Genomic DNA, 144,179 nt, shown 5'->3' on the forward strand with positions numbered 1-144,179 from the left:
TTCACTGGAGCCGTTCGATCTTATTCTTGGCGTAGGTCTGTCGAGCCTTTTTCCAAGCTTTCTTTTAAAGATCTAACCCCTATGGCAGCCAGCGTCTCATTCACTTCTTCATTCACAACATCCGGCTCACTCGGATCAGAGCGAACTCCACTTTTCTGGAGAGCATCTTCACAGTTGCAGCTTTCGCTATGGTGTAGGACAGGCGCTTACACTTGTGGCACAGCTCCTCCCCAGCAATGAGTCCCAACGTTGGTTGGAGGTCAGCTAAAATCCTGGAAATAATGCACGGCCTACGTCTACTTTTCAAATGCACGACGAATGGGTTCAAGTATATTACTTCAACCCCATGTGAGTTGTTTACCGTTTAGCGAATATCGTACAATGATGGTAGCATATATGGCATCACTACGGATACGCTTAAATCGCAGTTTAAGGCGACGACGGTCGGTTTCCCTGAGATCTTGCACCTTAAATATCTGCGGATGTTTTGACTGTGTTGTCTTTTGGCAATCCGTAGAGCCAAGTGAACACGGAAACAGTTGACTTCCTGAAATACAGGAAATGGGACATAAATGGGTGGAGAAACTTCCTGCTGCTGTGTTCTTAAAGAGAAATACTGCTTGCGCAGGTGGTTTGGCGGACAGAATTTTGACGAGAAACTGTAGTGAATAGATCCACAAATTAAAAAAAATCATAATTATTTACTTTTCTTTTAGATCTCGCCATTGTGTATGTACTTATATTAGACCCATGACAAGTGTAATCGAAGACAACTTCATCTGCTTTGATAGTTATGAATCTTCAAAAAAACAAGCACACCTCGTGAAGACGAAGGCGTGAGATATACGTCACTGGTTAATTCGTAAAGCAGGAAATATAGGTCCCTTAAGATACTTGATCCTTACAGGCATAGGCACACGCTTCAGGTGCATAAGTACTGGCACGTCCACTACGACGTCTTTCTTCCATCATGTTGGCCACACTAGTAGAAAGCGCACTATTCCGTATTATGCCTCCATTCGAAGATACAATATTTTGTTTTAAACCGTACGCATTCGAAGAAGTAAACCCTACGTACTCTCTCGCCATCCACGCCGCACGCGTTGCCGTCAGCTCAGTAACTGTAAGGCGGCATCGTCGTTCTAGATATTTATCACTCCCGCTTTCAGTTGTACAGACCAGCCCGTTTTCAGCACGAGAGCACAGGCACCTCATGTAAAATATGACAAAACAGCAGTATTCTCGCCATGCGCAATGTTTATGTTACGTGCTGCCAAGGGATGCAACCGAAAGACGACCCGTGGATCCCGAGCGCTTGGTCGGCGACGCGATCTCCGGAGCAAAGTTCACCTCAGCCGAAGAGCCGAGCATGCGAAGCCGAAGAAGAAATCAGGTCCGAAGTACGAATGGTGCGAGTCACGTTCAAGCGAGCAGACCAGAGGAAAGGACTGTAAGTGCGTCCCCAGTGTTTGTTGTACACTTTCGTTATACGTGTAACAATATATTTCCGAACGAACCGTCTCTCGTTTACGCTCACCCTTGCTCCTTCGGCAGCGCTGCGGAAAATCGGAGAATGCGTCTCGAAACAAGCAAACACAAAGCGGCATACTATTTCGCCACCGGCGCGACCACCGCAGTGAAGTGCACTTACGGGCCGTCCCCTAGAGATGCAATAACTACTCCAATTAAACGTTCAGGAATAAATCTTTTGTAAATCCTTGTAAGTGAATTTATGTATGTATGTTTACTTGAAATGCATCCCCAATCTACATGTGTCTGAGCACGAGGCATTTCGCTCAGTTTTGTTTTCTATGTTTGCACCTCTTCCACTTCGAAACTACTCGCCCATCGACTTCAATACTTTTTAACGCACTAACTGCCAACTATGCATCCATGTGATGGGGTTGTGTTGCGCATGCAAAGAGTGTCGAAATTTGTAAAAATCGTCAAAATTGGCGCAGAATTCCAATCTTGCTTTATGAAAAAGCACATTGTGAAACCAAGTAGCGATTACCAATACGAGGCGATCCGAAAGCGAAATAGCTTTTCTAGCATCCAGAACATTCTTAAGGCGCTCGACGTAGCGTTGTATTTTTAGGGTGTTTTTTACAACCTAGGTTCCACCCACCAGGGAAACATTCAAATTTCTGTGAGAGAGAGAAAAGTTTTGTTGCAATAATTGTATATGAGGTCTAATAGGGCACCAAAATGATTGGCCACAATTTTTTTGGAATAGTATCGGAAATGGTCGAGCGCAATGTCTGGCGCGTTTGGCATAGAATGAAGAAGTACTAGAAAAAATTACGTACTTGTTTGATTCAGTCTCCACTGAATTCCTGTTAAACAAAGGTTTTACGTTGTTGAACGCACTTTGCATGGTAAATTGTGGGCTTTAAGGTGTGCGATCATTACAACGACTTGACTTGTAAAACAAAGAATTTTATAGGTCCAAAAGACTTCGTTATAAAGGCACTTGACTGGGATCGTTTTCTCCCTATTTTCATGCGCCATGCGATCAGCGCATTTGCTTTTCCGCGTCTCCTCGGCAAACTAAACACGATATGTTGTTTAAATTTCGTTGAAGTATGTATGCTGTGGAATCTGTAAAGAAAAAGCTGATGCTCTGGAAGTTCACAACCGCATTTGTAGGAACTTACTTATACAAGAGCTCCAGAGGTTCACAAGCGCCTTTTACGAACCATACAAGATGTTTTCAAAATTTTCTGGAAGAATTCAATCTACCACAAAATTTGAATTTCGCGAGAATAAAGGGCATCTTATGGGTGATACGCTGGCAAAACTTCAAAAGCATGCGTGAATTGCCAGATTTCAAAAACTTCCCTAAACCAGTGCTCGAGAACTTAACCCCACCGTTATTCAATATGTTTCTCAAACTCCTATAGGAACTGTACTGAACAAAGAGTTTATATTCTGTTGAAATAGGGGCCATGTTAGAGGTGCCGTGCGGCTCCGTGTTTCTGGACTAATATTTAGTTTTGCAAATAAGTACTGAGTATTTGTTTTCTGCTTTTCGTTATGCGTTCCACGAGGCATATAGTAGGGTTCCCCGGTGTCCTTGGTCAACTAAATGAGGCACCTTTTTTTTTCGTCTTTTTTTTATTCAGGAAGGTGTGCGTAATGTCTTGGTGAAATTCAAATTGTGTGGCTTAATTTCGGTAATTGCAGTGCTCCAATTCGGAGCGTTACGAGTGTGTTTTACGAATTGCGCACAAGGGGAGCCGTTGTTGCCGTAACGAAGACCATTAGCCCCTTTATGGAAACGGTCGCTTCAGCGACATTTCTTGTTCGACCACAGTATACATCTTACTGATAACTTCTCTCTTATTTGGATATGTACTAGTGGCACTCGCCAGTTGGCACTTGGCATTGGAACTCGCCAGTTGGCCAGTTGGCAAGTCAGAGAAGCACGGTGGAAAATTAGTCTTGATTAAAGTGCAAGGACGTAATAGTACTGCCGAAACGCGCAAGGTGGAGAGCGGTGATTAATTAAGAAAAAATTAGTCAAAAATCAATATAACCAACCCTTATATATAGCTTTCATTGATTACGAGAAAGCGTTTGGTTCAGTCGAAACCTCCGCAGTCATGGAGGCATTGCGGAATCAGGGTGTAGACGAGCCGTATGTAAAAATACTGAAAGATATCCATAGCGGCTCCACAGCCACCGTAGTCCTCCATAAAGAAAGCAACAAAATCCCAATAAAGAAAGGCGTCAGGCAGGGAGATACGATCTCACCAATGCTATTCACAGCGTGTTTACAGGAGGTATTCAGAGACCTGGATTGGGAAGAATTGGGGATAAGAGTTAATGGAGAATACCTTAGTAACTTGCGGTTCGCTGATGATATTGACTTGCTTAGTAACTCAGGGGACCAATTGCAATGTATGCTCACTGACCTGGACAGGCAAAACAGAAGGGTGGGTCTAAAAATTAATCTGCAGTAAACGAAAGTAATGTCTAACAGTCTCGGAAGAGAACAACTGTTTACGATGGGTAGCGAAGCACTGGAAGTAGTAAGGGAATACATCTACTTAGGACAGGTAGTGACTGCGGATCCGAATCATGAGACTAAAATAATCAGAAGAATAAGAATGGGTTGGGGTGCGTTTGGCAGGCATTCTAAGATCATGAACAGCAGGTTGCCATTATCCCTCAAGAGAAAAGTGTATAAGAGCTGTGTCTTACCAGTACTAACGTACGGGGCAGAAACCAGGCGGCTTACGAAAAGGGTTATACTTAAATTGAGGACGACGCAACGAGCTATGGAAAGCAGAATGATGGGTGTAACGTCAAGGGATAAGAAAAGAGCAGATTGGGTGAGGGAACAAACGCGAGTTAATGACATCTTAGTTGAAAATCAAGAAGAAGAAATGGGCATGGGCAGGACATGCAATGAGGAGGGAAGATAAACGATGGTCATTAAGGGTTACGCACTGGATTCCAAGGGAAGGGAAGCGTAGCAGCGGGCGGCAGATAGTTAGGTGAGCGGATGAGATTAAGAAGTTTGCAGAGAGAACATGGCCACAATTAGTACATGACCAGGGTAGCTGGGAAGTATGGGAGGGGCCTTTGCCCTGCAGTGGGCTTAACCAGGCTGATGATGATGATGAGTCATCCACCCAAACGTAGCTAAGAAGGAAGCCCATACGGGTTCCTCGAAAGAAAAGCCTCGCAGTTGAAGAAAAATTCGTCCTGGTCCGGGACTCGAACCTGGGTCCATCCCCTTTCCGGGCCAGCCGCTCTACCATATGAGCTAACCAAGCCGCTAGCAGACAGGCGAAGTCGAATTTATCAACAACTCAGAAACAAAGGTGAGAGTCTCACGTAATAGTTCTATGGAAACCCGCAAGGTGCACCCTTAGGTAATGTTACACCCTTTGGGATGTATCTCTGCCACACAACAATAATCTGTCAGAAAGGCTATGTCATGCTGATAACACGCATGCCGTTTGTTACTGGAAAGTGCCGGGATCGCCGCGTTAAAGAAAGGAAATACGGAGAAGACAGATGACGATTATCGTTGTGCGGCAAAAGGGTGGAATTCTGCTTAAGAGTGTGGGGAGAAGTAATTAATAAAGGGAAAAGGAGACATGCGCCCGAACGTAGCTAAGTGCTACAAAGGAAACCCATGGGTTTCCTTTGAGTGTGGGTGTAGGCCATTTGGTGATTCATGATTTTGGGAACTGACCCCAAGGAAAACACGAAGTGGTGCTGACAACGGGTAATTTGATGAAATGAACGCCGAGGTTATAGAGATCAGATGCACGTGTGCAGCCGAAGAGCAACGTAAGAACCAATAAAATTACTGAGCCACCTTAAACAGTGGTGCGATACTAAGGTACCAAGATAAACGTTGGCAGCCGACTAGGCTCCGAGCACGTGTGTATCAATCACATGGAAAGAAACAAAAGTTCTTTCTGAGAAGCAGCAACTGACTGCGATCGCCATCCTGAAAGCGTCGCATGGCCACTGACTCGCGAAACCGCTTCGAAGTGTAGCACTTGAGAATGCCCTTACGCTAGACTCTCCACCTCGACCGACCGACCGATCGACCGACGGATGGGTAGGCGAGAAGGGCAGCGCCTTGACTACCCCCAATTCGTTTGATGTCTCTATGATACGGGTGTCGAAGGCTCCAACTACACATAATGAGCGAATGGTTGAACGCAATAGAATGACCAGAGAGAAAGGGGGATTGTGTGTAAGGGGATATTTAACGAATACTGGTGAGGCTTGCCAGGGCGTCGCGCCTAACCTCCTATTCCAGGTGATAAAGAATGGTAGCCCAATGCACTTTACAGATGCCCAATATGCAAAAAGCACCAGCACATGCGATATAGAAGCTAATTAAACTGTTTCATTGAGACTAGTGTCTCCGAGAAAGCTTAAAACTTCCATCGCTTCGCGGGGCGCAAACGCAGCGGTAGTGCACGAATGAAGTGCTTGGCGTAACTCAAGGCATAGCGGTACATTATAGCGTAGTACGCGTATAGCGTATAGCGTATATAGCACATTATAGCGGTACTATCTAAGGTGAAGTGCTGAAAGATCGCCTTAAGTGGGCTCTGCCTTCCTGTAAGTTAAAGGTAGGGCACAGGGGTGATCTTATCCATTAATTAAATATAATAAGTATATTCAAGTATTGACATTCAGTCAAATACGACGTACTCGTCACCGATTTTGTCGGTCAAGGCCACTCGGGATACGAAATCGAATATCTGGTCGCACGTGCGAATAGGTTCGTGCTGCTACTCTGAGTCGGTCAAAATTGCAAACGGCGAGCGACACGTAAAAGAAGACACAGGAGTTAATCCGTCTCACCCTGGAGAATATATCGTAAATCCTTGTGTAGAAAGACTGCGCGATGAACCAGCAGCTCAACTTGCATGCAAATTGCTTGCTGTTACGTAACGACGGGGCAGCCCTCGCAGAGCAACGCTGTGCTGCATCCCACATGTTTCAGTGCACAAAATACTTTGTGTCGTTGATAGGATGGTAGTCGGTACGTGACAAATTCAGAGACAACAAAACGGCCTGCGGGTCTGTGGAGATGACTCAGGTGCTCGCTGGCTGCTTTAAGATGTAAATGAAAGCACCACGCTAGACAGACAGCTTGGTACTGGTGGTAGGTGTCATGCGGCTGAGGTTCGAGATCATCGTGACACCGGTTGCCGGTAGCCTACATCTACACAGCTAAAGCAGATGGATCAGCAGTGACAGATCCGCCAGTGTAGACGCGGCGACGTTGCTCGTAGCAGCATAAAATGTGTCCTGGCGTAAAACATGTTGATGATAACACGAGGGTTGTCAAGCAGCTGTTTGTCATTCGAGTCACCGCGCAACGCTGTAATACAGAGCACCGCTTTCTTTTGTCGAGGGGCGACACTATGCTCTTATAGGCAGTTATGGGGAAGAGTCAACGAAAGTATTCGAGCGAGCCCCGTACCAGGTAAGGGGGTATCGACCTGCAACCAACCGCCCCCTATTCTTCAGGCTGCCTAACGTAGCAGGCTAGAGTAGTTTACCGCAGATCAATTTCTTATGGCAACTTTCTCGAGCTTCTCCTGCTTCTAACTTGTGTATCTGAGTGCACCACGTAAAAAGCAGGGCCCGTGTTCACAAGAAATCTTGCACGTCATAACCGTTCGTAAGAACGACTTCAAGCGAATCCTAATGCTGCACATATTATTAGCGAAGACAGCCAGCGAATGGCAAAGAGCACTTGCGAACGAGAATCTTGGTGAATTCGGCTACAGTTCTTTTGAGTCACATTTTGTTGTTCCCAGACAACTAACTGTAAGAAGCTTCGCACTTCACTGCGTGTAAGCTCACTACGTGCTCAGTTCCCGACTCAGTTCCTGACTATGGTGGCCTTGACTAAAATTGACGAGTCTAACTAAATGAAATACATGTTCAAGAATGAGATAACAATGTTCGGTGTCAATGTACTTACATGAAGTGATGTTTCTTCGGCAGTTGCTCTTTCTGCGTTGCAGCTTACCATAGAAAGTTACGATAGCGAATACTAAACCAAAGACGACGTTGAAAAATAAAAAAAAGAAATAAATGAAGCATTTTAATACAAACTGTACAGAGTATTTACAGGTTTCAATATATGTACGAGTGCGTTCAATCTGCGACTAAGGCGCTGCGAGCTTCTGTGAGCGTTTCCCGTTCAAAGTGGACATGCAGAAGCAACGTGGAGTCATATATGCTGCATGTAGTCCTTTCAAAACGGTGTAATAATGGAACTTTCTACGTATACGAGGGCATGCTTTAGAAAGTGACACATGGATTTGACCAGGTAATGTCACGATTGTAGAGTTGCATAATGGCTAGTCACCAGAAAGGCTCTGAATCTGGCTAAATTGTTTTCTTTCAAGCTCTAGCCATATGGCCCGTACATCTGAAAAGCAACAGCCAAATTTGAGCAAAGTGGTGATTGCAATCCATGCTGTCGTTTAGCAAGGAAGGCTGGCCACGTGCTACCAGCACACCTAATTGCGACTGCTGTTTTAATCGTTCCTGGAGTGTTCGTCGTCATGAACATCTGTGATCACTTAGTTTGATTGACAAATCAAATTGCACTCTTTCTTTAAATAGTTTCTGTTCGGCTTTCTGAGATTTCGAATTGTCGCTTCCGCTTTTACTGCATGTCAAGTTGAACATTAGTGTTTAACATCAGGTTGTTTTTCAAGTAAACGAGTCTGAAGTCAAACGATCCCACTGCGCTGACTCTCTCTTGCTTCCTCCTCCTCTTGCTTGAAGCTGAATAATGCAGATCCTAAACTTGCGTGACGAGGTATCCTTCCTGACTGCATACACTTAGTATTTTGGAATATCATCATAGACTTTCTGCCAGGAGCTAGCAACGACTAGCAACACTTCGTAACGCAGTGCACACAGTTCACAGGAGTGGGTTCCGGTTCCTAATGCAACTTCCCGTTTCGTACACAAAACCACTTCGTGAGGCTCGTTTGATGGCCAGTGCTGGGAGGCGCCCTGAATGCCCATTGACCTTAACGGCGAAACCCGCACTGCAGTGTCCACGCAGCCGCGTGATCCCACTAGAACTTCATCATTTCATTGTTCGATTCTTTCTCCTGCTGCGCTTCACTGTTGACAACGACGTTCTCTAGGTTGACGGTGACGTTGACCGCCTTCATGTCCGCGGAAAGCGTGAGGAAGTTGCACATGAGACCGATGATGAGAATCCACTCTCCAACGGAGGACCACGGGCTGAGGCCGCGATACTGCAATGAAAGCAGAAGAATGATCACTTTATGTTTAAATGTACTGGTGCTTATATACAGGTTCAAGAACTAAACAAATGCCACGTAGACGATGAAACAAGTGAGCAGTAGCTCCAGTAGGGCCGTGCAGAATTTCCATACCTTCAATATATTATTTTGGCATGATCTAAGGCGAAAACAACCTACAGATGTCTTTGTGAAGTTTTGACCGCAATATATAAGTATTTACACGCACGCACGCGCACACAGCGATAGAGAAAAAAAAACGAGACGCTGAATAAAACGTACCTTCTCAAAACTATAAATATAGACATGATTTTCAAAGCGCAGGAAGGCAGGAAAGGAATAGAAAAAAAAAACAGCGAAAGCAAAAAGCAGAAATTAAGATAGGTGCTACTCATACTTTAGCGCCTGTCTTACTTTCTACTCCAGGAACCAACGTTGCTGTGCCCCTTGTGGCTGGGCGTGGCGCTTACGAACACTCTACTCCCACCGTACTGGGATGGTCGATTGCCCGATGTGCGAATCCTGTGGGTACGAGGAAATCACGGAGCAGCTATTGCACATCGTCGTCCAACGACGGCCAACGCCTCTTTCTGCGGGAAACTTTACCCCAACTTGATTTGAGACCGTTCTCTGAGTCAAAGGTACTCGGACCCTGGCCACATCCGTCAATGGCACAAAAGCAATTTGTGCACTACTGAATTACTTGAAGTGAACGGTCCTGACATACTGCTGATAGTGATCCTACGTATCCTGCCATGTGCACCCAGTGCCCCCCTCTCTCTCTCTTTTGCTCTTTCTACATACTCCGCTTCTCTTAGCCCAGTGTAGGGTAGCAAACCCGACGCTCATCTGCTTGACCTCCCTGCCTCCCTTCTCCTTGCTCTCTCTCTCTCTTTCCTTTTGCTGGTATTTTTATTTTCGTTTCCTGAGTTTTTGCTGTACAAAAATAGTGTCGCGCAGTATTCACCAATTCACTCAAGTAACTTTATGAATGCAGACTTCTCAGAACCTCATTGCTCTTTCAGGGTGCTTGATTAAAGCACAGCGAAATTTGTCTTATGGCAAAGATATAAACAGATGGCAAATGCTACTGAAAAGCGAACAAGTCTGCATGTGCACACACATGCGTGCCATATAGTAAACACTGCTTGTGAAACACGACTCGAAAGACATATTTTATTCCCGAAGGCGTTGCTGCCGAGGTGTGACGTGGGAATCGAGGTATGCAAGATATGCCTACAGTCGCTAAGTAGCAGGAGCATGCCTGATGAGACAGAAAAAAAAAAGCTTAATGCGATTGAAAAGCGGTGACGTTGGCTAGAAGAGCTTGTCTCTGGCCTGCCACTCCATAACCCGGCGTGAGTGTCCGAAGTCGTAGAATGCCGACGAGCCGCGGTAAAAGCTTGTCGCACGACTGGCCCTAGTCGGCAAACCGAATACTCTCTCCAATAATTTCTGTTACGTCCCAAGGCAGAGCCTCCATCTTTATGTTATTCGGAAGCTTTGGCGGTAAAATACAACCAGGGTGCGTGGCTTGGTACGAACTTCAGCACCTTCACGCTGAAGGCACGCTTCCCCGAATTTGCACCAATCAAGGAAGCATTGTTTTGCGCTGTCCGAAGGTTCCGGACGTAGACCGGGCGTAGATTCTACTCCCTAAGGGCATACTGGGAAATGCTGGCCCTATACCGACAGCGCTATTGAGCCAGTCAGGATGCTGTGGCGCATCGATGCGCAAGGAGCATCAAGCAGCGCATGGTCGTTGTCACTGGCATTAGTAATTTGAATAGGAAAACACTGCGGAAGCAACAGATCAGAGCCCGCACGGTAACATAGGTGATGAAGTACATGTGTCCCATGTTGTTCATTCCAATTATTCTCCTTATTTCAAGAAAGCATCAGAAAGTACAGCATCGTTTCAAGATTCTCATTTCAAGTTCGGATCCAGACTTACAATAGTGCCACGATGTGGGTTGGGCTTGAAGTCTTCTAGGCTGTTGAATGGAGCAAATGCGGCCACTGTTTGGTTTCGTCAAGGTAGAAGAGGACAGCAAAGTTTCGCAGTAACAATGAGCTTTCTTTGGATTGTACAAAATGCCTATCGTAACTGCAAATTGAAAGTTCACAGCGCCGCATATTCACTGCCTGGAATAACATTAGTGTTTCAAGACGTTTCTCTTATCATGCTTTTGTAGATGATAGTTAGTGGCTTGACAGGGAGCCATGTTGACTAATAAGTTGTACATTAGACAATTACACATTAGCAGGCTATTGGCACTCACATCTCTTTCATTCTGATAGGCTACCCGTCTTTCTTAATATAATTGCAACTCACATTAATTTTCAAGGTGTTCCTTTGTAATAGTTGTATGTTTCTCTATTCAAAAACCTAACAAGTAAGGTCGCTAAGGAAAATTGCATGAAATGGTCAAAAGAATGTACATTGCTGATGAAAAAAATAGAACGATTTGCTATATAAAAAGAGCAAGTGAAAGTGATTCGCTTTAAAACAGGATAAATAGTCACGAAATCAATCAGTTTATAAAATGAGTGACATGCTCGACGGCGCACCTATATTTATTGCAGCGATGATATTTACGTATATGGTGTTGGGCTGCTGAGCACGAGGACGCGGGATCGAATCCCGGCCACGGCGGCCGCATTTCGATGGGGGCGAAATGCGAAAACACCCGTGTGCTTAGATTTAGGTGCACGTTAAAGAACCCCAGGTGGTCAAAATTTCCGGAGTCCTCCACTACGGCGTGCCTCATAATCAGAAAGTGGTTTTGGCACGTAAAACCCCAAATATTATTATATTTACGTATAGCGCGTATTGTTTCGTTACGTAATTCTCACACGAACAGAGGGTTAGCAGCGCAGCTGTAGTGGTGGTAGAAATGGCGTTACGTATTCGCCAACACGTTCTATGTGCGCTGCCCTGTGTCGAGCCACGTCGGGCGATGGCGTTGTCTTGGCGAAACGGACGTCGGCGAAGACTTCGAGAAAAACAAGCCTCAGTGTTGAAAAGATGGAGGGAATTAGGAAGGTCATTCGTCTTGTGTCTTGGCGAAACGGACGTCGGCGAAGACTTCGAGAAAAACACGCCTCAGTGTTGAAAAGATGGAGGGAATTAGGAAGGTCATTCGTCTTGTTATACCAACTTCGTTATTTTGGTCTTGCGACTACACAGCATGACAGATAATTTGAGCTTCTGAAACTCGTAGCTTGCATGCTTCGACATAGTCTGGAGATAAACATCATTCACGTGATCGACAATGTCCACGAGCACCCAGTCTACTCGATATGCAACCTAGGCACCACTAATGTTTGCACATAATAAATACTTCGGTGAATGATTACACACTTCGAGTCGAAAAAGAAACGTAATAATACGTAAAACCTCCACGCTGCAAGAATACATAGAAATTAGTATGAAACTGCAGAGCTTGAGAAAGTGAAAGCAACAGCGACAAAACGAGACGTTAGCAAGAATGACATGCTCTGGAAGAGAGGAGCATCTCTTTCACACTTTACAGTTCGTTTTCTGGAAGACCTGTCCTCTAAAACACGTTCTTTTCTGAAATGATGGTCAGTTAGAGCGTTACTCTGTATTAACATTATCAAATGTATCTGTTATTGTCTTCAAACTGCAATGTGCCAATCGCTGAAAGCGTGTGCGTACGATTTTTTGCTTCTGGGAGTTAATGTGACGAAGGAGCAACATAACGGAGCTCCAAAGGTTAAGCGATACGTCCCTCTGGACCAGAAAACGTTTCAGTAACTGAAAAATGGGAATGTTTACGGTAGGTTGCAATGACATAAGCTATTCAGAAGCGTCCTCAAGTTTTTTTTTTCACTGTGGACGTGAGAGCTGCTAAAGGCGACATCGTAAGTAGCTTCATATGGCCTCGTGTAAGCAACGCAACGTCCCATGTCAGAGTAGTGAAACTCTAGGAGCCACATCAAATGCGATGTTTAGAGGCGTGCCATGTAGTTCTACGGACGCATCAGGTATATTGGGATCAGTGCTTGTAGCGTTCTGTCGCCGAACAGAAGGCAAAGGTTTCGTCTGCAAGACACGGCGGCCGCATCTTCCGAGAAAATCGTATTGCACCGTACGCCTCATTTCTGGGAATTCGGGACTAGATGCACCCGGAGTACCAGGTGTTTAAATTAATACACAACGCTAACTGCGGCCCCCTTACGTAGTTGAAGTACAGAAAGAGAGAGCGATTGTGACGAGGAAGATGTGCAATTTTGTGCGAACTTTCAGGCAGCAATACTTGGTTCCTTGGGGAGGGGGGATATAAAGATGAAAGGAGATAGAGAAGGTCGAGACAGAGCCCTTGGTTGTCAGCGGTAGGCAGGCCGCGCATTCACAAGTTTCACGAAAACCCCGTGTCCTCTGGGAACTTGAGAAGGTGCCTGAAGGCGGAGCTGAGGCGCCGGCCAGGGAAAAGCAGTTGCGATGCCGATATCGCGGGGAGTCCCAGGCATCGGAATTACGCGCAGAGAAAAGCCCTCTCTTTGGGAGAGGGTGCTATGAGAGGGTGCTACCGGGTACCAGGCACAAATAGTCAATTGTCTGTACGCGGTTCCTCCCATTTTAGCTCAATTCGAGACAGTCAATGAGTCAACAAATTAGCTCGGTAGTTCCTCTCCGGCAAAATATTCTAAAAATATTTTTAATGAAATGGAGGTATCGAAAGCTGAGACAGCTCGCTTTGAGTATACATCTGATTTATGGTTATTGTGCTAGTTCAAAAGAAACTGTGCGGACATCGCTTGCAACAAATATACGGACATCTCCCCTGCTTCTCACGATGATGGTGAAAACACACTACCATAGGGCTTCCTTGCAGAAGGCACAATGTGCAGCTAGTTTGAAAAACACGCCACGATCAAATATTTAAATCAAACTGTATTGGCGGCTGCTTGCAGAGCATAACCAATCAAATATAAGAAAATACGATTAGAGAAAGAATTCAGTTGATGCGCCAATATTACTGCCCAGGCAAAACTCTTCGATGTCATGCGGCTTATCAGGCAACTCACGAATAAGCGCTACCAACAAAATGAACAACGAGAACTGCTGTTTCTGAAATTCTGAGGCGTGCAAAGCCACAAGGAAATGTTTGCCGATCGTGGTTCGTGGTGATATATTGTTGAGTAGCTGTCTCTCTTTACGCTCATTCGTCGCCTGTGTTGTGTAGCAGTGTCTTTTTCTTCCTTATCGTCTTTTTCTCCAGCAGTGTCTTTTCTCCCACGAGTGGGGAGGCCGGACCCTTAGGCGCCGGCCGGGCCACCGCGCTGCCGTCCGCCTTTTATACTGACGACAGAAGCCCGGTTTTGTAATTTACCAAACTGTTTAGTGAATGCTTCCCGACTCTTTTGTGCACTTTCGCTTTCTAGACGCCCATAGTTCTTTGCTCTAGTTCTTCAAAAGTCCGGCTGCGGTCTCGCTAGTTTCATGTATGTCGTTGCTTTCGTTGATTTGTAATTCTTTAGGCAGACGGCTGTCATCGAATTTAAACTTGGCGAAGCCCGCCCTCGATTGCCTGTACGTGTTTGATTTGTGAGGCATGATTGGTTCTGGTCAACGAGGAGTTGTGATTGGTCTTTTTGTTTGCTCTCTGGCGGGGCGTTGGGATGATTCCCGAGGCACACGGCGTGAATTCGCGCTGGAGACACCAAGAGACCAGGTGGCAACGAGTGCTGCTCATCTGCCATAGTTATGTATTGCGCAAGTGCCTAAATCTGTAATTCGGGTAACTAAAGGTACAACCAAGTCAGGAAAATGTCTGCGTATCTCCTGCGCGCTCGTCTGAGCTCTCCTGCGCGGGACAAGTAGCGATAACATTCTTACGCGTCATTTCTTACGCTGCTGCAAGGCGTCAAGTGAAACCCACGAGAACTGAAACCTTTAAATGTGACACGACTAACTTTTTGGAATCGCAATGCTAGCCAAATTGAAATGTTTGCTGACGGTGAATTTCGAAGCGTATGCAGTGGATTTACAAATTCTTACGCCGCTATTATATAGCTTCGCTATATAATAGCGGCGACTGTGCATATTGTAACACGCCTGAAACTACGGCGTAGTCAATTTCGCATCAACTTAGCTAGGTTGTTAGTTAATCTCTCCCTCACAATTTAAAACGGGCCTAGCACTTGGCGTTGCCTTTACACCGTAAAAAAATGCGAATAGTTAAGCTTTAATAATAGGAGTCGTAATGAAAATGAATACGCTTCTCATGGGGATTGTATGGTAATGTGCTACAAGGGCGCTACCTGTTCAACGCCCAGCCACCAAAACAGGCGCCAGCATCAGACGCAGTGCAGACTGTTGTTATCGATTAACTTTCAAATCCTATCAAAAGTAGGCTCTCCAGGAAGAGCGTCATTAGGAAAAACTAGGGCAAGTTTCACCACCACCACAAACGCAGGTGGGTACTTTGTTTATGGCTATCTGGGCGATAAGTTCTATGCGTGTTGTTGACGGCAGTAAAATGTAACGAACTTTGCTGGAATGACCAAAAGGGAATAGTAGAATGTGAATGACGAGCATCCAAGATCAGAAAACTGCTATGAAGAGAAAAAAGAGCCTACAACTGCATGGAGGTGCATTTTTTGACGGCGTGGGGATTGCTGCCGTCAGAATGACACTAACACAATGTTCTTGTGTAAGAGTTTGTTTGGCGATTTCAACACATTCGCTAATCCCGTCACGCAATGGTGTCCTGACCTGCAGCACCATGGCCTGGGATCCTCCAGTGCACTTTCAATTGTTTGATAACCAAGCTCGATCCACGCTACGGTCTAACGGACAAGGAAAGCATGAAGACAAGGAAGCAGAAAAGACCTGGAAGCATGCTGGCCATCTGTTATGTTTGCATGCTTATAAATGCCAGTATGATTGCAGTGCGATAGTACAGTAGCCAATGCTCCCGCTTTTTGACCTGTTGGCTAAAATCAAAGTGTTCAAACTGATCGAAGTGAACTTCGACGAACAATAAAGGAATAAAAGAAAAGTGACACACAACATTACAGCGACTCGACGTCAGGTGTGGGGGTTTAAGGGGTCAGTGTGGCAAAGAGTAAGGGTGGAGGGTGGTCGCATTTCCTCCCTCATGACGTACAAGACACAAGCAAATAAGTTATTTTCTACGAGTAGTAAAATTTTTTCCTTCAATGGTTGGCGGCGCCTTAAATATTAAACGGGGACCATTATCCTCAGGGGCCTCACGAATTTGCGTTTTTAATTTCTTCGTAAATAATTAAGTATTTGTTGCATAAAAAATTGGTAGGATTGAGTACTCTATTGCCGCATACTTCAATTTATTCGAGAACATTCTTGGTTTCAGTCATTCGCGAGGGTCTTAGAATATGTTTCATTCCATAAAACGCGAAATCACGTAAACTTACCACACCCTCCCAGTCCCGCCCACCCACTCGGACTGGCTGATAAGTTCGCCCCTTCTTCCCACCCCGCAAGAGCGAGCATGTTGGCAGCAAACAACGCGTTTGTCAAGGATACTGGCTATAGCACCGCCAATGCTGGCCAACGAGGCGACTATCCTGGCGTATCCGAGCATTGGACGACAGTGTTCGTGCCCCAGCAACCACACGAACATGGCCTGGATGATGAAGTAGCCCGTCGAGAAAACGAAAGCCAAACCGGCGCCAGCGATGTGTGGAAGGAGAACAGGCAGCAACTGCGGAATAAAAAAAAATTAGCACAAAAGAATCTAAGGTTCAGGAGAAAGAGCATCTAAATTTGAAGATGTATAATTAATGTACGTTCGAGTACATTCGCCTTGAGGATTAAATGTGCGTGCATATTGAGAACGCGCTTGTTAACGTCACTCCAATGGACATTAAGTTTGATGTGACAAAGCATATAGCTAAACGAAGCCACGCTTGCAACTTGATGAAGAAGAACTTGCAAAAAAGTGTGATTTTGCAAGAGGCAAAATTTTAAGAAAAGTGGCTAATTTATGACCGGGCGTTTAGACTCCAGCGTCATTTGCATTCCATACTCATAGGTTCGTGCAGATTCAAACGAAGAAGTCTAAATGAAAACATAAATCATAGCGCTTCCTGTATTATATGCGTTTGACGTAAATGAGGTGCATATTGTATATTGTTAATGCTAGTGTAAAGCATTCGTGTGAAACGTCTAAACCAGCGCTGCACTCAGATGCGTCTAGTCCGAGAAACTTTTCAAAGCTATATCTTTGTCTACAGCCGAACATCCTTCGTGACCTATGAATGTGCAACGTGTTTTATTGCATAACACTAAGTCAGTCTAGATTGATAAGGTATTCCTTCCTTCAAAGCTCTACATTTGTTAATGTTATCGTAGTGGTCAAATATCAGAAGAGAAAATGAACCTGAAAGTTCCACTTCATGATTATTGCGCCGTAAGTCAAGTACCAGTACGGCCAGATTTCAGATTTATTATCAGAATACGTGTGATACAGTGCAAAAGAATGCATAAATGCGCAGGGCGTCTCAAAGCCACGAGAATCAGAGCGAGGCCTCCTGTTAGACTGTACATCCTGGTGAACAGCGATAAACGCAAGAAAATACATTAGACGAAATGTTGATGCAAGTCAGAATAAAACATACTTGACAATACTCTACACGGAAAAGCTGTTAGCATGAATAATATGAAATAATCATGCGTTTAACAAATGCGACCGCAAGTTCTTTTTAGATATATTACGATGGATCCCTTCCTAATTTCCGCAGGCAAAGAACTCAAAAATGAAACTGATGAAAAATGTTGCGTATACTTGTCGTAATTCGTGCTGTGTTTAGACAAGAGTAATTACATAATGTTACAAAGCTAGTCAATGGTAAACGAGGAAACTGGTTTGGGAGTGTGAATTCAAGGATTTCAAACATGCATATTTTCGTATTTGAGCCATTGTGATGCGGTGAAGGATCTTGAGCTTACTAAGTTTAGTCTTTGGCTTTTTTGAATGCATTGTGCAGCAATACCTCGTTATAACATAGTTCAATGGGGAGTCAAATTGCTTTGTCATATCCATTATCGCATGTACGGCACTATGGATCTTTGTGGTGATTTCAAATTTTATTACACTTAGTTCGTTATTTCCATCATTTCGTTATATGCCGCTTGGTTACGACGAGGTCTGGTTGTAGTCTGTCCTTAGAAATAACTTACCAATTTACCAAGGCCTCAGCAGACGTCGCAAAGACAATGACGTCACAGCGAGCTAGTCCTGGAACTTGGAGGCGATGTTGCCACCTGTATTTTCTTCTTGCGTATTTTATGTGTTGCGAAGCCTGTGCGCACGATAAGGTTGACTTCTGTTTAGTATTGTAGAATAGTTATTTACTTACACGACTCAAGTTGTATTTCTCTTTAGTATCCTGTTGTACGAGCGTGCACGAAAATTTCTTCGAGTGAGTGTTAAAAACATAGCATGTTGGTTTGCTTACTGAAGATTAGTGTCCACTAAAGGACGCGCGCGTGTTACCGGGTATCAAGAGAGAGAGAGAGAGAAAAGGATGCATAGAACGGTAGGGAGGTTAACCAGAAGCAGTTCCGGTTGGCTACCCTGCACGGAGGGAAGGTTGAAGGGGGATAAAAAAAGATAGAGAGCGGAAAGCCGAGATATAAAGAAATAGAGACGAGCAAGATCAAACCGCGTACGCTACAGAGCGGTAGGGGGCGGCTTTCTTACAGTCTGTCGTGAAGCCCCGCCGACCTCAGGAACCTTAATAACGCGAGTAAGGCCTTTAGCGTGGATGTTCTGAAGGAGTACTTACCTAAAGGTTTGAATTCTGATAGTGTACGATTGTCCAACTGGTCCTGTACTCTGCATAGCACTTTTCTCAGGGCACTATATCGCGGGCAGACACTGATAATATGTACGAGAGTCTCATCAATAACTGAACGTTAAGTGATTATCATTTCAGCAGTGCCCAAATGCCAATGGTTTAACGCTTCGGCTGATACACGCAAACCACTCGACACTTACTGTCTGCACATCAACTTCCTTAAGAAAGCAGGAACTTTGCCGACTTGAGAGTCTGCAAAAGGCGGAAGAGAAAGATAGCAGAAAGTAGCGTTGAGGTATAAGAAGGCAGTAAGAGACATTAACAGATATAGAAAAGAGATAGTGAAACTGACATGCAGTGTACGTACACTGAAAGGACCGAGTGTCTGTTAAGGATGCAATTAGAGGCTGGATTCATGGCAAGTCCTCTAGACAGACAAGGAGCAAGAAACATAGGTGATAGGTGCCAAGGGCACATTACATTTCCTATACTTAGCGCTCGGCAATGTGACTATGACACTAGGAGGTGCTGAGAGGTGGATGAGCACTGTCGCGATATAATGCTACACAAACGTGCTCCGAAAAAAGAGCATTCAGCTCTTCATGCTGCTGCACCGGCCAAATGCATTAAATGAACAGCCTGATTTATGATTGCGGGATTACTAAACAATATAGGCGTCATTATGCTATCATCGCTTCATAGCGCTTCAAATGAAAAAAAAAAGAAAGTGAAAGAAAACTAGATCTCAGTTGACGGAAGTGGTGAAAAGAAGCTGCAGTTGAGGGGGGGGGGGGCGAGTAATCCCTTAATTTGCAGTGAAATACACATTTCGCAAGGACAACATCGGATTAAGGGCAAGAGGCCTACACGCAGTATTAATATTGTAGCTTCGTAGCAAAGGCCCAAGGGCTGGTGAAAGGGGATGGAAGGGAGTAACGCTGACATGGCTCGGACTTCACCATAAGCTTCAATTACGGAGGCGCAGGGATGCTACAACTTCATAGGTGAAGTTGAGGACACTTGTCAAAGCTGCTACTCAATATGGAAATGGGATACGACGGCAAAGAGAGCCAAAAGGGCATGACTGAAACATGAAAAGGCGCCACTGCCAGAACACGAGATAGAAGACGTGAAAGGACATAACCACAAAAAAAATTATTATTCTGCTTCTCTTTCTTAGATACATTTTCACATAATTAGGTGCGTTCGTTCTCCCTTGACATGAGCAGAATAAGCGTACTATAGCTGAGGACGTGCTTCAACTGCGGCTAGTTGGTATGATATGATTTACCTAATTTGCGGGTGCTAAGGTGCCACACACAGGGACATTGTTACGGTAACGCGAGCTAAAGTCCCGACTTTGGTTCTTGCTTACGTGTCAGTGTCCTTGCGTGTGCTACCTTAGTAGCGCAACCACGTGTATGGCGCGGATAGTTATTCCAGAGCGCGTGAGCTACTAGCACCCTATTCTTTTTAGATTTACGAAAGATAGGTGAGTAACGGGCGGAAACGTAACATACATACATACATACATACATACATACATACATACATACATACATACATACATACATACATACATACATACATACATACATACATACATACATACATACATACATACATACATACATACATACATACATACATACATACATACATACATACATACATACATACATACATACATACATACATACATACAGACAGACAGACAGACAGACAGACAGACAGACAGACAGACAGACAGACAGACAGACAGACAGACAGGTAGATAGATAGATAGATAGATAGATAGATAGATAGATAGATAGATAGATAGATAGATAGATAGATAGATAGATAGATAGATAGATAGATAGATAGATAGATAGACAGACAGACAGACAGACAGACAGACAGACAGACAGACAGACAGACAGACAGACAGACAGACAGACAGACAGACAGACAGACAGACAGACAGACAGATAGATAGATAGATAGATAGATAGATAGATAGATAGATAGATAGATAGATAGATAGATAGATAGATAGATAGATAGATAGATAGATAGATAGATAGATAGATAGATAGATAGATAGATAGATAGATAGATAGATAGATAAAGTTCGCCCATGATAGAGCTTGACTAACCCATGTGCCATCCCGTCGTATGTGACTGACGGGGTTGGTAGCGACCATGGCCAAACCTACGCCGGCCAGCAAGCCGCTAATCAGCGACAGGTAGTTGAGCAGTGTGACGAACTTCTTGCGCTTGCACTCCACCGCGCGAACCGCGAAGAAGCGCACCAGCATGGGTATTAAGCCTGCGATTGCAAACGAGAACGTTCATTCCACCCTGCGTGTCGGGCACATTGTATGGCAACTGATATGACATCGGAATGCGATGGCAGCTGAGAGTATATATACGTGAAATTCTGGGAACCAGTTGCACGAAAACACATGCGCCATTGACCGCGTACCCGAGGAAAAAAACAAGCCACCAGGCACGAATCTATCAAAGTGATTCCCCAAAATCTCCCAAGAATATTCGCTTGGTGTTCCGTGATTACTGATGACACCTTCGATTGATCATTTTACAGCGCTATGACACTTCTACAAAATTCACCAACAAACGATACAACTTTCGTACAAAATGCAACTTTAGAGTGGTGTTAGAACAATAAGCAGCAATTGTAGGCAAAATTACGCTTCACTCTAGCCAGAAGAAACCGTTCGTGCTCACAGCAAAGTTTCACTTCTGTCTTACACGACCTTTGAAGCTATTTGGGAAGCTCGGAAATGACCAGTCAAATGTGCTATGAGCATCCGCTTCAGGAGACGACAGGGGGACTGTATCGTATACTGTATCATATATGATTTAGAACAGGTCAGCACAGACGCAGCTCTCAATGTGCAGTAGTATGGAGCAGTTAAGGAGGGTTGGGTTAAGCTCGCATAAATGTAAAAGACTAATACACGAATAAGAAATGGCACCACTAAAATAACATTCACTAAAATAAGCAATACGTGAATGTTTCAGGAAAATTAAGCAAGTACCCGTGGCGTGGGAAAAATTTTAAAAATTGACTCGCCCTTCCGACCCTCACAAAGTGGATGTCCAATGAAGCTGTTTAAAACCATCACTACAACTGCTGAGGGGGGTATGGCATGCTTTATTGCTTTAGAGTAATGGTAGCAATGGTAATTTTGACAGCACGCCACCGCCAATAGCGTTGCTTCAACAACATTGAAATTAGTTGCTATGCTGATTCTTTTATATAAGAAAACCTAGCGACGCCACTGCCCACGTCGCCAGCTACCGTCGGCGCGGCACCTTGCTTAACAGTAATCTTTACCGGGAAACGTATGCGGGGAGTGCTAAACGCGCTTCGCATTGTTAGCAGGAGCGCCTTGTCGTCAATGATGTGGTTAAGGTAATTGCATTGCGCTTGCTCTTTACTGAAACGCATGCTGCACTGTATCTTGTATGCGTGATTCCAAAGAATGTATGCACCGTTCACTTCACTTTGCTGACTGCTTCTAGCATCTGCCTTGTGGGGGTACGAGCCACGACTCCTGGCCATGCACGGCCGCCGGGATCGGCCCACATTTTTGCTGGTGGTCGCGGACACGAAAAATGCCGACCAACTATATAGGCGAACAGCTTCGCTGTAATAAAAGCACAAACCCGCCAGGGTTTCCAGCTTCTCTATGAAGTACAACTTCATATTTTGTCGGCGCAGTGGGGTCTTGGTGCAACGGAGTATGGGCTGACATACGTATCCGCATACTTCTGGATAAGATAATCCCCAGCAATCTCCAGTGTACGTTGGCCGTTTTCTGCGAACGACGAACACATGCTGACACACGCAATTGCTATTGCTCTTGCGAAACCAGGAGTGTATTTGTCGACAGATTGCAGCAATAGATACGAACGTTTGCTTTTGATCAGCCTTCTGCTATTGTCATAAAACCCCTTCAGATAACGCATGTTTTAGCGTGCTCAAAAGAGTCCTCTACTCACAAGATAGTGTTCGTGAGACTTTCCATTTGTCAACATCTTGATTGCACTAATAACGGCCGAAAACGATCAGTGCTCGTAGACAAATAAAAGTAAGTCACCAGAGCATTGCTCACGATGAGACAGTGAAAACACTTCGGAGAGGGAAAGTTGTGGCTCTTTACCCGAAAGGATGCAGGCGATCAGGGCGAGTCCGAATAGTGCGCTTTGCGGAGGATTGCCACCAGCATCGCTGGAAAAACAGAAAACGACAGTAGCATCAGAAAGCTGAACATAAAGAAAAGCCAACACACAAGAAAAAGCAGCATTTTGCCACCGCACGCACACTAAGAGAAACGAGTTCTCAGTGAAATAAAGGCATAGTCATCGTCATATAGTTTTGTACAAATAATAATAATAATAATAATATACGTTACGGTGAATGCCGTACAATAGGCGTACACAAGGCCGAACTAATGGGATATATTTCAATTATATGCCCTCACCGCTATACGCATATATGAAGCAGGGGAAGCGCAGATTCACTTATGCTGCGCTTTAGCGAAGTCATATACTTACACCACAGTGTAACAAGCTCGTAACTTGTGTGCCTGAAATTCTCCACGGTAACATCTACTTCCGCCGCTTTAGATGTTCAGTTCACAACAAGGGCTTCGTCCACCGTGCACGCCTTGCACGTGGAAATGGTTAGCTCGGCTCAACGACCATATTTAATCGGCCTTCAGAGACATATACTGCACCTCTTGTAGAGTTCGCCCGAACAGCGCTCATCAAGGCGCCAACTATACCGGGCGAAAGTGAGGTTACATCCCAGCCATCCACCCGACTATCATCTGCGCATCCATCAACGACACCGTAAATCCCAGCTGGACTTTACTCAAGAGAACAGATATGTACAGTGCCCACAGAGTCAAACTCCATGCGCTCAGTACACGGCTGCGGCGCTTTTTGTGCAGCCGGTGTGCTCTGCGGATCGACAATCTGGTGCATTGTGGTATACGACAAAAGCAAGAGGATTTGCTACGTATTTTCGCTGTAGTTGGAAAAAAAAAGGACGAAATTGAAAGAATGAGCGCGGCGAGTTCCTCGAAAACTGAAGTAGCGTACGATTATTGACTTTCTGCGCCGTTGGCGGATGTCACCTCAAACGAGACCTCTGTGAAAGGATGCATAAAAAGCAACGCGGTTAACCAGGTGTAGTTCCGGTTGGTTACCCTGCACGGAGGAAGAGAAAGGGGATAAAAAAGATAGGTAGAGCAGAACAGGAGAGAGACACAGAGAGATGAGCACTAATAGAGAAACAACAACACAAATAATACACTCAATGCCTTTATAATGAAGTACGTGGGATGTACAAAATTCGTTGTACGGGTCAGTTAGTTGTAAAAGTCGCATGCCTTAAAGCTCACAATAGAGCGGGAGAAGTACGTTCAACAACGAAAAACGCTGATTTAGCATGAATTCAATCGAGGCTTAGGTAGACAAATGGGTGTGTATTTTTTTGTGACACTTCGCCTGATAGAATGAGCGATTGCAAACAAACTTATTGCACCGAGGTTCAGAGCGTGCTCCGCGGCGAAACACCGCAATGGCGCACGACAAAAGCTGCACATCGTCCGATTTTGCCATCGCCTCTCCTGCCGTCAACAATTTTGGTTCTTTTTGCAGGCTCTCTATCACTGCTTCTTTTTCATTAACATTCTCGTACTTTCCTCCATAGATGGCTTTGAAGGCTCTGTCGGTCTCCAATTGCGATTACGTCACCACGTCGCGATGGACTGCGACGCATTCGTCAGCCGTCGCACCAGCTGCTGTGTTACAAATAGCGCGCGACTTGAGCGATTCATGGAGCACTGCAGCAGGACTATAAAGCTCGCTGACATCGGCATGCACATCGAGTCGCTAATGCTGCCGCTAGCCAAGAGCGCAGCTCAGTAGTGTCGACATGCGGAAGGCAGTGGTGGCACTGCTACGTGGCGTGTTCGTTGCAACGCCACAAATCAGCCGTAGGGGACCGGTAACTTTTTTTCTTCTACAGGCAAACTCGTTTCAGTGGTATTCGCTCTAAAGGCATTCACAACAGATATGAAAGATAGGAATTCAGCCGGCACAAAATCAATTATTCGTTATGCCGGTAATTTCGTTGTAGAGGCGTTGTACTACAAAAAAGTTTGCGAAATTGTAGTCTGCTAGCTGGCCGGTGTATTTAGCGGCAGTCATTCCGAAGTATTGAGTTGGTCACTGGTCAGACTCGCCCATACACAAGGACATACGAGTGGATGGATGCGCGTTTGACTTACACTGACGAGGCCTTTTAATCGAGTACGAGACCATCGGCATAGTCCCTTGCCGTAGCACTAGTTCTGAGCTTTGTGTCACAGGCGGTCATTCGGCCCGGCTGTCTTCAGGAAGTGGGAGAGGAAGCTTACCAAGCCTCCTCGCATGGTAACAGTGGCCGATTCACTATCGCAGGAATGTAACTTAGCTTAACATAATATTTTTATTGGTGCCCCTTTTAAAGGCGAATCAAAAGTACCAATTGAACTTACCAATAGAACGCGCGACGTGACACCCAGTAAAGTCCAATTTCTCATTAATAAAAAAAAACAGCGAAAACGAAATCATTGAAATCTACGATTGCTACAAACTATATAAAGCATGTTCATTCGGGTTGAAAGTCTTTGCGAGATCACTTGCTCTGTCTCATGGCTTTCTTCCTTCTGAGAAGTTATTTCTAAGCTAACAGCATTCCATGAAATTGACTTAGGGAGATAAGAAGAGTCAACAAGCGTTCAAGTTGTCTTCGTTATGTCAATTTTTAGTTCCCCGCAGATTCTGGAAACCAGAAAGAATTATGTAGGTGATGTAAGGCGAAACATTATGAGTATAAATGCCTTACGTGGATTTACGAAGTACTTAATTCCTTCTTAATTTCTAATGGACGTCTTCTCAGACCAGATTTTTAACAACCTCCAGCCGTTGGTATGACATGAAACTGGCTAAATAACAAATGCGGGAAATGTATTAACAATAAAAGAATCATGAAAACATACACTTCGCGAGGAAAACGCAGAGAAGATTAAGCGAAGAGTCAGAGCGCAAAACAAATACTCCACATCGACGAACGGAATCAGCCATTTATTTCCTGCAGAAATAAGTCACCGAAGGAATTCATATTGTACCGAAACCTTCAATAAGTTCGCGGTTCTTTCTTTTTTCTTCGCGGCTTCCTCTTCGACAATATGTTTCCGTGTTATTGTCACGTAACGAATACTCTTCCTCCTACGTGACCTACAACACGTTTCTTTCCACACGCCTCATTCACCTCGTCTCGGCAAATGTGCACGTTGTGTAGAGTCCAACGAAACAGAACCCACGTTGCGGAAACAATGACTTCAACGCACAAATGCAATGCTCCACGTGTCGCTCATTGAGCGGTGCGGCCGCTACCTGTCCTATGAAATGGCAGAGTCCTCTGACGGGCCTATGAATGAAAGTACGGAGACGCTACTTTCCTCATACGAAACGTAGGGTCACGTAGTGGAACTAACTCTCCCATTCTACAGAGCCCTCACAATGAGACCTCGAGGGTTATGATACGCTATGTTGCGTGCGTACTCTGTGACGAAAAACAATGAGTACAGATGCAGCCTGTTTAGCTGTACATGGAGCAACTTAAGTGTGCTGCTGAAGGAAGCAGATTTGGAAGCGCGAGAACCGACAACAGCGAGAAAGTATCGCTGTTTCACCAGACGTGGAGGTCGCAAGTATAACCGTACCGAAAAGAACGACACCCTATGGCGACTCACCAACTACGTACGTGCTTCAGATACGGGAGGTTTTTCAGCCGCGGCCGTTGGTTCGTCTCCATCTGTCGCTGCACATTCTCATCGGCGTGGACGCCGGACGCCGCGGTGCAGCGCTTTTATGATGCATATCGTTCGTTGTGCAAGAAGTATATGCTTAAGGTGAGGCCTCGTGGTGAGGGCGCTCAATATCGGTGGACGCCTCAATTGAGTGAGGGGCGTTCGCGTGTGCACGCGATGCGCAGACACTATCAGCGCGCGCGCGATCCGGCCCTATACACGCGAGGTTTTCCGTGGACAAATACGCTCGAGTATTGGCGGCATATAAGCGCGGCGTTCGTCGCGCGAAGGATGCTGCTGACCGCGCGTTGTGCGCTGACATAACACCCAGGAACCTCTTCGGCCGGCCTTTCCAAATTTAGTTCGCAAAGCAGCGCTCTCCAACACGCCTTCCCCCGCTCTAGACACCGGATGGCATCCTCACCACTTGTGTTAAGGTTTTAGCAGAGCTCTTGCTGCGCACGCACGTTGTCGTGGACGATCCCACTGCGGATAGCGACTTTCATAGTCGAATTCGTGCGCTCGCGGGCTGCCCCTATCCGTCGATTCCGGATGATCACCCTTTTACATCACCTGAGATTGAACATGCAATGATTCTGGGGAACTTGCGCGCGGCACCCGGGCTGGATTGGCTCACCGGCATGTTTGTTGCGAAATCATGCACCCTCAATTCTTTTTGCATATCTTCAACGCAGCCCTTCACTTGGGCCACTTTCCATCTGCCTGGAAGACAGGCCGCATTATTTTAATACCGAAACCTGGCCGTTCCTCTCAACTTCCTTCCGCCTATAGACCGCTTGTTATGAATACCCTTTTTGGTAAATTTTTGAAAAATTTGGTGAATTTTGGTAAAATTTGGTGAAATGGAACGTCTAAATTTCCGCCTATATTATTTTCTCTATTCTCATAATCTAATTCATTAAAATCAATTTGGTTTTACACATGCACAGAGTGCCCCTCTGGCACTGTACGCCCTAATGCAGCAACTCGGTGTGTAAGAGGCTGCCAGGGCACCGGCGGTCTTAATTTTCTTGGACTTTACTGGGACATTTGATAGCGTCTGGCATAGGGGGTGCTACTTTTTCTACGCGGACACCGTCGCCCTGCGTACCTATGTCACCTTCCTCAATCTTTCCTTACTGTCCGCACGGTGGTTCTTCGGGCAAAGACAGGTGAAATCTCGGCCCGCCCTTCAAGTGGCAGTCCGCAGGGCTCGCCTATTAGCCCCCTGCTATGGAATTTAATAATTAATTCCCTGCTTAGTCTCCAATTACCCGAGGGCGTTCACATCCAAGCATATGCGGATGACACCATTGTCCTACTTTCCGGTTGGCCGCGATTGCAATTGCAGGCTTTAGCGGGAACGGTCTTAACCTTGATTTGTGATTGGGCCAGGCGAAACAAGGTCAAAATCAGTCTTCAAAAATATTTTTTTTTTCTTTTTCAACAACGGGCACATTGGCACTTCTAAGCGCCGTCCGTCAATCCGATTGGACGGCACATTTCTAAGACATCAGGACCGCATTAAACTGCTCGGAGTTGTCCTTGATGACAAGCTGAATTTTAACGCCCACGTTGACTACCTAAAAACGAAATCCGCGATATTGGTCACCCGATAGCTCAGTTTTATCCGCATGCATTTTACGCTGCGACCAGTAATTTTACGTCGTTTATATAGACAGGTTCTGCTGCCTGCGGTTCCCGACGCGTCGCCGGTATGGTGGCCCACACTCCCGACGACGCACCTTCAAGTCCGCGTGCTTTCGGTGCAACATTCCCTATTGGTGGCATTAACCGGAGCGTATCACACAACCAGAACTTCGGCGCTGCAGGTATTGTCCAACTGTACGCCCCTCATAGTGGAATTGGACTGCCTGAGCGCTGCGTTTTCGCTCTTTATGCTACGGCAGGTAACTCACTGTGGCTCTGACACGTTCTACTCGAGTGGTATCGACTGCCCGTTCGACCCTTGGTCCCGTCACCCACGAGAAATCTGTAGCTCCTCTTTCGAGAGACTTACTCCTGACCAGGCTGCTCCGATCGCTGCCCTTTCCGCTTACCACGCCTACACTTACGGCGCATTCACGAGTGCCTTGGCGGGAGCGGCCTTTGTCGTATTTGACCCTCGTGGACGCTTGGCTGCCGTACGCAGGTTCCAGGTTGTAAATGCGACAAGTGCACATAGCGTCGAGGTGGTCGCCTTCACCGAGGCGCTCGTGTTCCTCGCTTCACTGCATGTGGGAGCACCGGTACACATTTATACCGACTGTCTGTCATTGTTGTACGCGTTATCTCGTCTGCGCTACGCAGACTCACGCGTTAAGGCGTTGTAAGAGGGCGCTTGTTTTGCAGGCTCAGGGGGGTCGCCGGGTGCGCCTGTATCACGTCCCTGGCTAGAGGGGCACGGTGGGCAATGAGCTGGCGGACTCCGCTGCGTCGTCAGCGGCAAGATCGGGGCAGATTCGCGAAACCAAATCCTCTGTAAAAACACTGTGAGCACGACTTTATAGTATTGTGGGGAACCAGTGGCACTGTTTCTGACAAAGGAAGGGCAGAAACACCAGCATTTACCGATGGATTGCTAGCGTACATATCATTCCCGGCTCGTTCCCACCGAATAGACTGCTGGGGCGTCTATTTACGGTGGACACGGTCCCTTTGTTTCATATTTATACCGATTCAACCTTCGCGCTTCAAACTTGTGCACGTGCGGAGCATTGTGCGATGACGTGTCGCACTACTTCACCCCATGCCCGCACATGGCGTACATAGCGCGTCAATTGAGTCTTTGACGCCCGAATGCTACTGTGGTCTGCTCAATTCCAAGCGATCGCGAGCCCTGCTCCTGCAGACCTCGCGCCTCTAGCTGTCCTTTCCGTCCCTCCTTCTCCTACCCCTTCCATTTTGCCAAATGCATATTCCCTCCTCTCTTATACATTTTTTACCGCCTCACGTTACTTTCGCATGTTTCTTATTGCCAACTGCACTGCTTTAGCCAACTATGGCGGTGGTTCCCCGTGTTAGATGGCACTAGCTGCATGCTTCATATTCACTATCTCATTTTTTCCTTCCCTTATCCTTTATTATTTTCTCTTCCTATTCCTGGCCATCCTTCTGTCACTTCTTGCCCGCAAGCCGCCACTTATACCTTTCATGTATAGACATACTTGCAGCATACGGCCTCGGAAACACCTGCCTGGCCATTTCCTGTCGGAGGCCCTATGTGGCCATCCTGCCTGGAGGCACCGGCGGCAGCTGCCACCATCTGGTTCCTGTCCAATCGCAGGGTGCGGAAGGGCGCACTGATTGCACCAACCGTCAAGATATCAACGAAATACGCGCATGCTGCGGGTGATTGCCAGAGCGGTGGGTGGGCGGACCTGGGGGGGGGGGGGGGAGGCTGTTTGGTTCTCCGATTGAGCTTCGGCGCTGCTTGTAGCCGGCGCCTGCTTCCTAAGCGAGGAGCACACTCCTAGGCTTTGTGATGCCTTTTAACCCCTCTTCAAAGTTGTATGCCTATTTGTACAGTTGTCTACTTCAGGCTTGTCTCCGCTTTTTTTTTCATAATTGGCTTTTCTTTAAAATTCATTTGGGATGCTCACGCTTCTCCTTTTCATTTAATTTTTTTGTTGGCATTCGCGCCTGCTGTACTTACCCGGTGGTGCGGGTTTCCCCATTTTATTTTTCATCTTATTTAATCGTTGGGGACGCACAAAAAAAGCTATGGCACAATGAACAAAAGACATACATTTTTACTCTGGTTGCGCAACACAAAGCTGACCGAAGAAGTTGCGCTTGCAGTGGTTTTCCCAGTGTTTTGAAACAATATGACACAACCTGTCCTTCGCAGGAAAGTACAAAAAGAAAACGAGCCAACTTCCTGACAAAAAAAAAAAAATGAAAAGAACGACGATTCAGGGCCCGTATTCACCAAAGCTACTCACTCTATAAAATTGTTCGTAAGATGAAATGCTGGCCTATCATAAGGTTGGATGCAGTATTAGAGTAGGGGACTGCACAATGGAAAAGAGCAATTACAACAGAAACGCTTTGCGAATTCGGCCCCAGAAGAGCCGAGGGGCTGGATTATGAGGAAGAACCATGTGAAGCCTACAAATAATGAAGCACAGGGAGTCGGTGGGGCAAAGGAGCTATTTCTTTTTTGAAATATATAATTAATGGTGCATGATGGCGTTAAATTTGCGATAAGCTTCATTATCATGATAAAGCAAGACGGCAATGAAGGCACGGGAAAAGACAACTTGATAGCTCAGATTTTTCCATGCATCAGGCTCGTCTCATCACTGTAACTGTCTTACTTATTTTTATTTAGCATGTTAAGCAAGATATTACGTGCGTCAAACGGATCCTATTAAACGCTCTTATCAAACGCAAGCTGGGCAAGTGGAATGTACGTCGACGGGATAAATAAACCGCTACAGAATATTTAAGAAACATGACGCGCAACACCGCATTTACGTCATAGAGCGAACTAAGGAACAAAAACAAAAACGAAAGCCGCACGATTGATAAGGGACCGAATAGAAGACGCGGACAGGCACTCTGAATATTCTTCTCAGACCCGAAGGCTGCTCGGAGACATAGTCGCCTTTCATGTCGGTTTTTATTACCGTGGCTAGAACGCGACGGTAAATCTCTCGCCAACCTTACCTCTTTTTTTCAATGCGCCGGTTAGATGCTGAGGGCAGCATCTCTACGCATGTGGAGAACACAGCTGTCTCTTCATGTTACTCAAAACCGCTTTTCTTAGTCTACACAGAGAAATGGAGGTGTATCGTCTCGTGTTCCGTGGTTAGCACGTTGGTTCTGCATCCGGCATATATTCTTGTCAACTGACGGCATTCGAAAGGCACTCCACGTGTGATTCGGGTTGTCCGTAACAATGCAACTTACCAGGTAAGTTGGTGTCTAATTTCACAAAAGGGTGACGGCTAAAATATGCTCGAACCACTTCCATGCAGTTCCTCGTGCATTCGGCTTTATACAAGGAATGATCATTTTACCTGGCCGCTTCCGAGTTAGCATTGAAAAGTATAGTGAAGGCAACGCGCCATGACAACGAACACGAACTCTCGAGAGAATTTAGAACATGTAAGCACATCATACAGTCGATGCCTTCCAGGAACGTTGCAAAAGAATAAAGAAATATGAACTTTTGTATCAGATAATCGAAAACTCTGCAAATTTGTCCGCTCTTCGCTGTTCTCTCCACGCTGACTGTAAAGGGAAAGTGTACAGACAAGGCAAAAACGAAAGAAAAAGTAGCGATGACACCGAGAGAGAGAGAGAGAGAGAGAGAAAGAAATGAAAGGGGTGAAGACAGGGATAGTAACCATAAAAGCGCCTGGTTGGACGCCCTACGACTGAGGAAAGAGAATGTGGGAACAGGAAGATAAGAGAAAGGGGAAAGAAAGACGCGGCGAAATCGCGCATGCGCGGGAACGGCACCGCGCAATTAAAGGCGCAACACAGGCCAGTCGCCCTAACGAAGCCGCTAACGTGTCTTCCTTCACTCTCTTGTGGGCCGACGATCGACGCTTTGCGCTTTCACGACGTTGCGCTTTCACGCACAGTGGCCGATCGACAAGTCGTCGGAATGCGTTAGAGAACGATTGTACGCGCGACTGGAATCTAGGACACGAGCCCGATAAATGCTCGAATGTTCTCTGCACAACCGCTGACGTCGCACGTGGCGCAGTCGGTCGTTCCATTCAACGTAGCCGCAAGTCCTGGCGAAGAAGAAGCAGGATATTCCGGAAAATGTGTCTTACCTGACGTACGGTAGGAATACGGGCACGTCGCCGATGAGGACGCTCCACGCGTAGACGATCATGACGGTGATCGTCAGCGTGAACACAAAGATCCATGGGAACCAGTGGAGCTTGGAGACCTTGATCTCCATGCCGCTGACAACGCGCAGGTAGTTTCCTTCCTGCACGTGAAAGATGAACGCTGGTTAAATGAGGACACGGCTGCCCCATAGTGCTTATTTCCTGTATGAAAATGAAACAACAAAAACAACAACCACAACAACAACAACAACAACAAAAGCGTTTAAGCGCGCAAGGCTAGCTCCACGTTATTTAACAAAGGAATAAATACACGAAAATTGAAAACACGCAATTAAACTATTATCGAACATAAGATTGGCTAAACGGGGTCAAAGTGTCACCTCAGCTCAAATCGTTGCGAACGGTGCGCCTGTATCGAATCGAACTCTGGAAGAATAGTAGGCGAAAGTTTGCCGCCACAAACTGTAACGCGTAAGTATACACTGTGATTCTCGGCAACAAATATTTTACACGTGTACTCTTTGGCGTTTGCTTCCTTAGCCTCGCTGTAGCCAAATGATATTATTGCTCGGTGTAAGTCATCATGACGGAACCCTCCAGTACTCATGGGCACAGTCATTCGATCACGAAACAAATGCATACGTCGAAGTCCTCACAAGATTCTTTCGGGCAACAAGTATTCTCCAGAGTCAACAAGACGCTGGAATAGAGCAAGCGACACTGTGAAAGCAAAACAAAAGCAAAAAAGTCAGCCGTGCTAACCCGGAAATAACTACAGGAACAAAAGGAACCACTGAAACGATTTCCGTTCCTATGCTTGTGTCGGTGTTCACACGGCTGCCTTTCAGTGACATCAACAATCAGCACATCCCTGCTTAAATTTAAGTTGTTACAAACAAAAGCCGCATCACCTGTACAACTTGGGCAGCTTCTGCAAAATATTGCGCTAAGAGAGATTTTCACACAGTAACGCTTATTCCACACTTTGAGCAGTCTTATTATGCTAGCTAAGCTTCGCGCCACTCAAGCCATACAGTACCGCGTGTACAGCTTACACTGACTGTTAGAAACATTTACACAACATTTACCTCTGGGAATCCACGTCACTCAAGTAAGCAAGATGAAAAAGGTTGTTCAGGAAGATGGAGATGGAACTTACAAGAACACAGCTTTCCACGAATACGTCAGGTGGCCCCAACTCACAACTGACTGTGTAAGAGAGAGCACGCTGCCGATTCTACACAAAAGTCATCTATAGTATTAGGATTTATGTCATGCCGTATGTCGCGTCTAGAGGAGACTCTCCAACGATCTGTTTCTGAAGCGAGAACATCACTATACAGCATGAACACCCTTGCTACGTGCCCTGTGTTCGTCGCAGCATCTTCCACCACCGAGTGAAGGCCGACAGCACTCAATCAAACGTTGCCTACTGGCATTATCGAAACGGAACTGTGGGAGTCTCGACAGGGCGATAGGGCGAGCGCGAACAGCGCAATCTTATCCGCGTCAAACAGGCACCTATGAAAAGCATGAGCACAGTCTGGGTCGAGCCCCCCTCTTCTTGAGCATTTGATTCGAGACGCGCGTTGCGAATGATGGCTGTATATTCGAACGAATCCGGGAAGGATAAGGTTTACGGCTCATACGTTTGCAATGCGATCCGCCACACCGCGTCGATAACGCACAAAGAAAGAGTGTGCTGTCGCACTTAAGAGAGGCCCGTTTGCCGTAGCCATTGGAGTCGAACGCTATTCTAGTTCCTTGTGAGCCCCTTGCGTGCCAAGAAATAAAAATAATGTCAGTTCCGGGAACTCCACTCAACCTCCGCGCTTCGTTCCGCTGTGTTATCTAGACCGTGTTGTTTTCCCAGCTGTCTTATCTAGTACGCAATTCGTATCGCTCTCACAAGAGAAAACCACATGTATTGTATCACTACATGTTACTGCCGATATTAATTTCTATAGTTGCGAATACGAGCAATAAGTGGAGCTGGGCAGGCCATGTAATGCCTAGTGCAGGTAAGCGGTGGACAATTAGATTTACAGAATGAGGGCCAAGGAAAGGGAAGCGCACTCGAGGACGGCTGAGAACTAGTTGCTGCGATGAAATTAGGAAACGTGCAGGCATGAGATGGGGTAAGTTGGCGCAAGATGAGGAATTTGAGATCGATCGGAGAGCCCTTCGTCTTGTTGTGTAAGCAAAATATTATGAAAATGACGATAATGACCGTGTACATATTATGGTGGAGAAAAAGCGACACCATGTGAAAGAAACAACCGGAAAAGAGAGAGCATCGCTGCGAGTGACGCTCTAATATAAAAGATTTCTTTTTGATGTGATTTGTGTGGCGAACTGTTTCCGCGCATTTACGTCCCCAGGCTGACGGAATTTTTCGTTATTCTTATTTATCTTTCGGTCTCTGCCGGCTTGTGAGTGACGTCCTATTTAGTATAACCTTGTTCTATGAGTGAAGGAGTCGCCAGTGACGCCTAAAGGCGGTGACATCTCCTAAATATCCCGTATTACACAATGAAACTAAAAGCAAAAAAAAAAAAACAGGCGCCGCAGTTACGTGGCAAAACTAAATCCACAGCCCCGAATCGTGTAGTGATTTCTGTTTTTTTTTTTTATAGTTTCGAGTTTATAAGGTGGCAATTACACGGAAGCTCAGACTCAAAAGCGTGTACCATGTTTAGTCCACCTCTGTGTTTTTGTTGCCTCACCAAAATAAATTCTGTAAACGCAATTTGGATGTTTTCGACATTTAGAATTTCACATTAGGAAGCCTTTAGGAACCAGGGGCGATAACGTATAATTTGCGCAAAATGGGCCCGAGTCGTGTTCTGTGGAGAGAGACGGCGTTATTGCCGGGTCATTCGTGTCTGGCTTTAGCCCTGGCAGCACGAAAACATCACCTAAAGCTAACTCGCGAGATTTGTCGCGGCTAGTGCCAGACGTGTCGGCGTATACGAGCTGCAGCGTTTCCGGCGCGCACTCTTCGTGCAGTTGGCACCCAGTGCCAGAGCGCTGTGGCCCGCAGACGCCGAACGCGTCCGGCGCTGGTCTCGTGAAATCTCGCGAAAGTAAGTCTTTCCTTTCGTCCGAGAATGCAACCCCCAATGGAAACGATCGAAAGCTGGTCGGATATATGCGCTAGTGGGTACGAATCATCGTAGGCCGCATTTCGTGCGCAATCACGCTGACGTTGTAATGGGATTAGCATTCTTTGAGACCTTCAGCCATTATGCGGCATGTCCGTTTGTATCCTTACTTTTTTTTACAGAGTGACCCAAGCTGTTCACTACCTTGAACCTGTAGGTGTGTGTTCTTGCTGCTAGCTTGCCGAACAGGCACAACACATGGTTCATGATAGGTATGTAGTTGAATAGACACCTTACTGATGGCTGCAGTCAGACCTAGTAGACACGCTTGGGTCACTGCGTTAGGCGCCACTGGCTGTGTGCCCGAACAGACAACTTCGGCAGTGCGCGTGTGATATTGGTATGTGGCCATTCTTCGCCAGTCGTCCAGAATGAATGTACCTGGGTGACCCTGCAGCCTTAAATATGTAAGGGTCACGGGCCCAACTGGGATAGTGCAGAGTAGGGTATAACCCCGGGTCGACGCTTGGCCAGCGTCACGACGCGGTTAAACCGTCGTTTGCCGGCACTTTATTAAAGTTATCCCTATCCTAAGGGTCATAAGTGCCCTATTCACGAGACACCTCCGCGTCGGGCGCGGCCGTTTGATGGACAGCCATTGAAACGAAGTTGCAGCCAGGATGCTAGGGATACCACGGAGCTGCAACTGGGCTTCAATGCGATTACAACCAGATGCACTGTGTAGTGGCATCGTTTGGCATTGTGGTTGGTAGCGAGAGCTCTACTTCATGTGTCTGCGGTGGCAATACAATGTGTTGCTGCATTTCTTTAATGCCATTCGTGTTAACGTCGACATTCATCGTGAGGGTAATGCTGCCAGAATTATTTCGTTTATTTTGTTTAATGCGGAAGAACCATGGGCTTCGAAAGCACTCGATCCGTCGGGAAACATGTGGGGAAGTTGGTTACTGTGTATGTTGGAACATATCGGAACACGTCAGAAACCTGTTGGGTAGGACTACATGTTTCTTTTTATTGAAGTGAAAATAAAGAAAGAGAGATGCAGTCACTTTATAGTGGTGAAGGCTACTCCTTTTCACATAGCTGAAAGAACAGTATTAATATGCGTAGTAAGCAAGTGAAAAGAAAACGCGTCATAGGGCCAGAAATCCACAGCACACAGTCCTGTACACTCATGAATATATAAATACAAAAAGCAAATGCAAGTCGAACCACAAGGAGTTTGTAAACAAAGTCACAAACACGCACAAACAGCCCTGATGTAGACTGAGACGAGCATATAAACAGATGAATTACGCAGAGTTAAGATAATGCATGCACGGAATACAAAAAAGTATAAGACGTAATACACAAGCGCTAATAGTTACAAATAATACAAGGAAGTTATAGTTACATCGTGTGACTATTCCGTGCGATAACTAGTACTTGTTAAGGACGCCTGTGTCTTCCTTAACATGTTCAAGTGCGTTCGATGCTTTTGCCGTGCTATTTTCGATGGCCATGGGCCCACAAGCTTTACGAGAGAGAAAGGTCGGTGAGGATCAACGGATTGTATAGCTCTTGTTCTAGCTGCCGTCTTTGCATGGCGTATATGGGGCATTCGAGGAGTAGGTGGCTAATATGCTCATCGTCGTGGTCACAGGAGCAAGCCGAGGAAGAAGCCCGTTTTGTGCGATACAGGAGACGTTTGGTGTATGCTGTCCCAAGGCGCAGTCGATGAATTAGTGTCTTGGTACGTTTGGAAAGTTCTGCATCCAGCTGGTATTTGAGCTGAGAGACCACTTCGTAAAGAATTGATTCCTTAGTATTTTCATTAAACCAGGTTGACATGTACAGATACATCTTTAGTACCCTCGTTATGCGTTGCGTGTCCATTGGTGATAAAGGGATGAGTTGAATTTCTGCATTCTTATAGACCGATTTTGCCAACGAGCCCGCTAATTCGTGGCCTGCTACACCAGCATGTCGCGGGAGCCACTGTGTAATCCCTTAATGTTTTATTTCAGTAGCTTGTGTTAAAGTACTGCGTATGTGTTTCGTGCGTGTGGTTGGCTGTGATCAATATATTCAAGACAAGCTAAAGCTGATAGGGAGTTCGTGCGAATTACCCATTTTTTTTGGTGTCTCATATATTTTGATAAAATAAGTGTCTTGGAGAATCGCCACTAGTTACACTATTATGTATGTACATATGTAGTTTCTGTCGTAAGACGCGCAAGTATTTTTTTTCTTATTTCTTTTAAATTATTATTTATTCGCACACCTACATTCGGGAGAAGGCATTACAGCACGCAGTACTAGTAGAAGGCATTATTATAGGTGTTTAATAATCCGGATTTCCTGGCTGGTTTCGTGCTCAGCGCGCATGCTCGAATTCGAGACCTCATGGTTCGTGCAATTAAAGAGCCGTAGCGAAACCGAAGACGTTGCTTTAGTCGCGTTCATTCGCAACGTTGTGCGCCTTATTTTCCTAAGGCAGTTTGCCTTCTCAGCCCATGAAGATCGGCCGTCTCCCCTCCCCTCTTTTGCATCTTGCGAACAGGAATCTCGGACACTATCACGCCGAATCTTCGTCGCGCTGCTTCTCTGGCTGAAACATTTGCAGTAAGCTTGGCTACTTGCCTAGTGGGCCTCACATTAGCAGTTGCGCAAATTTTTAGGCCAAGCGCATCCTGATCACCAACAGCAAATTCGACACGTGGATTGAAGGCTTACCTAGAGAGTGGCGCGATACGCAAATGCCATACCAAATGAAAAGTGAAATGGTCAGTGAAAGAGTAAGTTATTTTTTATCCTTGCCCTGTAATTGCTTGCTCGGTGTGCTACACAGAGTGGTTAGGCCCCAAGCAGTGTGTTGTATCAGCAAAGGGATACAGAAAAATGTGATGTCTCATTGGCTACCACAACAATTTGCTATAGGAGCGACATTTGCAATCTTTTAATTCAGTCATTTATTTTTATTATAGAGCGTACAATCATTAAAGACCAATGTGATGAGCAGGTAATTTCAGCTAGAAACATCGCGCACGTAGGCTGATCCATTCAGAAGCTTGAAATTCCCACGTATTTCCCTTATACATGTACAACAGGCTAGCGCTTCGATACCGGTCAAGAGTGCGTTGGGACAGCCTTTACCGCCGTAACTATTACGATGCCAGCTCGAAGTTCCCCTCATTCCGGATATATGATCTGTTGTAATGAAATGTTTCACTCACTCACTCGCTCAAAGTGTACTGCGTCCGAAAACCGATGCAGTTCGAAGAAATCGAAGTTCTCTCAGACGTCTCTGCATGCACAAAGGAGCGCAGCGGGTCGGGTTGGACTGAACCTGCCGAAGGCCGTCTGCTACCTTTATGCCTTCGGTGAGATCTACATCGTTCTCTCTTGTTTTTTCCCTGCAAAGCCTCCAGCCACGTCGATTATTCGTTATCCGTGCGTAAAGCAGTGGTTGCACCCTATTGCTAATTCCGATCACTCAATTCGGAAGTGCGCACGTGCTTCCAGATAACCTTCCCGAAGAACGGTGTACTTCCGGGAGATAAGCGTCTGGAAAAAAAAAAAGAAAAACGCCCATTGCCCGTAGATCGCGCGAGCAACTCGAGCCGGAGCACCACGGGACCTTCGATTATTCCACGGTGCGGCCGCCGGACAGGGGCAGCTCCCCTATGACGTTGCGCTTACGTAAGCATGACGTAAGGGCCGTCCATCGTCACGCTACGTATGCGTTTAGACTGAGAGCGCGATGCAATTGCACGCGCAGACGTCGAAAAACGCAGACGAACAGAACTCGATGGAGAGAGAGAGAGAGAAAGCTTTATTGTCGCTCAGTGGAAACGTCCTTGCGAGCGAGCGGGAAAGCTTGGTCGTGGCGACGGAGATTTAAAGGCGCGATGACTATCACACGCACCCGGTTTGCCGCGGGGCACGTCCTTTGGCGGGGCGAAATCGACCCGCGTCGGCGCTTCGTCTCTGTCGAGGCGTTTTTTACCGCACACATGGACGCACGGAACGCTGGATTTGCGCACGCCACGGTCAGACAAGGGTTTGTCGCGCAGCGCTGCGATCAAGCCAGTCGAAAAAAAAAACGTTCGCACGAGCACAACTAGCTGGTTATCTCTCCGGTCTTGCCGACGGTGAAAGCGGCCGTAATTTTGCAGCGCAGTTTCCACGGAATAATGGGCGTCCGCATTTCATAGCGGGATATGAAATAGCGGGTCATGGGAACCCAAGAGCATGGCTGGCTGATTGTTGATTCAAGGGTAAGACACTATTTTTCTTTTCTCGTTTTGCCCCAATAACGAGGAAGAATTAAGACGGTGATAAAAAAAGACCTCCAGCAGGCCTAGACCATTTCTAATTCTATATAAAGAAAAAGAAATGGATTTGGGGTGCTGCTGCTTGACGCTAGCCACGCATGTGACCGATACCGCACGTGGTAAATAAATAATAAAACTACGCCGATAGCACGTCAATCGCCACTCGAAACTTGCAGCAGCTTCGTAAATGTGGTTTTCGCGCGTAACTATTTCTGCCCAAGATTTTCAGATGATCCATTGTTCAGCTTATAGTTTCGCAGGGTTGTCTTCGCTCCACTGGGTGACCAGTGAGTTTTATTTCGTCGTAGAAACTCACACTGTGGTGCGGTTCGCCTTCGTAGCAAACGCTTTCGCTATAAAGGTTTTGCCGGCGAAGGCACCTGGCAAAGGAAATCTCATTGTTCTTGAATTTGTTTGCGCAGGTCCGACAGAGGTAAAGGAATGAGTGGAAAAACAAATAAATAAGGCATTAAAACGCGGCTTGGTAGCCAACTAATTGTCATCTTAGGGCAACGGTTCACATTGCGTCATACTCCGCTTTTTTAGAAGGTGCGATACTCGCTTTGAACCTCAAATTCGCGTCCGGGCCAATTTAGGTCAACTTCAGTTGCAACCACAAAGTTGGTGCGTTAGGCATCCAGATTCAGTTGCACAGTGCATCACAATAAGCCTGGATCCATGCTAAGATTAGGCGAGGTAATCAGTTTGGCATTTAATGGCAAAACTATTTTATCAAAACATAAGTGTCAACGTCAAACGCGATTCTTCCTCTTTAATGCATATTTATGGCTGTCACATAGCAACAACGCAATGTTAGCGTGCTAGGGCGACCGAGGTTGAAAGCGCGCAATACGTGAACCTCTGAAAGATAATGCATTTGCACAGTGGAGCCCTTGTCTTGCAGCTCTTGTCTTTCCATATCTCTTTCCTTTTTTTTTCTTCTTTCGGGACGTTTATCGGCCTCAGTGAAACGACCTCAGGGGGGTATGAGTAGGACAATGGAACTTCAGGCGACCTCCCAAAGAACCACTCGTAAATGTTATAGCGCTCGACTGCAGGTGTACATATCTTGCGCTATGACGCATGAGGGAATACGCCAGTGAGGACAGAAGTTAGGTATCAGAAGAAAATAAAAACATCACGGAAAGAGAAGGTGACGATAGAAGAATTAATGACGTGCGCAATCCGCGCTGCGGCGGTGAGGCATTCTCAAACAACTGAGATGCAAACGCTCATTTCCCCAGCAAGTTGGACCACCGACGCTGCGTGGTATAGCCATTATTATTCGAAAATTTTAACTGACATGCAAAGCCAAGCACAAAACTTAGTTTCCGAGCATGCACAGGCTAGTAGCGCCGGAACTGTCGCGAAGGGGTACCATCGCCCTTCGTAAAATTTGAAATAATGCGGGCCTCACATCGCGCGTCACCCGAAAGTGGAAAAGTACAGCGCATTTTACGGCAAATATATTCCAGGCACTGAGGAATTGTCGATAGGAAGCTAGAAAGAGCGGAGCTTCAAACAAGGAGAGAAAGAATCAAATTACTAGTTACGAAGGGCCTCCACTACAGCGATCAAAAACACCGTAAGCGGTGAATTGAATGAAATGATTCTGAACCTTTAAACGACTTCCTACAATTTTTTTTACCACGATCGGTACGAAGCAGTGCGTTCACACTTTTGGATGCCTCGAGAACACGATTCACCCCTTCTAGAAAGTTTCGACGTTGTTATCAAACGATCTCGATAACAAGTTAAGCGACGCAACCAAGTTTTCTCTTTTAGGGAAAGGCAGAACAATGTCGCCAATTGAGAATTCATTAAGTTAAGCAGCCAGCATCTAGCGCACAAGAGGGTTGGGTAGATAGGCGAAAACATTTTGATGTAGTGGGACGAATATGTCGCAAAACCTCGTCTAAGAAGCTTCCAAGAATGCGAGTACTTGGCATAAATAAGTACGAAATACATATAATCCTGTGAACTTGAAGCAGTGTGTAGGGAAAGAAACACACATAAGAGAATATAAATAATCAGAAGCAGAAAGAAAAGAAAGAAACCTGCTATCCATTATGATTTCTCATTACAGTAGGGTGCCAGACACAAAGCCAACTTTTGCACGCAGTTCTTAAGTACTTACCTCTGGCGAATGATCACTGCACCCTTCCTGACAGGATATTGAAGCGCTGTAGGGAATATTCCTGCCCGTCGCGCTGGCTAAAGAAAGCTTTTCGGTTTCGCAACTCGCACGATCACCTGACTGGTATCAGATCGAATCACAGGCAGCTGTAATGAAAGGTGACAGGAACGATGCATGTACCAAGTACAACGACATCATCACCGACACGGGGTTCGATAATTGGGCATTTCGAAGGGAGTCAAAGAGATAGTGGATATTGCCGTGGGATGAATGACTGAAGCGTACATGTATTTACAGGCTACGGCAACAATGCATACACAAGGTCGCTGCCAGAAGCAGCCACGCCTTCTCCCTGCCAAATCATTTTCTTTGCTGACAGTCAGCATGTCTTCAACACCACGGCCCCCACTACTTCGTAAAGAAACACATCGCACTTCTAAAACAAGCAATCCGTAATCTTGACAGAGAATTATGAATCAATTGGGCTTGCGCTTTAATTACTCAGCAATCACTGATGAAGGCGTCACGTCATCATCGCAAGGAAATTTCTAACGTGATAATTCAAATGAGTAAATGCTAGAGAGAAACGGTGCAAAAGTTAGAGAGAGAGAGAGAGGGAATGCATAGAAAGGTAGGGAGATAACCACAGGTATAGTTCTGGTTGGCTACCCCACATGGATAGAAGGAGTGAGGGGGCAGGAAGAGTAAGAGGAGCACGAACAAAGTAAACCACGTACACAATCTAGTGGTAGCATGCAGCGTTCACAAAAGCCTACATCTGGGCTCGAAGGCAGTGCCTGATATAACCGTCTGCGTGTGCAATTCCTTTGGGAGCGTTGGCCTAGATCTCTCTGCTCTCATAGTGTCCAAATGTCCCATCTGTCAAGCAGCGTACATGTCACTTTCCTCTCATCTCAACAGAACGGCTGACAATCCCATGTACGAAACATGTGGCTGCGGCGAGACTTGCACATATGTACCTCTGTGCGCAAACACCTGGGATAAGAGTTCCCCTTGGAATTAGTCTAGCAGTTCAGCCTGTTTCATTGATTTAGTGGTTAGCGTTCATTCGCCTCTGAAAGAAGCAGGCGTGCACTCCAACTGTTAGGGTGTGATCAATCAAAGAGAACCCCCCCCCCCCCCCCGCCCCACCAGGAACTACAAAAAAAAAAAAATTACTAGGATGTTTCGGCTCTCATGATGGAGCCGAAACTACCCAAACATTTTTTAATTAAATGTGTTTTTCAGTTCTTGGCCAGCGTTCTTTATTTTCTCATCGTGCCTCTTCCCGATCAAACGGGATTTCTACAGGCCCAGGGTTTCATACTATCATGACGAAGCTTTCGCAAAGAAGCTGTTGTTTCCGCTATTTGATTGTCCGAGTTACAGTGATACGTTGCTCCCGCACCTCTTGTGCCATTTCAGCGAAGTCACAGAGTACTACTGCTGTTTGTGCGTAAACCCGGTCGTCTCGAAGGCTACCCATCTAACCGATGACCATGGCACTTTCTCCTATATAGTCGACGCTTTCCGCACGCGCGCTTTTCCTTCTTCGGGCGGAGCACGCATTGTATCGCGTGCCTTAATTTACCCGTGACCATGGAGCGGCGGCACCGGCAACGCTCCTCGCGTATATGCGCGCCGCGTCAAGTGTTTTAAGGCCACGGTGGCCTATTTTCCGCGATTCGAGGGAGCGACGCGCGCGCGTATTTCGTAACAGCCCGGGCTGTTTTGAAGGAAAGCAAGAAGCGGCGCTTGTCATCGACGAGCGGTTGTCGTGGGAAGCGCTTCTTGTATACGAGACGCGGAAACTCGAACGACCCTCGGCGTCTGCCCAAAGTCTCGATGTTCTATTACGTCTCGCCGGAATTGAGGAAAGTAAGAGGCGCCTGTGCCGCCTCTATCGGCGCTCCTCTTGTTTTGTCTGTATTGTCACTCACGCCACACTATAGGAAATCAGCGCGGTGGCGAGGGCGCCTGCACCTTGAAGACGTTTACGTGCGTGTGTGCGTGTGTGTGCTTGTGCGCGGCTTTCAAAGACGCGCAAATAGCACCTTTGTCATGCTCGACCTTCGACGGCACGCTGGTCGCTGCGCCAAGCTTGCGCTTCCTTGTGGTACCGCAGGTCGCGTGCGCTAAGCGATTTCGAACAGCTGATTCGATGGTGAAGGCTCGATGGCCATATCGAAAATCGGGAGGGAGGTAGTGTGAAGGTAGTAAGAGAGGAAAGCCGATTCCGGGGTTTTACGTGACAGAACCGCAATCTCATTATGAGGCACGTCGTAGTGGCGGACTCCCGGTTAAGACAGGAAAGCCGATACTGACGTCAACAACACAACGCCGGCCAACAGTATGCTGCTGTAGATTCAATCCCGAGAGAGGCATAGTCCGCCTGTGTGGAGATTAGTTCACTGTTTTTTTTTTAAACCCAAACAATGCCTCCAAGCAACCTGGACGCCCGTCTATCTCTGTTTACAAGTATGCGCTACGATCTGGCTAAGTTGGGGCCAAATAGGGCATAAGTGAGCGGCCTGACATCACTGAAAGAGCATGAACACCTTCTACGTCAGATGCCCGCGTGATAATACTGATTACATTCTTCACACGACTTGCAGATCAGCTGAAGACATCTCAATGTGTTCTTGAATGAGCAGAGGCAAACGCGAAATGTTTCTTTTGGTGAACGAAACAACGACGTCTTTTTTTTTTTTTGCTACCCAGTAAATGTGTTTCCCCGCGACGGTAGACACTGGGACATTAAAGCAGTGACACTGAGTTTCATTTTGGCTGGCATCTCCGAATTAACAAGGATGAATTTGATCTTCGGGCGTTCAGCTGACTGGTTGCTCATTTTGTTGCTAAAGGGGACAAAGACTGCGATAAAGGTGACGTTCCAGAGCCTCCTCCGCCCACCCCCTTCCCTGTTTTGAAAGATAAATGCGATTCCAAGTACTATAACTTGACCGTCTAAGGTACTACATTTGTCTCTATGAAACATATCATCAAGAACACTGCAGGATGCCTAACCATGGCTGCTCCGAGAAGACTAGACAACGCCGCACTACACATTTTGTGTTGTGCATACCTGCACTGAGGTTGATCGCATTTGCTTCCTACAGTGATGATGATGATGATTATGATGATGATAACGATGATGGTAATAGTAAAGAACTAAGCCCCTCATGTCTCACTTTGAAATCTGATTTATGTAAAGTAACAAAAGAGAAAATATTTGTTTGAAACTGGGGAATAAGTCAATGTGTGTACAAGAAACATTATTATATGGGTCGATCTCCTACTTTAGAGTCCCAGTGTCGCTGTTGGTGGGCGTTAATTTCTGTTTCAACTACCAGCAAGTAAAAACATATTGATTCATAAATGGGCTCTCTAAGTCCCAGCAATGAATGAGAGAAGGAAACCCAAGGGGCTTTATTTTGTTTAATTGTGACCATTTAAAGCCAACAGACAAGACGACAATAACTTTATTGTCAGCAATAAATTTGTCTCATTCATTGTCTCGAGCACTGTGTTAAACATTATCACTCAATCATTGTCTGCAGTACGTGCAATTATTTAAGAGTGGTAAATGAATAATACTACAGTGAGGTTTTTCACGGAACCCACGAGGTTAAGATTCAGAGTAAACATAACCAAAACGAACACGTGTGAATCTCATACTTCGACTTCTGCTGTTTGTGCACTGGGTAAACTCTCAAACACTGGCGCGAGCTAAAGCGATTATTTCAAGTGGTGTTAAAGAAATACATCACTGAACCTCTCGTTGTTAACTTGGATCAAATAAACAAAAAAGAGGGATCTCTGAAAAAGTTGCCGCGTGACTCTGACGCAGGGAGGGAAACCGAATTGCTACAGAGTCTAGAATTACGCAAACGTCATTGCTCAGTCAAGGTCTGTGGAACGTGTGTAGCGGCGGTGTCTGCCGACTTGAAACCCCACTCCTGCAGTGCCGTTTCGCCATGCACTGGCATGCATGACGTGCATACGTCAATGAACGAGCGTTGGAATAAGGGCGTCCTGGTTAGCTACTTTCTTCTGCGCAGGGAAGCCTGGGTGCTTGAGGATATAGTCAAGAACGCAGGACTAGCTAAAGAATGTTCATACCCTCCGCCCTAAACTTATCAGCGAGCCATATGTGTTCTTCAGCAGCGTACGGCAGGCCACCAAGCGCGATGTTGCGCTTCGTTCATCGAGGAATTACACATATGCGATAACTGGAACCTAACCAGCATATATTTTATATATATATATATATATATATATATATATATATATATATATATATATAGGGAGTTTCAGCGAACACTTTCACATTTTGTTACAGGTTGCCTGTGGCAGATAGCTTAATTCTATTTGACGAACCGGCCTACTCGAAGCGGCAGACACTGCTTGCACAAAAAATTGAAATGCAAGATCGACTAATTAACAAGAATTCCCTAATTACCTTGTAGCTAATTATCTTATGACCCATAATGTAAATTACAAATTCTAGCAGTGGCCTTCGCAGGGCGTGTCCACTTGGAACGAATTCTCAGGACGACATCAGTTTCGACATATAAATTCCCGAACTCTGCGGAGAAATGCATTGGTGTTTAAGTTACCTGTGTACTTCAGTGCATGAAACGACGTTCTGTTAAGAAATTAACTGGAAATCCAATGCATTTCTCCGCAAAGTTCGGCAATTGATATCTCGAAACTGGTTTCATCCTGAGAATTCGTTCCAAGTGGACCCGCTTTGCGAACTCCACGGCTAGGATTTGTAAATTGCAATATGGATCATAATGTAATTCGTTAAAAACTTAATTTGTGAAGTTTTGTTCATTAATCGATTTTGCACCTCAATCTTTTGTGCAATTATTGTCCGTCGCTTCGAGTAGACGAGCTCATGAACTAGAACTGTGATCTGTGCCACAGGCAACTTTTAAAGGTTTTGGAAAGTGTTCGCTGAAACACCCTGTATATATAAACATAAAGAACGAGAACCGGGATCCCGATTTTAATTAGTCATATCACAAGAAGCCAGCAAGCAATGACACCAATGACAGCATAGGGGAAATTATTCGGAGTTCTTGATTGAACGAAAGAAATTATAAACGAATGGTAATAAAAGTGGATGAAAACACAACTGACCGCAGGTGGTATACGAAACCACGTCTTCACATTACGTGTGCGGTGCTCTTACAAAGTGAGCTACCGCGGCGCCGTTTTTTCATACACTTTCTGGGATAATTATGTTTTGTGGCTAGAACTAACCCTGGGAGTATTAGCCAGAGCCACCGCTCACGGCCTTCACGGCGGTTGTGCAACGTCCCTTCTGCCGCAGGCGTCACGTCTACGCGAACTTTTCGCGTGAAGGCAACTGGCCACTAAACCCACACACGCTACCTGAAGGTATCAAAGCCGCCGGATTCGAGACCCTCGCTATGTAATGAACGAGAAGAAAGGAAACCGAGGGGCCCGATCTTTATTAGTCAGATCATAAGAAACTAACTGCAGCTCTTAATTAAAAACTCCAGTTGATTGCATTCCGGTAATTCATTCCAAGTTGATAAGCCTTGCAAACTCCCCGGCTACAGTTCATAAGTGGCAATACCGGCCGTAAAGTAATTAAGGAAAAGGTCATTAGTTAGTTTTTAGTTAGGTGAACATGAGTTTCGATTTCTAGTGAAAATAACGTCCCCCTCTCCCAATAATCCAGCTCAAGGACTTGTATTATGTTATCTGCCAGAGGGGATTTCTAAAAGTTGCAGGAAACTTAAAAAATGATCACCCTAGTATTCGCTATCGCGTCTACACACCGCGTGTTCGCACTAACCGCGTCAACGCCCGAACTATTTCACACGTGTTGCCCCGAAATGAATGGATTTGCGGGGCAAAAAGAAACACTCGTAATTTTATCATTGAGAAAACGCCTACCTCCATTTAACGTTTCCCGAAAGAAGAGTGTCGCAAAAGCTGCATGCTATAGTATTTCTGACGCACCCGCTTTATCCGAGCTCACAAAAACTTCAGTTCGTGAGAACTGCTCGTTATTCTGAAGCTGCATTCACGAGTGGATTCGTTTTCACAACTGGCTCGTCCCTGGTTTTTTACGCTCCACTCGTGTGCATACGAACAGGCAGATAACTAATTTAGAAGAGACTCATGGGTACAGATATAAAGGACAAGGTATTTTGGGCACTGCAGTGACGCCTACACAAATAGTGATAATGTACGTGGCAAGCGATGCATTAGGCTTTTTTAGGTGAAAATTTAAGACAATCACAGTACTTCCGTCCATTCTGGATGTACTTATTTGTCCATTTATTTATTTATGCAAAGTGCACCAGTCGTTACAACATGCTGTAGCAGGAAATGGGACGCTATACGTATAACCTCACCGGTTTGCAGTGATTTACAATGAATACATACAATTTACACTTGACGATAACAAAGGTTGGTAAATTACTATAAAATAAAATGAGAAACTCAGAAACATAGTACATCGTGTTACGGCTAGTAACAGTCGAGCACTATATAGAGGTACTAAGCAATCTTGGATGGAAGCGACCGTGCAGCGGTTATCAATGGGGACCTAATCACACAGTCCGATATCCCCAACCTATATTCACTCACCGAAGGACACGCTTCCACCGATAGGTTTCCTGACCGCTGTCATCTGTATTCTCCTAAATTGTCGGACGATACGACACGACCTAAGCCAACGTGCAGCGCCTGGACTGAGCCTACACGAGCCGTGCCCACTCACCTGCAGCTGTGACATTGAAAAGAACCAGACACCATGTAAGAGGAAGTGAAACGGCGCGGAGCTGCTGCTCGCGTGCGGCAGCGCTGCTTCTGGAATTGTTATATAGGTATTCGGGGACCGTCGTCCACCGTGCGCAGCGCGTCATAGTCAACGTCCCTCCGCTACGACGTGTATATACAGCGTGGCGCCACCTTTTCGCTTCTCTTTGTGCACCCGCGACGGCTCGACGTGGACAGAGCTCGTAGTCCTTCACGGGCTCGTGCACGAGGCGACGCCTAGGCGTACGTCAGCAGACTGAAATTACAATCCTTTATTGAAGCACCTCCCCCCATCCGCCCCCATGCGTTTCTGTAGGCGGCGGAACAATTTCGCGTCTGCATACGTTTTTTTTTTTTTCGCGGAAATATAGCGAATTTCATAGGGACATCGCGAGAACTTCATACAATATTCGCCACAATCGTACGGAGTCCACCTTTATGGTCAATCGTTCTGTATTTACAATTTTGGTGGAATTAAGCTGTAGCCAACGTGAGGCACCCGCTGTGTTGATGTACTGGCTGTGGCGTTGCGTCACTAAGCCCGAGGGCACAGGACTGAGTGCGGTGACCGCATTTCGATGGCGGGTGAAATGCCGAAACGTCCGTGTAGCGTGCATTGAGTGCACAGCGAAGAATCTCAGGTGCTCACAATTAATCGGAATTCCTCACTACGCCGCGCCTCATAATCAAATCGTGGTTTTGGCACGAAAAACCCCTGAATCTATTTTTTAACGCAAGGAATTTATGCTCCCTTATATACGACCATATACATGCCAAATGACATTCATAATAATCATCAGCAGCAGCATATTTTATGTCCACTGCAGGACGAAGATCTCCAATTACCCCTGTCCGGTGCCAACCGATACGAACTAGCGCCTGCGAATTTCCTAATTTCATTACCCCACCTATTCTGCTGGCGTCCTCGACTGCGCTTCCCCTCTCTTGGTACCCATCCTGTAATCCTAATGGTGTACCGGTTATTTAACCTACGCATTACATGGCCTGCCCAGCTCCATTTATTTCTCTTAATGTCAATTAGAATATCGGCTATCCCCATTCGCTCCCTGATCCACACCGCTCTCTTCCTGTCACTTAACGTTACGCTTAACATTCTTCGTTCTATGGCTCTTTGCGCGACCCTCAACTTGTTCTCGAGCTTCTTTGTAAATCTCCAAGTTTCTGCCCCATATGTCAGCACAGGTAGAATGCATTGATTGCACACCTTTCTTTTGAATAGCAGTGGTAAGCTTTTAGTCAGGATCTGACAATGCCTGCCGTATGCGCTCCAACCCATTTTTATTCTTCTGTAAATTTCCTTCTCGTGATCAGGGTTGCCTGCGAGTAATCGACCAAAGTAAACGTACTGCTTCACAGACTCTCGTGGCTTACTGGCAATCCTGAACTAACTCTTCATACCTTGCCAGGCTATTGAGCATTATCTTTGTCTTCTGCATATTGATCTTCAACCCCACTCTTACACTTTCTCTGTTAAGGTCCCCAATCATTTGTTGTAACTCGTCCAGTGTTGCTGAATAGGACAATGTCATCTGCAAATCGAAGGCTGTTGAAACATTGGCCGTTGATTCTCACTCCTAAGCCTCTGTATGTATGTAGTCATGTATATGACACTGTAGCCTACAATGTCATATCGATGACTCTTGTGAGGGCGCACGTACATCGCTTGTTCTTCGTTTCCATCTCCCGTTCTTTCTTTCCTTTACTGCCAATTTACCGCTCCCCCAGTGCAGCAAAACAAGTGCAAACTTGTTAGCTTCCTTGCTTTTTCTTTTCTCTCTCCTCAGCCTCTACTGCACTTGAATAGTGGTGCGAACGCCGCTTGTCGAGTGCAGTAGCAGTGGCCATTGCACTTGCACAGCACTGGAATTGCATTGACAAAGTAATTCCACTTGCATTGCAATTTCACTTGCAATACACTCACACTGGCACTGCAATTGCACTTGATACTTCACTGCCAGTGTAGTGTAATTGACACTGTCAAGAGCAATTGACATTTCAAATTTATTGCACTATCAGTGCAGTGCACTTGACACTGCAGTCAAGTGCAGTGTCGATTGCCGCTAGCCTTGGCAAGCGTGCATGTCCGCCTAGCGTTGGCAACGTCACCCGTCCTAGCCAATGTCAGCCAGCTATAATTAGCCAGAACCTATGCGTAGACACAATCTAAGGGGAGGAAAACGGGGCCTAGCGAGAACTGGTTTACGAGGAAGACGTATTGTCCTTCTACACGTTAGCTGCCAGAAAACGATAAGGTTATACCGCCATGTTATGTACCGAAGCTCACAGCCGTCGTCATCGCATGTGATCTGCCAACTTTCACGACGAGACGTGTTGAAACACATATGGTGACTCTGAAGAATTCCCATTATAATTTAGTTAACTAACAATTATTTATTGTATTGGTTATAATAATAAATTCATTTAAATTTTTGTTCCTATCAGGGTTTCCAAGATATCAGGCTTGAACACTTATCTGCAATGCTTACTGGCAGTGAAAGTCTAGCACGTTGCCTGCCGTCTTGTCAGTTAATGCGTTGTGCTTTCTAACTGCCGAAACCTTTATATAAGTTAATGGCGGTGGTTGGTGGAAGAGGTGGTGGCAATAAGCGCGTTAGTACTTGGTATTAAGAGCTACAATTGTTGCTTCTGATCAAAAACACAATGACAAGAGATGTTGGTTTAAATGCTTAAAAATTTATTTAGCGATGTACAACAAAGTAGCCACATAAACTCAGAATGTTAGATAATGATTTATATTTCTGCCGAAGAGGCGAAATAATGGTCAGGCAAATACCGCGCATTCACATACCAGGGCCATCAAATCGTGGACTATCACTGGTGCCACACTTGTGCGCCTAATTTACGAGCACGAATGTGGCCGCGATCAAAATTTCTTTTGATATAAGCCATTCAATTCCTGCTTGCATCCATCACAAAAAAGATTGCTGAGCAGTGAACGTGTGTGATAGTGAAAGTGAACATTGTCGTAGTGTCGTCATACGATGAACCAGTAACACCACCAAGTACGATCTGCGAAACGACAATGCATTTATTAGAGTCGGTTCCAAAAATTCCGGCTGGGTGCACAGCTTCGTCATTTTCATCGATTCGCCATATTTTAGTATTTCCTAGTACTCCCTCGCGTTTATACGCCAAGCGAGGCCTGCGATGTTCCTTCACTAAATTTTCTTTCCCGAAGATTACTTGATGACAGTTTCACCTGTTTTCATAAAACATGAGACATGCTACCAGCGCAAGTAAAAAAATAAAGACAAAGAAAGCGACAGGACGAGTGTGACATTCAACTACCCTATTTTTTTCAGGATGACGCACGGCACATATAGTTACAAAAGAATCACGAAAAACCAGATACAAGAAAGACGTCAGCATCCAAGCAGACCCCTCGAACAAGCAAAATGCGATCTTTCTCTGTGCTACATGGCTCCCAAGGGGTCACATTAGAAAATCATAGCTCTTTCGTTGATTAGGAAACAGAGAACCTGTTTCTCTTTTTTTATTTCTTCGTAAAATGTACGTAAATATGTTTTGGCGCCTCGTAGAGGCCCAGCTATGCCTCTGCTTCAACGTGCACTAAAAAGATGAACGCTCTAGGGATAACAAACAACCCAAAAGCACTCGAAAATGAGTTCCAGCCAGAAAGCGACCCCTCCCACAAAAGAAATAAAAAATAAAAATTGACCCGGCGTTTCGACCCAAAAACGACTAGTTCACAATCCAAGTACACATGTGCAATGCTGTCCGCGTTGGAAAAAAAGAAAAGGGAGGAAAACGCTTGTTTGTGGTACCTAATGTTTCATGCTTGCTTTGTTACCATATGTATGTCGTCATCCTGAAAAAATAGATAGAAATCTGCGCTTTTCCTGGTGCTTGCTTTGTCCTTGTCGTGTACTTTCGCCATTAATATGTTGCCATGGGTTGCAGCTAGCCCAAACCAACAATACTTTGCTAAAAACATGTTTTTTTTTATTTTTTATTTTAATTGATGCGATCAGCAACACAATTATATGCATGACTAAAGTTACCCTCGGATAAGTGCTCTTATTCTTAACGAATTAGTTCACGTGCGATCCGTCGTGCGCGCTGCAAGGAGCAATGCAGGAAGTAATCATCCTCTCGCCTGTCCTGCATCTTTAAAACCCCAGAAGTTTATCGAATATCACAGTGGATCTCAATTAGGTGTACGCGCGCGAGAAGGTCAGGCCTCGCGCTCTTTTGTAACGAAAAGTATAATCATGTCTGTTTATGCAAGCGAGCCGTTATTGTTCATCGCATCTCGAGCAAACTAGCGTGAAAGTGTTTCCATAATCGCGAGGCACCACTCTATGACGCGCACGCCCCGGCAACAGAGGTACGCATGTCCTTGTCGCATGCACGCAATAAGGAAAAGCACCATTTGTTTTTCGCGCCCAAGGTGATCAAATAGGGAGCAGGCGCTTTCAACCAGAGCTAACTAAAATAGCTAAAGGAAATGACAAATTGCGACCAGTAACATCATTTTCATATTATATAACTCCACACTATAGGCCAGAATGATTCCGTCCATGCGACAAGTAAGAAAAGTAACTTATACGATGTGTTACTTCACAGGCGTTTTCCGTGCTGTGCCATCAGACTAGATCCAAAAAAAGAATTCACTGTCTGTTCTTCCGAAGAGTCGTTTGTTGGCGCTAAACTTTTTAAGAGACTGTAGTCGAGTTTACGTGCAGCGTATCAACCAACCTTCGAGCGACCATTTCAGAAGCGTGCTCATGTCTGTTTCTTTTTTTTTTTTTATCGAACGCTTCTCGCCTGTGAGTGCTGGAGAGCACAAACCCTAGAGGCCGAATTCACAAAGCCTCTTGTTCGTAAGTGATATTTTCTATTAGTCACACGCCTTCTCTAACTATATCGCCATTGCATATCGAGTATCTAGGATTCGAAAGAATTAGCCTTGACAAACAATTCTAGCGTATGAGGTTCTTTTTTTTAATACGTGCCCAGGCGTCCCGCTTTCGCTATCTTCCCCTCGATGCAATGCGTTTGCCGCCTATATGAACCCGCAGGAGGTGACTTCACCCACTTAAGAAACATCCGGCTGGATCTTTAAGGCGACGCGTCTTCCTAGCGCGTCATACCTATTTACATGAATGCGGGACGCTAAAAAGACTCACGAGATGTGCTCCATTTACATAAACTCAGCCTGTGCGTCGGCACCGGCTTAAACGGTGTGTGCGTATCCTCGAAACAAGAAGAAAATCTGTTCACATCCGCACAGTTACGGTCTCGTTCGACGTAATAATAGCAGAGGTCCTCACGTTCTGTAGTACATACACTAGAGAAAGCATCAGATATGTTTAGAGGAATGCCAAGAGCACTTGCGCAAATCTTTGTTGAATTAGGCGCTTTTTGCGTTATACTGAATTAGGTTGAAGCAACAAAAATTAAAGCAGATAATGAGAGGAAGTGCAGAGAGGAAACAGACGAGAGCTTAGACTTTCCCGTTCGCTACGGTGTTCTGAGGTGGGAGGAAATGGGTTAGGAAGACGACAGGAAGATAAATAAATAAAAATACAGAAAGAAACAACAAGGGTGCGCCCAATTACAGTCGTTCATACAGGCTGATGGATACCATAAAAAGCGCAGTAATGTTTGTACGACCTTATGATGTGAAGTTGAACCCCGTCGACGCTGTAGAAGCGTTTCTTACGATAGAGGCTTGCTGAGCCCGATGCAGAGGGGTCTTCTCTGCACATGGTACTGTTGGTATAGTGGCACAGAAAGGGAATGCGGTTGCCCTGTCACCACAGTGGTGACGAAATGCGGTGTCGGACATCCCTAAGGCATTGGTAAATACCATGCCCCACCACAGACTATACAACAGGGTCGGATACCTTCGGAGAAGTCCTGATGGAAAATGAAGTATTAAGGCGTGATTCCGGAAATATAGTCGGACACCCCTTAATTTCGGTTCATTCCTCTCATATACGGAGCACTAAAGTGAAAATATGCGGAACTTTATTTCAGCGTTAATTCTAGATAGCTGAATGTATACGTGACGGTTATCCGCATGGCCCGCCGTGGTTGCTCAGTGGCTATGGTGTCGGGCTGCTGAGCACGAGGTCGAGAGATTGAATCCCGGCCACGGCGGCCGCATTTTGATGGGGGCGAAATGCGAAAACACCCGTGTACTCAGATTTAGGCGCACGTTAAAGAACCCCAGGTGGTCGAAATTTCCGGAGTCCTCCACTACGGCGTGCCTCATAATCAGAAAGTGGTTTTGGCACGTAAAACCCCATTTTAAATTAATTATCCGCATGGGCTAAAGGCGCAGCTTCATCTGCGTATTCTCTGCCAATAATGCCACAGTGACTTGATATCCGCGGACCACGAAGTTGCTGCCCTTCTCAGTTAGGTGGTGTATCGTTTCTGTAATGTCAAACGCCTGCTGTTCATGCGGATCGTACCGCAGGGCTCTGGAGCGCCGCGTTGGAGTCGCTGAGATCGACCACTTGTACCATTGTTCGCAATCACTAAAATATGGTGCGACACCAATGGCTGCAAGTTCCGCTACCGCCAGTGTTGTCAAGTGAGAGGTTTTGAACGTGATGACTTTGCTGCGATGATGAAAGCATGCGCTTCGGCAAGACGGAGCAATTGGTGCATTTGTGCGTGTCCGTGCTTTTCATGTAAGAGGAGTAAGAGAAGCTGCTTAAGAGCCAGCGATCGACAAACCCGTTGTTTGAGAGTGATCTGGGGGCTTACTGAGGCACCAGTCCAAAGTCTCGCAATAGCGTGAAGCAGGTAGGTAATGACTCTATAACGACTCCAGATGCGCTGATACCGTTCGGCAGAATGTGGCACGTGGCTTGTCCACAAGTAGAGAGAAACTAGATTGTGGCAAGGAGTCCGGAGTTCGGTCATTGAGCTTTATGTGTACTCTTAACGTTTCAACTGCAATAGAAATCTTGATGAGATGGCCTCGCCAAGTGTCATAGTGGCCACTGTTGGCACACTTCTCGGAACGCCTAGGAAGATCTGGAGACCTGAAGATCTGGAGACCTGTGACTGAATACCTTGCATCGTACGTGGGATTAATTCACTTGATGTTGTCAGTTCTGCCAAGCTGTGTTAAAAGAACCAATGAAAACATACAATTCAATCACAGAGGTCAAGGGCATTCCATAGCTCTTTCCGGCTAACAACTTAAAAAAGCGACAGATACCTCTCAACCGCTTTTTCCCGTCCCACAAGGAGAGCTCCATAAGAGGTCCATTATGAATTATAACACCTAAATATTTTTGTCGCCTGGCATGCGGTATTCCTTACTGACTGATTAGTATACTGTACACTGTATACATTGAATTGCACGAAGTCACCGACTTACACGCAAGCGCTATACTGGTGTACATTTCTCGAATGAACTTTCGAGGCCCTCATTGCGGATGCAAAGTGTAACCGGAGTAGCATCTTTCTGAAGCGTCTCACGCACCTGCAGGCATGTTACTTGGGTCGTCCAAACATGGACAAGAGCAGCGTACATTAATAATTTAACTATGCTTCGAGACCAATCAATGTGAAAATAATATTGGTAGAAAATAAACAAACTGCTTCTTAAGACATTATGTCTGACAGCATGCACTGCAAGCCGAAGCAACAGCAACAAGATTATCATCGTGTCAAAACGGTGACCATTAACTAAAATATAAACTGTCGATGCAAAAAGGAAGTAGCCATACTGTATTGCACAAAGCCTGTCAATGTCCCACGCTAAAACTGACGTTAGCGCGAGCGCTAATATAATACAAGTCGCTCACGGGGCACCCATTGTAGTTCCCGTCGCAGTGCGCAAGTGAGCCTGACATTAACAGAAAGGAAGCGACAGAGGAATAAGAACATGTGCATCGTAGACTCTGTACGGGAGAGGCGAGATCGCTGATAAAGCAGAAGCTGTCACCATGCACGATAAGGGCATCAACGCTGACAATATCGAAAGGGCAAAATCTGTCAGAGTATCTCAGTGAAGTTTCAAGGATGCCCATCGAATATGTCATATATAATTTATCCACAGATATACCAACACAAAGGCAAAAGCTCAATCATTCAAGTGCTATCACTAAAGTTTTATTATAGCCCGCAGCGTAATAATGTTGTATCTTTGTGCCGTGTATACCTGCCCAAGGTTACGGAGATTTCTCAGAAGAATTCTTATGCTAACCTACTCCACTGACCGAAAGGTGCTAGCTAAAAGAGAGTCGTCGACGTATGCGACCCTGCACTGTCCTTTCTATTCATAGTATATCCCTTTAAACTTTATTGCGTGGCACACTGCAAGACTAATAGAAAGCTGAAAGAAGCTCACTTTTCCTTACTGTATATAGCCGCACAGGAAATAAAACCGGTCGATTGAAGCTGCTCCGAGTAAGCAAGTCACGTTTCTTAAGGGGCACAAACAAGTTTAGAACACATAAACTGAAGGGGCTGCGCACTGCATCTTAACCCCTACGTCGCTCAGACGATCATTTACCCCTGGTAAACCAGGGAAACGCTGAAGGTCTCTTGCAAGCGAAGAGAATTGAAAAAAAGAAAAAGAAACGTTACATCAGATTAAATTAAGTTCTCTTGAACTACGTTCGTTGAGTTCGCGGTGATAAGTTGATGATTGAAAGATAAAACGAAGGTTGAAGTTTCATTTCTGGAACGTTACACCGAAACCCCAGCGTCGTGACGTCATCGTAACGCCACCAATAATTCGGAGTGTATCTTAGCATTTGGATCATTGTGGTTCAAGTAAAAGTTCTCGAAACTTCCTAAACTCAGTCTTCGGTTATTTTCGCGCCCACTGCAGTACCTTCTTAACGGTAGCATATTTGATGAGGCCCGGCGCGACGGCGTTAAAATACCTGAATGGCACGGTGAGTTGGTACGGAAACTTCAAGGCGGCGTCACCCTCCCACCCGTCTTTCTTTCATTTTTGTGCCTTTACTGGCTTATCGAGCGTCTTCTCGCGGTCAGAGTGGCTTTCTTCTTTTTAGGGGGGGGGGGGGGGGGGAGTGCCTTGTCGAAAGATAATTACACTAACGAAGCTAGAAAACGTTCCCTCTTCGGCGTCCCTTTAAAGCTGGCGAAGTGCTACCGTATAAATTTTGCGTGCATAGCATGCAGTTCCAGCGATGAAGGGATTCCCGTTGCCCTCCGCACGATGCCAGCCACTTCGTGCGTTCCAGGGGACCGCGCATAAGAGAGTAAGAGAGCCACTTAGAGCGGACTTCAGGCGGCCTCCTAGGTATTCGGGCGAAGGCATGTCACTGATCTGTGGCGCAATGTTTGCGTCAGAGCCCGGGGGCTTCTTGGAAACGCTGGGCACGGCGTTCTTCTTTTTTTGCGCCACCGAATAGTTAACAAGTTGACCGTCCGCCAAGAAGGAAAAACTTTAGCTCTTCGTCGGGTTAAATAAAGAAAAAAAAAGAAGAAAAGCTGTCTTGGGAGGCATTAAAGAGCGCTTGCGCGAAACACCGTACCTTTTAGCGCTTCATTGTGAAATCGCATTAATTGGGGAACATATTGGCACATGCTGTTTAACCTAGCCGAAAAATAAACGAAGGACCAAGAGAAGAAGCCGAACAACACGTAAGCCTATAGTTTTTTTTTTTTTCGTTGCGGACCGTCTTATCAATTTACCGGCATAATGTAGCACGAAGGCGCAGTTACAAAGAAGAGACACAGAGACACACCAGAGTGCCTGTGACGTGTATCTGTGTGTCTTTCTTGCAACTGTGCTTTCGCGCTACATTATGTCGGTAAGCAAACACCGACCCGCCCAAGAACAAGTCCTTCTACAGAATGGTATCAATTGTTCGCTTGTTTATCTACGTCTCGGTTTTGCGAGAACACTGATTAGTTTAACTTTCATTACTATCTCATCGTAGATAAAGCAAGAGAAGAGGCGCGTGCAAAAAAATGAGCAAGAATGGGAAGTTTACTGATGGCTAAAGGTTAGGCCTCGATCACCCAATGAGAAAGATTGACTTTTCAAAGTAGGGAAGTTTATTTGCACTAGATTTGCACTTTTTATGCGCTTAGATTAAAGAGCTTTAGAAATTAGGGACCCAAAGTTAGGGGATGCTGTCAACCAGGTGTGCGAAAGAACGCAAAGCCTGCAAAGTACCCTGGGCTTTCGAGTGTGCGAAACCACTTGCGGATGCCATTGTTATAGAGCTCGCTATTAATAGCTTATTTAGCTATCAACTGGTGATCACAAAATAGCAACAGCAGTACACCCACTAAACAGAAAAAAAAGTATGCAAAGAGTGAGAGCGCGATAACGCCATATCGAGAAGTTTTTTTTTTATTATTTTAGGATTCTAATGTCATCGTCAACGCCATAAAACAGCTCTAGCTGTATGTAAAGAATATGCAATTTTGATCCTGGAATCATTGAAAAAATAAGACTTTACGAAACTCGGCGCTATCCGCATCCGGCACGTGAACTGGACAGTGGGCAGGATCTGTATACACAATGTTAATACATATTTCCCAAGATTCCACCGTTCTGGCATCCGTCCGTCCGTCCGTCCGTCAATCCATCCATCCATCCATCCATCCATCCATCCATCCATCCATCCATCCATCTTGTGGTCTCGACAATTCGCCTTGCGCAAGGTAGTAAACCGGATATTCATCTGGTTCCCTTCCTTCCCTTTCAACGCTTTCTGTCTTTAATGAGCTCTGAAAACATATTTCGCCATTTCCGGTTAAGTAGAGAGGCAGAAAACAAAAAGAAAAGACAGCCCACGTATTTTTGTAAATTGAGTTCGTGGCTAGGTTTCGGCGTGCACGATCATTCTACCTCTATCTTTCTTCTTTTTATTTTTATTTGCAACGGTTGATTGGAGGCCATGGAAACACCTAGGTTACCGTGTAACAGACAGGGACAAGAACTAGAGGCGGAAGTTGATAGGCATTCTGTCGCCTGTGATGAAATATGAGAGGCACGTATGAAATTGACACCGAGCGCTGTGTTCAACTACCTATCGACATGTGATTACAGGCGCAACTTCATATTGATGTCGAAGTGATGCGTAAACCAATTGCCAGGAACGCTCTTGATTCGGATCATTTCTATTTAAATAAATTGTTGGTGTTGTTGTTTCGTTGTTGTTGTTGTTAGATTTGACGTGGTTGAGTGCTGGACGTCACTAATTGACACCGGCAAATTCTTTCCGTCTAGCAACTTCGTGCAGCCATGCTCATCTTCAAAGAAAAAAAAATTAGAGGATGCTCAAGCTTGGCCTTTAAGAGTGGAACGCGATAGCATTTAAAGATCCCTGACTGCTTCTCACGCTTCCCGGCAACTGCAGCTTACGTAACCGTAATGTTTACCGGCAAACGTTCGCGGAGAACGCTATGCACGTCCTCTTGCGTGGGCCGCGATACGGCGGAGGCGAGCGCCATCTGGAAGTTTTTCAAGGAAACGGGCGCGCCGCTCCGTGGACTCCGAGATATTCACGCACCGGCACGCGCAAATGGCGGGCGCCGTAGCCGGTCTAAGTACGGTAGAAACGCTGTAAAAAGGATTTCTTTGAGTCTTCGCGTAACAGAATTATGTTTTCTCGTATATTAAAATTACAATCCGACGATGTGTGGAAGTCGTACTTCACGATTTCTGTACGTATTTTAGCTTGAGAAGTACGACTAGTTCAATAACTTCCTTGCGCCACATGGAGAGCCTGGGTATGGGTGGTGCGAAAATATTTTTGCCAGAACAACGTCCGACGCTGCACGCCAGACGCCGACGCCGACGCCGGGTTGTCTGCGACGCCGACGCCGATTGTCTTAACGTTGTCGCGTTAAACACTGTGCTTATGTTTTTATCGCAAGGTGAAGTGGATTACTTCCTTTGCTTGCACAACCGGGTAGCTTTCTCCGGAGCACACGAATTTGCTGTGACGCGAGGAATACTTACGCGGAAAAGCTGCCAATACTTTTGAGTACGAAGCATTGTCTTGACAGGAATTCTAAAATCGTTCTGAATGAGAGCTATGATACGGGGAACGCAGCTCCTCCTATAAGTGGTACGAAAACAAACAGCTTGAACGGTGGAAGGCTTGTCTAAAGAATCAAAGCCAACTATATTAGGTGTCGCTATGGAGGCAGTTCAAGTATATTGATATTATTTCCAATGTAAAAGATAAGAGAGATGACCGACAACTATCAAGCTTTGCTTTAGGCTAGAGAGACCATAGAAAGAAACGCCAACTCTGTTTATATGGATGAAGTATTCTTTAAGAACTCTTGCTTTGTTAATTTCGCGGTAGTATACTAATTATTAGGAAAGAAAATGTAGGTCAAGGTTCTATCTTTTTCTAATTTCGCGCCTTAACCGAAGTGCGATTAGGCCAGCGTGACGTAACAAACTTGAAAGTTTCCCTTTATTTTTATTTTTCATAATTTTAGCCACTGGTGATTCAGTGTTGCTGAGTTCAGCGTTATGGCTTAGAATGCAACGTAATGCATCTTTACTTTTAGCTGCGCCAGACGAAAATATGCGACGTCACGTCGTGTTGGTACGGAATTTTTCACTTTTGTCTTTCTTATGGACCGCCAAACCTATTCGCGCATTAACCGTGGCATTTTCGGTATTGCGGTAGGTTAATTTACATATATAGGATGAAATTATTTGCCTTGCTTCGTCATCGTCAGCCTACTTATTTCTGTTTCGTGTAACGTTAATGCGCAAGAGAGTTAAACCGAAGTAACGAAAACGAATCAGCGTTCGCGACATGCGAAACGACTTGGCATGTTGAACAACATCCGCGCTTTCACGCGACTGATGAAAGATATGGCACCGGTAGCCCGGCCCGTGGCATTACAATCGAGGAGAGAAGGCTAGGCAGCAATTTGACGCCCGTGCGTTCTTTCACCTTCACCCACGTCTGAGTACCCAAGCGCATTCCCGTTTCGCGGCCGCCGGAATATGACCTTCAAGGCCACGGATCGGTCCCATGACCTCGTGTTCAGTAGCAGAACGCCATTATCGTTGATTGACCCAGGATGGCGGGAGCATTCAAGAAAAAAACTTTAAAGCATGCATTAATTCAGGCATTGGGGCTGGTGGCGAGGGTAATGGAGTTCGTACAGGTTGGTGCTCTATAGCCTTGCTGTCTTGACTGGAAATCGTTGTGCCCGACCGTCTCCTTTCATGTCACAAATATATACGCCACTATAGATCCATCAAGTCGGCATCGCACACAAAGGTGAAGTAGAATGCGCGACACTCGCTTGCGCACCACCTCCCAGGTCCGTTTCGGGAAAACTAACTGTCCTGCATGCTCGTGAGAACACCCTCCTCTTTTCATGCTGTCGGAGAACTATCTTCCCGTTCACTACCGAAGCGCCTGCACGACTTGCATTCAGTGCAACACAGAAAACCATATCGGCCAAACTAAAGCGACGGTCTGCAAAAGAAAAGTATTGCACACTGAGGTACGCGGACGTAATGTTCCCTGAAGGGCTCGCAGCAACCAAGAAGACAGTTACACGGCTGTTGATTGTCTTTTTTTGTTTAAGGCACGGAGTTGGTCAATGTCTATAGTTACACAGCCTTGCTAAGTAGGTATGAGATGCTCATGCGAAAGAACTGCCTCCTAAGCAGGTCAGACTACACCCCGCGTGCTGCTTCACCACCACTACCACACCAACCACCATCACTACTACATTTTACATATTATACAAACAGTAAGTCATACATTCACTTCCTGTACAGAAATACAGCCCCATTAGCCTGGAAATGCTTGTTATATTCTCGGTTTTTAGCTTTCTAATGAGATATAAAAGGCTAACAATGCCCTCGTGATTACCTTCGAGCGTAAACATGACACGAAAGCTGAAAGACAAATTCTCCGTAGAGAAAATTCATGCATTCTAGATTTCAAGTTTGTTTTTTTCAACCAACCGAGAAGTCTTAGCTGATCGTTCAACTACAGAAGGCAATAATACACGTCGGCGTGCAAAAGGCAGGCATTAGGGCCTCAAGATTGTACACCCCTCTTTCCGCAAATCATACCATTCTTAACTAAAAAAAGAAAACGCAACACTTCGGCGGAACTTCAAAACGAGCGCGAGGGCGTGTTTTTCACAGAAGACGCATAAATGCTGTCCTGATTGACCTCCCCTGGAGCCGAGAGACTCTTAGAAGTTTCCTGCAATTACTCCTGGCAGGGAAAACGACGAGGCGGTTGCTCACATCTGCAAAGAATGAGTATGACTGCGAGTCATATTTGTGTTTACCACATAGTTTTTTGTAGCGCTTCTTCTTGTTCCCAGAAACATGCACACACAGGATTGTCACCGACGTCGGCGGGGAAAAGAGAAAAAAAGTCTCTCTCTCTTTCTCTCCGCTTACTGCATTAGTAACAGAGCATCGGTGGAAGTCACGTACACCGCAAAATAGTGCGTGTAGCTAATGTGCGAAGAGGCTAAGGTAACAGAGAATAACATGAAGGTTTATCTGTTTGACATATCACAGGAAAACTGGGACAATTTGGCCCGCATCAAATCTTTCGAGAATATCGCCTTCGTGCATTGTGGGCTGTAATTATATCTACCGCAAAAGTCGCCCTTGCTGCACTACTCTGGTTATACTTTAAAAAGTTACATAAACAAAACGTTGTGGCTTCCGCCAAAGGTGTCTGTAAATTTATGAGGTTTTCCTTGAGGACCAGTGAGGTCAAAATACAAGAGAGCGCGTTTATACGTTTCACATTACAATATTCTATGGTCCCCATATAGGCAAGAATCACAACATTTGTCTTTCTCACTGTCCATTCTCATCGGAAAAACCCGCAGACTGCTACACTGTACAAACGCATTTCTTGATTTTTCGCGGAATTTCTCTACGTGTCTGTGCGGTGCTGTTGTTGTGAATGTCTGCTGAATATGCGGTAAATATTCTGCGAGATTTCTTTTTCCCTATCACTCGAAGGGGTGAGATCATAGCTTTTGTCAGCTTGATGTCGATCAACCAGCTCGTGTGAAGTTGGCCTCTTCGTATTAACATATAACACTTCTCACTACGGCTCTGTCGGCCACCATTGTATAGTGTTTGACATTCGCTTGGCTGACATTCGCAGATGCCATCAGGGACTGAACTCCAAAATATCGTTCGTGAGTGTTCTTTACCCCCTTCGCTAATATAGTATGTCCAGCACCAGAATCGGCTGGAATTTTGACTTATGAACAATTCTAACGTAAGAGATTTATTAAGAATACGCGACCAGGTCTCTAGATCCCTGCGTCTGCCCTGTTTTGTGTGAAGGGAACGTGCGTCCTCTTTCGTATGCTACCGGAAGGAAGACCAACCATACTTTCATGTAATGCATGCACCCCTATTTGTTTATAGCGTCCTGTACGTGACTTCATGATTAGATTACATTGATTAGTTTGAGCGCATCAATGGCCGCACAACGGCATTTCTTCCTTCTCGGTGAGAGCGCACAGCTTCGCAAGCAGATTTTAGCAGAAACACAGTGAGGGAGAGCTGCTGAAAACTGATCTGATCGCGTTTCACGCTTCGTTGCAAGACACCTAAGAGCAATCCGACCAACGTTGGATTCGAAATGCATGCCCGGCTCACGATTCCACAAATCTTCGTTTAAGGACACGGCAAACCTTAAGGAGAGCATCGCACACTCAATAGCATATTATCGGATCTTGTTAATAGGCAAGTTGTTGACAGAATGCTGAAAGGTAGCCACAGAAGTGGTAAAAAGCAAGTCAGGTAAACATTCAGCAGACCTCGGCACACTTTTTTACCTTTCCTACTGGACATATAACCAGCTGCCTTCAGGGCCATTTTGTTGACTATCGCTGACGAATATACCGATGAGCTCACTCATACCAAAATCGAGCGGTGTGGTTTATTACACCGAACGGAACTTGATCAGTAATTAAGGTAATATTTGCTCTTAGGAAGACCGAACGAAGTTCGCGACTCCATTAGTTTGGAATTGGTGCGGCACGCGAGTGTTTCTTTGAAATGACTGACCAAAGGCGCGTGTTATGGTTTACAGGGTTCCACTCAATCAGATTACGTTGACTCCGTATACAAGAGCGCGTGCAATGAGTCGAGCTAAACAAACCTATGCTTTGCTCTATCAGTGCTTGTTGGTACGATCTGATCAGGCCAATGAGAGCGCCTGTCGAGTTTGCTTTCACTTCCTGCGTTCGAGATAGACAAAGTGACACCTGTCGTCATCCCATAATTTACTCTCCAATTAAGCGCGATGGTTGTGTAATATCACTGGCTGGCAACAAATGTAGCCTAGCAATTCGACCGAGCATATCTTTAAAGGAAATTTCGTACACGTTGGAAGTCGCAGCACTTCGGACAATGTCGACTCACAGCTCGACCACACATAGTTTTGGAACGTTGTCACCACCACTCTGCAGAGCGTTGTAGCCAGTTTCGATCACGTTATATCTCGCCGAAAACCGTACCAACACAATGCGACAGCGCGCAAACGAAATTACAGCGTCGCACCTACACCGGTCTTTCCCAGCCTATCTTATACAGAACGGAAAACCCGCATGACGCGCGCAATGTAGAGTTTGGAATTGCCGGCATTGATCCAGTGATGCAGAATATATTCTTAACGGAAAGCATGTGCTCGCAGAAGAACCAAAAAGCTCTCGCGACGAATGAGACAGGGAGAAACAAAAAAGAAAGAAGAAGAAGAAGCATTGTTGTTTGCTCACGTGGTCGCAAATGTCGGTGGTTGCCGAGCCGCGCTCCTTTGGCGATGCGAGGAGGGATTTCGGTTCAATCCGGAGGGATGATCGCAGCACCCGCTGCCGCCGCCGCGAAAGCGATAAAAAAAAGGAAAGCGCTCCACCACTTTCGCACCGGCGGCGGCAGCAGCCGACAAACAAGCCGGTGAGAGTGGTCGTGCTTACGTAACTTCCCTTAGGCCACTACCGGTGCCACGTGATTGGTCCGCCGATTCCGCGCGACGTGCAAGGCAATCGGGTCCCTCGCGCTACCTTGTCGAGCGGCCAAGAGGAAAGGAAAAGAAAAATGGCGGCAACTTGTACGGCGACCGAGAGCGAACGTGCTCGTGTGTGTATATATATGTGTGTCCAGGTGCTGGCTGTATAAAGAAGTATGAGGAACGGCGGCGCCGTACATATATTCTCGCTCCCTCCCCCCTCCCCCCGTCAGGGCGCGCATCGCCACGGACGGCTGGAAAAGCGCTTGGGGCGGAAAACTCCCAAACGTGAGACTCGAGTAAATAGAAATGTGAACTTGGGAAAAAAAAGCACCCTGTCGACGCTCTTCCTCTGTCTAATAAGACATCATTCGAGACAACAATATGTTTGCGGTTGGTGTCAAACGTTAGCGGGGCGCAGTGATCTCGGAGGAACTTGAATATTTCCTTGGCGCGCATGGCCACGCAGCCCCAAATTTTTACTTGCAAGCTGGATCAGCAGAAGCAGACAACTCAGCGTCGTACTGTTGCACTCCGTGCAGGCAAGAACTGCACGGACCCGCCACGGTGGCTTAGCCGCTATGGCGTTCCGCTGCTGAGCACCAGATATTGGGTTCGATTCCCATCAGCTGGGGCAACATTTCGGTCGGGGCGAAATGCGAAAACGCTCGTGTGTCGTGCTCAGGGTGCACGTTAAAGAAAAACAAAGCAAAAAAAAACTTCATGTCCACCTTATGAGTCCACCATTACGGTGTGCCTCATAAACATATCGCGGTTCTTTGCGAGAAGCAAACGTCTTGGGAGTGGGGCCTCACAGCTCATCCGCCCAGCTAAGCCGTTCGAGCTCTTCTACGGTACCTGAGGGCGACAGACTTGAGTTCCCGACTTTAGACATGCTGCAACTGGCTTAGTGCATGGGAAAGTGCGATCAAGGCTCACGTCCTCTCTCTCTTTCACTCCCCCATCCCCTTCCCCACGTGTAGCGTAGCAAAATGGCCAAAGTCTGATCGACCTCACTGCCATTCGTTCCTCCCTTCTCTTGGTGAGTAAAGCTCCAAATTATTTTTTTTTAGTTCAGGAACTGCGCCATAACGTATATTTTTTCATGAGACCCACGCTCTGTTAACTTGCTCGCTTTGTATAGGAAGGTGTCTTATACGACAAAAATGTGTACAAACCCATCACGTATGCAGGCACTGGATGTACTGTATTTACAATGTCAATGAAGACGTGTTCGACACGCCTTGGAGATAAGGCGGACGACCTATCAGAAAGCGCAATTCGAACGCGTAACCTTGTACGTCTCAAAACTGTGGCATGCGCAGAATGCATGCATGAGGACCGCCGTTGGCTAGGGTGGAGGACGTGGGTCAATCTAGGTCGTCGGGGCATCTAGGGCTATCGGTGTATAAATCCTCAAATGGGTGTATGCGTGAGCTCAACCCGTCTCGACTGCAGCGTAAGGGAACGAATGCCGCGCGACCTTCGAGGAGAAGGAAAGGCGGCCTCCTACCAAGGAACTTTCACTCGAATTTATATGGTGGCTTCGGGGCCAAACGCTTGCAATGAGGACTTCAGAATCAGAAACAGAGTTGCTGCCTGCCGCTATACAGCTGCGCTAGGCATGCGCAGCCATAGGACAAGAGGCACGAGCGAGGTTGTCACAAGGCTGTCTGCTCCCAACAGCTTGGATCATGCGCGAAACAATGCGCATGGATCAGCACGGCCGTGGTGGGACCCCTTATGCAGAGTTCTCGAGACTGAGTCCTTAAACCGTTCGACAAAAGTTGTCAGTTCTGACATCTGGTCCGTGAGACCGAAGAAGGTCCAGCAGTTTTGCAAACATTTGAACCTAAGCAATGTGTTTCCTTCCGCCCGGATAGCGCCAAATATCTGCGTCATCATCAACTCGAATCACGTAAGAACAAAGTAATTAAGCTCGCCCGGCAAAATATAATCAGTTTACGATTATATTTTTTCGATGATTACGACGCATACTTACTCTCCACGAGTGGTCAGGTGCTATTCTAGACCACGATATGCCACAATTCTTTTATTTTGTTGATGACTGATAAGCTTGCACTCAAATTCGTGTGAACATGGTGGCTGCGCGACCTACGTTTGCAATAGGGACTTTATAATCGGAAACAGAGTTTATACCTCTTTTGTTGCCCATGTGCCGTCTGTAACGTGCTTTTGGAACTTTCCTATGCGCTATACCTACTCGCCCATGTTCACACCGCTCTGAAGACTGACATGACAGCGCTTAGATACCATATTGTGATGAAAACGTGAAAATACTGGCGCGGCGGTAACCGCAGGTTTGAGTACCAATTTTTAACTCGCCTATTGCAAGGCTCTCCTTATACAAATGGTATTTCAGGCGTTTCAAATACAACTACTTCGATCGGTAGCCGCGACAAATGGATCACGCAGTGCCTCACAGGCATTTGACATGTTTAGCGGAGCGTTTGCCGTCCGCTCTGCTCCGACCGGTGCATCCTAAGAATGCGCATACAGCAGGTCAGCTCAAGCTTGAGGTAGTGGTTGTGCGCACAACACTCATGCCTGCGGCGGAAAGCAGAACGCTGCCGTCGCTTCGCTACAGAGTCGACTGAGCAGAGCGTGGGGATGGAATATACGCTAGGCTTTTTAGTTGTTTTGCAGTGAACCTAACTTCGAGTCGCTCGCATCTCCGGGAGGCGCGTTCGCTAAAGATGTTGGGAGGCGATTCAACGTCCAGTTGAAGCCGTTGAAAGACATTGTCTTCCTGGGTGAGTTGGGGGGTGAGAATGGGGAGCATGAACCATATGATTCCCTAGTGGTTTTACAGTGAACCTAACTTCGCGTCGCTCGCATCTCCGGGAGGCGCGTTCGCTAAAGATGTTGGGAGGCGATTCAACATCCAGTTGAAGCCGTTGAAAGACATTGTCTTGCTGGGTGAGTTGGGGGGTGAGAATGGGGAGCATGAACCGTATGATTCCCTAGTTGTTTTGCAGTGAACCTAACTTCGCGTCGCTCGCATCTCCGGGAGGCGCGCTCGCTAAAGATGTTGGGAGTCGATTGAACGTCCAGTTGAAGCCGTTGAAAGACAATGTCTTCCTGGGTGAGTTGGGGGTGAGAATGGGGAGCATGAACCGTATGATTCCCTAGTTGTTTTGCAGTGAACCTAACTTCGCGTCGCTCGCATCTCCGGGAGGCGCGCTCGCTAAATATGCTGGGAGGCGATTCAACGTCCAGTTGAAGCCGTTGTAAGACAATGTCTTCCTGGGTGAGTTGGGGGGTGAGAATGGGGAGCATGAACCGTATGATTCCCTACGAGAGCTGCGCAGGAGCGACAGCATTTGATCGACATCATTTATTCGCGGAATCGCATTCCAACATTTTGTCCTCAGTTATTATCATCACCATCACCATCCTCGTCCTATTCGCAGTCATAATAATATTACTAATAATGACAATCGTCATCATTACCATCATCACCATTATTATGATCATAAGCGCAGCTCTCAGAATAAATTACATAGTTCATCATTATGATGAATGATAAACATGGTTGGTCATCAGTCAGCATTATCAGCTTTCTCACATTTTTAAACTGCGCAATCTTCGGGATCGGCCCACAGCAGAGACTAGAAACAGACGTCAGAAACAGACATACCCGATACAGAAAAGTGGCGGTAAACCTTCAAGGAAGCTATTGTTTACAAAAACCGATATCAAGCGCATTTCTCTGCAGCCACATGAGTGCGTAAAATGCGATCGGACAGGAGCACAACTAAAACAATGCTGAAACTGACCATAGACAATTGCCAGAAGCGAGCTGCAACACATTTCGCTGGGCTTGTTGGTTTGACATCACGTGGTGCAAGTGCTAGGGAGAGAGGAACACGAGACGAAGCGAACACAACATGGCGCTCATCCGCACACTGTTATGTCTTCCTTGTCGTGTTCCTGCCTCATAGCGCGGGCATCGCATTACGTGGGAAGCCGCCTATCTGTTTGTGTCCAGTTTGGTTTATTTAAAGGGGCGTTCACACTGTTCTGCCCCTCACGATACATAATCCACAAAATAATAGTAGTATGGCTAGAATTTCACAACAAAAATACGTGGGTCGCACGCGTTGTGGGAATGAGTTTCAGGGAAACTTTCATTGTTGTTTGCGAGGAATTATGTTCTTGTTCAGCTACAATTTGCAAGTATAAGCTATTTAGAGCACCGTTGCATAGACACTGTAACCTTTGAACATGTTACAACGCCACCACTAGCGGATGACTGGACGAGTAAAAAAAAGCACCAGAACCCATCTCACGACGACGGTCAACAGTAACGCGTTGGCGTTCAATCAATATAGCCAGACAACGTATTTCCACCATCAAAACGAGTTATTGTATAAAACGTGCACTGCAGTAGGATTCCTCTTTCGCACTTCCCTAAGGACACTAAGCGCTACCTAGCGCCGCCGCCGCGAAGCCTGGGGCGGCATCCGAAATGCATGGCACACCGGTGCGTGCGAATGCCGAGAAACGCGTCAGACGGAAACCGGGCTCCTCTCTCGCGCGTCTTTTTTGCACACGCTGCGCCATCTAGTGACGCTGCGGAGAAGTCCGGGCGTGGCTTCCGAAACTAGAAGCGTGGCGCGCTGGTGCCCGCTAGCGCAGAGAATTGTTCCCTTGTTTGCTGCACACCGAGTGGCACATACTCAGTGAGCCAAGTCGGCGAGATGTTCATTGAACAGCGGCACATACGCAGTGCATTTGCGGCGCAGCCTGCTAATGTTTCGGGTAGGTATCCTTGTGGAACCCTTGAGACGTGGGTTGGATTCCGTTCAGCATCAGAATAATTGGAGGGATATTTTTCGCCTTTGCAGAGCGGCAGATTCCCTGTGGCACATACTCAGTTACCTAAATTGGTGCCAAAGACGTTCATTGAAGAGCGGCACACGCCTCCTGGCCCATACCCAGCTTTACAAGTTGTCACCAAAGAGTTTCATTGAAGACCAGCACAGACGGGTGCGGCACATACTGAGTTTTCCAAGTCGGCATCAATGAACTTCGAACAGCAGTGCCTACCCAGTCCCACGTATACAATGACCGATGTCGGCGTGATATGGTTTCGTTGAAGAAGCAGCACGTATGTAAACATTGGCACCTATTCAGTCACCAAAGTTGGTCCTATATTTCGTTTAGAGCACTGTTACCAGAATGAAGCACCCAGACGCGCTAGCCATACTACGACGGACCGACCAGTGACGCATTGACCCGTGTAGGCGGGAAACCTTCGAGATGCAAACATACCTGTACAGATAGATAGCCCCCAGGAAGTGTGCGAAGCCCCGAACAATGCTAACCTATTCTAGCATAAAAGCGCGGTTTAGACTTTCTGGATGGATTATTATGCGCCAGTAATGCAAATCTTAAAACCAAAAGCACGAACAGAACGTTAGTGCGGCACGTAATCTACATACGCCCTTATTTTAGCCTGATGGTGCTGAATGAATGCTCCAATTGAGCCGGCACCTGCGCGTTCTCCATTGATGATGACGATGATGATGATGACGATGATGATGATGATGATTTTCCGCTTTTATGGCATGTGCCTGCTAGGGGGACCTGTCAAGAATCGTGCAGCAGGTGTTAGCTTTAGAGAATTTTTATTTGAGGATGATAAAGACAAGTTAAAAGGAAAAAATTACCGACGATTACGTTACTTCCTAATGCGAAATTTGAGCGCAGCAAATAAGCTGTTTCACCTTTTCGATAGATTGAGGCAAAGAAATCGAGCAACACATGTATGCGCTATCACAGAATTTTTTTTTTATTTTTCACACGTATTCCTTTCACAAAGACTCCACTAGGTAAGCTTCTGCTTCGGCGGCACGCACCTCTGGATTCTGACGGCGACGGCGCTGGGCCTCTGCTCTGGCAGCTCGTTTAGCAGCAGCAGACGGAGGACTTCCATCGGTCGTCTCGCTCATGGCTCAGAAAGAACTGGCAGATAATTTCGCAGTGGCGAACGGCAGCGGCAATTTCGGCTCGGGCGGTGCACATATACAGATCCGCCGCCACCGATCTGGCTCTCTGATTGCCACCGCACAGGGCGAACGGCAGCGGCAATTTCGGCTCGGGCGGTGCACATATACAGATCCGCCGCCACCGATCTGGCTCTCTGATTGCCACCGCACAGGGGTTGCATTGGAGGAGGAGCGAAGAAAGGAATTAAGTTCGAGCCGGCGCTTTGACAACCGGAGACTCGCACGAAGAGGGGGGAGGGGGGCGGCGTGTACACCCAGCGGCAAACGATGGGGGCAGAAGCGCGCGCAGCAAGCGGACAACACGATAAAGGGAGGAGGGAAGAGATAGCAGCGACTGACTGATGCCGCTGACGCCGATAGTGAGTCAACCCCAGCTGCGGAGTTGGTTTCAGGGACAACGCCGCCGATGCCGACACAAACAATATGATACCCTCGCTTCCGCAGCGCTAAGAACCAGGTCTAGCCGTGGGAAGGTGGTCACGTATTCGTCGACGTGCCGGGGCCTACGTGAAATAACCGGCGCGTCGGCAACTGAAGAGCACCCTATCCGCCACACAAGAACAGGGGGGGGGACCCTTTCCTCCTCTTTCTGCATGGCGGCGACGGTGTTCTATGCAGTGTTACGTTTCGCCTACGACGCGCGGTTTAGCCGGCGCGATTGCAACAAAGCGGCAGACATTTTGGCCCGTTCGGCGTCGCCGCTACGCTCCCCGCCAGGCGTTTCCAGGCGTTTCCAGGCGTTTCCAGGCATGTTCCGATGCCACGTGTCTTCATGTGCGTGTGTGAGTGTATGTGCCATTGTGCCCGACCGGCGGCGATGCGACAGCAGGGGGTCACCTTCCCCTCCCAGTCATTGTGCCCGACCAGAGGCGCTTCGAGAGCCGAAGTTACCTTCTCCTCCCAGTCTTTGTGCCCGACCGGCGGCGCTACGACAGTGTGCGTCACCTTAGCCCATTGTACAATCACGTGCTCGTCTATTGAGGGGTTCCTTCTTGCCCTCAACTGCGAGAGTATAAAAACAGCTGCCCCCGGACGCCAAAAGGAGGGGCTCCGATTTCTTCTGTTGAGTAAAGTGCTCTCCCGTCTCTCTACTTCGGTCAACCTGACCGCCAACTCTTTGCGATGTTAAAATAAACAAGTTGTTTTGTTGTTACCAGTCGACTCATGCTTTGCCGGGACCTTCGGATGCTTCCAGTTGTACCCCAGGCCGCCAGGCCAACGCTACCCTTGGGGCTTGCGACCCAGGTACAACCACGGGCGTCAGCGCCGAGTTCCCAACAAATCGTACCAGCGGGTACGACCACAACAACTCGTACCAGCGGTGCGATCCAAATAACTGTCTGCCAGCGGTGAGATCGCGACAACGGAGGCCAGCAGCGAAGAGATGCAGTTGACTGTATGCTGAGCAGCTCAACGACGATCCGGGAGCAGTGCAACGAGCCCTGTGTGATGACTGGTTGCCTGCAGCGGAACGACTGCGCGGAACTCTTGGCTGCGAGGTTTGGTGAGTGCGGGACTTTCTTCTTCTGAGCTTTGCCAGGCTTTTGTTAGTGTTAGAAACAGAGCTGGTAATTGTGGTTGTCGTTGCTGCCGGGTTAGTTTGCGGCAAGACAATAGTAAGCAGTAGAGAAAGCAGCATTCAGAGCAGCCATGGATTTGAAGTCGTTGCGCAAACCGAAATTGCTGGAGCTTGCAAGAGAGTTGGGTCTGGATGTCTCAGACAAACTAAGAAAACCTGAACTGCTAAGGGCTATTCTTGAGTTAGAAGCTGAGGATGACGAGCTGTCGGAATGCCTTGAGACCATTGAGGAGAGGGAGACTGCAAAAAGACAGGAGCGCGAACTTAAAGAGCAAAAAGAAAAAGAAGAGCGCGAACTTAAAGAACAGAAAGAAAAAGAAGAGCGTGACCGTCAACACGCTTTGGAAATGAAGCGTCTTGAGGTAGAGATGGAACGCGCTCGTAATGGAAGTCAGGCACACGGTGCAGGAGAACGCGTATTGTTCAAAATGACTGACCTGATGCGGCCGTTTAAGCTTGGAGAGGACATTGGTATGTTCCTGGTTAACGTTGAGCGAACGTGCGAGAAGCAGGGGTTCTCTCGGGAAACGTGGCCACAGCGCTTGCTCACTTTGTTACCCGGCGAGGCGGCCGACGTAGTCGCTCGCTTGGATAGAGAGGAGGCAGAGGATTTCGACACAGTGAAATCGAGTCTTCTAAAAAAGTACCGGCTGTCAGCGGAGGCGTTCCGTCGGAAGTTTCGGGAAAATGAGAAAGGCAAAAGTGAGTCATATACAGAGTTTGCGTATAGGCTTATGTCAAACATGCAGGAGTGGCTCAAAGAAGAGAAAGCGTTTGGTGACCACGATAAAGTTCTGCAGTGCTTCGGGCTAGAACAGTTTTATAGTCGGTTACCGGAGAACGTGCGATACTGGGTCTTGGATAGGCCAGACGTTTGTACGGTGGCTAAAGCCGCTGAGCTAGCCGAGGAGTTTGTGACGCGTCGGGCTCGCGGAGCTAAAGACGGTCAAAAGGGTGAATTTGGCTCGAAGTTTGAAAGGCCGAAGTTCACACCCATGAGAGCAAAGGGGAACACGCGTAGTGCGGGTGCGAGTGGAAGCAGTGCGACCGAACCTAAGGAGACGGCGGCAGCCGAAGCCGAACGCAGAAAGCGGTTCGAGATGAGGCAAGCGCGCGTTTGTTATACGTGCCAGAAGCCGGGTCACTTTTCGGCGCAGTGTCCGGAAACAACACCAAAAGTTGTGTTTTTTTCATTAGGCAGCACTGACGAGAACATGAAGCTTCTCGAGCCTTACCTGCGAGACCTCCTCGTGAACGGGAAAGAGTGCCGAGTGCTTCGAGATTCCGCAGCTACGATGGATGTAGTTCACCCGTCTTATGTAGAACCCCATATGTTCACGGGCGAGTGCGCATGGATCAAGCAAGCCGTGGAAGCTCATAGCGTGTGTCTGCCGGTAGCAAAAGTGCTTATTGAAGGACCTTTCGGAGCGCTTGAGACGGAGGCCGCAGTGTCATCTATGCTGCCACCTCAGTACCCGTACCTATTTTCAAACAGGTCCGATCACCTCCTGCGCGAGAAGGGGCTTTTGTTTGGTGAAGCTAGTGTTCAGGCCTTAACCAGGTCGAAGGTTCTGGAGCTCGCTGCAAAGGCGGTAGTTGCGGGGCCGACGTTATCAAACAACGAAAAAAGGTCAGAGGCGCAGCAAGCTGATATTCAGAGCACGCCCGAACTGAATAAAATTGAGTCTGTAGCGTTGAAGGCGCCAGATACTGGAGAGGAAATGCCCGATAAGGGAAAGTTAGAAGAGCTATCTACAGATTTGCTCATCGCGCCTACGTCAGACGGACTTGATAGGTTGCTAAAAGTCAGCCGGTCGGCTTTGATAGCGGAGCAAAAGAAGGATGGTAGCCTAGAAAACATACGCTGCAATGTCAAGGAAGGTATCGCCAGGAAAAATGCGCGTTTTGTGGAAAGAGGTGGAGTCCTGTACCGGAAGTATCTAGACCGCAGAGGAGTGGAGTTCGATCAGCTGATCGTGCCTCAATGCTATCGTCAGGATCTGTTGCGCTTGACGCATGGGGGTTCGTGGTCCGGACACCTAGGAGTTAAGAAAACTAAGGACCGTCTCTTGCAAGAGTACTATTGGCCAGGGTGTTTTCGGTACGCAGACCACTTCGTGAGGTCATGTGACACCTGTCAGCGGGTGGGCAAACCAGGGGACAAATCGAGGGCGCCGTTGAAATTGGTACCTATCATTACGGAGCCTTTTAGACGGCTCGTTATTGATACAGTGGGACCTCTGCCGGTAACAGCCACGGGGTACAGACACATTTTGACTGTGATCTGCCCAGCGACAAAATTCCCTGAAGCAGTGCCGCTTAAAGAACTCAGCTCAGTTGAGATAGTCAATGCACTACTGTCCATATTTGCGCGAGTTGGTTTTCCTGCAGAAATCCAATCAGATCAGGGCACAGTGTTTACTAGCGCTTTGACGACAACTTTTCTCGAAAGGTGTGGGGTAAAGCTGCTACACAGCTCAGTGTACCACCCACAGTCGAATTCCGTTGAGAAGCTCCACTCCGTCATGAAGCGCGTGTTGAGAGCATTGTGTTTTGAACATCGAACTGACTGGGAGCTGTGTCTGCCTGGGGTGATGTTTGCATTAAGGACCGCGCCGCATGCAGCTACGGGGTTTTCGCCAGCTGAACTGGTGTACGGTCGCTCGCTTCGATCTCCGCTTCGCATGCTTCGAGAATCGTGGGAAGGCAGGGGCGACGACCCAGTCGTGGTGGAGTACGTACTTAAGCTCCTCGAACGCTTAAGAAGGGCACAGGAGTTGTCAGGTGAAGCAATGGCAAAGGCCCAGCAGAGGGCCAAGGTTTATTATGATCGGACCGCCAGGGCCCGTCGTTTTGAGGTGGGCGATGAGGTCATGATATTGCGCACATCGCTAAACAACAAACTAGACGTGCAGTGGGAGGGCCCAGCACGAATTGTTCAGAAACTGTCGGACGTTAACTACGTGGTAAGTCTGCCAGGAAAGCGGAAAGCACAGCAAGTTTACCACTGTAATCTGCTCAAACCTTATAGACAAAGGGAAGCAGTAGTGTGCATGATGGTAAACGTTCCTGAAGAGCTTCCGGTCGAGCTTCCGGGACTAGGCTCAGTGACGAACAGGGAAGACACCGGTCAAGTCATTAGTGACCTTATCAGTAAAGCACCGCTGTCGCCTGAGCAGAAAACCGAACTACACCAGCTATTACAAGAGTTTCAAGGTCTGTTCTCTGAGAGGCCTGGTAGGACTTCTGTACTTACTCATGATATAGAACTTACCTCCCCAGAGCCAGTACGATCCAAGGCGTATCGGGTGTCACCCCGCCAGAACGATATTATGGAGGCTGAGGTAAAGAAAATGCTACAGCTCGGTGTTATTGAGGCAGGTGAGAGTGATTATACCTCCCCTTTGATTTTAGTTGAGGTACCGGGCAAGGAACCTCGTCCTTGCGTCGACTACCGCAGGCTTAATTCCATCACTAAGGATCAAATTTATCCGATCCCTAACATCGAGGAGCGCCTTGAGAAAGTTAGTAGCGCTCAGTTTATTTCCACCCTAGATCTTGTCAGGGGTTATTGGCAGGTTCCACTTACAGAAGAGGCTAGTAGGTATGCGGCGTTCATTTCACCAATGGGAACATTCCGTCCTAAAGTGTTGAGTTTTGGTTTGAAGAACGCGCCATACTGTTTTTCAAGCCTCATGGATAAAGTGTTGCGGGGACAGCAAGAATTCGCTTTACCGTATCTAGACGACGTAGCGATATTCTCCGCATCCTGGTCTGAGCATATGGCACACTTGCGGGCAGTGCTAACCCGCCTGCGCGAAGCGGGCTTGACCGTAAAGGCTCCTAAGTGCCAGTTAGCACAGGCCGAGGTTGTCTACCTCGGTCACGTGATTGGTCAGGGTCGTCGCCGCCCCTCTGAAATAAAAGTGGCCGCTGTGCGAGACTTTCCGCAACCGCGCACGAAGACCGATATTCGGTCGTTCTTAGGTGTCGCCGGCTACTATCAGAGGTACATTCCCAGGTACTCTGATATCGCGGCTCCCCTGACGGATGCATTAAGAAAGACAGAGCCTCAAACAGTCGTCTGGGACGAGACAAAGGAAAGAGCTTTTAGCGCCCTAAAGAGTGCCCTAACAAGCCAGCCTGTGCTACGATCGCCAGACTATACAAAAGGGTTCGTTGTTCAATGCGATGCTAGTGAGCGAGGCATGGGCGTTGTACTGTGCCAACGGGAAAATGGAGAAGTAGAACACCCCATCCTGTATGCTAGTCGTAAGCTGACCAGTCTTGAGCAGGCGTATAGCGCCACCGAGAAAGAGTGTGCATGTCTCGTGTGGGCCGTTCAGAAATTGTCATGCTATCTAGCCGGCTCGAGGTTTATCATTGAGACGGATCACTGCCCTCTCCAATGGCTGCAGACCATCTCTCCCAAAAATGGCCGCCTCCTGCGCTGGAGCCTCGCTTTGCAACAATATTCCTTTGAGGTGCGTTACAAAAAGGGGAGTCTCAACGGTAACGCCGATGGCTTAAGTCGAAGCCCCTAACGTAGGAATCAGCCTCAAAATTGTTTGTTACTGATGTTTTTCTTCCTGAGGCAGGATTGTTTAACATATTGCTTTTGTTTAGTGTTTCAAAGTGATGATATGCTTTCTAGTGCAATTTTCCAATTTGTGGACGCGTTCTGAGTGATGCTAGACTACTGTAAGGAACTAGGCAGTGGTATAAAAAGGGGAAAGAGCCTGGCAGGGCTTAGTGAGGGTTGTGCCGTGCTTGCTGACTGAGCGGTTGAGTTTCAGCGTAGTTCTAACGCTTGCCGGGAACGAGAACAAAAATGTGAACTCTCCCGAAGTCACTTTGCAGTGTCCTGTGCGAACCTGAACGAGAGAACGAGGCCTTCTCTGTGCGCTGCGCTCAAGAAACGTCGAGGGACGCCCGACTTCTGTTATGAGCATCATCGAGCGACATCCCTCCGGACAGCGGATGCAGTCCCCTGTCCATCGGGATCTCCTTCCCCCGGCGGGGCGGTCTGTTACGTTTCGCCTACGACGCGCGGTTTAGCCGGCGCGATTGCAACAAAGCGGCAGACATTTTGGCCCGTTCGGCGTCGCCGCTACGCTCCCCGCCAGGCGTTTCCAGGCGTTTCCAGGCGTTTCCAGGCATGTTCCGATGCCACGTGTCTTCATGTGCGTGTGTGAGTGTATGTGCCATTGTGCCCGACCGGCGGCGATGCGACAGCAGGGGGTCACCTTCCCCTCCCAGTCATTGTGCCCGACCAGAGGCGCTTCGAGAGCCGAAGTTACCTTCTCCTCCCAGTCTTTGTGCCCGACCGGCGGCGCTACGACAGTGTGCGTCACCTTAGCCCATTGTACAATCACGTGCTCGTCTATTGAGGGGTTCCTTCTTGCCCTCAACTGCGAGAGTATAAAAACAGCTGCCCCCGGACGCCAAAAGGAGGGGCTCCGATTTCTTCTGTTGAGTAAAGTGCTCTCCCGTCTCTCTACTTCGGTCAACCTGACCGCCAACTCTTTGCGATGTTAAAATAAACAAGTTGTTTTGTTGTTACCAGTCGACTCATGCTTTGCCGGGACCTTCGGATGCTTCCAGTTGTACCCCAGGCCGCCAGGCCAACGCTACCCTTGGGGCTTGCGACCCAGGTACAACCACGGGCGTCAGCGCCGAGATCCCAACAAATCGTACCAGCGGGTACGACCACAACAACTCGTACCAGCGGTGCGATTCAAACAACCGTTGCCATCGGTGGGATCCAAATAGCAGTCACGTTATCTTGACTCTCTAGTGGCGTCAGCGGCATCCAGCGGTATCAGTCGGTCGCTGCTAGCGCTGGGGGGATGAAGGGGGGGAAATTTCAATTTTTCACCCAAAGTGCCTTGCTGTTTCGCACTTCAACAAAACTTCAGTCTGTTAAGGACATCTGATTAGGCGTTAAGTACTTAGAACGAGATTGAACAACACGTTGACAATCCTCCACTTGCCACAACTTGGGTAAATTTCTTTACATGGGAGACGTCCTCAGTTTATTATACGCACACGTACGCATAATCGCGGTCGACTGCGACAATGCGTTGCGTACGGGCTCTGGTTACTCGTCTCCTTCTGTTAACAAAATGCTCATTACCGTACGCGAAGCCTTGACAAAGAAGCACGGAAGTGTGGCGATATCAAAAGTGTACGAAAGGATGCTCAATCGTTCTTGCTAACTTATACTCAACTGTTCACATCGGATTTTTATTCGCGCTAAACAATTTTTTCCAAAACCGGGTAGCCTAATCTGTAAAATATTCATTCATAAGTGGTAGAAATCATTTATTTGCTAAATACATTGTCTGCACAACATACGAATTCGCGCTTTTCGTCATTGGTGCTTCAGGATATGCTGACATCGCGTAGTGTAGGAAAAAAATTTTTCCAGGTGTGCCACGCCACACTTCGCTACATATGTGCAACACCTCATCCTGTAGAACGCATAGAGTTAGCCTTTCCCTTTTTCGGTGGTTCAGACATTCGACTGCGCTGAGATTGCACTCAGCCTGCACTCGCATGGCTTCGTATGGCACCGCGGGGTGTCGAAGTCGGTAAAGCCACTTCTTCTCCGCTCCGCAGTTTAACCGATGCAAACGGTCTGCGCAGAACGCGGACAATTTCCACAGATTTTCACCGGGAAACGCTTCGCTCAACTTACGCGCAAGCTTGTGACGCTCGAATATGTAGGGCCCACTTATGACGGCTTAGGAAAGACGTCAATGGAATGGCGACGACGATATGAAGAGAATTGAGTGACGACGCTGGAACAATAACGACTTAATTACGATCATGGAACGACCACGACGGCATCCCGCGATGCGATGACAACGAAATGAAGACAACGGCATTATAGCAATCGAATGACGACTGCACGATGATGACGAAATGATGACGACGACGACGGAATGATGACGACTGAATGATGAAAACGGCGGAATATAGACCATGATGGACTGACGAGGATGAATGACGAGGTCAGAGTGAAGATGACTGAAGGATGACGACGGCGCGGCAATGAATACAGGGAGATGGGATGAAGTCGACGATATGACGACGACGAATTAAAGATGACGGCACGATGACGAGGGCCTGTTAGTGCTAGAGGACTAGAAGGAGGAGAGAAAAGAAATGTAGGGAGGACAAACAAACACGCATCCGGTTTGCCAGCCCACGCAAGGACAGGATGTTAAGGTATAAAAAGAAATAAAGGAGGTCGACGGAGGCACTAGCAGTGCGATCCATCTCGCCCACTTCAAGTCAGCGCTTACGTACGTCACCTGCCCCATGGCCATCTCTGTTGGCACTAAATGCGATACCAGTTTGCACTATGTGCGGACGGGCCTGTTGTGCGGTAACGCAGCAGCCAGCAGTGAGCACCCGCAAAAGCGGGAGAAGGCGAAGGAGAAGGAGGAGGAAAAAACTTTATTCTTGTCCTGTACAAGGTGTTGCCACCTGCCTGGCTAGTCCCATGTTGGGACCGGGAAGTCAATCCTCCTAGCCCTATCACGGGCGTACTGGACAGCCAGGACTTGAGGGATATGATCTGGAGATCTGATCATTCCTAAAAACCGATTCCGGGAAATGCCAGGGCCGACCGACCCACACAAAGGCCAAGAAACCCTCGGTTCAAAAAAAAAATCAGTACAGATTTCAACGGCAGCCCCATTTGTACCAGCGATCATAAGAAACGTCGCAGTATAAGCGTTGTCGGGATAACCGCTACAAGGGCGCTGTGGAGTTTATCTTATGGCTCTAAGCTCCCTCACAAACGTTCCCAAAAGCTTGTTTAAGTACCCCTCTACTTTTGCCTTATATCCCTCCTCAGCAAGCTCATTCCCTGCCCCGTCCTTTCAGTAATCTTGCAGGAAATCCAGGTATACTATATCGATAGAAGCTACCCTGGCGGCAAACGGAACCGGACTACGTGTTTGAGCATGATGTGTTTCCGGAACCACAGCCGGGTACAACTTTAGAAAAAAAGGGGAGGCCCCGCCCAGATGACCGAAGCGCGACAGCCGAATGCCTCCGCGACTAAAATAGCCCCGCTCAAGAAGTCGCGCGTCTGAAACGCGTAATTCTCGGTATAAATAAAGGCTTTTGTATTTTGATGACTGGTTTAGTGGAGCTATCACGTGCTACAGCACATGCCGTATCACGAGAGAAAAATAACCCCGTGCCTTCTACAGCGTTGCCCGTCGCCTGCTCTTTAGCTTCATTGCAAGTGACAAAAGTCACTTGCGGAGCTGTGTTGTGGGAAAGCATATCGAGCGCTGGCAGCACACCCTATGCGTGATTGTGTCACTGCACGTATTCTACAGCTTGCGCGTGCAGTGAGCACTAGTGGACAGCAATCAATCGACGGCGCTACACAACGCTCGAACACCGTCGCTAGACGCTCGGCTATCTCACTGCTGACAACGATCGTTCACACTAAGTTGAGGGCAAGAAATCTTTGCGTTGGAGGCTTCTTTTGCAAATATTCTCCGTTGAGACACTCGTAGGTTTGTTTCATGCGCGCACGCTTTCCTCATTTCTCCTGAATATGGTTTTGCTCCATCCCTTCACCCCGTAAGATGAAAAAAGCAGCGACATAGTGAACGAACACACCCGCCGCTAGCTGTAGGCACAAGACTTTGGCAAACGTTCCTCGTCGTAACTTCACTCCGTATCGAAATAAAGCAGCATGGAACAAACACGCAGGATGTGTGTTTGTAGCGGTGTGTCGCCGCGCGATCCTGTTTTCAGACAAAGCGATGCTCGCTGCAATATTTCTTCGCCGGATCACGGCTCAGATTAAACGCGCGCGGCACAAATGATCCATCATAAACTCACAATAATATTTCCGGCATCATAGACCATCACAAACAGTTCGGGAATTCACTCTGACGAGGGGCTGACGCACACAGCTGACGTCACTTGACCCAGTTCGAAGCGCGGGCGGCCATCTTCTCCGTTGGCGGGGTGACCGGCTGTCCGGCTCATGACGTCAATCCAGAGTGCGCGCCCATTGGTGGATGCTGGTGTGCATCCGCCTCGAAGGAGTAAACGCCCCCTTTCCTCTAAAGTTTACAGATAATATAATCTGTACCATCCCACCGTCCATCCGGGCGGCTCCGTGTCTATGACGTTGTACTGCAAAGAACGAGGTGGCGACCGCACTCCTATGCATACAGAATGCTAAAACATGCCTGTGCCGGAATCTTTGTGTAATTCATGCAGGCCAATGTGGACAAAGCTCATATATTTCCACAGAGCATTTCGCATATCCTCGCGAGTGAAGATTCCATTAGCTACTAACCGATGCTCATTTTTTTTTTCAAAGTACCATCGTCATACGGGCCCCAAATTACCATCGATGAACTTTCGCTGCGTTTCAATCTTGTATACTATTACTGCGTTGGAATACGTGCCATACGCTGTTAAATAGAGTGCTGAGCAGATAGCGACCGTTTCAAGTCCAGTTTCAATTCCGATAAAGCCTGCAAGAAAGACAGCCATGAAAACAGCATCGAAGTCAAAACGGACGGAAGCTACTTTCCTGTCCAAAGAAGATGGTGGCTAAGCAGAATGCTCGTGAACTCGGCAGGAAGGTGTCGTGGTTACCCGGAAACGTAGCCACTATCTTTCATGCACCAAATGTAAGCTACGCTGTGCTTCTCAATGTTCGCGAACGGAAATTTATATATATATATATATATATATATATATATATATATATATATATATATATATATATATATATATATATATATATATATATATATATATATATATACAGCGATAATGTGTGCGTTTTAGCTTTTTCTTGGCTACGGGATGTTCCGTCAAGACGTCCGCATGTCTACCGAAACTGTCGTCTTAGCACTCAGAGTAGACTCGTCTTGAACGCTGTCCAGAATTGGAAGACTCCCACTATCTCACCATTTCTGTCCCCTCACTACGTATTGTCGTGGAAACTTATTGGCGGTTTCCTTGTCCGGGATACAGCACGCCCACGACCGCATCGATGGAAAATGAAGGAAACTAAGTGCAACAAAAAGGCTAAGGTAGAAGGTGTTTGGCAGTACGGATTGGAGGCTCACATTTCACCTGGTGCATCGATACATTGATGAAGCATTCGTAAGCGGCTACGAGAAAAAAGAAGTTGTTTGAAAGTAAGTAGATTGCAAAACCACTACTCTTCCATTCGGCTAAATGTTTGCAATGTCATACGTTCAGCTCTCTATCCTACGGTTACTTATCCTACGCATTACACGGCCAGCCCAGCAGCATTTATTTCTCTTTATGTAAACTGGAATATCGGCTATCTTCGTTGGCTCTCTGATCCACACCGCTCTCTTCCTGTCTCTTAATGCTACACCTAACATTTTTCGTTCCATCGCTCTTTGCGGGGTCTTTTGGTTGCAGAGCTTCTCTTTGTTAGCCTCCATGTTTCTGCCCCATATGTCAGCAGAGGTAGCACGACAGATTACTTCACACATGGTATAATAAAGCCATACTTAAGAGAGAGAAAGAAGAAAAGGAAAAAAGAGTGCGGGTGGTTTGCTATCTTGCCCTGGTGGAGAGGGAAGGGAAAACAAAATGAAAAAAAAGAGGTAAGTGAGAGGGGGTTGTGCACGCGTATGAAGATCACGAAAGAGACGTGCCGCGACTTCAGTTTCTTCATTAACAACTTTTAAAAAATTGCGCTTACCACTGCTGTGTTATTGCTCAAATTTAGCACTCCGTTGTGTACGTCCTGTGGCTCCTGTGAGACAATTGAACACCTTATATTGGAGTGTTCCGCATTGGTCCCACACCGCGCACTGCTAATTAAGGAACATGGACTAATTGGACTCAAGTGTACGACACCTGAAGATTCCCTGTTTCCGAGAGGGAGTGCCACTCAACGCGACCAGGCCCATAGAGCCTTGCTAACTTCATGCAGAAAACTGATTAGGCCTCTCCTTTGTAGGCATTTCTTCCGTGTTCCTACTTTCTTTTGTCCGCGTCTCTGTTATTTGCTTATTTCCAATTTTCTTTCCTATCTTCTCTTCCCCTCTTTTCATTCCCTCCTCCCGACAGAGTAGGCAGGCGTTGTGCCTCTCGGTGGCAGTTGTCAGCTTGCTCCCTCCCTGTTTCCTTAGTGTGTTTGTATGTTTCAATAATAATAATAATAATAATAATAATAATAATAATAATAATAATAATAATAATAATAATAATAATAATAATAATAATTCGCATATAACATCTAATATTATAGTCCGTATTGTCGAATTTCTCAGTGCTACTTCTCTGACTTGTTAAAGAGAACGCTAAGTTGCCTTCGGTGCCGCCCCTCGTTGTAAGCTGTATTGAGAACATGGCGGCTACGACGTAACGTCGTGGCTTCCGGATTCGGTAGCATACTTGAAAGCATGGTCTTCGATATTTGCTTACATTACCCACCAAAGGGTGCAATGTGGACGTCAAGAGAGGCACAGACAAATCCAGCTATTTCGCATCATTTTGTAATCAAGCAAGTAAGAGCACCAAGCGCAATTGTGAACAATCGGGATCATAAAATTCGATGCCATTACGAAATCTGAGCAAGAAAATGGTCAAGACATTCATTCGAAAGGCGAGCGTCAATGGTGGTCCACACGTTTTGGAAGCGAATCCTGGAAATTTTTTCAGTAGAGTAGTTAACTTTGTAAGCTCCCACCCCATGTGTTTTATTTGACCCAACTGTGTCACAGCTTGTGCCTGACTTAATATAGCTTCCAGGGAACCTATTTCGCGTTTTCTTTTGTGTTTTGATTTTTGTTGTCATGCGTCTCGATTTTTAAGATTAAATGAGTTCCACTTCTTATGTATCATGACTTTCAGATAATTGTGCGCTCGACTTACTTAAAGTACTTGACTTGAAGTCGACTTTGCAAGGTCCTAGTCACGTCTGACCAGGACCGTTTCAGGCTCTTGCCTTTTGTCTGGGCGCCCTCTTTTCGTCGAAAAGGGATAAATTGTCACATTTACTCTGAAGCTTGGGCACATGGTTACGCGATTTTTTTTCATGTCTGCACCTTTAATTATACGTATTCCTATGCGAAATGAAGTAACAGGCGTCAAAAAAAGGCCCCAATAGCTCCTGAACATGGTTTGGGAAGAAAAAGGGCAGCTGTAAGCGCAACGTCGTTCTACAGCGAATCTCTCAAGGGTAGCTCAACGTCCGTCTTCGGACGTCAGCGAAGGGCGACTATTTAACCAGTAATGCGCAATTGTTTTCCGCGTCGGGTGATGCCGCTTCTACCTTGGAGGTAAACTAGAAGTATTACAGCCGTGGGGGTGAACGCTGATGCCGTGATGCTGCAGTGTAAATTGCGTGGGAGCCGCCGCTAAGACTGGCGATCCACGAACGCGCTCGAACTCAGCAGCTTGGCGGTCAAATGATACATCAAATACAACCGATAACTGATAATATAATACATCATAACTGATAACTGATGCATGACTGATACATATAATACATCTAGGCTGTCTGATGCACCAGTTTTCGGAGAGGGATACACATCAGTTAAGATTTTTCTTAAACGAAGAAACATAAATCGCCGTAATCAGTAAGTTTGGGTGTGTGTGTGGGGGGGGGGGGTAACATCGTCGTTCTGTAACACTACACTCGTCGCTGTTACTTTGAGATGAAAAGCTTGAGTAGATCAGAGAACACACGTAAGGAGGATTGGCGTGAGGGCTTGGCATTCCTCCACGAACACACCGTGACGACCCCGATATGATGCAGTATCCGTCGTCGAGGCTAATATTTCTTCTTTTAAAACAGAAACATTGTGTCTCATTTAAAAGGGCCGGGTGACTAACTTTGGCAAGTTGGAGAACTTTATGGCATGCAAACCTTCAAAATGCACAAACGTACAGCCAAACTTGGGACTTATGACTGACATTAAGGCTGTTGCATTATGGCGGTGAAACTGAACAAGTGTGGCCTTCATTTGATACTCTAATAATTCCAGTGCAAGCAAACAAATACAGAGGCAATGGCCGAGTCGCTTGCCTCAACAAGGAAATAAGAAATATATGATTGGTGTCTCTGGCTCTACTCTACTGGAACTCTCATCCATGCGCGACCGGACGTTATCGCACGTTACCCAACTACACATGCGCGCCAATTCCTTAAGTGCCACTAAACAGCTGAGGCGAATCACTATAGCTACACTACTCTGTCAGTAAATACGCGGGATTCACAAACTCACCTTTCAATACACACCTACACTGGGTACAAGGGCACAGCTCTGACCTTTTCAATGCCACGGCTGATAGCAAGGCACATGACAACACGAAGAACATGAATCCACCGGCGATTCTTGTGCCAAACTCCTTTACAACTTTCCTTGCCCAGAAAGATTTCCTCCGAAGAGACACACGAGCTCTTTTCCTTTCAAATATATGACGCTTATCCCAGAATGTGTTCGCTCCCTCCCCCGAAAACTCACAAGGGTGGAGGAAGTTTCACTGAGGAGGTTAGGCACTGAAGTAGCCCTCACTCCTGATGTCACCTGCAAGTGAAAGGGCTTCGTTAAGGACGGCGCCGCCGTCCCCAGCGGAACGACCTCGGCACAAGGCACCGACGTGTGCCATCTGCTGTGGTCGACTGCCCAGGATCACGACACATCCAGGAGCACTTGTTCAAATGTTCAGGCCTCCGCCGGGTTCGGCATGATGACTTCAGCATGTTGAATAAAGATCATTGTCACTACAGAGCATTACTGCACTTCCTGGGCGATGAGTGCTTACACTGATATTCATATTTAAACGTTTTTTGTTCTTTTTTCTTTTTTTTACTATGCTGTCAGGTAGCCCTGCTCGGAGCCATAATATATGATAATGGAGATTACTTGAACCAGTAATTCCCTCAAATGCAATTAGTTCTATTTGCACTGTGTGAATTTCGGCGTCTTCGCGGTATTCGCTCCGACGCAACTGATTTCGGCATAGAGTGTGCCCTCGAAGTTACCTTGTGTCAAAACAAAGATAAAAATATTGTTAGTGTGTTTAGGTTTCTTCTTGTCCTGTGCCCTTTTGTTCGTGCTGTTCTGCAATTCTTATTGAGAAATTAAGTGGAGTGTCTTTTATTAGCCATTCGTTCTTTACTAAATCAGTGTTATTGCTTACAAGATATTTTCCCCAATACACGTCATTGTGATCCTGTCGGAACTGGAATTTACGTGTATTCAAAGAATAAATCCATGTGTAGCTACGACAACGAAGATCTACTGTGACTACTGCTGCGATGAAGTGTAGTTGAGTGTTCAGTTTACTGTGGCATTCGTCCTAACGGCCCATTTTTCTACTACTCTGAAATAAACAGTTGCCACCAAGCAAGTCAAGAAAATAAAAACAACAGAACGAAATCGGAGTAAAGGGGGAAAGCTGCCGTGCTACGTGACCAACGTGCTGAAGTGATGTCACATATTGGCTGCTCAATTACGGCCTTGGCACTAATAACGGGTAGGGAGCAATAACCTTATTCGACGTTTTATGAATAGCATTTCATACGCGTATTGCTTCCATCAAGTGGATGTAGCCACTGAGGTACGAATAGCCAGTAGTAGACATCTGACCTCGACGGTTCATAGAAATTTTTTTGATTGACTCTCATCCTTGATTGGCGTCACAGAAGCGAATACGCTGATTCCTTGTATTTTGTAGAGGCTATAGCAGCCGTGAGAGTTGATGAGATTCGTGCAACCACAAGAAAAAACAAACATGGGGAGACAAAATCAAGCCTTACCAAGAACTACATCATCCAGAACGTCAAACGTAAAAGAATTGCCAGAACCCATCTCAGGGGGACTGTTGACACCATCGAAACACACACACGCACACACACACCGAGACGCGTACTACAGCGGGACTCCTCTTTCGTACTTCCCTAAGTACACTCGGCTCCATCTAGTGCAGCCGCAACGAAACCTGGGGTGGCATACGATATGCATGGCACACCGGTGCGTGCGAACGCTGAGAAACGCATCATACAGCAATCTGGCTCCTCTCTCACCCTTCTTTCTGGACACGTTGCGCCATCTTGTGGCGCTGACGGAAAGTTCGCGCGTTGACCTTCGAGACGAGAAGCGTGGCGCTCCGTTGTCGGTGCGTTGCCTTAATTGCGTAATTGCGTGCGTAATTCTGCTGAGCATCGGATAAATTTAAAGGCCATTATAGATCTGTGCACACACACACAGCGCACACAGCGCACACAGCGCGCACACACACACACACACACACACACACACACACACACACACACACACACACACAAACACACACACACACACGCGCGCGCGCGCGCGCGCGCGCGCCCGGGCTTCAAACTTGCAAACAAAATAAAAAAATTATGGGGTTTTACGTGCCAAAACCACTTTCTGATTATGAAGCACGCCGTAGTGGAGGTAGCAACGAGTTCAACAATGCGGATCAATGGAACCAGAGAAAGGAAGAGAAACAAGAAAACAAACACAGGAATTGTAAGTAGGTCTACCAGACCTTCTTACCACTCCGCAACACCGCACTGGGCGTCGCTATGCAACACGGTGGGAGGGGGGTCGTTATTCAATGAGAAAAAAGCTAGATAAAATGTTTGTTACTAATAAAAGCTGCAATGCGCTTCTCTTAACACATCGCCTATCATTGTTTTGTTCTTTTTTCTTTTTTGTTGTTTCATCGACCCGTCTGCTGGTTCTGAAATTCTTTTAAGTGATTTTCTGCTGTCTATTCGTTCCCATACGTAAGCATTTTACCTGGACAACCAGTGTTACAAAGCTTTCCTAGAGAGGGACGTTGATAAACTGTTGTCGGTTACTCAAGTGGCTCAAGATCTCGAGCCGCTGTTATTCTGCTACCGATTTATTTGTCGGCTGCTTCGAAGGGCCAGAAGTCGATGCAGCTAATCAGGTCACTCGACGCGTTAATGAAGGAGTTTCTACATGAGCGGCCGGCTGGGAATTCGGTAGATCTGGACCTAAGGACATCAAGGACGCGGAAAGAGCAGAGGGAAAACGAAAGGCGAACCGTAGAAGGACGCCATACCTCGTGCTCCGCAACGCAATACACGGAGTAAGACAGACAGTTCAGAGACGTTGCCGAGTGGAGCCCTAGCTTTCGGTTTTATTCTTGTGTTCAGTCTACCCTTGTGAGACTCTCAATCATGCGATCTGAAAGTTCCTCAGCTGCTAATACTTGAGGACTCTTTATACGACTAATAATAGGCTGCGTTTGCAGCGGAGGGTCACTAACGGGCAACCGAGCAAAAAGTGTAATCGAAGAAATGCGCAGCGGCGGCTCTTAATTGGGGTGTTTGAATCTGAGTCGCCATCCCTGCTCGGCCCTTCAATCTCTCCGCACATTTTCTTTTTCTATGCAGCTGGCTCTCGCACGCAGGGAAATGCGGGATGCTAAGCAAATGAAAGAGTACTGCACCCTCTTACAGTCGCATGAACCGTTGTTTAATGACCGTTCGCTATAATTTAAATTCGTTAACCTTGTACTTACCCTTAAGTGGGCACTAGGCTGCTAGATGACTTCTTAAAGACACCATCCGCCTTTTATCAAATAAAAGAAAATTCTATGGGGAGAACTTAAAGGCCGAACTTTTCTGTCTAGAATCTTGAATCTGGAATCTTCCTGTCTAGCCGCGACGCTGTCAATCAAACATCACCATTTTTACGACATCTCAGAGAATCTATAAGGTGTCATCTAACGTTAGAGAAGCTGTTCCCCGAAAGAGATGATTAAAAGAAACGCGGCACACGATAGGATTTTAAGACCTGCGGTGTTCTGTTGTTAGCCCGTTCACAACCGAAGACAGTAGGTCTTGTACCCCATGAGGGTATCTGTGAGGCTCAATTTTTGGTTAGTCTCGACCATACCAAGTGGCAAAATATAGCGCCACAGAAAGCAGAGGAGAAGTTAATGGTCACATTTAATTAGAATGCAGAAATAACCAGGTAAAGATAAATGAGAGGGAGAAATAGATAACTTGCCGCAGGTGGGAACCGAACTCACGTCCCGCGCATTACGCGTGGGGCGAATTACCAATTGCGCTTTGGCGGCGCCATGCCTCCTGCCACTTTCTTGGTCCCTTACGTAGAATATTAGCCCACGGACTGTCAGCCAGCCCGTTTAACCTTTTACAGTGAGTAACTTTAGCAGAGAGGCAAGAAAACAAAACGAGAAAAGCAGTACTATCGTTCCGCGGAAAAAAAATGGCAGTATCACCCGAAGGGCGATGCAATGACGGCGACAACACGGTTTATCGTTCCGCTCAAACTCCTCGGACGGTGTCGTAACCGTAAGAGGGAGCGACATGTTAGCGCGACGCAGCACGCAAGGCCACTTCTGCTGTACAGAAGGAACAGCGCCCCGGCAGGTGCCAGGCGTCTCAGAACGCTGGTTTTACGAGCGCCGACAGTGGCGTTGGAGGCGTCGCACCTCGATGGTAGATGAGGCGACACAGACGGAAAGCCGGTGGCGTTAGTGAGCGTCCAATTAAATGTCAGATCGCATTAGTTTGACTTTTGCTGTCGAAATCAGAGAACTCTAGGACGCAACAGTTAAACAGGAACGCTAGCATGCCCGTAACGCTCATGCTGGCAGCAGAAGGCAGAATGGTGCCCTCGATCCCACGCTGCGGCGTCTGAGCGGTAGCCTCGACGGTGCGTCCACTTCTTCGTCATGTCTGCAGCCATACGCAACCCGCATCTCCGGAGACCCTCTAACCATACCGCGCGCGAGCCGCCCACGCGCCGTCATTGGCACAGCACGACAAAGTCCGCGGTGGCGATGTGAACACGTCTCGAGCGTCCATATGACGCACTGCACGTCTCTGGAGAGATTGTTCCGGGCAACGGACGCGCATGCGCATCTATACCGCCACAGCACAACGGCGGTGACGAAGGTGGCATTATAATGAACTAGAATATAGTGGCGTGAACAAGTCTCGAGCGTCCATATAACTAATAACGAAATAAAAATGCAGTGGCGATCCAGCGGTGCATGCGACATACATGCGTCAACATGACGTCGCACCTCTTGGACGTCATCGATCTGTGATTTAAATCACGTTCACCAGATTGCCAAGTGTTGTTCGGAAGCTCACTGGACGCACGTTCTGCCTCTTCAAGGAGTGAAGTGCAACTTGCGGTGGTCCGGAGCAGACCACCGCCAGCTGCTAATCAAGCCGGTGGGAAACGAACTCGCGTCTTGGCATTACGCAGGCGATGCTCTTACCAAGTGATCCACCGCGGAGCTGTTTTGCCGTCCATTTCCTGGAGTATTTATGTTTATCTCGTAGAACTAACCTTGGGTGTGTTAGCCAGCGGAACCACTCCCGGGTTTGGCGGCGCATGTGGAACATCCTTTCTGCCGCAGGCGTTACATATACGTGAACTTTCTGGGCGAATACAAATGGTCAATAAGCCAACACATGCTACCTGAAGACATCAAAGGAGCCGGATTCAAGACCCTTGTCATGTAATGAACGAGAAGAAAGGAAAACGTGTGGCCCGACTTTTATTATTCATAAGAAGTCAACAAACGATGACGCCGAGGACAGCATAGGGGAATCATCTGTGGTCATTAATCTAAATAAGATAATGATAAGTAAATGGAAATGAAAGTGAATGAAAAACACAACTGGTCGCAGGTTGGATATCGACCCACGTCTTCACATTACGCGCTCGATGCTTTTACCAGTTACGCTACCACTCTACATATACTTTCCGTAGGCCCAAATGGTTCCCGGTCCCATGTCAATACAATTTGTACTAAAAGAACATAGTCTCACTTCACCGCAGAAAGCGCGTGCTAGTACGGAATGGTACAGCGGAGCCTGTGTACATGAATGATGTCAAAAAATTAAATCGTCCAACGCAGCTGAGTAACTTTAGGATAAAAAGCGAAACGATGTGCCGAAAAGGTATTCAGAGGAGCGGTTGGTGGACTACGCTGTACATGGCATTATGTACTGGAACGTCAGCAAGCAAGAACATAGGCAGAAAAAGAAAGTATCGGTAAGGCACAGATGAAGGCAGCATTCCTGTTCCTTTCTCTTCTTTTTCACAATTCCTTGACACTTTCCTGGTCTGCTTGCTGCGCCTGCAGCTATGTTGAGGCCCTTCAGTGCATCATAGTGGCCATTAATGTACCTCTGTGCCTTGATTTTGCTCTCGGTGAATCTGGCAAGACGCACCAGAGGGGCCCCGGTGCACGGCTTCATCTAATCATCGTTGCCCCAAGGCATCCCGGTGCCTTCCGGTGCGATTTGCCGAAATCACCGTTAATTCGTCCAGCGAGATTCAGTCCGTGTCGTCAATGGCCATTACCTTTTTCCTGGCGTACATCCACACATCCGAGATCGCAAGGGGGGCAAGAGCCTCGAGATGTTTGGGTATGGCTTGTCGGCTGAGGCCATTCATGTTGTCGGTGGTCGTCTCGGGCAAGAAGAGATCGGCATGTGTGCGGCCGTCCCGCGTTGCAGTAACCGTATAGTCAAGCAAGGATAGGAGGAATGCGTGGAGATTCCCTCTTTTCACCCTTTTTGTTTTCCTCGCCGAAGTCGCATGGTCGCTGTCGTCAAAGCCGTAATCCTCCGAAGCGGAGTACAACAAGGTGCTGTCTTCGTCATTCGGCGTGACAATTTACTTCCTCGTGGCGTATTATCGGTATATGTCGCTGTCGGAACTATTGTCAGCGGGAATGTCGAGAAGCCTCCGCTTCCATTACTGGTACAAATGTGGCAGCTTCTTTCACCGTAACTTGTTAGTCGCACTGAAGGTATGTGCGTCAGGGAGCGATTTGAAAACGATGCGAAGCACACCCCTCTATCACGGCGGGAACAGCATCTCATGCCAACTTACGTGTGCGGCAGTTCTAACGCTTTGCATTCCGCATCGAAATCAAACTCGCTGACATATAACGGTCAGTTTGACGCGGCAACGTCACGATGACTTTCTCATGCAATTAACACTTTGGGTGCTTTCGGGTGATGTTCTTGACGGGAATTTTATGTTATGGTTACTGATTACTGATTTCTTTGCGCCTTTGTTTTGGACTCAACTATTTTAGCATGAGTAGATATTACTGATGCTTGTCCCTGGGCAAGCACTGACTCTGCGCTGTGCATAATATGTAGATTTGCAACATTACGTGGCGTTATTATGTATATCGCGGTTTTTAAAACTCTCAGTGGTTGTGGAATGTTTTACTTTTTTTTTCAGATTTCTTTTCATATATATTGCAGAGTCATTTAATGTATAACTTTATTTTTCTTCTTATAGTGTTATTTCTATTCAGCCCACCCTTCTTACAACTATAAGGCAAGCGGCACCGGCGCTATCGGTAGTACCACCGTGCAATACCACCATGCGGTACCGGTACTATTGGTGCCTGTGGTATGGAGAACATACTCGCTTTTTTTTTGCTCGTGACAGCTAGTCTTTTCAGACGCCCTCGTTGAGAAGTCGTGCCTCCAGTCGAAGGCGCAGAAGCTGTCTTTTGAGACTCTTCGGGCTTCTCATAATGAATTACATGGTTCATACACGCCACTACCACCCCAAACTCGCTCAGGAATGCATTTTCTTTCATCAACGTCAAGTAGAGGTCTAATCGCCTTCTAGCTTTCTTTTTCTCCGGCATGTGCTGGAGATAAGCAAATATGGCTGGTTTAACGCAGCTTATCTTTGTCGGTCAAAGCAAATTCAAGCAGCGACAGTTCGATATATTCCGCTCAGAGGTTCTCGTAGACGGGCTCGGGGATCTCGAGAAACGGATTCTCTGCTGCGTGGCGACAGCTGACGCCACTCACAGCTGTGCCCAGTACCCACACACACACACGCACGCGTGCACGCACGCACACGCACGTGCCTGGATCGACGTGTATGCCTAGCGTACAGGAGTTGCTTACCTGCCGGCCCGTTCGATGATCTATGAGTTGTCCAGCGAGTCATCTGCGAGCGCCTGCTTTCCGGGTGAAGTCGACGGTTGGCTGAGCCGGTCGAGCCTGAAAGTCGCCGCGCGGGAGCCTCAGGTCTCGTCCTCGGGTAGCCTACGTGACAGAAAATGAGATCGGTTTCCTACGTGTTCCCGACCCTTTTTAGCTTAATATTATTTCGATCAACGACACAGCCACGGATGCGTATATTGCGCTGCGCCGCAGCTGGGGCCTTTCCTGTCCTGGTCGTTGCCTTATCGGCTGCGCTCGAAGCTATTTGCAAACGCCACTTCAAGGTCCTTCCGCCTTTCCCAGGGAAAGTACAGCAAGAGCGTTAGGGTGGGCAGAGGGACTGGCGGGGTTCTTTATCACGTATTAGGCCTACGCTTTCATGATAGTGTCGAAAGGCTCACTGTTGTCTGTGGCGCGACTCAGTGTACGCGTATTTAGAATGCGTATCGTCATCTTATGCGTCACGGTCATATGTTCTGTGATAAAAATATTTCCCGCAGTACTCGGAAGTCATTTTGAAAGGCCCCAAAGGGCATATGTTAGCTAATAAGCGCTTGCAATTTTCAGCCAATGCTTTCGTGAACCCCCTTGCCAAATATAACTCTCGTGTACGCAGCACGGAGCCTATAGAATGTCGCTCTGAAGGCCGTTCGCGACCTTCTTTTATTAGACCGCCGCCACTTTCCTTTCGGCGGAATGATATGAACAAACTCTAGGAAAGCTACTGACCGAGTCGCTTTAGTGGCGATGACCAATAGCTGCCAGCTCGTAAGCAGCAGGATAAAAAACGCATAACACAATTCAGCCAGCAAAACGATCGAAAATGAAACGCCAAAAGAACAAGGAATTATAGAAAAGAAAGAAGGAAAGAAAGAAAATCACTGCACGCCTCTTCACGTGCTCGCCAACGTGAGGCTAACGTGGGCTCATGGCGATGAAATAAAATAAAAAAGAAAGGGTCACTGTGTCAAAAAGACAGCTACCTGCTTTAAAACAAGGCGCACACACACGCACATTCCCGCACACGTGCACACACACACGCACGCACACACATGCACAGGTTAACACATAAACGCGTGCAAGATGCACTTATAAGGCAAATACTATTTGCCAATTTTTATTGAAACGCGTTATTGCGTAAAGTGTAGTTCGATAGTTTCACAGCAACGCTATGTGATGAGTGAGTTGGTACATGGTTAACTAATCTGAAAACCAGTGAAAGAAATGCACAATATGAGAAAGAAGGAGTACACAGGATGATGCATCGTTCTGTGAACTCGCTCTTTCTTTTGTATGAGTTTCTTACGCCGGTTTTAAGCTTTGTTAATGCTTTCACCGATCAAGCTACCACGAAGAACAGTGTAGGCTCCATAAAACCACGACTATCCAAACTTGTGATATTGCTAGCCGCGTGCTGGTGCTATATCGCAAGTGAGACCTTCATGACTCTGTTATCGAGAACCAACTTTAAATATACTGCCAATATAGCAGCCATAGTTGGCTGCCAAGGTGACATTGAAGGTAGAAAAAGTATGCAACACCATTCACGTCCCATGAAGGGGCCAAGTGACAAGGAAATGGCTAAACGTTTGGCCCGGAGCGGAAATCTGTTGTCGCCATGTCCAGTGATGACACAGCTACCGTGCATTTGCGGAAGAACGATCTAAAAACCGGTTTTATGGTTTTTGGCACTCATTTTACGTCGTAGAACAAAGAAGGCCACTTCGCAGGAACATGAAAACCCGACCATTCATTCATCAAAGACTCTACATATATGGAAGACCTCACAGCCTTCGGCAGTCCCAGCCGTCTAGTATGCCACTGCCCGAAATCTAACCAAAGCTGCGAATATTTCACTATATCCGGTGAAACTACTCGGCTATATCCGAATCATTACAAACTCTAGCTCAGCATTTTTCTATATAGTGTTCACACACGGCTACTCGATTCAAACGCACAAGGTGTGCGTTTTGATTGAGCGGCCGCTCTCTGCTATATCCGACGCCATGTACCCTGCATATTCTGTGCCGGCTCTAGTAACGCTGGCGTCCGGCTGCGCGTTTAGATGACCTGTGATCCTTTATAAATGCCCACCACTCCAATACCTGACGTAACTCGCAGTTTGGACTAGTATCACGGCAACCTATCAGGCTTCCATAATGCTTGGTGAGCGCGACACCAAAGCGAATCAGGTGCGCCGTGCTTGTTTGGCTTCTTTTGAGCTTTAGAGATGACACAACGTTTTGAACTTGTGTATACGCACTTTCTCCTCATATCATCACCATCATTCGCAAGCCCTTCTCCTCCCCGTCCCTTTTTTCCAGTGTAAGAGAAGCAGGCCAGATCAAACTACAGCTCGTGCCGACCCCCCATATCTGCCTTTCTGTAAATAAATTTATTTCTCACCCCCTCTCTTTCTGTCTCTCTCTCTCTCTTCCATGCTACGAAGAATGCGCAACGCACTACCACATGGTACGGGCATGCGCAAGCGCACCAGTGCTCACACACACATAACACACCTCACCACGTGGCAACGGGAGGCAGCGCTGTCCAGGTCCGACTCGGCAGACCAGCTCGAACTGCTCGACCGAGCGAGGAAGGCACCTAAGGCCGCTGGACTCCTGGACTGAAGTGACCATCCACTGCAGAGCACAGGAGTTACCTTCGCTCGCTTCGCTCGCGTGATGTTATGGATGTATTCTTTCGGATACGTTCGCTTCGGGACTCAGACGCCGGCTGCATTGCTGCCTGTTCTCACGCTTAAATTGGATACAGGTCACGCTGCCACACGTAGCCGCCGCTGCCATTTAAAAATGAAATCCAGGGGTTTTACGCGCCAAAGCGATCATCTGATTCCTCCACCACGGAGTCTCGCATCGGCGTTCCCCACCACGCCGTTGGGGGTAGTAAGGTTGGCCACCTGAAATGCTTCAACGTGCAGCCAATGAACGCTACAGGGTTGTTGCATTGCGTCCTCGTCGGAATGCGGCCTCTGTGCCCGGGATTTGAATCCGCGACCTCGTGCTTGGCAGCACAACGCCATAGCTATTAGGCCACTACAGCGGCTGATGCTGCCCTTGCCGCATAAAAGGGAGCGCAGAGCTCCCCTTAAAGGCCGACTGCAACAAAATTTTAGACGACGTAAAAAGTCTAGATTAAGATAGTGTCGATATAGAGGAGCCTCCGTGCAATATTTGAGGATTGAAATACGACCGGAAGGGTCACAAGAAGCTCACAAAAATAGCCGTTCTTGATAGCGCAACTGGAAAAGATAATAAAATGCGGACATTACCGCTCGCCGGAACTGCCGCTTAACTAGATTGTGCTGCTGCTCGGCATGACCTAGCAGATAAGGTGGCGCCAGCGGCAGCCTGCAGCTCACTGGAAAAAGTCGCGGTGTCGCCCGAAAGGCAAAGCATCGATTGCGATAGCAAATTAGTGGACAGCGGGCTATACCTAGTAAGGATAGTAGTTTTATCGGCGGCATAAACGTGTAAATATAGGCATGCTAACTAAACTAACACAAGCATGATGGTGTCACGCGCGTACAAGCAAACATGGACACATCTCAATCGATGACCGCGGAAACTCGCTGTCAAAGCGCTGGAGTGATGAGCGCGGCAGCAGCAGCGAGCGAATCGACCTCCGTGGTGCGTCTCGCATCAACGCGAACTACTCTGAGAAAACGTCGCGCATGGCGGACTGTGTCCGAGTCCCAGATGGCTTTCAAGATACAGCGGCACGGCGGGGCATCTCCTACGCTAGACCGATTACATAAGCCCGCACAACCACACATATAATTATCTCACATGATCGCAGTAGCAGCTCTAGCTTTCTTTGCTAACCTTCTTCGGTAGAATATCCAGATGCAGTGGCCGGCTTCAGGCGTGGCCGGCTTCAGGCGTGGCCGTTCTTCCATAGACAACGTTATCGACTTAGTGACGTACGTCGAGCACCAGAAGTCCTGCAAAAGATTATCTGCTGCCCTGTTTCTGGATGTTAAAGAAGCGTACGATAACGTAACGCACGAAGCGATTTTCAACGCGTTAGAGGCAGTAGGACTTGGCGGCAAAGTCTATCTCTGGATAAGTAGCTATCTACATAAGAGATCCTTTTTCGTGCTTACCGAGGATGGCCCGACCTCACAGCATTACAGTAACCGTGGGGTGCCTCAGGGCGGAGTACTCAGCCCAACGCTCTTCAGTCTAACACTCATTGGACTCTCCGACATCCTGCCAGGCACCGTTAGGCTCTCCATCTATGCCGACGACATTTGCATTTGGACGTCGGCTGTGACGCGACTGCAGCTTCGCGCGCGGCTTCAAAAGTCAGCCACTTTAACATCATCCTACCTTAGAGAACAAGGACTTCGTATATCATACGAAAAGTGCGCAGCGGTGGCATTTACCAGGAAATCAATGTCTCCATACATGATATCCGTCGACAGACACATGATCTCGTACAACACGAGTCACAGATTTTTGGGGGGTGGTCCTTGATAAAAATCTCTCCTGGACCCCTCATGTGAATTATGTGAAAAAGCGCCTGACAGGAATTTGTCATATGTTTAAGTTCCTTGCAGGAAAGACCTGGGGAGTACCAGTACACTCTATGCTGCAACTGTACAGGGTCCTCTTTATTGGATTCCTACGGTACAGTCTACCGGTCATGTCCAACACCTGCAGAACTAACCTGAATATAATTCAAAGCATCCAAGCCCAAGCCCTCAAGATATGTCTCGGTCTACCGCGGAGTGCGTCAACGACTGAGGTTATTGCAGTCGCTCAAGATTTCACTATTAAAACGCACATTATCATTGAAACAATGCGTGTGCACATACGACACTTTGCCCGGACCCCTACCCACCACCTAGCAAGTCTCCCAGTAGATAGGCCCCACACGACATTCAGTGCGACTGTCTTCGCGCACTGTGCCTCTTTCAGGTCAGGTTACACACCTGCGGCAAGGCCTTCCATTCCTCCATGGTGTATGCGCCGTACTCAAGTGAACCTTACAATCCCAGGCCTTCAGAAGAAGTCGGACTTGCCATCATCAGCGCTCAAGCAACTAACTTTACTTCTCTTGTACGAGAAATACAGCGACTGCACACACGTCTACACTGATGGATCAACTACATCAACCAGTTCCGGCGGCGCTCTAGTTATACCAGCAATGAGAATAACCAAGCGGTTCAAGACTTCCCATGTCACTACGTCCACAGCTGCAGAGCTCGCGGCTCTCCGCGACGCGCTTCAAGTGATAAACGCTGAAAGTCCTAGAAAATGGGCAGTCTTCTGCGATTCAAGGCCGGCCTTGCAATGTGTGCAGTCGTTTCTCCGACATGGAACTCACGATCAGCTCACGTGCGAAATCGCGGAACTTGTTCATCACTTAATAGCAAAAGGACATGATATCTCTTTTCAGTGGATACCAGGTCATTGCGGTATCCTTGGAAATGATGACGCTGATAAGGCAGCTCGGACGTCAAACCAAGAAGACCGCTGCGTCCCCATTCCTCTCTCAAGGACCGACGCCGCGAGGCAACTTGGCATTCTAGCACGCACGATCTCCTTGGCAGAGTGGAACACCGCACATACAAGGCGCACAAGACTGCACAGACTAAACCCGTCACTTCAACTCAAACCTCCAGCGGGTCTACACCGACGTGAAGCGTCTCTTCTGTGTCGGTTATGGCTTGGAGTTGCCTTCACGAATGCCTACTCAGCACTACTTGGCATGGCTAATACTCCTGCATGTGATGTTTGCGGATGCGAGGAGAACATTGCCCACTTATTGTGCCATTGTCCACAATTCCAAGCACAAAGACAGTCTTTGTCCAACAAATTGAGGAAACTAGACGATCGTCCTCTGAGTGAACAGACCATATTAGAGCACCGTCCCGACCGATCATCGGCTCAGAAGGCAGTGAAGGCACTTTTGTGTTTTCTCAGAACTTCTGGTTTGCTCGAGCGACTCTAACTGAAGTGCTGTCCGTACGCGTATCTACACCTTCTCTCTCCCTTCTTTCTCTTCCCCTTCTCCCATCCCCCAGTGTAGGGTAGCCAACCAGACTATTGACTGGTTAACATCCCTGCCTTTCCTGAATTCTCCTCTCTCTCTCTCTTCTTCGGTAGAAGTGATTTTTTTCGCGGCGGCTATCACTTGCTGACAATGTTAATGAACCACTTCATGCGCAACGGCGACCTTTAATTTTACTGTAGTTTTATACGAAAGGGAAGTTGAAATGGGCACCGGTGCGCTTTCTCTAGGACAGCAGTCTCAGACTTCCCGTATCACTAGGTTTCCGCGTTTTCATTGTTTTTACTTTATCAAAATTACGCGCACTTTTTCTGGTTTCTATTTCTACGACTATTTTCTTGTCATTATTGCTTTCTGTAACCGTGCTCTACCTTGTCGAAACGATGGACTATTTTGAGCTTCCAGCGACAGTTGCTACTGTAACACGAGGACAACCTGCTTCCAATGGACGCGTAAGCTACGCATTAAAGTTCGCGGTCATGTTTGCGCACACAAATTTTGGCGAGAGAAATAATAAATAAAAGAAAGGTGTCGTAGATCTTCCACACATCTATTCCTTATCGCACAGGCTAAGGAAAGTGGGAGGTAGGTACGGCGTTAACCTTGTTTTTACGGTTGCCAACAAGCTAGGTGAGATTTATGCCACCGTGCAGAGAAAGAATGAGCAGACAAAAGACAAAAGGCGGACAAAGATTTGCCTCATAAAACACGCGAACAAATTCACGTATTGTCGTAATGTCGTGGTATACTTATAGTGTTTCTTTCAGTTGCGGCCGCTTCTACTTCTACGTAGGGCAGACAGGCGGTTGTGTTATCAGACATTATCAGACATGTCGTTAACTGGAGGATCGCCATACCTAACTGCCAACGTGGTAAGCATAGCTGCCTTCTGAGCACGTTGGGAAACTGCCGGAATCGGGAGGGTCTTTTTGCACACTAAACACAAGTCAGATGCCGTCATTCTCAATTTACACTTCCAAGGTACAGCACTTCTATGGCGAAGTACAAATGCAGTGGTGGCGGCAGTGGTCGGAACATCATAAGCAAAAGAAATATGAAAGGTTAGTCACTAACCTGCAAGATTTGAAGAAGTCACTTGCGCGACCGCCCGCCGCCACCACCGCTGTACATATGCAACCGTATCTGATCGACCTGCTTGTTTTACGCAGGTCGATGACGTCACGAGGTGCGCGAGGCCCACATATAGTCTCAGTTTGTTGCGGCGTTGCAGAATCTGAAAGATTCAGTCACTTTTGTAGCCTCTCATCATGGATGAAGATGTGACTATTCCACGTCAGTCTGTTCATTTTGGGACACCTCGATGTCGGTACGAAGTACGGGAGGTCCAGGTGGTATCCTGCAAGATTCGCAGAAATCAGTCACATGTGCCACCGCCTGCCGCCACCACCACTGAACAAATGCCCATTTCAGGCCTACGTCTCCGGAAAATCTATATTCTGTAAACTACAATACGTTTATGTACAAGCTAAATCTCTCTAATTGTAAGTCGCGATCCTACGCACACGTTATTGATGCTGACCTGCGCACCCCCAAAAATGCACAAATCGGCAATGCGTGATAGTCTGCAGTGTACAAAAAACAAAAGGAGGACATTTTCGAGGGTAACTCATTGCTCTTCGCAACTCTGTTGAGGGTGAAGTGCTTTTACCGCAGAGCCCCAGAAGTGGTTTATCGTTGGGTCTCCATGAGACCAGTATTATCGGAATAGAGCCGAAACTGACCAGACATAGTGGCGTCTGGCCTGAGACCGAATGAGTAGCCGTTTATAACCAGTTCTGGCACCCTTCACTGGAAGTGGGTTGTCTTGTACTCTTTCGATACATTTTGCCTCACTTCGGCAGCGAAGTTCGGGTGTTACTTCAGTGGTCTTCTTCGGAAATTTTCTCGGCAACAAGGCATTTAGATATCGCCTTGCTTGTCGATATCTTATCACGAAGGCCCAGCCTATGGAGATATAGTAACACACAGGCGGCTCCCTATGTTACTGGCTTGGATTAGCGGGGCTTTAGGCATCAAATGCCCTCCTTACAAAAAAGTCTCTCTCCTCCCTAGAAAGCTTTATAATCTCCTTGCCTCCTTCAAACAGATGGCGCTCTGAAAAATGAAAAAAGAAGGGGAAGAAATACTAAAGAACACATGGACGTTCACAAACGCACTAAAGCCTCTTTCACATGGAGCGATGTGACCGCATATTTCTCAACTTCGATGAGTCCGCACTGCCCTTTGACATGCACTGAACTCGTTGGCTGCGATTTTGTCATGTGTGAATGTGTTGCGGAACATGGAATTTGTTCGTGGCGCCGGATTATTTAGCCCAGCCCGCTTCGGTGAAAACAAAGAAAAAGACACTAAGGACTGCTTTCGCCGAACATTTCCCGCGTTTAAACTCACTACTCCACGTCAAAAAATAATAAAAAAGTAAGAAAAGGACACTGGATACAGTGAAGTAAATATTCGTTGACGATCCATGTTGTAATTGTTTTTCCCACCACGCAGCATGCGCAATTTCGCATGGAGATTGGGCAGCTCCGGATACCGCAAAATGGTATGCACGAAGAGGCCTACGGCACACTTTCCGCGCCTGCGACATCGGAAGAGGGATATCGCAAGCAAAAATTCACCGCTTAAATTTGGAAGATATAGTGGCGCGAAATACACCGCGATACACAGGCACACGTTCCGCGTTCTATGCGTATACCAGCACTGGTGCAAAATGCTCAAAGACGCAGACACGAAAAAAATTGCGCGGCAGAACACTTCTCACGATGACTGTCGACGGTAATGCGCAGAGCACCGAGTCAATGCAGCGACGTAAAGTATTGCCGCCGTCGAAACGAGTTATGTTTGAGAAATGTCATCATCATCATCAGCAGCAGCAGCCGCAGCAAGATCACTCGGAGCCACCAGGCTGCCGCGTAACCTGCGCGCGGTCTCCGAAATGCATGGTGCGCAGGGGCGTGCGAACGCTGAGAAACGCGTCATGCGGCAGCCGGGATCCTTTCTCGCGCTTCTTTCTCGACACACTGCGCCATCTAGCGGCCCTGCCGAGAAATCCGCGCGTGGCCTCAAAGACGAGAAGTGTGGCGCGCGTGCCTAAGAACGCTGAGAATGGTTCCCCTCGCGCTTGCTGCACAATCAGTGACACATATACTCGGCGACTCAAGTTGGCTAGAGGTTCATCGAAGAGCGGCACATGTCCAGTGCATTCGTGGCAAAGCTCGCTAAAGCGGTGACGTGAAAGGTGTTCTTTGAAATGCGGCGCATACTCATTGCATCTGCGGCGCAGCCTGCCAATTATTCGGGTTGCTGTCCTTCAAAAACTCTTTTGACGTGAGCTCGATTCCGCTCGGCATCGGAAAAGTGTAAAGGATCCTTTTCATGATTATAGAACGGGACATGCCCACTGGCACCTACCTACTTACCCAAGTTGGCGGCAAAGACCTTTATTGACGAGCGGCAAACCTACACGCACACTATTCATGTGATCCCAGTTGGTGTCAAAAAACGTTCACTGAACACCGGCACAGATCGAGTAGCACATATATCCAGTGCTCCAAGTCGGTGTCAAAGAGTTTGTTCGAACCCACTGCGGTATCTCACAGTGGCCAATGTCCGCGTAAAAGAGGTTCGTTGAAGAGCGGCCCGTATGTGCACACTGAATACGCATTTACAAATACTCAGTGACTCAAGCTGGTCCGATGGTTGGCTTCAAACCCCGTTACCTCGGAACAGCAACCCGACGCGCTACCCTTCGAAGAGGGACTATCCAGTGACCCATGTAGGCGGCAAAACTGTTAGATAGAAACAAATGTACATAGAGAAATACATCGACCACGAAAGCGTGCGAAGTGCCATAATAATGCTAACGCACGATGCAAGCGCTCCACACAAGCGCTATTATAACCCTTTCAGCTTTCCTTTGTTCGCGGGAGCCGGTGTATTGGGACGATTGCACGAGAGCTTGTCATGAGTCTTTTGCTCCCAGGACCTATCAAGAGTAGAACCATCTTCCCGGCTCGATGATTGCCAGTGAAGACCACGCGCAACTTCGCACGGCCATAATCAACACCATCACTTCGAGCTTCACATGAATATCACTACGTCATTTGCTACCTTCCTTTATTCTTTATTGTTTTGTGGACTTCTTTTTCTTTTTTACCCCACTCCCCTCTGTAACACCTTCGGGGTCTTCAAGGTATAATAAATGAAATAAAATGAAATGACTGATTATGATGAACATGGCCTTACGGCCTAGTGTATTGAAACAAAGGGAAGTGAGGGGGGGGTAAAAATGAATTACAATCGGTCGTCGACTACGCCGGTACGCGTAAGGTCCAAACAGATAGCAGGGTGCCCTTGACGTGAGCGGCATTTCGAGATACAGCGCAAGATCTCAAGCATTTCATATCCTGGGTGAGAAACATCCTGTGGAGTGGTTGCAGGCCGACGCGATCCCACCGAAACTCCCATCTACGTTCAGGAATGCACAAACCTGCCATAACGCTCCTTTAAATCTTGCCCGGCACTTAAACGCACTGCAGGTGACCGGCCTTTATATTGCGGGTGCTGAGCTAAAGAGTTTACAATGGGCAAGCGAGTAACGTTACGAATTACGCCGCTGCTAATGCTAAGTTCGATGAACGAGGCTATGAATCAAACACGTCGGTAGTGTTTGCGACAGTCTCTGCTTTCGGCAGGATGTGCGCGCCGTTGCGCACACGGGGGCTAACGTACTGAGCGGTATTTATTTTCGAATGACGAAACAAGATTATTCGAGATGTGCGCAACCTCCTTGCGATTATCTAGGTAGAGGCAAGAGTGTCCCGCGCCGATGATGCCGTGTATTTGCCGTCCCTATAGACCGAACCCATTGTCTCACCCTGCATTACGTTCACGCACGCACATAAGTCGCTCATGTAGTACGCTCGTGGCGCCTTCGGCACAGTGGGACAAGTAATGTGCACTCTCGTCGTCGTCAGCGCGATCTGCTATGAAGGCGCTGCTGCGATACTTGAAAAACACGGGATTTTCTGACAAATTGTGACTGTACACTGTGGGACGTAGGACTGCACGGTGACACTGCGTAAGACTAGGAACGCCTTCGCGGGCTACGTGACAGTGCCCACAGAAGCAGTTCGCGTGTACGTCCGTGTGTGCGTCTTTAGGTTTTTCTTTTCTTTTTTTTATCCTTCTCTCTCTCCCCTATTGCATCCCCTTGCCCTCCCCCAGTACAGGGTAGCCAACTGGAGATAATCACGGGTTAACCTCCCTGTCTTTCCTTTGCCTCTCTCTCTCTCTCTCTCTCTCTCTCTCTCTCGTCGTGGACGCAATTTTCAAGTGCCAACCAGTAACTCGGACGACGACTGTATTTTCAATGTACACCTAAACCTATTTGTATTCAGACCAGTACTCCTAGGTTAGCGGTACTTTTATTACCGGTACCTGATTTATACGATCAGTGAGAAAGCTGATGTTGCATGCCGGGAACGAGAGTTGGGACATCAAGTAGAAAGCTGAACGTATCGCTCATTATGAAAACTGCTTCCTATTTTCGGATTTAGATCAGTCTCAGAGGAGACGATGACTTCACACAGTGCGATCATCGTAAATGCCTCCCAAGGCCTCTTGGTCTTCAGCGATTCGATTCAACGATGCTCTTTGTCAAAGGAAGCCCCTTTATAGAGCTATAGCACATGCCTATAGCACTCATGGGGTTTCGAGGACAACGGTCTGAGGAAACAGTGGACTGCGTGGAGGTTGACTCGACCACTACCGCGAAGCTCGAGACTCGTTAATTAAGCAGTGACTGGACAGTGGTGTCATGCGATCGCAGAATACGTAATGACATGCCTCTCAGCAACAGCGCGCCTTACACGCATCGCAAATAGCACGCACGCGTTCGATCGTCTCCGCGAAGAGTTCGCGGACCAAGGTTTTGACGCTGATGGAAGCCACGTGCGGAGATGTGATGACCGACCGCACAACCGGATAGCGGAAAAGCAGCGGAGTACATCGTGCTTAGATTTCTTCCTCGTAGGTTGGTTTACGTCTTCGCATCTTACTGCGCTCCAACTTCCCTCATTCTCATTCGAAACCACTTCATTGTCCTACTCTCACGGAGAAGCTCCTGGTCACCAAGTCAGGCGAAGGCGAAATGATGTCGCTTGTTTGATGTCTTGGCTGACTCACCTTGAAGTTTGGGACTAGCTTGAAGCTGCTCTCACAAGACGTTTGCGGCGGAAGCTATTATTTAGATTATTTAATAGGGGTCCAAATTAATCTGAAATGACACTTACAGACATTAGATGAGTGGTGTTTAAAATGGGACATGGAAATAAACTATAGGAAAACAGCATTCACGCATATTCGCTTAAGTAGGAGCGAACTTTCCTTCATGTACCACATCGGAAACCATCATTCGAATAATGCAGGTTGTTTCATATACTTAGGAGTCAGTATTGTGCCTACATTACTATTGCACTTACACAATGATAATATGTGTTCCAAGGCAAACCAAAATTTATACCTTTTAAAGAAAAAGCTGGAATGTGCTCTGCGGACGTGAAATTACCAGCCTACAAAAATTTTGTACGACCAGTCTTGTAGTACGCTTTTGTTGTATGGTTCCCCCCTCCGAAAGTCCTGAAGGCAAAAAAAAAAAAAAAGAGAATACAAAGGCTGGCAGTCCGTTTCATATGCGGTAAATACCGACGCACGGAGTCCGTTACGGCCTTACGTATACGTTACGCAGACGTAACCATAAGCTAAAGTTTCTTTATAAAATCATGAGTGGGGGAACAAAAATAAACAAGGATTTATATCTACAACCTCCAGGAAGAAGATGCGATCGTCTAAACACTACCAGAGCTATCCAACCTTATTTAACATGTACTGATGCGTTTCCTTTCTTCTTTCTTCATGACAATATTGAAGTATGGAGCGGGTTACCTAACGTAGTTGTTAGCAATGAGGGGTTTCCCGATATTGAAGATGCGTTAGATACGTCTTTATTTTTTTTTTTGCGATGATATGTACTAAATTTTGATATGAGCATTTATTGATTTGTTGACTTTTCTTTGTAAAACCACCCGTCTTTCTTCCTTGTTTTTCTGTGGTTAATGACCACAGCGTCAGATAATTTGTGTAATACATTGAATGAAAATTATGTATCAAGTTTTCTTGACACATCACCCTCGTTGTAATGGCCCTAAGAAGGGGGTTGGCTGTATCAAATTAATAAAAAAAATCATTTTTTGTTATATTATAATACAGCCGACGCTGTATGGGTTGGTGGACATGCCATTGCGCCGCTGAGCATCAGTTGCCGGTTTCGGTTTTCGGCCACAGCGGCCGAATTAATAAGAAGAACGGAATGTAGAATCGTTTATTTAGCGTGTGTTGATTTGGTGCACGTCAGAGAACCTCAGGCGGTCGAAAATTGTCCGAAATAACCTCTAGGCGTCGATACGTGTTATACATGTAAGGTAGCCTGCATTAAAGTAGTTTCGGGTCCCACAAGCAGCCTATTCTTCACCAGACTTCTGGAATAGCCCGCTTAAGGCTTGCTGCAGCGTCACACAGAATCTACGACCAGTTGCACAGCACGGATAAGGCACTAAAGGAAAATCATTAGAATTGGAAGAAACCTTCCAGCTGCTGGCCACCCACTCTTGCACGAGCTGACAACGACACTGCCTCGTCGTCCTTTGAGCGAAACTCGTATATTCGTTCCGCATCATCATTCCCGTCTGGTACGCCGCACAGGGATCAGCAAATGGTAATAGGCAGTATATATAAGCACAGCGCAGAAAGAAATTACTGGACTGCCTTCATGCGCCAGAATTCTTTCTCGATTTAACCACTAGCGTCTATTTTCACCATTACTGTTCTATGTGGAGTCCATGCAAGCGCAGTCAACGCCTATTGAGCGCAAGTGTTGCAATCGCATTGAAGGAGCACATTGATGTCCGGAGAGAGAAAAAAAAATAATGCTGCCGTCTAACAGCAATGTACCACACCTCCATTTCGCACATTTTGTGCGTTGCGCAACCGAAGGCTATCGATTTGCGATGAGCACAAGCAGCCGCTAAAGAGCGCACCCCCTATCGACCAGCGCAAAGACGTCAAAGAATAACGATGCGGTACTGCGTGGTACAGCATTGAGTGGCTCATTGGCTCCAGATTGCCATAGCTTCTTTCGTAACTTTACCGTCTGCATTACACAGCTTAAGAAGTATTTTTTTCTCTCTCTCTCTTTTACTACCGACAATCCACTCATTATCTTTAACTTGGCGGTTCATGGCCGTATATGTGGCCCTTGCGCCAATCCGAAGGCAATCCGAAGGACAGACAGTACGACGGAAGGCAATGAAGAGATGCTGCTTTTGCGCTGAGGCTGCGCGTTCGTCGCTTGCTGTTCGTGTAATTATCAAAACTTTCTCTGCTTTAGTTCTAGACAGCGACAGTCGGACGGGGAACTAGTTTGAACGTACATTAACAGATTCGCGCCCACAAATGCGTATATAGTGAAAGCTTCTCATTGTCGCAGAGCGAGAAGTAAGCACCGATCGTGAGTAACAATCGCAGCTAAAAAAGCATAGCGCGACCTGCGTTTCGCGCAACGCAGGCGCGTGGACGTATGGACGCAGTCATTCGGAAAAGGTACAAAGGAGTCGTTTACCACTGGTCGCCACGGAATGGCTCCGCACCCAGGCTAGTTGCGAGCTTGGTTGTCAGAAATATGCATAGGGGAGCGACCTGAATCGTCACATGCTCTGGGACGGTGCATTCCCGCTGGATTGCGAATGGCGCCGCGAGGCCAGCGGCTTTGGTTGTGGAGGCTATCAGAATAAAGTTTGTTCCTCTCCTCCTCCTCCTGGTGTATGCGCATTTGGTTTAAAAACGGCGTCCGTCCTTTTTGAAGGAAGTATTCCTCGCATGAGCACCACGGAAGGGCACGGGAGTGAGCATTAGCTGCTCAAGCGCGCTTGTGCGCAAACGCGCCGCAATGACAGGGCGGAGAAAGGGAACCACATTCGAGGAAGCACCAGTACATTGAAAGAGAGAGAGAGAGATTGTGAAGAGGAAGAAAGCTATCTGAAAGCGAACGTATGCGATGGGAGCGCCAGAAGAAAGGGGGTTCGCTGGCGGCTGGCGGATAATAAGCAGATTTGTCCGCAATATCTACTGCCGGCCTCAACGCGAAGGTTCCCGCCTCCGGCGAGGGCAACGTGAGATGAGTCATGCGACGGAGCAGACGCAGCGTACACACATCCACCAGGTTCTGCTTTGCGCGATTGTTACGGGATGGTAGCGCCACCTTCCCGCTCTACACGGAAACTTTATGTACGGCAGTACACGGGACTTTCTACAGCCGGCACCACCGCTACTCCAGTCGCACAGTCACCACGGGCAATACCTCTCGCTGAACCTGCCTTCTTTGGCGCCTGGAGAGAGGCTTAAAAGCTTCCTCGGCGTGTAAAGGAACGCTTAAAGGCACGCTTAAAGACCTTTAAATCACGCTGAAGGATCAGAGAGAGCCGCTTTATATCGTCGCTTCTCGTCTGTAGTCGTAATGGGGAAGCCGCGTTTATGGGAGTATGGGTCATTGTTTAAGGGGGTATAAGCCATTCATTGTCTTCCTTGATGTACACATTTAAACGCAGAGGTGATACGTGAATAGGTGTGCCTACCTATATCGACACGATGACCACGCACCTTTGTTCAATATTCGGGGTTACCTATGTGTCGTGCGCTAAACAGCTTCGCTGGTCATCCACTTTCACAGAGTGGAATGACACCGAATTCTTTTTTTTTTTTCTTTTTCAGCAAAACAACCCAATAGCGAGAAAACGGTTTGAATTGCTTGACTTGACGCGTAGGCTTCGATGCGGCTATTCAGGCCCTTAATTTAAGGAGCACAAGTTTCGCTTCCATTATGTCGGTCGCAATCAGTACTTCTTAGCCAAATCAACGAAAAACAGATTTGATAGCTTAGGATGCCTCCACAAGCTGATCTGGTGCTTCGTGGTACTCTTATCTTTAAACTTGCTACACACTCTCTACCTGTATCAAAAATGACTTTTGCTGAAAACTGCGCACTTTTATTAAAACCGGCGTCGCTCATTTCGATGCCACGACCAATGCGACGCGTGTGAAAATGCAGCAGCGAACCACACCATGTAGGAAGTGAATCACACGAATTTGTAGGCTGGCTGACCCTTCTTAACTGCTGAGTGACCATCAACAGATATCATACTTGTCATAGCCACAAATAGAAGAGAAAACATTGAAAAGAATAGCACGCTGTGGAACAGTGATCGTATCCGTTGCAGATAAATGGATTACTTGCTCTAAAGCACATCGATCACTTACCTGCGATATTACATATGAAACTTAGACTACCTTGCAGTATACGCGCGGTCGCGTTATTTTAAAAGTGACCACACACAACATATAGCGCTTGTACGTACAACAGATAATGCTAATCAAGCAATCTTTGTCGCGTGGTACATTTTTTCATATAGAATGTACACTATAACACATGTACAAAATACGTCAATGTAGGTGCTCCAGAAGTTGATTGACATCCTACTCGTTGCCTAGGTTTCTCACTGTTCCTAATTTGTTTTACTTAGCTATAACGATTATGGGGCAGCGCGGCGGGAAAATTTTCTACATTGTCGAGGAATTTATTTTCGGTTGAGTATGACTGAATCGCCCAATTTCGACTCTAATGCTCTTTTTTCTTCCTGATAAATTTAGTTCGATTCGCTTCATTTATGTTATTTTATGTATACCTTCATTTTCAATAATACATGCAAAGAAATCTTTGTTTTGATTCCAACCTACATAAAATCAGCTTGTGTTTCACAACTTTTACATTTCTCAGATTTTTTTTTTATTTAGAGCAACAAGAATCTTTGACGTATGAGTCATAGTGCCTAGGTTACGGTATGGGGCGACCACACTACCACACAAGCTACATCAACCTCATTTTCACATCAGTGGCATCTAGGTCACATTCTTCTAGATATTATAGTCGACCTTATTTCTTAATACGACGACGTCGGCATAATGACGAATCGATGACGATGATGGCATGAGGACAACTACGAAGGCGACACGACGATTCTTTATATTAACGGTCTATGCCCATAAATAAGTGGGCACATCCGGTTCAGTCTGCCTGTTTCGTCGTCGCATGTTACTCAAATGTGTCTTTCTAGCCGTGGTAGCAGTCAACGCTTTTCTTCAATATATCCTGTGTGTAGATTCTTTACTGCGTCGTTTCATATGTTTTCCTATAGAAACTGAAGAAGTGTGCGATTTCGGCCTTGTTGGTACGACATACTGCAACTGAAGCGCAAAACGCGGAAACAGAAGGAGAGTATGGAGGGTGGCTTTCACTGCATTGCAGATCTGCATTGCGCTTCGGCGGCAAGCCAAAGCTTTATTTCGACCGAGTTCAAGGTGATACATTATAATACCGGAGCTTTCTTTGCCTGACCTTCCTGGTTTGGCGCGGCTGCTTACTGCGGCGGCGCCGCTAAGCACCTCGGTGGATATATTTGTGGATATATATACTAAAGTGCCGTCTTGCACAATGGACCATTACTGGGCATAGTGCTAGCCAGCACCAGGCATAGCGCGAACCAAGGTGGCCCATAGCGGCCAGTTGAGCACGCAAGCGCGGGCGCGAGCTCCCACACAAACACACCGTCATCGTCCTGCCATCGTGCTCGTTCCATCACCTTCCTTTCTTTGTGATCATTCCCGCGTCATCGCTCCGCAGTGTTCATCTTGTCGTCGTCACTGCGTTGTCATTTCGTCGTCACGTCCTCATCATCATCATTCCGTCGTCGTCGTTCCATCGTCATCAAGCCGTAGTCACCATGTCATCGCTGTCATTGCGTAATCGTCATACATTCATGAACATATCGCTTCTCAAACATTCGAGCGTTTCATCAACGAAGTCGCGAGGGTTTTGCCGTCTTGCTTTATTTACGGTGAAAATGTGCTTGTTGCTATGGTCAAGATGCCCAGAGGCATCTTTGCCAGCTGGACCCTCGTCTACGTGAATGTATCTTTATGATCGATATTGAGAAATGTCGGTTCGGATTATTCTAAATCGAGTTTTTCATCAAGCCACGTATTTCATAACCATGCCTAGTGGTAATGCCCACTTCTTAAACCGGATATTGCAACCTTTTAAACTGTTTAATGCGTTAGCAGTCTCAGTGTACTTCACGCTCGTTCTTGCTGCTATGTATCTATGTTTGTGTTTAACCATTTTCCCACCTACCTGGGTCACTGGGCACTTCGTGGTCGCATGAGTAGCGCATAGAGCTGGGCTGTACTTAGGCAGCAGGGTTCCAAACCAACCACCCTAACTTGGATCTACGAGCATGTGGCAACGTGTACATACATGCCATTCTTCAAAGAACCTATTTCATACCGATGTAGGTCACTGTAGACGGGGGACTGCGTTGGCATGTCGGTTCAAAGAAACTCTTGGACACCGCCTTGGAGCACTCGGTATGCACCACTCGGTCTGTGCTGGTTTCCGGTAAACCTTTTTGATATCAACCTTGATCACTGGATATGGGCCAGCAGGCGTGTGATGCTCTCCAATTAACGTCTTTTGTGCCAGCTGTTGTGAATTTTGACATGCTCCAGTTCCGTGAGGTTAAGCCCGCCGCTGCCACCATTGTTGTGAGTGTCGGGGGTCCGTACGGCCAACGAAGATTCCACGGATGGTGCAGTACCAGGTGCCGGGAGAAATAATGGCTCCGAGCGACATTGAAGAAAATGAGAAAGGCATTATATTAAAAAAAAGGTACGTTGTTCAGTCTTACGACACGGCTCCATCTATCGGAGCACACTACATGCTAGAGTCTTTGCATGTCCGAGCGTCTCCCTCTTTTCACAGCCGTCCGGATCCGCTTTTTATGCCCTTTTCTTCCCTCTTTCCCTCGTTGAGGGAATTAACTGGCCAATCACAAACACCGAATCGTTCACCATCTCTATCGCCCCTCACTTGTCTCCAACGAGGTGTTCCTGTCACCTACGTCGGGCTCCTTTCTACAACGAGGTGCTCGGGTCTCCACCATGGTGCACCTGTCTCCACAATAGTGCACCTGTCTCCGCCGTGTTGCTCGGGTCTCCACCGTGGCACAATACGAAACAGCCACGTGGAAAACTGGAGCTGCTGTCGACGCTTTCTCCGAGAGTTCTCGACGCAGACCCTGTCATTGATCATTGGCCTCTTTGTGACGCTCAGGAGGGTGACGTTGCTATCTTGAAGCGAAGTGAATGATGAGGCGTGGGCATCAACCGTGACAGCTGGATATCGCTGCTTGGGCATCCTTTCTTCTGGGGGTTCGCCAGGCACAACGCAGTCAACTTAGGTAACTGGATATGTGCCACAGGAAATGTACCACTCTACAATGACGAGAAGTATCCCTTAAAATTATCCAATACTGAGCGGAATCGAAGCCATGTCACCAGGATTCCCCAAGGACAACAACCCGACGCGCTAGAAGGCTGGGCAACAACTGCACTGGATATGCCCTACTTTTCAAAGAACGCCAACGTTTTAGCGAGCTACGCTATGAATTCAATATGTGCCGCTCTATCAATGAGTCTCTCGTCGACTTGGGTCACTGAGTATGTGCCACTGAGCGTGCGGCAAGCGAGGGAACGATTCTCAGTCTTAGCAGGGACCGGCGCGCCACGCCTCTCGTTTTCGAAGGTCACGCGCGGACTTGTCGGCAGTGTCAATAGATGGCGCAGCATGTTCAGAAATAAGCCCGAGAGATCAGCCCAGTTTCTGCGTAACGCGTTTCTCAGCTTTCGCACAAGCCGACGCGCCATGAATTGCGGAGGCCACGTGCAGGCTTCGCGGCGGCTGTGCTAGATGACGCCGAGTGTTCTTAGGGAGGCTTGAAAGAGGCGTCCCGCTGCAGTACGCGTCTCATACATAACTCGCTTCGACGGTGGCAATACGTTGTGCCGCTATAGGGATTCAATGCTAACGCATAACCGTCGACAGGCATCGTGAAAAGAGTTCTGCCGCAGTTTTTTTTTGTTGTTGTTAGGAGGCGCTGAACCGGTTCTGTTGACTCCGTGACGTGTTGTTTTCACCACCCACTTCCTACAAAAATTTTGCAAGCTGAATCTTCGTGTTATGCTTACGGGCGACCGGGTTACATGTAGCAACTTCCCGCACCCATAGCGGGAGCTCTATGTCAACATTAGTGCGCTGCGGAATCATACGCTTCCTTTAGAGGAAGCGTATTTCACAGCGTCCTTGTACAGGCATCCTGAGGAAGGCTGCAGCAGGAGTTAAGAGCTCAAAATTTCACTCTCTCTGCCTGTATCTCCATCATTTGACGCCGTCGACATCACCGCCATGCATGTCTCCTTCGAGGTTCTGCATCCGTAGTTATTTTTGAGGCGGATGTATTCGTGGATATATGTAGGCTATTTGGGCCACTTGGGTATGTATCTGAATAGAGAAACTTACGGTGGGCTACTGTCCAGAATTGTAGTAGACAAGCTGGGTCACTGGGCGTGGTGCCACTGGGTGTGTGCCAGAGCAGAAAAATTGTGCACTTTGAACTTTGCCGAAAGGCTGGGGCAACTATGGCACTAGCAATACCCGAATATGAATGTGCCACTGTGACACAGGGGGCTATGAAGCAGGGGACATTCAGATATGTATGTGTCGTACTTCTCTATGCATGCACATCTTATCAATACTTTTCCCTCAACAAGCTTAATCATCGTCTTGACACAGACAGCTTACATATGTGCAGGAGGCGAGGCTGGGCTCACGTGACCCGCTGCTGCTGATACCTTGGTAACACAAACACGCTTCGTGTCGTTTGGATTACAACTATGTGTTGGGTCTGCGTATTTTGTTTTCCGTTAGTACTTTGTAACGATCAGCTATGTGCGACTTTGCGATATTCACTATTTCTTAATTTTTCACTTAGGTTAATTTTTTTGTCGTTCAGATAAGCTTACTTCATTTTTTTCCCAATAATTTCAGTCACCCAGTTTCTTAGTCCATTTAGAGCATAAGTGGAGCAGCATGAAGCAAACATTTCCAATCTCTCCGCTTGGACGCCCAGTTAACCCTACCCACTATAATTTAATGCTTCGAGTTTTTGTGCGTGAGCTGATCAAGAACCTTGTTTCTGTGACCAATATGTAAGATGTATCGTTATCAAGCTGTCTATATTGTAAGACAAGCAAGGAGTTTGCAATGCATGAGGGGCACAGACATCTCTTTTGACGCCATACCGTGATTTCATATACCATAACGTCATTCTCGGCCACTTACAACGCGACGGACGTCACATTCTGTTTATTAGAGCAACATGAGCCACATCGCATGCCTCAATCAAGTTTTCTTAATGACGGCTGCCACTGTGCCGCATAATGCAGCCAACAGGCCGCTTGCTCAGTCCTGCACGAGGCGGTGGACAGAAGCCAACTTGTGCCGGGACTCCGAAGCTTCCTTGTCGATGACGCACGTGCGAAGTGAAATGTCGTCACGTTGCTGACACGTGTAGGATCGAGCAGCACGCGGCGTGCATATTAAGATACGTTAGGTTGAGGAAGGGAGTGGCTCTCGCTGGTAATGGTCGACGGATTCAGCTTTGACTTGAGCTAGACTATGAAATATCGCCGGATGTACGGAAGTACAATCAACAGCTAAAAGAAAGGGTTGAACAGTACTTATCACCTTTCGATTCGTAATGGATTCCTGTAGTAAGTTCAAGCGATCAGTCACACTGGCTCAGTGGTTTATCAACGCCATGATCACCATTTTATATTCACTGTCAAGGGCCTCTCGCCGGGCATTGCTATGATCCGTCAGTGTAGATATGTTTGCTTGTTGGTGTAACATTTTGCAGTGTTTTCTTTGTTGCGCAAATGACACAAGCTCGTAGAATATAAACAGAGGCACACACAGGTGCTAACTTCCAACAACAATTTATTTCCGGGACCGACGCCACTTATATACCCTTACTTCTTTTCTCGCTTTTCTTTTTCTTTCACGAGCATTGTCTACTGTCAAGGTAACAGACCACAAGATAGTATAACACAGTTGCAGATTAGGCAAAAACTATTATGTTTAACACATGCGCAGGAATTAAAACTCCCTCTTTGATAGTGGCATGGACATTTGCGAACGCAAGCGTTGCCAAATTCTTCAGTGCTGACACTTTCATTAATAAGACGAGTTAATTCGCGTTTGCTGCTCCCGATAATAACTACCTTCAAAGCGGGGAACGCATCCGCACTTGTGAGAATGGATTGCGAGGAAGCCATCCAGCGAAAGCTTGTTTACATTATTGGAGTGCTCCCGTAATAGTGTTTCCCTAATCTGCAACTGTGTTTTAATATCTTGTGGTCTGTTACCTTGTCAGTAGACAAGTGCTCGTGAAAGAAAAAGAAAAGCGAGAAAAAAAGTGAGGGCACACAAGTGGCGTCCGTCCAGGAAATAAATTGTCGCTGGAAGGTAGCACCTGTGCGTGTCTGTATTTCTCTCCTACGTCTTTGTGCTATTTGCGCTACAAGGAAAGAAAACTGCAAAACATTACAACGGTATTACAGAACTAGGTGCGGGGGGGGGGGGCAAAAAAAAACAAATTTGGTCATGTCAACGGAGGGACGTATTGTGATGAAGAGAATAAGTTCACTTCAAATACACCGAAAACGCACAAAAGATAAAATTTTGGTAATAATTGGCATGGTGAGTGAGGGCGTATGGCGACGTTGTGAAGGCGGTTAAGGGCTTAAGGGCTGTAATGTTCTTTGAAAATTTTTCTGCCTCTGCCTCACGAACTACCTAATCTGGCAGTGTAGTATATTCAACTCCGGCCTCTATGACAACGAGAAAAAAGTATTCTTTAAGCGCAGCGATAGTGCGGTGTAAACGTTGAAAGTGCAAGCTGCGAGTGCGGCCGGAAAAACGGTTCGCTCGAATAAACATTGCTCGCTTTGGCGTCACGGTGCCGAGCACAATGCAAAGGTCCGACTCCTGGCGCTGCGACTGCATTGCAATGAGGCTGGAAGTGCAAAAAAAAAAGAAACAAAAAAGAACGCTGGTGTAGACAAAGCATAGTTTGTACACTAAGGAACCTACGGTAATCAATTCTCTGCAGCCCCCTTAGTTAAATATTTCCAGCTTTGCAAGCAGTCATGAGGTCTCGCAATCTTCCTTCAGTTTTTTTTTTCTTTTTTTGAGGATCGCGTGGACACAAACAAATTTGGGCGCGCTTACCCGGTAAAAGAGAACTCCTCGGTGACACGAATAAATCCTTCTCGTCATAGGGTGTTGCTGTGCAGAAAGCCACGCGCACCCAGCACGCTGTCGTCGCATGCATCTGTGTGCCAGACGCAGCTGCGCAACAAAAGCGGGCCAGTGGAGGACGTTGCTGTGCCTCGCGTGGGAGCTCCCCTTCCCAGCACAGCTGCGATCGCTTCTCATTATCGGTGCGCTTTCGAGCGGGGCGATACGGCGTTCATGGCATGTAACCATGCATCCGCTATGGGACTCGCTCAGCTGTATCGCGGTCGCAGTCGCATCGGGCCAAACCGTAACAAGGGAGGACGCCAAGGAAACCGCTGTGCTGTTTTTTTCCTTTCTATTGAGCCGAGGAGGCCATTTTAATCACTGGAAATATGCCGCGCTATGAAAGACAAGAAATCATGTAATTACGAGAAAGGAAGTTCGAGTGGGTTTCAATTGAAACACCAGTTGGAAGGGATGAAAAAAAAATTTCCTTGCCACCGCAGTACACCGCACAGAGACAATAGCTCTCCGCCTAGCTCAATCAGCTGCGCGACCAGCCTCTGCTGGAAGAAAGTGTTCTACAACATCAACGCATCAGAAGGCCGTGCAAGCGCTACTGCGCTTTTTGAGATCTGCCGGCATGTGTGAACACCTCGAATGACAACACCCGTCAGGTTCTGTTTCTCTCTCTCTGTCCTCTATTCAAACACAATTTTCCCCACTCCAGTGAACGGTAGCAAACTAGAAACTGCGTCTGGTTAACCTCCTGGTATTTGCTCCACACTTCTCTCTCTCTCTGTCTCTATCTATCTCTTTTAGTATAGGCCCTCATCATGAATTCAAACAGTTGTAATAAATAGTCGCAATGCCTTGCCTGATAAGCGGTAGGGCAGAGCTCCCGAATAATTTTAACCCCCGGGGGCCCGCTGAATTAAGTGCACTTAAACCTATGCCTAGAAGCGTTCTTCATTCCGCCCTCATCAGAGTACGAAAGCAGCGTACGGCATTGCAACCTGAAACCTCGAGCTGAGCAGTAGAACTGAGTCATCATTGTAGGTACCGAATTCTTGCGCAAAACGAGGCTTAAATATGCGCTATGCTGATTAAAGAGAAGCACCGCCGCTTAGAATAATACAATGGGATCCTTTCGTTCAAGGACACGCTTCCTCTCCTCACCCTCCTTCACATACGCACACTTTCGTGTTTCCTTCTTTTTTTTTTTTCATGATTGTTTTCTCTTTGTCACGCAGACCTGCTGATTCTGGCGATACCCAAAGTGGACGCGCGTTCGAAACAGAAAAGACGGCCAGAAAACGCCTCGTTAGATAAGGTTTGACTTCAAATTTTTGTTAGGGTGGCCTAGGTCTGAAAAAGTTGAATCTTTTGGCCTTAGAGCGCGTGTGAAGAAGATTTAAATAAGCGAAATATATTTTGCTTAAGTGCCTTCTGGTCTTAGGAGGTTAGCTAGCTGCTTGTATACGCTTATCTGTTACCTCAATAGAAGCAATTGGGCATTCGCTAAGCGTGCAACGACACTTTCTTCATCGAGTCGTGGGTACAGTTTTTTCGCCGCAACTACATTCGGCGAGAACAATCACGGCAAGCTTACATAAAATGGAGGCATCGCGAATTGTATGCACGCAAATGGACTTGCCAGCTCGTTGAAGCATGGCATTGGAAGTCATCGTTACACTAAATATACACTACTTTTGTAAATAAGCTATTTGTTTCGAGAACACCTGATTTTTCGCTATTTCTCAGTCTCGCTAATTCATTGGCCTTAGTGGCATGCATGAATTTTAAGTGCAGGTATAAAAAAAAAGCGCGAGACTATAATAGCTATGAAAATGAGTAACGTGCCTTTTCCCACAAATAAAGAAAAGGGGGGAGGGGCCGAAATATCAGGGTTTCACAAAGAGATTGTCGCGGCTAATCGAGTTAATCGAATTCCGGCGTTTAATTTGCGTGCCAGAACCAGTGACCTGATTACGAGGCAGGTAGTAATGCGCGTCCAGTGCTCGGTACACGAACGTTTTTTTTTTTTTTTTGCATTTCACATCGGCAATAATTAGGCCACCGTAACGGGGATCGAACCTGCGACCTCGGCCTCAGCAGTGCAAAGCCACATAGGTTACCGCGCCGTGGCTGTGGCCGATAAAGCATTATCTTTGAAAATGCCCAAGCGTTACCTGATCTCGTCACGGTTCCTGTTGCGGCTCCAAGCTCCCTTCCGCGTCTTCGCGAGTGGTCAGCGCTGACCGCCACACCGTCCTGGCTTCTGCTGCACCGACGACGAATGCATTGCCACCGACATTGCGCCCGAGCAAGTACACACTCCGAATAGCACGAGGAGCGCCGGCGTCTGCGGTCGCAGTTGTTGTTGGCTGCATACACGGACAGCTGAATGGATCGCGCAGTGGATAGGTGGCCTCGAGAACGTCGCTGCTCGATTCCGAGACATTTTTCTTGTGTTCTTTTTTTTATGTCGCAACAGAACAGCTGTTTTTGTAAGGCACAGTGTCATTGGACCTTCTGGTTTTGCAGATACATCGCGCTACGGCTACGCGCATAGTATAGGAAGCTATATATGCCAAGGTTGAGTTGATGTTTTGCTTCGCCGATATATTTCCTTCTTTGCCTTTGCGTTTTTTCTTTCGCATTTTCTTCTTACTCATTCGCGTGAATTTAGTTTCGATGCGGAATCGAATTCTGGGGTTTTACGGGCCAAAAGCACTATTTGATTATGAGACATGCGGTAGTGGGGGACTCCGGAATAATTTTGACCACCAGGGGATCTTTAACGTGCCTCCAATGCACAATTTTTGTTAATGTCGAAATAGCATGCCCCTCGGTAGCCGAATTTCCAGGGATCTCAGCACTGAATGAGCGACAAGAACCGCAACAGACAATGAAAATTTTCTCTTCGGTAAACGATGAAACTTCATTGCTGCCTTCGTTATTACTATCGAGCTATGTACAAGCAATTCTCTACAAAAAAAAAAAAAAAAAGGTTAATCACTATGGATCGTAAAAAAAAAAAAAACTGCTTTAGTGGTTCCGTCACTAGACGCGGCATACAAAGCAGGAATATTGAACAAAAGATTGCGACGGGTTCTTAGAATAAAGAAGTGATTGTAAACGACAAATGGGAAACCGAGAAGAGCCGATATTTTATTGCACTATCACAAATTTTTAAGCGACGTTTAGGAAAAAGGGTGGACGAGTTGGTTTCCGCAAATTTTAAGGTCAGCATTATATTTTACCTGCACAAACCATAAGCGTCTTTGTTCATTTTTCTTTTCTTTATTTCGTGAGGAGGGTGCTGAACAATCCTGATTTGGGTGCCTTGAATTACGCTATAGCCAAATGTTTCTTCCTTCCAAAACATTCATAGTTTGCTCCTTACGTGCCGTGTTTGCTAATGTTAAAGCGCTATAAATTTGTCTCGAATGTTTGGTTTAATTAAGCCTGAGTGCAGCCGCACATCAGACATTACCACCGCTGCAGGCCGGACTTAAAGAAAAAGGGTGGATAGAAACAGACAGGAGAACGCTCTCCTATTGTAAAATAATCATTCTTATGTTCTCTTTCCAGGCGCCGTGTTAACCAGGATCATTACTGCAACCGTCATCTTACACTGCGATCGTCACAATATTACTGAATGTGTTTGAATTCTGGCCAGCATCGGAGACATTCTACAAGGAGACAGCCGAGACAGCTTCGAGCCCAAGTAATGAAACGCGTTCGAACCATCTGGAAGACGCTTCTGCAACGGGATGACACCTCGCGGGGACACGAAAAACTCCAGAAAAGCACACATAACTTTTTTTTTTGAAGATTTGCGTCTGCCAACTATTAAATAACATTTTCGGATCCCACGCACTGTAGGAATCGATGCAAGCGAAGCTTTGTATGCTGATTGCATTGATTGACGATAATTGGCGGTGACGTTGGCGACGAATGTGTCATTTCTTCAGCGTTTAATCCAATGCGAGAGTGGTGAGTTTATGTTAAACGTTACCTTGCGTGCACCACGGCTTGAAGGAAGGTTAAAACTGCGAGGGGAAAAAAAACGAAGACAAGCAGCAAGAATACATAACACACCACGCTTCCGCTTGTCATTGTTTTCTTTTCTTTTTTCACGCATTTTTAACCTTGCTTGAAGTGTAAACCCACTAGCCAACAAGAATGCCCCCCTAAATTCATCGCTGCTGCTTGTCTGCTTAGTCCACGGAACACACAGGAAGACGTGTTTGTTTGAGGCGTTGTTGTGCGCCATTGTTCATGATCTATGAGAGGGTTGAGCGTTATCGTTGCCGCACGTGGCACATCGCATCGTGTCACAAGGGTTAAACTTAAATTGACTTACGGGGCTGTACGTAATTCGTTTAATTATTATAAAATTGTATGCAGACATTGTATACATACATTCGCGGTCTCCACCACTTTTCGCTGCGTAGCGAAGACGCTCCTGTTCCGCGCGACGCTTCTTTAGCGCCCAGCTGTCCTCGATGCTGAGTGCACGCTTTGGAGCCATTTTTCTCGCGCGTGTTTACGTGCTCCTACTCCATACGTGAGCAGCAAGCTGTTGAGACGCCAGCTATGGATGATTGTAATGGTTACGCGATCACAGCCCAGCACGCAATCACCACAGCCCAGCACCTGCATTTTCTTTTTGTCGCATAGGAAAGCAAGCACAGCACGTGTCATACGCACAAACTACGCATACCGAACCGCGGCGGCGCCGGCAGCGGATGGATGGATGGATGGAAGGTAGGAGCGTCCCCTTTGAAACGGGGCGATGGCAGTTGCCACCATGCTCAGGTTTTTATTTTGCCTTCTATTCTTATTTTTATCTGTGTTATGTGTTATTGAATTTCTCGATTTTCTTTAAGTACGTCTTCCTACCCTTTTAACCTTATGTCACCTCTCTGCTTTTGAGCCACCAATCCTCCGATCGCCTTTTGCTAATTTCCACCGCATATTTGTTTACATGACTATTATTATCTCTGAACCCTAGGGCCTCAGGAAAGGTGACTGTGGCGGCATCGACATCGGGCTTGATACCATCACATTTTAGTATGAGGTGTGCCATTGTTTCTACATATTTACCACACACAGTACATGCGTCTTCTTCTTCTTCGTTAAATTTCTTTTTATAGCTCCGCGTTCTAAGACATCCTGATCTAGCTTCAAAGAGTAGGGCACTGCCTCTTGAGTTATCATAAAACGCTTCCTTCCTGATCTGCTGTTTCCAGTATCGATATAGTTCCACACTATGCTTCTTTTCCAATGAATTTATCGAATTTTTACCTTCCGCGTTTTTAACCTGTCGTTTAATGCTCTGTCTTTCTTCGTCCTCGTGTCTGGCCTACTTACTGGTTAGCTTCCTAGTTATTTTCCGCAATTGTGAGTCAACGCTCTTTCTGTATAGGTATTTAAACACCTTAGTATTAAACACCTACTGTTATCGTCCAATTTCCTCAGATGTTTTTCGTATATGATTTTACTCTGAGCTTCCCGTGCTTCGAACGATGCCCAGCCCATATCTCCCTGTACTGCTTCGTTTGTGGTTTTCCCGTGGGTACCTAGTGCTAACCTTCCCACAGCTCTCTGATTTACTTCTAGTCTCGACTGAACCTCTGCCCTTAAACACAGGACCGCATTCCCGAAAGTAAGCCCCGGCACCATTACTCCCTTCCAAATACCTCTCAGTACCTCATACCTGTTGTACCCCCCCAATGCCCTATGTTTCATTATCCCGGCATCTCTTCGCCCTTTTGCTATGAGAGACTGTTCGCGCTTTTCCGTGTACATCTGCCCTTTGTTTGTCCATACCCCGAGATATCTGTATTCGGCCTCTCGGGGTATTTTACGGCCTTGTATTGTAAGCTCCTGATCAGTGGTATCGTTGAAAAACATCCCAACGGACTTAGCTGCATTAAAACTGAAACCTAAACTGTCTCCTTCGTCTCCACAGTAACTAACCAGAGTTTGCAAATCTTCCTGGCTATCTGCTAACAGTACAATATCGTCCGCATACATTAAACCCGGTAGTCGTTGCTCAACAACCTTTTCGCCTAATCTGTACGACAGATTATACCCTAGATTGCTTCGTTGTAACCTTCTTTCCATGGTTATCATATAAAGCATGAACAGCAGCGGTGATAGAGAACCACCCTGCCTTATTCCTTTCTGAACCTCGACAGTTGTCGTACTCTTAATTCCTTCCCATGTTATTTCAACATTATTTTCTCGATACATTTCCTGCAGAAAATCAATTACCTCATCACCGATACTTTCAGCTTTTAATATGTTCCACAGGAGTTCTCTATTCACGTTGTCGTATCCACCACTTATGGCCAGGAAGGCTAAATACAGAGGTCTATTTTCCGCCTTAGCTATTTCTATGCACTGGGTAAGCACGAACAGGCTATCATCTAAGCGCTTACTACTTCTGAAACCGTTCTGAAGTTCTCCGAGTATTCTATTACTTTCTACCCATGACTACATTTTTAATTTCACCGCCTGCATCGCCAGCCTGTATATAACTGATGTTATCGTAATCGGTCGGAAGGATTTTATGTTCTTCTTATCACCTGTCCCTTTATAAATCAAATTGATTTTGCTCTGTTTCCAGCTGTGCGGAATTTGCTTATTTGTTATTACTGCCTCCAATGCTTTTATCAGCGTTTCCTCGCTTCTTGGGCCAAATTCATTAATTAACTTGATTGGAATTTCGTCTATACCCGCGGACGTGCATTTTGTAACATTTGCTTCCACCTTTTCCAGTTAAGATTGGTCAGTTCTAAGCTGTTTTCTATTATGCTATTCTGTGTTGCTCCCTCATTTGGGGCGATTACCCTATCGTCTTTCCTAAATGACTCTGCTATAACTGAACCAATGTAGTTCACAGCGCTATGGCATTGCTCTGCTAAGCATGAGGCCATGGGATCAAATCCCGGCCTCGGCGGCCCAACTTGGATGTGGGCGAAATGCAAAAACGCATGTGTCCTGTGCAATGGGGACACGTTAAAGATGCTCTGGTGGTCAAAATTCATAATCGCATCGTGGTCTTGGCACGTAAAACCCCAGAATTCATTCATTCACTTCGAAGCTTTTAACGCGAAGCTGTCTACTTTGACGACCGTTGTTCACCTAGCCGTCTAGTTTGCCGTCTACGGCGAGTATCGGAACACAGTCATAATAGCTCTTTCGTATTTATCGTAAGTCCTTGACTGTCCATCGATTACGTTCTGGGCCTGGCGGGGCTCAAGCATCGTTGCATCGATCACACGCAAGTGATCTTGTCACGCTTTCCACACGCGGTCTTCCCTGCACTGCCTTCTGTCACTTTCCTTTGAACCGTTGGTCGTGGCTTCTACCAGAATGCAAGTACGTCTACATACAGAGTGTCCCGACTATCATCACCAAAATTTTAATATATACAAATGCCACGTAGCTGCAGATCCGAGGTAATGGTGTTTGCCGTCGCTTGGAGATCCTCAGAGTATTTTTTGCATTCGGCCTAAATACATAATTAGCCTTAACTAATTATTCAATTTCTCAAATATTTTGATTAGATGAAAAGTATATATATATATATATATATATATATATATATATATATATATATATATATATATATATATATATATATATATATAGTGATATCATGAGAAGCCAACAAACACTGACACCAAGGACAACATAGGGGAAATTACTTGTGCTGAATAAATGAAATAAAGAAACGATAAATCAGTGGAAATTAAAGTGGATGAAAAAACAACTTGCTGCAGGTGGGAGCCGAACCCACAACCTTCGCATTTCGCGTGCGATGCTCTACCAATTGAGCTACCGCGCCGGCGTTTTCCCATCCACTTTCTTGGGTATTTATGTGTACTAGTAGAACCCTGGGAGTGTTAGCCAGCGCCAAATGCGAAGGTTGTGGGTTCGGCTCCCACCTGCGGCAAGTTGTTTTTTCATACACTTTAACTTCCACTAATTTATCGTTTCTTTGTTTTATTTATTCAGCACAAGTAATTTCCCCTATGTTGTCCTTGGTGTCAGTGTTTGTTGGCTTCTCATGATATGACTAATAAAAATCGGTCCCCTCGGCCCTCGGTTAACCCCCCTTCTTCTCGTATATATATATATATATATATATATATATATATATATAAGGGCACGACGCCACCGCCAGCATGGGGTACTTAGTGCTGCTGTATGTCCGTGCTTCGTCCACTGGATGTTGGCGTCCGCATTCAGGTGCTCTACTCGTCGCCTTCTGAATCCCCGTTCAACCCGCTAGACTCGGAACACTTCCATGGGATGGGCTGGCAACGTGGATCCTGCACCGGACATAAGCATCGGCCGGTGACGGCTGGCTTAGTGCCCGACACCACCGCCGGAATGGGGCACTTACCGCCTGCTGTGTCTACAGGCAAGTTGCCGCCTTGGCACTTCATGTACTAAGACTGCTAACTACTGCGTCGTTACGGTGTCGTTCCCCTCAAAACGCTTTAAGTTAAATTGTGTTTGACGACATCGCTCTTATCGAGGGTATGTTCTTCCATAAGTAGCTGGTTGATTCTGCTTTCTGGGGATGGGGAACACAGTCCGGGTCCTGACACTTATGTTATCGCACCAACGCTTGCTTAAGTTCTTGTGACTGTGCGCAGTCTTGAAAAGGGACAGTCAGCTATCCTAAATGAGCTGAAAGGTGTCAGGGAACGGCAGGTAGCCACAGATGCCAGAGTGAGTTACTTTGCTGGCAGAATAAATGCACTCGAAGGCACAGCTCCATCTATTGGTTATTGTTCAAAGCTCGGTGCCACAATAACGAGTTATACAATTTATGTGATCAACTTCCTTCGCTCAGTTCGAAATATGATAATACGGAAAACATAATGCGGTGATGGAATTTACTACTTTTTGGTATTGATAATGAGCAAGGCGAGAACTGGGCTGTATCTGAACAAAATATAATAAAGTTTTGCCCTGAACAGCTTGGCCTTACCACAGTGAACGCATAGCTTCAGATCGTGCATAGATTGGGACGCTTTTCTTCTGAGAAACATCGGCCCGTCATAGCACGATTGACCCTTTTTGAGGACAAGCAGACCATCGTCGCACTTGCGCACAAACTAAAAGTTACAGAGTAGTCGATACGGGAAAATGTTTCATTATCCACGAGGCAAGGTAGGAAAAAAGTTGATTGATTTCGCCAAAACAAGAAAACAGCCTTTCAAACTTACAACAGATAAGATTCGTGTTAATCACAACACTTATGTTTACAACCACGCTACTCACACATTTGTGCCGTCACTCCCGCAGCTAAAAAAGAAAAGGCAGCATGTGCTGGTACTAACGAATTGCCATCTTCTTTAACGTCATCGCTGTCGTTATCTTACGAACATGCGATCGCAGCCTACTAAAGAAGCGCTACGCACTGAGTGTCTGTCTGGAAGATAGTGACCCCGTTATCGTATCTTGAACCGAAACTTGATTTCGCACTATAATATCACCAATGAAGAGCTTCCCAACACTAACAAATGTAACAGTTACAGGCACGACCGTATACAGTTGCAAGAGGGGTGGAGGTGTTCTGATTGCTATAAATGAAAAGCTGCAGTCCAACCTTTTTTTTTTGTTGTTGACACAAGTTCAACAAATGAAACAGTCTGGGTCGCATGCGCTACCTCTATCCGTGTTCCAGTGGGTACTCGTTATCGGCCACTCGACGCTGACCACTCCTTTCTTGATGCACTGATCGTTTATCTCCTGGGTGACTTTAATTTTTCCCTAATTAGTTGGCCAAATATGTCATAATCCGGCCGTTCCTCTGCTGAATTCATTAGCTTAACACTAGAATATAATCTAACTCAAATAGGCGATCAACCCACCTGCGGTCATAACATTTTCGATTTAGTATTAAACACCGCTCCGGATACCACCGGGCCTTTTGCGTGCATTGATGGCTTAAGTGATCACAAATTTCTTCAAATAAACATTATTATTCTACTAACTTTCCATGCGTTACACTAAAAGCATTAGAGGTTACAATAGGGCTTACTACAACAAAATTAATGGTGAATTATCTTTTTTACTGAAGAATTTCAACCGCACATTCACTCAAGATCGGCGAACGACAGCTGGGAAGTTTTTAAGCGAACATTAACAGCTCTGATAAAAATTTATGTGCTGAAAATCTCAATGACAATGAGAGGTCTGATCATTGGTTTACGAAACAGCTTTGAACATTAAGAAACAAGAAGAAGCATAAGTATAGGGCAGCCAGAAGGGACAATCAAGCCTCATATTGGGCGGCCCACAGTGATTTTCCAAAATAGTCCTGCAGATAGCTATGCGCAGCCAAAAACAAACATTTTCACGTGACCTGCCGTTTCTTCTAGTTAATAACCCCAGAAAATTCTGGCAATTCATATCATCAGATACCGCAATATTGCGCTGCATGATGATGATGAAAGCCCTTTGTCTGACGCCGACTGTCTAGCGGCGTTTAAAAATTTTTTCACATCTGTTTTTACACAGGAATACTGTTCTACTGTTCCCATAGTCCCTGACTTTGAATATTCTTTTATGGAACCAATAGAAATTACAGCTGATGGCATTTCTTCTTTAATAAATCTCAAATTATCAACATCTTCCGTATTGACAATATTAATTCAAGAATACTAAAAAATATCATTACAATCTCACGCCAAAATTTGTGCCACATCTTTAAGCAATGCTTGTCATTGGGCGAACTACCTTTGGACTGGAAAATCGCAAAGGTTATCCTTGTACTCAAGGGGAATAACAAGCACTTTCCATGAGATTACCGTCCCATCTCATTAACATGCATCTGCTGTAAACTACTGCAACATATCATAACATCGCATATCTACGGCCATTTAACATCGAGCGACTTCTTTTATTTTAACCAGCACGGAGTCAGTAAGAGCTTATCTTGTGAAGCTCAATTGCTCATATTTACAACAGAATTACACTCCAACGTGAATAACAAACAGCGAAGTGACTATGTGTTCTTAGATTTTTCGAAAGCACGTGAGCGCGTCGCCTCGTTCTCGATCGCCTGATCTCAAAGTTATCGCACCAAATTCCACATCGAGTTAGCGAAACTTCAGGCAGTTCGCAGCCGTGCGGAACGAAGATACAGGCGCACAAAGCGCATTCATGATGTGAGACTGGCCAGACGCACACAGATGAAAATACAGCGTCGTATGAACAAGCTAGCTTCACAATGATGGATGTCTTTCTACGAGTCTCTGAATCCCCGGAAGCCGTTGCCTCTTATATGGAGAAAGCTTGTTCGTGGCCACCGTGCAACCCCTGAACAGCGACACGCATTTAATTCCCTGGCTGTTTACCTACAATGCAAACAGATTGAAGCCTCAGAATCCTTCTGTAGGCGTATTGCCGATGAAGCAAGTTTCACTGGAACGCATGCTCCCGACCACTCACCATTCTGAGCTGAACCCCGTATGGAGTGTCCTTTTGCTCTGGACGAACTAGAGGCTGCACTTGCTGTATGCAGGCGTTCCTCAGCGCCAGGACCAGATGGCATTACATACCGCGCTCTGTGGAACCTCTGTGAACGGGCTCGAAGGGCACTCCTGCTCCTGTACGACTCGTGACTTGTGGGTTATCTCCGACGGAACTTGCGTAAATCTCTTGCTACAGTTCGTACATTAGCATATGGGACTTTCGCTCGTCCACAATTAGAACTTGCTTCGTCAGTGTGGTCTCCACGTCAAAATTATTTAAGTTGTACGCTAGAATCAATTCAATATGGAGCACCGCGCTTCATCACAAGTCACTACGACAGAACTTGCTATGTCATGAAAATTGAAGCAGATATATTTCACTCCAGTCACCTGAAACTCGTAGTACGATAAGCATCTTTTCCCTTGTGCATATATACGTTCATTGTAATTGATCTAGTGCGTTGCCTCTTGGAGCACCAGCGCTCATGTCACGTCGCCTTAACAATAGCCACAGTTTCACGCACATCTTTGGCAATACACTGTCATTTAACGCATCAGCACTGCCATCATAAATCGTTCTACTTACTCTCTACGACTCCCCCCCCCCCCTCTAACTTATGGGGCACAAACACAAATATGAAGAAGGAAAATTTTTTTAAGACCAAAACAAAACACACCAGAGACACTCTTCACTATGCTGAAGTATTTATTTTCGTAAACAAGCACGCAGGGGCTGTTTAAAATACTGCGATGCCACTAGCAGTTGTCCGTTTCTAAAAAAAATAATGTAGAATAAGTTCACGAGGTCGAATAGATTCTCCACACTCATACAGCCGATGGTCAGGACAGGTGTCGACGAGCCACCTTGCAGCCCCTCATAAACGCTTGCAACGCAAGTCCCGAGCAGCATGCACATCACGCCTGTATATTCCTATTCCTTTTTTGCGCGCACTCCACTTATGTTTATGTCGAGCACAAATGTCGCCTTGCGGAAGTCCGGGATGTATGTCAGTACGTAGGACTGGAAGATGAACGCCATGACCCACTCGGCTGACACCGCCCACAGCATTCCTTGCGGGTACTGGAGAGAAAAAGGAAGATACATTTCGTTTGCTGCTACGTCAGGTGTCAGGCCTGAAGCATGCAACGGCTTACGAGTAAGTAAACTTGGCGGATAGTTCTACAATAAACTGCGCATAGCAAAAGAAGAAAAAAAATCATGGCGAGAGAAAACCTGCGGAACAAATTTGATTACGTCATGTGCATGTTCTACGCCTGTGAGTTATTTTCCTTTTTGTGTTGCTTTCTGCTGCACGTTGTTATTTGCTTGCCAATTTATCCGTGAAGATAAGTTAATTAACAGTGTTGACGCACCGTCAGTATCTCCAAAACCTGCAAAGTATTTATGACACAAAATTTTATGGTGCTGGACATGCTGTAAAAAAAGAAATGCGACTGTACAAAATGAGAATTACGGCTTCAGAGGCGCATTGTCAAAGAAAGCGTTGTTGAAGAAACACATTATTGTACAGTCAACAGGGAAGTGACACCAAATTCTGTTTTTAAGAACAATTACTCGCGATTGTGCATTCTAGCGTAACTCATTACTTATGGGAAGTGTAGTTTTTCCATTGATCATTTAGCGTCTGATCGAATATTAGTATGACAGATATGTGTGTTTAACAACAAAAGGCTTGTCGAAGCCATTTGCGTGTTCGGCTTCCTATTTATCGATGGGGTAATTTATATCTCCGACGACGGCACAGATTTCATCGTAGTATTTGGGTGGTAAGAACTGAAACATGTACACGCAGAAATGCGACATTCAAAACATTCCGTATTAATATTTACGTCTATAAGCGAGCTTCGGATCGAGTGTAGAAGATCTGCTAACTGAACAGATGAACCTGGCCTTTCATACACTTCCGACGATTTCTCTCCTCGAGCACCGCTTATGAAATGCGATGAAGTATATTAAAACGCGTGACTCTTATTTCCGGCCCCTGCATTACGTCATCGTCATATAAAAACTGCAGAGAATACAATTTCGCGGAAGTATTCAGATGCCGAGGAATATTCAATTTCTTTAAAAAAAAGGCGTTGCCATTGCAAAATTATATTGTTAGTGTACGTTTCATTGGCGCGATCCAAAAAGTAAATAACGTCGCCCGTTTATGAGAGCTCACGTGAATATAGATGACTGCGGTGTTGGCAGCCAACCATCTCGATGCACAGTGGAAAAAGAAAGAAAAATGGTAGACGACCCTAATATTTGACAAAGCTGTCTCACCACCTCGGCGCTGGTGTTCTTTAGGTTAACTTTAGGCGAATGCAACGTACGAACAGAACTCGGAGGCAACTGTGTTTTGTGAATTATCTAGTTAAATATCATGCCACCTTCTTATGTGTGACGTCATTAGGGACGTCGTTACTTCCACTTTCTAATTCCGCGTTTCCAGGAATTCCGCCAACGTCGTGCTCACGTGGCGGTCTCTAAAGTCCGCGATTCCGTGCTTTTGCGTGCGATAATCAGCGATTTCTAATGAATTCTAATTATACTAGACACTGCAGTAACTCGATCAACTTGTAACTAAGCTTATGCTCTGATGTCACATCTATAATGGAACTCGTGAATTTTGTACTGTACTATCTTTCTATTTTTTTCTGATTTATTTTGCATTTCCTCCCCGGTCGTCTCAGGAGGTGAACCGGAAGTGCTGCCCAAGAAACAAGAGTGTCACTCGATGCTCGTGCCACTAAAAAAATGGTTTTCTAAACATTGCTGTCAGCACGCATTACGCGTTACTGTCAAAATGCAAATTCAAGCGCAGCGACAGCTGTTCGCCTGAAGAGTCAGCCAAGATAAAACAGAAGTAAAGAAAAAAGAGCGAGAAGGAAAAAAAGAAGAGCTCCAACATTTTTCATCGCATATCATCCTTGCTATCACTGGTTAAACTCTACTCGTTTATTTGGAGCAGTAAAACCAGTTAGTGAGTTGGTTTCCGTTCAATAGCTCTCGTCCTGTGGTCTATATTGCTCACGTCTTTCTTTCTTTTTTTTCTCGTTTTGCATATTCATCACGACCGATTACTTGCGTTCGTATACCGCTGGCTGCGTTAGGTACATCGATGCAGCAATGCCATCACACTTACTGCGCATGTAGGGCCAATTCAGCCTTTCTTTCCTTGACAACTACTTCAATGATGTCACACCATAAGCAGCATTACCGAGGCCAATAAGTGCGCGTGGCCTTATGTTATGGTTAGAGCTTGCCGAGTCGTCTCTCTTTAGGCTTCAGTCGAAGGAAACTCATCCATTTGGCGGCTGTGACGCAAGAATCTCGCGGAAATCGAGCGCATCTTCCTTGTTCGATGCCTTATCCTCCCTTCCCCCCCTCCCCCCTTCAAAAAGAAAAAGAAAAGCTTTTCTTCATACTCAGTTCGCCCGTCATGGGGCTACACAATATCTGACCACTGAAATCAGAATTTTCCTCGCGTATCTTCAGAAGGTCATAACTGTATCGCAATGAGCTCTCTCGCTACACTCGCGGCGGCACGTTCACACGGAGGAAGACGGGGAAACGAGCACGCATGTCGGAAAGCAGATTCCGATGTCAAAAAGAAAGAAAAAAAATGGTTAGCAAGCTGGCTGCTTTGAAAGTAGAAATACTTTCGAGTATCAGTGCTGAGTGACGGTAACAATTTAAAGTAGAGTCTAGATGATACGAATTTCTCTGGATCTCTATACATTCGTGTTAAATCTTGCGATCCATAAAAAGAAAAAAAAATATATATATATTGCCACACCTGTCAGGTGAAGGTAAAGGTATCATTGCTTATCGTGGTAACGGTTTTCGAATAAAGCCGTCATTGATGACGTTCTAGACTTCCCTTGATTCGACGTAGTCGAGCCGACCGTTCCGCAATGCGTTAGACAAATAGCGCTCGTTTCTTTTCTCCCCCAACGTTTCCGTAGCACCCACGCCACGGAGTGCTTTTGAAGTGCGAAGGTCTTCGTTGCTACCATGGAAAACAAAGTTGACATTCGCCGACTTCGCAGTTGTACGCCACAGAGGTGCTTGTTATCCGCGAAAGACGTTGCCGCGGATCAGGAATTCGTATCGTGTCCCCACGGTTCTGTAGAACGCTCGAATCATCGAGAAACAGAGCACATTGTATACGTAGTTTATTTGAAGCCGTGACTGCTTCTTTTTTGAAGTTTGTATCACGCCTTGATTACGATAAGCCGCGCGATCGTATCATAGAGTTTTGACTGTAATCGTCCAGCAGTACGAAAATTGGGTCAATTCAAAACGGCTCACCGTGATATGCCGCGGTGTGTAGCGAGCACTATAGCGAGTAGCGACGTAGAAAAAAAAGAAGAGAAAAAAAAGCATAGTGTTTTGATCATTTTCTTATTTCTCCTACTCTTTCGCTTGACCGCCATTATGAGGCTTAGTTTCGCACTCGTTCAAAAGTGACTATGTTCATATCTTTGTGATCGAAGTTTACATGACGCGCGTCTCTGCAATGACTCTTTCAGACCATTCGAATGATCTTAGACAAATTCATAAATTCTACTAATCAAGTTTCGTAGCTGTGTCAGACATTAAAATTTATTTATTTATTTACAGAATACCTACGTAGCCTCGAAGACATTATCGCAGGGGGGACAGTTGGAGGAAAATGTATTATATTGTTCACAGAAATAGGTAAGGAATACACAACATAAAGTAACATCAATGTGGGAACATACAATACGTTAATATTGTTACGTGGGAAGACACCGACGAAAAGCTATTTACAAGTATATTTACAAGGCAATACGCCGCAGTTGGCCAAGAGGCAACAGCCCGCGCTAGCTTCCAATCGTCGTCGTCGTCTTCTTACTGCTCGGCTCTTCGTCATTGGAAATACTATCCCGTAGCACTACCCCCGGCGGCAAAAGCGCCGTCCCGGAGCGACTAAAGGCTGGACTCTGAAGCAGTGTAGTAGCTCTTGAGCCTACTGACGTGCACGACATCCCTAGATGCCAGAGTAGATGACGAGGTTGAGCTCACAGGAGCAATTTCGTACGTCACAGGCGTCACCTGGCGCAGCAAGCGGTAGGGCCCTGTGTATCGCGAAAGGAGCTTTTCTGAAAGTCCGACGTGATGAGAGGGCGACCACAGGAGCACGAGTGCACCAGGCGAAAACTGTACGTCACGGTGGCGGGCGTTGTACTGACGCTGCTGCGTGGTTTGCGAGTCCGTCAGTCGAGCACGGGCAAGCTGGCGTGCATGGTCGGTGAGGGCGATGGCGTCGCGCGCATACTCGGTTGTTGAGGTCGCAGCAGGAGGAAGTACCGTGTCAAGGGGCAAGGTCGGTTCGCGACCGTAGAGTAGATAAAATGGAGAAAATCCGGCGTTGTCGGGCCGGGAAGAATTATAAGCAAATGTGACGTAAGGAAGGGCAACGTCCCAGTCGTGGTGGTCCTTCGGAACGTACTTCGACAGCATGTCGGTAAGAGTACGGTTTAACCGCTCTGTCAGGCCATTGGTTTGAGGATGGTATGAGGTAGTCAGCTTGTGTTGAATAGAGCAGGAACGCACAATGTCGGCGATAACTTTAGAGAGGAAGTTACGACCACGGTCAGTAAGCAGCTGTCGCGGGGCGCCATGCACTAAGATAATGTCACGCAAGAGAAAGTCCGCGACGTCAGTGGCGCAACTCGTAGGGAGAGCCCGCGTGATAGCGTATCGGGTGGCGTAATCAGTTGCGACGGCTACCCATTTGTTCCCAGAGGATGAAGTGGGAAAGGGACCGAGGAGGTCTAATCCAACACGAAAGAACGGTTCCACAGGGACGGTGATCGGCTGGAGATGACCGGAAGGTAGCACCTGAGGTGTTTTCCGACGCTGGCAGGGATCACAGGCAGCAACATAGCGTCGGACGGAGCGAGCGAGACCAGGCCAATAGAAGCGGCGGCGGACGCGGTCGTACGTGCGGGTTACCCCAAGATGTCCTGCAGTGGGTACGTCATGCATCTTAAAGAGCACAGTCTGTCGTAGATGTTTTGGCACGACAAGAAGATCAGGGCCATCAGGGAGGAAGTTCCTTCGGTACAGAATGCCATCTTGGAGGACATATCGGCGAACGGATGCGTCGGTAGGTGTAGAGCGCAGACGCTCGATGAGTACTCGCAGCGATAGGTCTCGGTACTGCTCATCGGCGATGTTAGCGAAGGCAGACACAGAGAAAATGCCGTCGGCGGTACTACTGTCGGCGTCGTCAGGCTCGTCTACGGGGTGGCGAGACAGGCAGTCAGCGTCCTTGTGTAGTCGGCCGGATTTGTAGGTGACAGAGAACGAATATTCTTGGAGGCGTAAGGCCCAGCGACCAAGTCTTCCTGTAGGGTCTTTCAATGAGCATAACCAACAAAGCGCGTGATGATCTGTGATAACGGAAAAGGGTCGGCCATATAAGTATGGGCGGAACTTCGCAACCGCCCAAACTAGGGCCACACACTCACGCTCAGTGATGGAATAGCTGCGCTCCGCGGGCGAGAGGAGCCTGCTGGCGTAAGCGATAACACGGTCGTGGCCACGCTGGCGTTGTGCCAGTACTGCGCCAATTCCGTGACCGCTGGCACCAGTACGGACTTCGGTAGGCGCAGAAGGATCGAAATGGGCCAGAACGGGAGGCGTTGTGAGAAGGTCGATTAGAAGCGAGAATGCAGAGGCCTCGTTATCGCCCCACTGGAAAGGGGCATCTTTTTTCAAAAGCTCGGTTAGTGGTCGTGCTATGGCCGCGAAATTTTTCACGAAACGGCGGAAGTACGAGCAAAGGCCGATGAAACTGCGCACATCTTTGACACACTTCGGAACAGGGAGGTGCGTAACAGCATGGATCTTGCCTGGGTCCGGTTGCACTCCGTTCGCGTCAACGAGATGTCCAAGGACGGTAATCTGGCGACGGCCGAATTGGCACTTCGATGCGTTGAGTTGCAGACCGGCTCACCGAAAAACGTTCAGGACTGCTGAGAGGCGCTCGAGGTGCGTAGCGAATGTTGGGGAGAATACTATAACGTCTTCCAAGTAGCACAGGTATGTGGACCATTTGAAACCATGAAGAAGGGAGTCCATCATGCGTTCCAAAGAGGCAGGAGCGTTACATAGGCCGAACGGCATCACCTTGAATTGATAAAGACCGTCGGGTGTTACAAAGGCAGTCTTCTCGCGGTCGAGATCGTCCACGGCAATCTGCCAATAGCCGGAGCGAAGGTCAATAGAGGAGAAATAGCGAGCACCGTGGAGGCAGTCAAGGGCGTCATCAATCCGAGGTAGGGGATACACGTCCTTTTTGGTAACCCTGTTAAGGTGCCGATAATCCACGCAAAAGCGCCATGAGCCATCCTTCTTTTTTACCAGCACAACAGGTGACGCCCATGGACTACATGACGGTTCAATAATGTTCTTGGCAAGCATTTTGCGAACTTCGGTGTGAATAACTTGACGCTCAGCTGGTGATACTCCATACGGGCGGCGATGAATAGGAGGGGCATCGCCGGTATTAATGCGATGTTTAACAGCTGTTGTTTGGACCAAAGGACGATCGTTAAAGTAAAAAATATCTTGGTAGGAAATCAGAACGCGGTAGAGCGCACGAGCGTGCTCGGACGGCATGTCGCGTGCAATCATTTTCTGTAAGTGGGCGATGGTACAAGTTGCCGACTGCGATGGTAGAGGAGGATCGGTTGAATTGTCGTCTACTGAAATCAATACTACAGAGTGATCCTCGAATGAGCAAAGTTGGGCCAGAGACATCACGCGCGGCAGCACTTGTGTCGTCAAGCCAAAATTGACCACTGGCAGGCAGACGCAATTCGACGTAATAGATAAAACTGCATGAGGTAGTGTGATCCCGTGTGTAAGGAGGACGTCTTGCATAGGAGCCGCGATGTAGTGACCGTCGGGCACTGGTAGGGATGACACGAAGTCAACGTAAGTCAGTGCCGAAGGTGGCAAGCGAACGAAGTCCACGGAACTGAGGCGAGTAGGGTGTTGTTCAGCGGGATCAAGAACAGGCAGGTCGAGGCGGAGAGTACTGGCAGAGCAATCGATGAGAGCAGAATGTGCGGAGAGGAAGTCTAGGCCGAGGATGATGTCGTGGGGACAGTGAGCGATGACTGTGAATAGCACGGTAGTGGAGCGATCGGCGAAGGAGACGCGGGCGGCACACATACCAATTACAGGGGCTATTCCGCCATCGGCGACACGGACAACAGGCGTCATGGCGGGCGTGATTATTTTCCTCAGCCGGTTACGAAGGTCAGCGCTCATTACCGACAAATTCGCCCCAGTGTCTATGAGAGCAGATACAGGAACACCGTCGACTTGCACGTCAAGAAGGTTCAGATGAGTGGACAACGTCAGGAGAGGATTTGGCGGCGTAGGGAGCAATGCAGCGTCACCTCGAGGCGCTGCATCGTCTAGTTTTCTGGCTGGGAGCGGCGTCCGAAGGGAGTCGGCGAATAGGAGCGACGGGGCTGGGGGGAGCGAGATTGTCGTCGTTGGGGCGAAGGCGAACGAGAATCGGGGCGGTTCGGCGCAGGAGAATCGGTGGCGGTATTATCTGAGCGGGCAGCATAGGGACGAGAAAGGCCACCTGGGGGGCGAGAGTAGGCAGTATATGTAGACTGGTTCAGGGAACTCCAGCGACTGCGACAGTGCCGAGAAATGTGCTCAAATCGATGGCAGTGAAAACAAATTGGCTTGTCGTCTGCAGTGCGCCATTCAGAGGGGTTGCGGAAACGTGGTGGGTAAAAAGGTGCGGGACGGGGTGGAATCGAAGAAGCCGGGTGCGTATCAGGGCGATGGGCCGAGCAGACGGTGTGAATACCCATGTTGGCGAACTCCTGGCGGACAACTGCCTGGATCAGGGAAACAGTGACTGCAGGTGCATTGGAGGGGCTGGAGTCGTACGCAGCCAGATAGGCGGCCTCGATCTCACGCCGGACAATCCTGGTAACATCGCCAGTGTTGTTGGGACGAGGAGCGTCGGCACAGGAAGATGTCGCTGGGGTGTTGGGCAGACGGGCAAACTGTTGGTCGATACGTCGGCTTTTAGCGAGTTCCAGGCGGCAGCCCTCTTCTATAACTGCATCCACCGTCGCCACGTTGTTAAATACGAGCAAGTTGAAGACGTCATCGGCAATGCCTTTTGAGGATGTGGGAAACCTTCTCGGACTCAGTCATGTGTGCGTCAACTTTGCGGCATAGAGCCAAGACGTCCTGAATGTACGTGACGTAGGGCTCCGTTGACGTCTGCGCACGACCGGAAAGTGCCTGATGCGCGGCAAGTTGGTGACCGTAGGGGTTGCAGAACAAGTCTCGAAGCTTTTGCTTAAGCGAATCCCAACTGGTCAGCTCATCTTCCTGCGTCCGATACCAAACTCGAGGTGTGCCACCGAGGTAAAAGACTACGTTGGCGACCATGATAGTAGGGTCCCACCGGTTATTGCGGCTGACGTGTTCGTACAGGCTGATCCAGTCCACGACGTCTTCCCCATCTTTTGCCGAGAATACGCCAGGATCACGGGGAGCGGAGAGGGTGATGTAGGTCGCCGAAATGGCAGCAGGTGTCGGAGCCGGCGCAGTCGGGTTGTCGTCGCCGGGAGCCATGAAGGAAGGCTCGACGTACCGTCCACTGCGAAGCTCCGTGACGAGGTACAGGGAACGTCCACCTCCACCAGATATGTTACGTAGGAAGCCGACGAAAAGCTATTTACAAGTATATTTACAAGGCGATACGCCGCAGTTGGCCAAGAGGCAACAGCCCGCGCTGGCTTCCAATCGTCGTCGTCGTCTTCTTACTGCTCGGCTCTTCGTCATTGGAAATACTATCCCGTAGCAATATCTTCAAGCGTAACAGAAAATTAAAACAAAATTAAGACAGTAATGCATTGTCACAAACACAGGCAGGAATAAAAATCGCGATTATGAAATATTGAAACACATTGCTCCATTTCATAAATAGCAACGTTTTTCTAATTAGAATATTAATGAATGACTCCAGTGACATACTATGCACTAAATGCAGGATTGCGGCCATTGAGAACTCAAGGCTTATCCTGTTGCTAAGAACTGTCGGCATTGCAGAGTTCCAAAGTATAAGTGCTCAAAGTCTACAGCCAAATACATACGCTTCAAATGCAGTTTCCTTACCGCCACCCTCATCTCTCTTTTTACTTATTTTGGTGGTCCTTTTACCCATCTTAACGTTTACAGAGCCCAAGGTAGCCTGCTAGAAGACTGTACCTCAAGTGGCGGCCTCTAAACTTTCCCCCGCACTCTCTCGCGAAGTAGATGTAGTGTACACAAGTTCATGCTTATTCTCACTTGAACGTGCCCGTCGAGAGAGTGAGCGAAATTACTATCTGCTGCGGTCGATTCAGCGCAAAACACCGTGGCCAAGCCCATCACGCCGAGGCGGATTCCGGTCGTTCGTCGCGGGCCAACCAGAACGCGTGCGGAAGCTGTGTATGAATACGTCATGACCTTAGACACGTAGTGCAGGGTAAACAAAGACAAGAGAGAGAGAGAGAGAGAGAGAAAAGTGGGCCCGCATCTCTCTCTCTCTCTCTCTCTCTCACTTTCTGTCTTTGTCCCCCTTTATCGTGTGCTACGTACCTGAAGTCAAGATGTACGTATCAACTCGCTCGAACCACTACACTTTTCAATACGTCACTACGACTATATCCGCCAATACGTAGCTACACTATATCTTATATATGTCCGCTAGGCGTGCACTCATCTCCCCGAAAAGGGCCGATGGAAGAGCCACTCGCCGTCTTGCTCAAGCGACAGCCCTACATGTAGGAACTAAGATTTAGGTCTTCCGCATGCACCACAAGCTTTCCATATGGACGAGTATGCGTGGTCGCATGGTGATTGCGCGCGGAGAGATATCTGTAAAAGAATCGCCCCTCAACTAACGACTGCCTCAGAAGCCAGCAAAGATTGTTTTAAATCTATAAGGCAATAAAGAACTGCCGTATATCGTGGTCAGACATTCAGCAGTCACAGTTTATACTAGTTCTGAAATTTACTTTTGCAATGTGTTGACGTGACGTTTACCGCTTTTAGCGGTTACGTTAATTCTGTCGTTGGGTGTACATTTTAGTTTCAGATTTTATCAGGGACCTCAGATCGAGGTAAACAAAGAAATATCTAACGTACAGATAGAGAAGCCTTCACTTAACCTCCATAAATAAGATGGTTGCTGCAGTGATAGCTTCTCTCCCGATAGCAGTTAATTTATAGAAAAGTCCGAAAGCTATTTTTCACTGAGTAAATGTAGGAACAAACAACGTATATCTCTGAGGTGAGACCTTAACGTTGCAGAATTTATGAGCATAAATCTTTGGGATTGAGCCTCTTTTTTTTTATTCGGCGTCATTCTGGCCTTCCATGCACAGTTTTTCCCACGTTACAATCGAATCCTTTATTTTTTGTCGCTTCACTTTGAACTGAAAATCTAATCGCGTGCTCACTGCCGGGCCGGAAAACTACCTCAAGGCAGTCAGGCTGTTAGTGAGAATCAGTCATCAGGACGTTGTGAATGAATATATAAAAGCGACTTACCACTTTTCCTCGGCCACTTGGCGGTGTCATTAGGCTCATGTCAAAGAGAAGGCAGTTGAGGCCTGCTGCGGTGTTGCAGAATGTCAAGGAACCCTTCAAAATTTAGATAAATTCTTCATCTCTATTGCTGATCAGCATAACAGTAAATGAAAAAAAAAAGGTTTTTCAGCGAGCAAGATGCACAGATGACGTATACATTTAGTAGAAGATGCGATGGCGCTGCTGCAGCTTTTGTGTTAAAGTTTTCAGGGAACTTCTCCGGTTTTCAGAATAGAGTTTCAATTTGTGACAACGCTTGTGGAAAGGCTAGACTTTCAATTTTCCTGTGTTGTTTCACTAACATCAACAAAAATTGCTCGAGTCATACACATGGCATGCATTTCTCCTTCTTTTTTTTTTCGTTATTTAGATAGCAACAGATGAACTAAGTTGTAGAAAGGGTTTGAAATTTTGGACACAAATTTTTACAGCACACTTAGTTATGAAAGCATGGAAGATAAAGATAACATCCCGTCTATGTGTTTTAATGAGGTCACCTAACAATCTATCATTGATCTGATAGCCATCCCCCGCAAAAGACATAAGGGGCCACCAAAAACGCATTGAATATCAGCACTTGCTTTCAGAACGTAAACCAATTTTGATAGAAAATATTAATAATTATTAAATAAACCTTAAAATTGCTTCGTAAGCTTACGAATCACACCGAGTACACATCTTTTCATTTGCCAAGAATAAGCTTCAAAGGGAATGTGAATTCAGTAGGTAAAGTGGAAGGCTGTATTTGCTGGATTCTGGTTAAATTTCTATGCTCGCACATTTTCTGCATCACTAAGAACGAAATACTTCAGGTAGCTGCAGGGTAACTCCATGATATTCTAAGACGTCGCCGGCTAAAGTGGTACTGTGGCAGTGCCTGGCCGCCATAGTTCTTAAACATGGCATTACACAAAATAGTAGATATTCTTCGTTAGAGTTATGCGTTGTACGAGAGATCTTATTGTTCAGAGTACACCTTTATTGTTTATAAGATGTGTAATTACTCCATTTCTAAGATTCTCGCTGATTATTCTTTATAGTATTTTATAGCGTACAGGTTTATTGTTATCTTTAATAGGGAGAGGCGGGCTAGTTCGTGGTCGATATTGGAATGCACCATGTAACCGCGCAAACGACAACGGATGAAGAAGGAAACACACAGGACAGGAGCGGATCCACGCCTCTCCTGTGTGTTTGCTTCTTCGTCCATTGTCGTTTGCGCGGTTACGTGATGCATTCCAATTATTGCTATCACTGCCTGCTAACGGCATTATATTTATTTATGTTGTTAGATTTTACTATATGCCCGCATACATGTCTTTAATATATATGAAAAATACCAAATATTTTCGTCGAATTTTATTCTGATTCCAAATAATGCATGTGTTGTATATTTGCGTTGCGTTGTTATCTATTTACATATATGTACATTTTCTTGAGCTCTCGTTTTTTTTTTCCATACTTCATAGGACGTCTCTCTGGCAGTATTGTATTCTGGAGTTCTCTCACTTAGTATTGCTTTACCGCCCAATACGTCGGAGAAAATTGAGACAATTTTTTCGCAAAGGATACTGATAAGCATGGCGATGATGCCGACTAGGGATAGCAGGACCCTGCTATAGAACACTGGCGACGTCTTCCAGCGTGCATCCGTCAGGTACTGGAGGTAGATGTGCAGCACCGTGGTTGCATATCCGACGCCGAATATCATGATGGCACCGATGACGTGCGGCACGAACATGGGCCAGTACTGCGTAGGCCCGTGATGCAAGTAATGAGAGGTGGAAAGTACGGTCCACAAGGAAACAAACCACTGGGAAAGGAGCAAAGAGTGAAGGAAGGAGAATGCAAGGCAATCATTCTCTCATGTTATTCGTCCTTCACTGACGGACGTACAAAGCCGCGAAATCATGATTACTTTAGCCTCAATTAGGGAACCATTCACCCGTGTTTATATCAAGATCAGAAACGTCTTTTCCAATGATCACGTTCTGCCCAGTTTATTATCTTGACTAAGTGCGTCCTTAAGATATTTAGAACCAAACTACCTAGGCACAGTCTTCATGATTGCTGAACGCCCCATAGCTCTGCTTAAAAAATCAATTTTGTTTTATGTCAATTGGGTCTATGGCCATAAATTCTGGTACAGAGCATATAGGAAGAAATCGAGGTATTTAGCGTAGAATGACAATCACAGACAGTACATAATAAACTCTTCTATGTATTTGCACATCAATTCGCAACGTATACATGTATTGCATCCGATATGCAAAGAAAAGTGTCGTAACGTGAAACACAGCAAGGAGGAAGGTTAAGTAGCAGTTATCTTCTGTTTACACAGTGTCAGCTAATGCTCGGATAGCATGACTAAACCATATGAAACAATCAGCGGCAAAAAAAATAAAAAAATATGCTGCGCATGCGCACGAAGCTGTATGATGCTGGGCAGAGAACAAGTTTGAAAGAAGACGCATCGCAGAAATCTTTGAACGTTGACGTAATAATTTTGCGGAGATTATTAATTACTATTTGAAATCCTCTCAACTAACTTGGTACACTAGTTTCCTTACTTAAGTTTAAAAGTTTGCTGAAGATTTCGTTGTCCCGGTTTCGTATCCTTAGTGAAGAAGAAACGAGGAACATTCACTGGGCTCGATTCCTATCCAGACCGAAATGCACCAAATTTTCTTTCACCCGCCGTGGTTGCTTAGTGGCTACGGTGTTGGGCTACTAAGCACATTGAATCCCCGCCACGGCAGCCGCATTTCGATGGGAGCGAAATGCTCAAATTAACAACCGTGTATTTAGATGTAGGTGTACGTTAAAGAACCCCAAGTGGTCCAAATTTCTGGAGTCCTCCACTAAGGCGTGCCTCATAATCAGATCGTGTTTTTGGTACGTAAAACCCTACAATTTAATTTTTTAGGAATATTCAATGTTATGCTATAAACGCAAAAGCCACAAGCTCCTAGAGACACGTACTGCTTAAACTGCGACCTGAGCAGTTCGCTGCGGCGTTTACCAATGCGGTCGCAGTGCAATCGTCGCCTGCCTCACCCAGGTGCAGTCCTTGCGCAGGTGCCCTGTAGGCGATAATGCGACGATGAATCCTCCGATGCAGACGATCACGCCGGCTACGCAGCTCAGATGATTCACTCTGTCCACCATTGCGTCACGGGCGTGTCGGTTCTGCTGCCGAACCATCAGGTACTTCATGTACATTCCTATCATGCCTGAAATGAGCGACATCGCCTTGGCGTTAGCGTGCACTGTTCACTGCGGAACATGTATAGGCAAGCTGAAATAATGCCTGTAACACATTTCTAACCGTAATTATTAAACTG

General features: G+C 46.8%; 2 protein-coding genes across 8 annotated transcripts in view; both read right to left on the reverse strand.

Annotated features, from left to right (window-relative positions):
* Nucleotides 1–7,584: 7,584 nt before the first annotated feature.
* Nucleotides 7,585–120,027, reverse strand: LOC142579698 (DNA damage-regulated autophagy modulator protein 1-like). 6 transcript variants are annotated; one of them, XM_075690174.1, is made up of 9 exons: nt 119,853–120,027; nt 101,406–101,688; nt 94,254–94,394; nt 32,260–32,420; nt 22,766–22,833; nt 20,732–20,904; nt 16,318–16,495; nt 10,735–10,799; nt 7,585–8,774 (listed from the first exon to the last, which is right to left on the reverse strand). In XM_075690174.1, exons 4-9 carry the CDS (start codon nt 32,388–32,390, stop codon nt 8,589–8,591), a joined length of 801 nt encoding a protein of 266 aa, XP_075546289.1. In that variant the 5' UTR covers nt 32,391–32,420; nt 94,254–94,394; nt 101,406–101,688; nt 119,853–120,027; the 3' UTR covers nt 7,585–8,588. The 6 variants fall into 6 exon arrangements, with proteins under 6 accessions (XP_075546289.1, XP_075546290.1, XP_075546288.1 ...); XM_075690175.1 differs by lacking the exon at nt 101,406–101,688; XM_075690173.1 differs by lacking the exons at nt 94,254–94,394; nt 101,406–101,688; nt 119,853–120,027 and adding an exon at nt 65,436–65,797.
* Nucleotides 120,028–129,861: 9,834 nt separating this feature from the next.
* The window catches only part of LOC142579700 (DNA damage-regulated autophagy modulator protein 1-like), a 21,124-nt gene continuing 6,806 nt past the window's right edge, over nt 129,862–144,179 (reverse strand). The window contains exons 4-7 of one of the 2 annotated variants that reach the window (XM_075690180.1): nt 143,893–144,068; nt 142,408–142,585; nt 140,797–140,858; nt 129,862–130,254 (exon numbers count right to left, since the gene is read on the reverse strand). In XM_075690180.1, the coding sequence (XP_075546295.1) occupies nt 130,105–130,254; nt 140,797–140,858; nt 142,408–142,585; nt 143,893–144,068 (566 nt within the window). In that variant the 3' untranslated portion in view covers nt 129,862–130,104. Of the gene's footprint in view, nt 130,255–140,796; nt 140,862–142,407; nt 142,586–143,892; nt 144,069–144,179 lie in introns of both variants that reach the window. The other variant, XM_075690179.1, reaches the window with a different exon arrangement.

The sequence above is a fragment of the Dermacentor variabilis genome, chromosome 4 (assembly GCF_050947875.1).
Source record: "Dermacentor variabilis isolate Ectoservices chromosome 4, ASM5094787v1, whole genome shotgun sequence".
In the NCBI taxonomy this organism is placed as follows: domain Eukaryota; kingdom Metazoa; phylum Arthropoda; class Arachnida; order Ixodida; family Ixodidae; genus Dermacentor; species Dermacentor variabilis.

Excerpts from the sequence above, each read along its gene's own strand:
- LOC142579698 (XM_075690172.1), bottom strand. Across the intron at positions 22,834-32,259 it reads GTATTCCTACCGTACGTCAG|CGATGCTGGTGGCAATCCTC; the intron begins GTAAGACACATT and ends CTGTTTTTCCAG. Across the intron at positions 10,800-16,317 it reads CATTGGCGGTGCTATAGCCA|TGGCCGCATTTGCTCCATTC; the intron begins GTATCCTTGACA and ends GAAACCAAACAG.